The following is a 131,477-nucleotide window of genomic DNA, read 5'->3' on the forward strand; positions in this document are numbered from 1 at the left end:
AAAGGGAAGCGAGAAGTTACATCACTCTTGTTTGTTGTAGACATAAGCATTGAATAGATCGTATGTGAGGAGAAGGCCATTGTTGTTACAGTGTCGAGAGCAGTGACAGGTGAAGAGGAGTGCACGAACAGAGGAGTATCGTCGGGTGAGGAAGGAGCAGTGCATGAGCAATCACAACGAAGTTGCTACTATTGTGAGAGAAAGCAACAGTAACGACAAAGACAACAGTGATAATGTGCGAGGAAGGAGAAACAATCATTGATGCTGGGGCAAATCACCAGGGGAAGGAATCATTGATATAGCGATAACAGCAATAGCACCGAAGGGAAGGAGATCACTGTGACCGGGAAAGAGAGCGAGAGAGAGTCCATGTGTGTCGCCTTCCTCACGAGCAGCCTCCCATCGTTTTCACCCACCAAGTATCACGTCTGCGAGCCATGTTGCAGTAAAATGTCCAAGGCTCGCCTTATTCCGAGGTGCGGGGGGCAGTCCCCTCGTTTCCGGGCTTGTTTGGTTCCTGTCATTTCTCTTCTGATTGGTGCATGACCTCTCACCAACTCTGCTCCTTGTCTCTTATGCCAGTTGCTTCTCTGCCCTATGACTCTCTCGGCTGGTACAAGCATGATCTCGATATATATGTTTCAATATCTAATATTTACTCTCCTGTGCATCTCGAATTAACTCAATATAATCACACTCTAATATCCTGCAAGTCGGATTAAACTTGACAGGTGGAATTGAACTCCGGTATTTATTCCTCTCTATTTTGTAATTGGTGCCTTTGAGATTCTTCATCATCTCTAATCATGTGTTCTAAAGTTCTATCTACCCCTCTTTATTTCTCCTAATATATATGGAATACCTATTTTCTCTATCCCTCAAACTGGGGGTGAGCATTAATTCAAGCAGAAAAGATATCTTGTTCTGCGTAGCACAAGAAGATATCTGATCCATCACTACAATACTTAAGTTGTTTGCATGGTTGACTTTTCCAACTCCATGCGTTCCTAGTGGTGTATGCAAGCAGACCCACCCGAGCCCAACAAGTTACTGAGATTGACTCACCCGTTGAGACTCGATCCGGTGTCCACCGTCAGATGTCAAATCTCACGAATCACGAAGCAAGCGAAAGGGCAAGTCTCCTTGCCAACGCATCGTTGGATTGAGATTTGGCGGAGGGGACCCATGCTACCTCCAATCACAAGGCAGGTAGACACGGTGGCCCTGAGACAAGAATGTACACTTTGGTTATCGGAAACCGACAACTACGGTGCGGAGAGCGAGAACGAATTAATACGGGATGTCGTGTTGGATACTCCTCCAAGACTTCTTCTTCTGCCTTTGCTCTTCGTTATATCGCGGCGCGGTCGCCCATTTATTGCACCCACTTCTAGCCGTTAACTTCTTTCCCAGTTGGGCTTCAACCATCCCGATCTCGACGCACTTGCGCGCCCCGATTCGCCCGGATCCTTCCTCTTCCTCTCCTCTTCCCCTCTCGAGCTTCCCGTCGCTCCTCAGCTGAGAAATACGCCGAATGCTTAGCTCGTGAGGGCAATGCCCCAGAGCAGCAGACCTCGCCGCCGGGAGGAGCCCCACCCATCTGCGGCCGAGTTCGGCCGCCACCCGGTCCCGGTGAGCGCAGCTCGAGCTGAAGGTGCCGTTCTCTTCTCCTTCAGTTTTACCTCGTCTTTGCTATAGGAATCCTCCGCTTTTGTCCGAGTCTCGGGATGCTTTCTTTTCGTCTATTTCTCTGTTCGTCTTCGGAATAATAAATCGTAAATCGCGACCGTATTGCCGTGTTAAGAATCGCTTGTTGGAGTTCGATTAGCAGAAAAGAGGAAGAAAAGATTGCATTTTTGGTCTGGAAAGATGTGACTGTTCTGATCAGATTTTTAAAGTGGGTCTGTACTAATAATTCCTGTTCCCGCAAGATCTTATTTACTTTTTTTTTCTTCGCCCAAGACAAATGATTATAATACTCGCTTCTCGATCTCAGATGTCAAGAACCACCAAAACATTACGGACTTGTGTTATTTTTTGGTTCCATTGTCCAGTGTGCTAAAAGTGTTCCGCTTTTAATGTGGTACGGAGGTTGTTCTGCTGCCTCTCTTTGGCTACCAAAAGAAGTCACTTCATACACAGTTTGGTAAAGTGAAGTTAAGGTTCATGGTGTACTAAAATTCTCATCTTTGAATCTCCTTTTGGTAATGGCATTTGTAGTTTTGGGTATTACTCCTGCAGGCTTTCTTTTTTTTATCCTGAGTTTTACGGCCTGGTGTTTTCACTCTCGTTACGTTTGTACAAGTTCTTTTTTCTCGGATGAGATTGTATTGATCTGTTTCATTTCTTAACTTTTCCGTTAGTTTAAGATTTATGGCTTTGGTTCTGTTGTTTCTTATCTCATAAGTTGCTGAAAACCTGTATGCTTTATTTTGCACCGAATAATGTAATTTCTAAGCATTTCAAAATGTTTGAAGAAGTAGAAAATATTTTATTTATACTTCTTTTGATTTGGTGAATGCTTGTTTCTTTCTCATCTTACTAGATTCTAGCATAATTTAATTTTCTGCCTTGATTACAGTGATGTAAATAACCTTGATTATTCCCTGTGATTGCTGGCACTTAAATCTACAATTAACATTTGTTATAAATATAGTTTTTCCTTTATGGCTTTCAAGACATTTATAACAATGTCATTAAAACAATCTGTAGATTGGTGCCTACTTACTGCAAGTTCACAGATTCTTACTTTTGATGTCTAATATCTTTTCCTGTATTCCATGAACCATGCCTGATGGGTGCGTGTGAAGGTAATTGACAACTGAACCTCTGCAAATTATGCAAAAACTCAATATTATGCCCAAAAAAAGTCGTACATCTACTGCAAGAAGCTACAGGGTCTTAACAATTTGGGATTGATTACACTTTATAGTGAACTTTCATATATGTAGAACTCTCATTTTGTAGCATGTGCTAAAGCTTTTTCTATTTGGGCCAGCCTGCCTAATGTCTCTTGTTGTGAAGTCAAATTCTTCTTAATCATTCAGTTGTGAAATGAATCATAAAGATTACATTACATATATTGCTTGTAATTCAGATATATTTTCCCATTTAAGAGTGTCAAAGAACATTATGATAGTTGGATGGCATGCCATTGTGCATTCTTTTAGGGTTGGACATGGAAGAGAGAACATACTATATGATAGTGGTAATAATGATGGGACGTGCATTGACATAAGCTCCTCCAAGATAATGATCCACGCCTCGGTTTGAGTTGACGCGCCTGACCGAGGCAGACCAGGACGACGACCGGGGCACGCCACGTCCTGCGCAAGCCCGGTTCTTCACGCAACGCCCACATCAGTGTCAGACGCTATCGAAAGTACGGGCCTGCCCCCTGCAAGCGGGCACATCAGGAAACAGTAAGCTTCCTTATAAAAACCCTCATGTTTGGCTCGAGAGGGGAGGAAAAAACAAAGCAAAAGCCCCTAAGACTATCCACTGACTTGATCGTCGGAGGGGTCGGGTCGAGCCTCCCGACCCGACCTGTGTGCAGGGACGAAGACGGAGCGCCTCCCACCGCGTGCCCAGGCGAGGAGTTCCCTTCCAAAGGAAATGGCTGTCCCGTCGCGATCGGAGCACCGCAGTCGACCACCTAAGCAGTCTCAAGGGTCGCTCAAGAAGATCCCCAATCATTCGGACCCGAACCCATCCGTGTTGGCCCCGAGGCCACAGCTTAAGGTTGTTGACACCAACATTTTGGCACTAGAAGGAGGGCCTGAATGTTGAGGGATCGGCAGATTGACTCAGACGAACCTGCAACTGAGGGGTCACACCTAATCGGGGCTCTGGGGGAACACCCCCTGCATGGAGAACCTCGAGATGAACACCCTGACACGACCTCAGAGCGCTATAGGCGGATATTCAACGACCCAGGCTTGTCGCCACCCGACGGTGCCCTAGCCGACCCGTCGCCCATGTCGTCCGAGGCCTTTCAGGACCTCGCTCATCAAGTCCGAGCTCTAACGGGTATGGTGCAATCCATTATCCCACTCGTTTCTCGTCTGACGCACCCGCCTGCGATCCAACTGCTGCGGCAACAGGAGCCGCCCGTTTGGGCTCACACGCCACCTCCGGAGCTCCCCACTTCACCTCGGGTCCGATCGGCCCCACTCAGGGACCGGGTGATGGCAAACCTGAGTGGGCGCCCGGAACCCGAGGCATTATCTTCGGATTCAACGGACTCCCTACGAGCCCAATTACGCTTTTTTAGTCAGCGGCTCGACGAAGTGTAGAGGGAGGTTTGTAGGTCCAAGGAAGAACTTGGGGAGGACCCGCATCGGGGGTCTCCTTTCGCGCTTGAAATACAAGACCAGCCAATCCCCCCGAACTTTCGTCTCCCCTCCCTCGATGCATACGACGACGCCACCGACCCGGCGGACCATATAGCTGCCTTCCGTGCCTAGATGGCGCTGTACGGGACCTCAGACGCCTTGATGTGCAGGGCGTTTCCTACGACATTGAGGGGCCCAACCCGCGCATGGTATAGCGGCCTGAAGGCTGGGGCAAGCACCTCCTTTGATCAGCTCGCCAAAGATTTTGAGCTTAACTTCTTGGCATACAACCGGCCAAAGTCGTTCGTCGCGCTACTCCTCGAACTTAACCAAAGAGAAGATGAGCCCTCTCCCACTTTGTGAATCGCTTTACTACGCAGATCCGGGGGTTGCTGGACGCTCATCCCTCTCTGTTGATGTAGGCATTTATGATAGGCTTGCGGCCTTCCAGATTCTTCTGGTCCTTGGTGGAACGACCCCCCACCGCAATCCCGGAGATGCTCCAGCGGGCGAACCAGTTCATTGCGGCGAAGGTCTGGATGGCCGAGAAGCGGGAGGAGCACAAAAGGGTCAGGTCAGAGCCGTCCCGCGGGCAACAGTCTACCGCACCGAGGAGCAGATTGGACTGGCCCGACCCGCCGGTGTTGACATCTTAACTCCCCTCCTTGGGTGTGTCCCATTGGGAGCGGTCACTTTGCCCCTAACCTTGGGAGCACCACCAAGATCGAAAACGGTGATGTCCACATTCTTAGTGGTTGACCTCCCCACTGCGTATAACGCCATCCTTGGTTGCCCAACCCTTAACAAAGTCAGAGTCGTTGTCTCCACTTACCACCAAACGGTGAAGTTCCCGACCCATGCCGGGGTCGGTGAAGCCTGGGGAAGCCCCCGAGAGTCTAGGCGGTGCTACTTGACGGCGGTCTCACTGCACAAAAGGGCGTGGGATGAGCAACCCCCCGGGGATCCCCGGGAAACAAAGAGACCGACCCAGCATCCCGAGCCAATGGAGCCCACTTGTGACGTACCACTACTGAAAGGACACCCAGATCGGACGATCAAAATCGGGTCTGAACTCTACAAGCGAGAATGGGATCAGCTTGTCGGCTTCCTACAGGAGAACGTCGACGTCTTCTCTCGGTCGTCATCCGACATGACGGGCGTCGACCCAAAGACTGCCCAACATTACCTGAACATTTCGCCCGATGCCCAACCGGTGAAGCAGAAGCCCCGACGTCAAGCTCTCGACAGACAACTAGCTATATGTGAAGAGGTGGAGCGGCTTTTGGCAGCAAGCTTCATAGAAGAAGTTAAATACCCGCAATGGCTGTCCAATGTATTCCTTGTGAAGAAATCTAATAGGAGCTGGAGGATGTGTGTTGACTACACCAGTCTCAATCGTGCATGCTCGAAAGAGTGCTACCCCCTCCGGAGGATCGACCAGTTGGTTGATGCGATCGCCGGGCATGCTCACCTTTCGTTTATGGACGCCTTCTCCGGCTACAACTAGATCAGAATGGCGCCCGAGGACCAAGAGCACACGGCCTTCGTCACTGACCAGGGGGTATATTTTTACAAGGTTATGTCGTTCGGGCTGAAGAATGCAGGCGCTACGTATCATAGAACCGTGAACAAGATGTTCGCCTAGCAGATCGGACGAAACATTGAGGTCTACGTCGACGACATGATCGTGAAGAGCCATACGATGGCGGACCACTTGACCGACTTGGTCGAAACGTTTGCCACGTTGCGAAGATATGGCCTGTGACTCAACCCGGCAAAATGTGCTTTTGGCGTCAGCTCGAGAAGATTCCTCGGATTCATCGTCTACGAGAGGGGAATTAACGCCAAGCTTGCCCCGACCTGGTCTTGCGCGAGGCCGAAGTCAGCAACCCGACCCGAGCGCGCGGCAAGCTTGCCCCCAATTGGGAAGGACCTTATCGGGTTGTCGACGTCGTCAGGATCGGCACGTATCGGCTCGCAACCATGCAGGGTCCCGTTCCACGTTCCACGTTCTTGGTAGGGGTTGGCGTCGATTCCCCTCTCGTGGACGATGAATCCTAGGAATTTTCCCGAGTTGATGCTAAAAGCACATTTTGCCGAGTTGAGTCACAAGCCATATCTTCGCAACGTGGCAAACGTTTCAGCCAAGTCGGTCAAGTGGTCCGCCGTCGTATGGCTCTTTACGATCATGTCGTCGACGTAGACCTCAATGTTTCGTCCGATCTGCTAGGCGAACATCTTGTTCACGGTTCTCTGATACGTAGCGCCTGCATTCTTCAGCCCGAACGGCATAACCTTGTAAAAATATACCCCCTGGTTAGTGAGGAAGGTCGTGTGCTCTTGGTCCTCGTGCGCCATTCTGATCTGGTTGTAGCCGGAGAAGGCGTCCATAAACGAAAGGCGAGCATGCCCGGCGGTCGCATCGACCAACTGGTCGATCCTCGCGAGGGGGTAGCACTCTTTCGAGCATGCACGATTGAGACTGGTGTAGTCAACATACATCCTCCATTTCCCATTAGATTTCTTCACAAGGACTACATTGGACAGCCATTGCGGGTATTTGACTTCTTCTATGAAACCTGCTGCCAAAAGCCGCTCCACCTCTTCACGGATAGCTAGTTGTCTGTCGAGAGCTTGACGTCGGGGCTTCTGCTTCACCGGTCGGGCATCGGGCGAAATGTTCAGGTAATGTTGGGCAGTCTTTGGGTCGACGCCCGTCATGTCGGATGGCGACCAAGCGAAGATGTCAGCGTTCTCCTGTAGGAAGCCGACAAGCTGATCTCGTTCTTGCTTGTAGAGTTCAAACCCGATTTTGATTGTCCGGTCTGGGCGTCCTTTCAGTAGTGGTACGTCACAAGTGGGCTCCATTGGCTCAAGATGCTGGGTCGGTCTCTTTGTTTCCTGGGGATCCCCGAGGGGTTGCTCATCCCTCACCCTTTTGTGCAGTGAGACCGCCGTCAAGTAGCACCGCCTAGACTCTCGGGGGCTTCCCCAGGCTTCACCGACCCCGGCATGGGTCGAGAACTTCACCGTTTGGTGGTAAGTGGAGACAACGACTCTGACTTTGTTAAGGGTTGGGCAACCAAGGATGGCGTTATACGCAGTGGGGAGGTCAACCACTAAGAATGTGGACATCACCGTTTTCGATCTTGGTGGTGCTCCCAAGGTTAGGGGCAAAGTGACCGCTCCCAATGGTGAAATCGAATCGCCGGTGAACCCGGTGAGCGCCGAGGTCATTGGCTCCAAAGCTTCTCTGGCTAACCCGAGCTTCTGGAAGGCGTCGAAATAAAGTACGTCGGCCGAGCTCCCTGTGTCGATCATGATCCTCCTTACTTGAGCGTTGGCAATCCTGGCCGTTATGACAAGTGCATCGTCGTGTTCGGATCGCCCGGCCCCTTCGGCAGGAAACGTGACCTCGGGGTCGGGTCCACGTCTAGTAGCCTCGGCCGCGGCGGCCCGGGCGTATGCCTTCCATCCGGACATTCTGTTCCCCCCGGTCGTTGGGCTACCAGTGATCACGTTGATCTGACTCTCAACGGGACCCTCTGGGTGGGGGGAAAGCTCCTTGCCTTGCTGGAGGTACCGACCGAGGTGCCCTTGTTGGGAAATCATTGGGGGGGCGACATCATATGCGCAGCGGAAGAACAAGAAAACAAAAATCCCCGATTCCCAAAAAGATGTTCATCGTCGTGCGAAGATTGGTGCGCAAAATCCGCAAAAACACAAAACTGCGTATAGAGATTGTGTTACCTAGGGAGATCGTATATCCCTGTTTCCTTGCAGATCCTTAGGAGAGGGTGAAGGAGGTCAAGCGTCCTCCTCTCTAGCGGTGATCCACACAGCAGGGTTGCGACGACGCTCCTCAAAACTCCAGGCCTACTCTGAGGTGGAGAGGGAGAGGAGAATAGGAAGGGCAAGCAAAGACTCTAGCCTATGAGGCTGTGAATCCCTCCTATTTATAGAGATCCCGTGTCAAAACCCTAATGGGTCCTTTCCCTAGTGGGTATTGGATCTGCATCCAATAAGACAAGGGCTCCGTCGGATATCTCATATCCGAACCTCTACTCATCGCAATGCCTACCATATGTGTGTGACCCTCTAGGCCCAATATCGAGCTGGCCGTGAGTCATACCTGTTAGAACTCTTTCTAACTAAGTGAATTATTATCTCTGTAATAATTCACTTGACTCATCGACTACGGAAGTACTAGGCCACTACGCCGTAGTCCCCAGACGATACAGGGGAATCCAATCCATTGGACCTGTCTGTCCTCAGTTACCATGTACCTATAGTCCCTCATCCATCTAATATCCCAGAGACCGTATATCGAGCATGGTGCTGTCAGACCCATACGGTTTCTACTCGAGTCTCGCTCTAATCGGATTCTCCCGGAGAACTCTTTCTCTCTCAACCCGAATGACCCTGGCCAGGGATTTGTCTGAGCAAGAACACATGGGATATTCCTCTCATGATACCGAGAGTGGATGATCCTCTATCGACACTCAATAGCCCTCGTAAGGTCGACTACCACTCCCAATGACCAGCTGTACTAGATCTGGGAACAGCCAAACCTATAAGTCTGGTATCAAAGAGTGGAGCACTCATACAGGACATCCTTGGTGTCTCAAGTCTAAGAACCAGATACACCACTAGGACTACGGAATCGTTGTCTGACAATAAGGCATCATCAACCATCCAGCATTCCGTAAGCGGATCAATCAGTGAACTCATTCTCCAATGAGCACCTGTACTGTATCCCTAGTGTCCCTACACGAGCAGCTATGAGACCAGCTGCATCCATCATATGGACGGGTATACAGCACACCAGTCTATCCGGTTATCACGATGTCCCTCTCGAGTAACCTATGACCGGGATTATTTAGGATATGTGTTTAAAGGTGAATCGATCTCATTATCGTGATCTCATCACGATCCGATTCCCATTGCACAAATCCAAGGACATCACAATATATATGCATTTATGCAATAGTTATAAAGTGATATACGCCAAAATATAATAAGCAAAAAGATTCTGTATCAAGTCACACGTGCCATCACTCACGTGATTGGCTTGCTGGGCACTTATGACTAGCAGCCCTTTGCCGATGAGCTCCTTAATCTGTCGCTTCAATTCGCGACACTCCTCAATGTCGTGCTCGCTTTGTCGATGGAAACGGCAATACTTCGACCAATCCGCGAGTTCCCGCGGATTTCTCATCGGGTTGGGGGTTCTGAGCAACCCTTTGTCTCTTATCTGGAGAAATATATATGTTCGGGATGCACCCGAGGAGGGGAGTTGAGATGTCAACGCTGGCGGGTCGGGGCGGTCCAATCTGCGCCTCGGTGCGGCAGACTGTTGCCCACGGGACGGCTCCGCCCTGACCCTTTTGTGCTCCTCCCGTTTCCCGGCCATCCAGACCTCCGCCGCAATGAACTGGTTCGCCCGCTGGAGGATCTCCGGGACCGCGTTGGGGGGTCGTTCCACTAGGGACCAGAAGAATCTGGAAGGCCGCAAGCCTATCATAAATGCCTGCATCAATAGAGAGGGATGAGCGTCCAGCAACCCCCGGATCTGCGTAGTAAAGTGATTCACAAAGTGGGAGAGGGGCTCGTCGTCTCTTTGGTTAAGTCCGAGGAGTAGCGCGACGGACGGCTTTGGCCGGGCATATGCCAAGAAGTTGAGCTCAAAGTCTTTGGCGAGCTGATCAAAGGAGGTGATTGCCCCGACCTTCAGGCCGCTATACCATGCGCGGGCTGGGCCCCTCAGTGTCGTAGGAAACACCCTGCACATCAAGGCGTCTGAGGTCCCGTACAGCGCCATCTGGGCACGGAAGGCGGCTATATGGTCCACCGGGTCGGTGGCGCCGTCATATGCATCGAGGGAGGGGAGACGAAAGTTCGGGGGGATTGGCTGGTCTTGTATTTCAAGCGCGAACGGAGACCCCCGATGCGGGTCCTCCCCAAGTTCTTCCTTGGACCTACGAACCTCCCATTGCACTTCATCGAGCCGTTGACTAACAAAGCGTAATTGGGCTCGCAAGGAGTCCGCTGAATCCGAAGATAATGCCCGGGTTTCGGGCACCCGCTCGGGTTTGCCATCACCCGGTCCCCGAGTGGGGCTGATCGGACCCGAGGCAAAGTGGGGACCTCCGGAGGTGGCGTGTAAGCCCGAACGGGTGGCTCCTGTTGCCGCAGCGGTTGGATCGCAGGCGAGTGCGTCGGACGAGAAACGAGTGGGATAATGGATTGCACCATACCCGTCAGAGCTCGGACTTGATGAGCGAGGTCCTTAAAGGCCTCGGACGACACGGGCGACGGGTCGGCTGGGGCACCGTCGGGTGGCGACAAGCCCGGGTCGTTGAATATCCGCCAATAGCGCTCTGAGGTCGTGGCAAGGTGTTCATCTCGAGGTTCTCCATGCGGGGGGGTGTTCCCCCGGAGCCCCGATCGGGTGTGACCCCTCAACTGCGGGTTCGTCTGAGTCGATCTGCCGATCCCTCGACATTCAGGCCCTCCTTCTAGCGCCAAAATGTTGGTGTCAACAACCTTAAGCCGTGGCCTCGGGGCCAACACGGCTGGGTTCGGGTCCGAATGATTAGGGATCTTCCTGAGTGACCCTTGAGACTGCTGAGGTGGGCGACTGCGGTGCTCCGATCGCGACGGGACAGCCGTTTCCTCTGGAAGGGAATTCCTCGCCTGGGCATGCGGTGGGAGGCGCTCCGTCTTCGTCCCTACACACGGGTCGAGTTGGGAGGCTCGACCGGACCCCTCCGACGATCAAGTCAGTGGATAGTCTTAGGGGCTTTTGCTTTGTTTTTTTCCTCTCCTCTCGAGCCAAACGCGAGGGTTTTTATAGGGAAGCTTACTGTTTCCTGATGTGCCCGCTTGCAGGGGGCAGGCCCATACTTTCGATAGCGTCCAACACCGATGTGGGCATTGCGTGAAGAATCGGGCTTGCGCAGGACGTGGCGTGCCCCGGTCGTCGTCCTGGTCTGCCTCGGTCAGGCGCGTCAAGTCAAACCGAGGCGTGGATCATTATCTTGGAGGAGCTGATGTCAACGCACGTCCCATCATTATTACCACTATCATATTCCCCCCCCCCGAAGGAATATGATAAGCCGTGGTAATATCATTATTACCACTATCATATTCCCGACCCGACTTGTGTGCAGGGACGAAGACGGAGCGCCTCCCACCGCGTGCCCAGGCGAGGAGTTCCCTTCCAGAGGAAATGGCTGTCCCGTCGCGATCAGACCACCGCAGTCGGGCACCTCAGCAGTCTCAAGGGTCGCTCAGGAAGATCCCCAATCATTCGGACCTGAACCCAACCGTGTTGGCCCCGAGGCCACGGCTTAAGGTTGTTGACACCAACACTATATATAGGCTTCTACGGTCTTTTTAAAGGAAAAGTATTATATATGCTTCTTTGGCTATAGTTTTCAGTTCAGTTGTTACTGGAATTAGATTCTATTTTCTCTCTTCACTTTTGTTTGTTTAGTATATATAAACACTTCCTACACTGTATAAAGTTTATGATTTTTTGCTATCTTATGAAGTGCCAAAAAATTATTATCGTTGATGAGATATGAAATTTTACTTTATTTTTATCAGTGTTTGATATGACTGGCCGAAACTATTTTCCTGAATAAAAATGGTCAAATTTGAACAATCATCTCTAGCCATGATGTTCTTATAACAGGGCAGTTTCATTTCAGAAGACAGCCAAATCCAAGGGATGCAATTTGTTCTGCTTGTATCAATGGCCTTTCTGTAGAAGAAAATTCTGTAAGTGTGCATTCCCTCTTTGGGTTTTAGTGGCATATATGTGCTTTATAATTAATGTCATTCGCTTCAGTCATAGAAAAGCAATCAAAATGTCATCAATTTTAGGGATTAACTGCCTGGTACAAAGGTCTATTATGAAGCATAAGTATGAGCAAGTTGCACAAAGTATGTTTCATAAGTAATTCGCTGTTCTTACCAGCTTTGGCAAGCATTTGATACGTACTCAACTTTGTTGCTACTAAATTTTCTTAATTTATTTGTTTTTTTCTGTAAGCTTATTAAAGCATATGTTTGCCACTTTTTAATGGATGTCCTTGAATAACCCTGTACTGACTTGTTTAAATGCTTTGATGTTCCCAGTTTGCTCTTGAGATCAGACAAACTTCATCCAAGAAAGGCAGTGGGATGCCAATAAAAGAACTAATAGATAAAGAGGTGTCAAAAGAAAAGGAAATTAGGCATCCCTTGCCAAGTTTAATTGCAAGACTGATGGGTCTTGATACCCTCCCCTCTTCTGTCAGACCGCAGAGAAGTGTTGATAGTTGTTGCAGGACAACAATGCCTAGGGAGAGGAATCATGTACATCCTGAGGACTGGTCACAATGGCGAAGCTCTGGTGAAGGTTCAGAGTTCAAAGATGTTTTTGAAGTAATGGAAGCATCCAAGAATAGGGAGCAACAAAGCCACTCTGATAGCAGGGTGATGCTTAGATGTCAAGGAAATGGAGCTGACACAGATTTTGTAAGGCAGAAAGTCATGGATATGAAGAGTCTATCAAACAATGAAGTGCTGCAAAACTCTAAAGAATTTAATGATGCATTTGATTCAAGCAAGGATCTTCTCATTGGAAAGCATCGTCCATATGTGAACTGTGCACCATCATCACCTCATCGAAGCAAGATCACAATCTTAAAACCATCTAAAGGTACTAAGCATTGGAGCAATGAAGTTTGGTGTAACTCATCCAAAATAGAAAGAAATCATGATTGGTGCTCTCATATGCAGCAAGAAGTCACAGGCTCTTTTAAGATGTATCCATTCTGCCTTAACGAATGCTCTATTGGTGAAATCAGTGGTTCCCTTTCACAACATTCATCGGCATCACGAGATGCAGGCATATCTGAGACTCATGTTGATCCTGCTCGCATTGTTATCTTAAAACCAAGCCTTGAGAAAGCTCAAAAGATGGCAGAGGCTAGTTCTTTTGCCCATGAGGACTTCCTGTTTAGTTCCAAAAGGGGCACTGGAATTGCAGCGTCTAGAATTCAGGTGCTTCAGTATGAAGGAAGAGATGAACATTTGTCTCATCACACACAGGTATCGAACCACAAAGTAAAGGGTTCAAGAGAAATTGCTACAGAGAATACAAGAAAGACGAGGCACTCCATAAGTAGCTGCACCAAAAAGAACTTGACTTCAAAAATGAATCCATATCCTGGGACTGAAGACTCATTTATGACTCCAGGCGAGTCTAAACTCAGCCACTCAGAGGCAGTATGTCAGAACCCTGACCCTTTTGGTGAGTGGAGTAACAGCTTCAGTCCATCATATTTGTATTCAACTGAATATTCAAGCAGAGAAGCTCACAATCGTCTGTCTGAAAGATGGAAAACAACCCACCAGTTTCAGAAAATGGGACTTATTGCTCGAGGCTCAAGCACACTGGGTGAAATGTGTGTACAATTTGATAGAGATACACCAAAGGTTACCGTGGACATGATAAATACTAAGAATTTTTCATATGAAAAGTTCACTAGCAATGACTCACTCAAAAGCAAGGGATGTCATTGGGTTCATGGTGCTGATGCCCGGAGAGATGGGAGCTCCAGATTCTTGCCAAAGACTCTGCCACATCCAGTTTCGTATAACCTACAACTTAGTGACAGGGAACGTGATGGTGGGAGTTGTACTAATATGATCAAAGATGTACCAGATATGGGAGCCTCTGTTTCTTCAGTTGTGAAATTTAGTAAGCTAGAAGTGCCACTAATGAAAAGCCCTAAGCATCAATATCACAATTCTAAACTAGCTCATTCTGTTGGTGAGGAAACCATGCTAACTAAACATGATATCCATGTGAATTCAGAAGGATTGTGGAAGAAAATTCATGTGAAAAGTTTCTTAGACAAGACGGTGTTACATCCTGCACCTACTGATGATGCCATCACTGAGAGAAATCAGCTAGCAAAAGGTGCATCAATTCCCATAGACACACCATGGCATTTGACCACTCAAATGGTGCCTAAATTATCTGCATTTCAAGTGCCATCAGAGAATGAGGGATTATTTGGCCATATTCAGACTGTAGTGATTGAGGTATTTATCTGTCAATATATTCTACAGTAAAGAATTTTTTAAAAAATTGATAGTGGTTTTGAACTTTTGATCATTGTTACCAAAAGGAAGCATATAGGGTTATATGATGATTTAACCCCTTCCCTTTTTTTTAACCATGTCTATGAGGTCTCTTGCTTTTCTGGTTTATTAAGTTTATATAGGAAAATCTTTTAGATGCAGTTGGTTAAACATTGAAATGTAGATAAAAGGATCTTACAAGGTACATTGTGGATTCATCTCTGTTTCTACTAACATAGAAATCACTTGATGGCCATCTCGTAAATTAGCATAACCACATATGTTGACTTTTCCTAAACATGCTATATCTTGTTACCATCCCCACCAAATATCATTGTTGTTGGTTCCCTCCTTACCAAAATTATGATTACTCTCTCGAGTGCTTATGTATTGAGAACCTAAAACTGTAAAGGAGAACTGATCAATTTGGAGTGGTTGCAATCAATCTTTTCTGCCTCAGCTTGTCCACCTAGATGTGAAACTTAATCACTTCTTTTGGCAGCTCACACAATATTGTCATGCTTTATCTGTGTTAAATAGGGAGACTTAATTGCTTTGGAAAAATGTATAATCTTCATTGTCTTTGGTCCATATTTTGCTCTATGTGCTCCTAAATTAGGTCAATTTAATATTCTATTGTTGTACACATGAAATAATCTTTGCAAATCTCTTTCAGTTTCTCAAAAGCAAATTTCATGTTGCCAGGAAAAATCAAGCGATCAACCTCAAGAGAAGCTGCTTCCATGTGAATCAGACATGGCTAAACCACATCCTCTAGGCTCTGAGGAACTTGACCAACCAAGTCCAAGCTTTGTTCTAGAGACTCCATCTGAAGATGGCACTTATAGCTCAGGATGCTTTGAAAGATTAAGCGCAGATCTTAAAGGCAAGGGAACAACTTTGTCATCAAGTTTTATTTTCTAGTTCCTCTAGATTGCACATTTGTTGCTTATTTAGTTTGATTAAACTGGCAGAGCTTCGCGTGCAACTACAGTGTCTAAAGCTGGAGTCAGTAGCCACATCTGCAGAGAGTGATGAAGATTGTGCAGGAGACAATCATGTGCTTCTGCCTTCGATGGAGGTACACCGAGAATTCAGCGATGTTGATGACAGAGACTTCACCTACCTGCTTGATGTTCTTATAGAGTCAGGTGTCCGTGGCACTGATGACAACAGGTTCTCAGATGCATTCTACTCGCGCGGTCATCCTGTCAACCAAAGCGTGTTTGATAAGCTCGAGAAGAAGTACGATGGGGTTGCATCATGGCCAAGATCAGAAAGGAAACTGTTGTTTGATCTTATAAATTGCACTCTAGCAGGTCTGATCACCCCATATATGGATGTGCACTTGTGGATGACATCGTTGACGTTGAAGATATGTGTGCCAGCATGGGATCGTGAAGGTCTTGTCGAAGCTGTGTGGCAAATGGTGGTGAAGCAAAGGAAAGAGCTACATTGCAATCAGGAAAACATGTTGCTGGAATCAGGATGGTTTGGAGTGGAATATGGTGTCGATTTGGTTGGGATGGAGATGGAGAGGATGTTGAACGCTGACCTATTGGAGGAGCTCATTTGTGAATTTGTCTTACTATAGCGCAACCGATTCACTACTCATGCAGCTGCCCTCAAAGCTGTGGCGAGGCATCAACACAACATATTTGTAACTCTTCTTTACCTGTTCTAGTAGTTCTTAGTGACTTTTAAGGAGCATGTCTTCTGAAAACTTGGTGGACTTTATAGTTCCTGTGTTTCTTAGGAGCCGCTGTGACACCCGATGTCAAACTAAAATGCATATTCACATTAAGCTTCGGTATCCAAGTCTCAGCTTGACGAGTAGCTTTTCTGTACCATCTATGTGTTAGTGACCGTAATATAATTCTAATACTATATCGACTTAATATTTTGCTTATCATTCAAATGCTATATAGAAATATTATTAATGTATTATACATAATGAAAATTTTAAAATAAATTCTCTCTCTCATATATATATATATATACATATATATATATATATACATATATATATATATATATATATATTCATAATATCGTATATGAATAGTATAAATTACTAGCACGAAGATTAATGGTGTCAAAATTCAAATACATACAACACGAAGATTATCAAAGACCCTATAAGTTCTTCAATAGGAAAATGATTCAAATCTCTTTTGATTCTTGTATTGTCGTTATTTTCGAATCCCAATTTTAAAAAGAGATCGTAAAACTTTATTAACAAGTTCAAAATTCGAAAAACATTTGTCAAGTGCTTTTAGACTATTGACAACATCCGTAAAATCGGTATACATGTCTCCAATAGTCTTCACTTGGCTTCATTATAAAAAGTTCAAAATCATGCATCAAAAGATTTATCTTAGAATCTTTTATTCTACTAGTGCCTTATTTCAAGAGTATGTTAAATATCATATTTTGATGATGAAATCAATTGATGTGTTTGTAATCTAATAAGTATTTTGAGTAACGCAGGACTAACATCGATTAGAAAAGGTAAATTGATTAAAGCATGAGAAATTAGATATTGGGCCGGAACAAATATGTCAGAAGATTGGACGTCGGACCCGAGGAACGGTCGACGTATCGACAAAAGGTTGAGTCATGAATTCGAGCATCGAGCCAAGAAGATCGAACATTGCACCGAGAAGATTTCGCAAAAAGGTTAGGCACGTGCATGAACAGGAAATATCGTTTTGGTAGGTTCTCGGGAATCAGAATCGGACACGTGTAGGACGTGTCCCACGTGTGGAACCAACCCTTCCCTGCCTCCTGATTCAGCGACACGGCAAGGGTGGGTCCCGTTCCCGTTTGCTTCCCCAGTAGGTGCGCCACGAGCGGGCTGGTATGGTAATACCGTGTCGGGCCGCTCCCACGCAGAGCAGCATAGCCGAGGCTTGGCTCGCGGCTCCGTGATCGATGGCAACCGTCGGATCGGTGACGAGACGCCCCTTCCACCGGTTTCCAATCCCGTCCCCTAAAAGGCTTCGCCACTTCCAGGACGAACGCAGCGTCCCGTCTGTTGACCGGTCAACGATCAACCCCCACCTGTTCTCCTCCACCCGGTCGCCGTCACCCTCCTCAAATCCTGTAATCATCGCTTACTAATTCCACCATCATTCATTCTTCTCCTTCTGCCCAATGCCATCTTCATATGCTTCATGGCTCGATCAACAGTAATCGACGGGAATATAAATTGCCTTCGTCCCTGTTCGACATGGATTTCAATGGTCGTCTTCTTCGCTCCACCTTGTCATCAGTGCATGAGAGGAGCCATCTCCACATAACAGGAGGCTGGATTTGATTCTTGGATCATTCGGACGTGCAACTCGAGAGGTATATGAATCTCCTGCCGTCCTGCCCATGTCTCCAGATTCCCCTCAATAAGAATCCTTCTCTCCTTCTGGTCCAATCTGCTCTTTCTTTCTTTCTTTCTGGATCTTTGCAATCATGCTATCCCAAGTGTTCAAATTATGCGCGTGAGGGTCATCTTCTGTTCCTTCTCCATCTGTTCTTTAGCTTGTTTCAAACAGGAAGCAGCAGCTCCTGCGTGTTCCTTTTGTACACGGAAAGTGGTGCGAATGATTATGTAGTGGGTGAACAATGTTGGGCGGGTGGGATAAGACGCAGGATTATGTGGTAAATGGCATGTTTCTTTTGGTTGCAGGGTCCTATTAAGCTGATAAGTGTTGTTGATGGACGAGAATTTGATCGAATAAGAGGCAGTGGTTTGTGAGATTACGAGAGCGAGATGGACTCGCCGGGCGGGCAGCAGAGCATCCGCAGGAAGAAGATGACGAAACAGCTGACCGGGAAACGGGACGACACGCCGCTGCATTCCGCGGCCAGAGCAGGGAATTTAGTGGTGGCGAAGGAGATTCTCTCGGGAACGAATGACGGAGAACTGAAGGATCTGTTGTGCAAGCAGAACCAGGTAGGAGAGACTGCTTTGTTCGTGGCTGCCGAGTATGGCTACGTCGATGTGGTGCACGAGATGATGAAGCATTACGACGTTGCGATGGCGGAGATAAGGGCCAAGAATGGGTACGACGCTTTGCACATCGCCGCCAAGCAAGGGGATGTAGGTACAGCAAATGTCATCATCTCTAGCTATTGCGCCTGTCATTTTTTGCTCGATCTCATTCAACTCCTGAATCGGCCAGATGTGGTGAAGGAGCTGCTCAAAGCTCTTCCGGAGCTCTCGCTGACGGTGGACTTGTCCAACACCACCGCGCTAAATACGGCGGCAACACAGGGCCACATCGATGTGGTGAACCTCCTGCTCGAAACTGATAAGAGCCTCGCACTGATCGCCAGGAGCAACGGCAAGACTGCGCTGCATTCCGCCGCAAGAAATGGGCACTTGGAAGTCGTCAAGGCTCTTCTAAGAAAGGAATCCGCGATTGCCACCAGAACTGACAAGAAAGGCCAGACTGCACTTCACATGGCAGTGAAGGCAACAAGCCTGGAGTTGGTAGTGGAGCTTCTTGAGTCCGAGCCCTCTTTGCTTAACCTGGTGGACACGAAGGGCAACACAGCACTGCATATAGCAGCAAGGAAAGGCCGCGCTCAGGTGAAGTGCTCTGTGATCCTGGCTTGCGCATCCTTGTACTTGCCAGGATCTTTGTGTTTTGGACATCGCTTTCAGTGAGGGTGAGATGAAGGAGCAATGCATCGTTGCAGATCGTCAAGAGATTACTTGAGCTCAAGGACCTTGAGATCAAAGCTATCAACAAGTCAGGGGAGACAGCCCTCGACACTGCGGAGAAGATGGGGCACATGGAGGTTGCCAGCGTCCTCCTGGAGCACGGTGTGCCGAGCGCAAGGACCATGAAGCCCCCTCCTGCGAACCCGGCGCGGGAGCTAAAGCAGACGGTGAGCGACATCAAGCACGAGGTTCACTCGCAGCTGGAGCACACACGCCAGACGCGTAGGCGCGTGCAGGGGATCGCGAAGAGGCTCAACAAGCTCCACCAGGAGGGCCTCAACAACGCCATCAACTCCAACACCGTCGTCGCCGTCCTCATCGCGAGCGTCGCATTTGCCGCCATCTTCACGGTTCCCGGGGAATACGTGGAGTCCGACAACTTAGCTCCCGGGCTGACGCTAGGAGAAGCCAATGTGGCGCATCAAACGCCGTTCATGATCTTCTTCGTATTCGACTCGGTGGCTCTTTTCATATCCTTGGCCGTCGTGGTGGTGCAGACGTCCGTGGTGGTCATCGAGAGCAAGGCCAAGAAGCAGATGATGGCCATCATCAACAAGTTGATGTGGATAGCCTGCGTGCTCATCAGCGTCGCCTTCCTCGCCCTCTGCTTCATCGTCGTGGGGCGTACACAGAAGTGGCTGGCGATCGGGGTGACGGTCATAGGGACGGTGATACTGGCGACGACGCTGGGCACCATGCTCTACTGGGTGATTGCCCATCGAATCGAAGCCAAAAAGATGAGGGAAATCCGGCGGGCAACGCTCGGTCGATCGCGGTCGTGGTCCGTCTCTGGGATGTCAGACAGCGAGTGGGTCAACAAGGAGTACAAGAAGATGTACGCCATCTGAGAGTAGAAACCATAACGTAGACACCACCATCGGTTCAGCCAATGTCAGTGTTAAGATGTGTTCTTTCCTGGCAAACAAAAATGTCGGGAAGAAAGATGGACAGGCACTATAACTTCTTCTTCTTCCACATGCTTCTCTCTTTTTGGAGTCCCCTGATGAGACCGAGAGCGCTAATGATCCTCCAGCTTTCTGTACAATCCATAGAACAGCTTGGTCCGTTGAACAAAGTCTTCGGATAAGCTTTTGCAAATTACGGATTGGCAATCTGGGAAAACCGGTTGATCAACTTGAGCTTCTTGGAACAATATCTGTAGTACACTAATGCATTCAGCTCACGAGCAAAGGAGAAACATCACGATCCACAAGCCACAAGTCGTGAAAAGAGTACGTACAACCAATACGTGTACGTACAACCAAAGCATGCAGGCGCTCGAGCGACTCGAATGACACGGCCGCCGGACATGGCCTGTATCAGGAGGGTATGAGGCAGTGCACCGCACCGCATCCGAAACACGTGCCGGAGTACGACATGTTCATCATGTAAATGTCACAGGCAGGTAAGTTCAGAGAGCAACGGATCGGTATTGCAAACGTTACAGTTTTAAAACCTGAGGTATCAAAGTAGGTAGATACAAAGGATATACAAAAGAATATACAGCCAATAAATAACTTCTTTGTTCGAGTCAGGTCCCCCTAAATTAGATAAAGCGGATGTTGATCGTAACTCGCCGAGTACTGTGAGCATCATCATTTCACCCAAACTGAGTACACGAATTCCAACTATTTATTTGGCCCCAATTCCTGCTCAAGTTCATCAAACTCCCACCCTCCGATCTCCTCGGTCGAGTAATCCCTGCCTGCTTTTCCAAATTCCATTTCTAACTTTGCGATTTCTGATTCCGGATCTAATATCTCGTCTGCGGTCCTGGGAGATGACTTCGGTGAGTAGACACCTTTGGATTTTGGTGAAGAGGAGATCTGAACAACAGGTTGAGGTGACTTGGGTGAGTCCACACGTTTGAATTTTGGTGAAGAGGAGATCTGAACAACAGGTGAACCCTTTTCTGAATCATCTTCCATCATCATTTTCTCTGGAACTTCAATCTCTAGAAAAGGTCTTTCAATGGATTCAAAGTCCAATCTCATTTTCTCAATTGATTCAAATAATTCCTTGACATCAGGATCATCTCTCCTGCAGACAAAGATGACCATAAGTCAGAATTCATTTGGAAGGAAAAGAAGTTCACATGGAAAAAGGAGACATTCACACACTAAGAACGCCAGAAGAGCATAAAATATGCAGTACCTGGAACCATTTTCCATATCAGCATAAAACAACTCTTTCATATGATCAACCACGCTGAAGGCAGTAACGATCTGGAAAGAGATTGTATGATTCGTCATGATAAACATAACCATCGGTGGAAGAAAGATTCACTTGTCAACAACTCCATTTAGACCCATCGGTAAACTAAGAGAAGTCGTAAGAAATACCTATGGTAAACTTCTCAATACGGTTACCGATTGTAGCAGTTACAAATTAGTTGGTCTTGGCGGAATGTGAAAACTCCTGAAGATAATTTGGTCTATGACTTGGGAAAATATCAAATTATAACTTCAAAGTTTAATAAAACAGAGAGAATAAACAGAAGCAATCTCTCTTATCCTTCGAGGAAACCGGTAATCAATAATCAAGTTCCGCTTAAAATTCGGTCTGGAAAACCACTAAGCAAAATGACAGACTCGCTTGTGCAGTATATATTCCGTGACAAGAAATTCAACAAAATTGTAATAATGTAGCTTTTGTCATATTTGCAAACAATACTGCTTTATGACATGATAATTTATCATAAAGTCACATTCTAGCAAAATCAACAACAATTTCATCAAGATTAACAGTATTGAGATTTTGGATTAAAAAAATATTTTCTAGGTCCATAAACTCTTCATGATCAACAGAGGAGAAGGTGGTCAAATTAAACAAGATTGGATTAAAGTCAGTTCACAATGCTTTTACAAGGACCAACATGCTTTTTTTTTTTTTAATTCACTGCATAGCATCATATGATAGTTCATTCATTACTTCCACAGGGTTCAACATATTAACAGATCACATTTTCCACTTCTTTGTAACCCATAAATTTCTAACATTTAATAAGTAAACTTATTTTCAAGCAATGCAGTAGAATACCTTTGTTTCAGTTGCCAAGTATTCCTCTTCAACATATTTCCTTGGGTTTGACTCTTTAGATATCTTATCATCAGGATTTTGCATCGCTTCTGACCTGCAAATCATAATGGCAAAAGGCATTCAATCAATGGGAAAATATGCCTTCCACTGCCTTGAAGGGCTAAGGATATAAGTATATTACCCATCATTTAATCTTTTCAAGTTCTCCACAAATGTGCTGATACGAGCAATAGAAGGTTTAAGTTCATCCTACACAAATAACAGAAATGGGCCAAGGTCAAACAAGACAAATATTATATTAGTGTCCATCAAGACAACAAACCTATATACAACTGAAGTATTTCCAAAATATGCTAATGGATAAAGCAATACCTTGCAAGCAGAAAGGTGATGTTTGATCAACTTCAGAAAACAATTCCCACATTTCTCCAACTCATCACTACAAGAAGAAGATAATACATGGAAGAACGAAACAACAACTAGTAGACATGCATCCTGAACCAGATCATGGATCCAAATCTATCAAAAAGGCATGGAAAGCAAACCTAATCTGTCTGTCCTTCAGGTCTGTGTATGAAGATTGGAGCTGCCATGCATCTTCTAAGAAATTAATCCAGACATGGACAATATCAGCTTCTGCTTTACACGAAGCAACAGATTTTGCAAGCTCATTTTCCTGAAATTTATAGAAACCTTAAAGGCTCAGTACTTAAACTAAACTAAAACTCGGTACTTCAATTTGAACTAGGATTCTCACACTGTGTTTACAAGAATATATTTTTATAAACCAAGGATTGGGTATTGAGAACCTTTGTCTTCAGGTGCAAAACAATCTGATTGCTTGCTTCGTCAAACTGGTCTCTCTCTTCCCTGGTTTTATTGAGTCGTCCAACAACAGCTGCCAGAGAAATATTAACCTACGAAGTAACAATGTTGTGTGATGTTATGCCTCAGAACTGGCTTCCAGATTGCAACAAATGACTTTGAATCATTCAAGTCCAGAACTGGCTTCAAGAAAATAACAAAATATTGCGAATCACATAAGTTTCAATGACATAACATAAATTGGAAGATGATTTTAGAAGCTATATCACATTGTGACATCCCGTGTTGTTTGTAAAGTAGAAAATCTCAGGCAATAGACGTAGCCTACTACCAAAGCACAGACGATAGCTTAGGTGACTAGGCAACAGCACAAGTAACAACTTTAAGAGACAGAAAATCAGATGACAAGCAGCCGGTAACAACTTCAGAATACATAACACCAGATGACAAGCAGCTCAAGGATTTTTGACAGTATCAAATGGTGGCATCATACAACTGCATACTTGGTAACTTGTACTCCTTTGATAATAGCATAGTAAATCAGTGACTATAGTTATTACTTATTAGTCATCTGACTTAACATCATTTTATTCATGTAGGCCCAGAATTTCCAGAATCCTTGCATTGTAATTCACCTAGTAACTTCGATTATTGAGCAACTGAGTGATGTCAACAGGCTTCAGATAAAAGTAATATAAAATAAAATTATCCTGAGATAAAAATTACCTTCTTTAGTTGAGCCTCAAGTTCATCTCTTTGTTTCTCCAGTCCAGCAATCTCAGCGAGCAGTTCCTGACATGAATTGGCAAAAGAAACTCATAAATGTTGTCCAGGAAGACGTAACTCTACAAACACAATAGCTCAAGTGGGTGCATTAGAAGTTTTCATACAAATTAATGAATAAGATTCATGACCTACAACTACAAGCTTAAAAAAATGCTCTAATACCATGTCAACTATTTTGATAGATCAATAAGAACAATCACAAGAACCAATAGACTCAATACTTAACATTAATTGGATAACTACAATTTAAATAACAGAACACACGAAACCAGATGATGTATCGATAGATGGGAAATTGGGTTACAGAAAGAAAATCATGAATAATTTAAAGATTTCTGCAAAATAAATGCAGAAAAAGAAACGAGTGAACCTCAAGGATCTGGAATTTGAGTTGCAAGGAACAAGTTCTTGAACTTTCCTAGTTTTATCATGTATCATGCTTGAGCCCTTTAAAGGCTGGCACAATAGACATACCATATCAACAAAACTTGGCAAAAACCAAAATGAAGAAACTTGATATTAAGAAAAAAAACTTACTTTTTTGCCAAAGAAGCAGCAACATTGCTAGTTGCTTTTCCTGCTATTGAGTTCTATGAGGATAATAACACAAGTCAAGAGAAGAGCAATAAAAAAATCTTTTCTTTTATTGTTTGCAGTACTCATAGGTATTCCTCTACCTTAACTCACACTACTACTAATTAACTCACCTCATCTAATTGACATCTATATATCTCCCGTTGGACATGTCCATTCATCTTATTTTGATTCATTTTTCCTTGATGTAAACTGCATCAAATCGTTTATGATTGTAAATATTTCTTATTCTTTCTAGTAAACCAACATCCACCTATACATATTCACCTCAATAACACTAAACACTTTTTGATCCTAACTCATTTTATCAAACCAACACATATATAGATCTCTTTTTGCACATATCCATGCATCTTAAATGATTCTGTCTCATTTTATCCTTGATATGAAATGCCTCAAATTGCTCATGATTGTAAATATTTCTCAAATGGCTCATAATTGTAAATTGTCTCTTATCATAACCCAACACATTCACCAAAACAAATTGATCTTGATAAGACAAGTTTTTGTAAATACTCTTTCATAGGGCCAACATTCCTATTCATTATGCATACATTAGGTAAATGATTAAACTAGGTTTAATAGTGGTGATGAAAGTTCACAAAGAAGGACAAAGTACCAAGGAACATACGCTGTAATATAAAGAATACAATGCTCTTAAGGTGTTACGAACGAGTCAGTGCAATGAAATTTGGGACTACAGGTAATCCAGTAGATGATGTAGTCACAAGTTTCATCAAGTTGTCTTCAACCCCTTCTTTTTTTTTTCTTTTTTTAAAATCTTACTGAGTGATACATTAAGAAAGAAGGTTATTCATGATCACCCTACAAAAAGCAGGACACTGATGGAACATTAGCAGGAAGTTCATTCATGTATTAAGGGAAACATTATCAAGCACAATTTTCCCATTTATCTGTTTCAGACCAAGAAAATCTTTGCAAGCTTTGTTTTAGTAAATGCAAGCATAGCCATCAGACTAATAGCAACTATGATTATCAATAGAAAATATAAGGATCATATAGGAAAAGATGAATAAGACTATGGGCTTTCACTGAAGCTACTTGTCCATGAGCAAGGCATTTGTTTAACACAATAGGACCTATAATATTTTTGCTTTAAACAGAAATACCTCAAGAAGCAATAAAACTACTAAAGATTTAACGAAGAAACGGCATCCATATTTCTTGTAAAATTATGATTTTGAAACATTTATAAGGATATAAGGATGGCCTACGATACTACAAAGCAAGGTATGCAATACCGTACTGTACCGGTGTTTCGAGGTTGGCTCGGTATGGTACAATACCGACGTACCGAGCGGTACACCAGGCATGTACCGAATAATTTTATATATTTTTTCCTTATGTAGCACTGTAGCACTACTATAGTATAATATTATAGCGCTGTAGCACTGTTATAGTGTAACACTGTAGCACTGTACCGGTACCAAGCGGTCCGCATACCGGTATACCGTCGGACCGGTACGTACCGCCTATACCGGACGGTACGATTCGGTATTGCATACCATGCTACAAAGTACAAACTATCATCATAATAATCCTAATGACTGTCATATATGGATCTGCATAAATGAGTCATATATTTACCTTTTCAACTTCACTAACTTCATTAGCTTTAGCTACACGAAAATTAAGAGCCTCTTCTTTCTGATGCCTGCTTTAGAGATGGAGAAAACATAAGTGGACTACCATGCAATATGTTCTTCCAGAAACTCACCACAAATTCAAGATCTTAGAATAGTAAAATAATTGGTAGAGGAAAGTATAAATTGTGCTAGACTTGAGAATAGGCAATAGAACAATTTACACCTTCCTTTACATATAACTAATTAAACAATGAACATCTATGACATTCTAGAAAATTCTTGATCTCATAATTTTAAAGCATAACTGATTTATCCAAGATAAATATTTGTAAATGAATAAACAGCTATCAAGACTGAACCACCATCTATTTCATTCACAGGCACCAAACAATATCATAGACCAAACATTATCACAAACTACAATGTCCCAATTATTTAGGGTTGGGTTGGCCACATTGATCTTGTTCAACCATTGAATTTAATGTCGAGCATTATTCCTAGTTAAGTCAAAAGCATTTAAATTTATTTTTATTGATTCTTGTAAAATTTTCTTAAGTCTTCCCCGTACCTCTTCTCTAAGGTTTGGCTTCCTGATTGCCATGGCCTCTTTCAAAAGTGCCTATAAGTTCCTCATGACTACAGATCCCTGCACCAGCACTGTTTGGTCTAACTGGGAAGCCGTATGGCACCTTTCTATTGCATATTGCTATTTGTTAGAAGCTTCCGGTGGAAGCTGTCATGTATCAGTTCCCTAATGGTGAATGGTTGGACAGCATTAGCATGTTATGATAAAGTACTGTCCTCTTATAGAGGGCAAGAGGAGACTGAGTGTTGAGCATGTGTTCTTCAGCTGCACCCATGCTCGTAGCTAGGCATGTGTTGAGTATATTGGTTTGATGATATCAAAAATATTTTAGAAGAAAATGAAGATTAAGTAATTTACATGGCGTGGCAAGCAGAGCTTTTCAAACATGAACAAGTGAATAAAGCTGCCATTTTCAGAGAAAACAATAAGTTAACAACAATATCCAACAAGTTGGAAATGGAACATGAAGTACTAGAAGTCTGGGATACATGCAAAACAATTTTAAACACCCAATCTCCTGATCGTTTATCAGAACACTCACATGCCCTTTAGACACTTGATTTTTTACGTCAACCATCAATTTTTTCTTTCCATCCTCAGCATATAATGAAGCCAATAAGAGAACCAAGAAGAAATAACTTAAATCTTATTTATTTGCCTTTCGAATGGTGAACCTAGTGCACAAGGCTCCCACAGGCTCCCCAATACAGGGTCTAGGAAGGGTCAAAGTATGACGTTTTCCTTTTTATGTTTAAAATTATCCTCTGTATAATCAAGAGTCATGGGAAGGATAAATCACTAAATAGTAACAAGATCATCAAATCTACATAACCAAGTTAACGAGTCTATCCTCTGTGGCTCTAGTAAACTATTTACAAGTCATTTAATAATCTTCTTTGCCTATGTCCAGCACAAGTAAACAGTTCAGAGAATGCAAGCCATAAGTTAATATTAAAGCTGCAATAGATAATGAAAATAATATACAAGTGTTATGTAGGACCTGTGATCTAGAATACGCTTTTCTGCCTTTGAGGAAGAGTTGGCAAGAGAATCTGCAAGAACCTTTAATTTATCGACCTGCCAGATAAACATTGTTAAAATATATCTTTTCGTATTTGTGGCAAAACTTAGTCATTTCTAAACATTCATTAATTGATATCAGCAAGAAACTACAGTAAACTATCACCTACATAGAATAGGTGCTTGACATATCATGGTAAAAATTGTGTCCAGCAATGAACCAGCACAAAAATGGTGCAGCATGGAAACATCACAGCCAGCTATGATTTAGAGCATCAATGCCAATTTAGTTCTTGACAAACAAAAGCCACAGTTTGAAATAAAAAATGTGTTCAAGTATCAAGGAGAGTATGCATAACAGTACTACTGTTTTAGATCACCAGCCAAAAACAAAGGCAGCAAAATGGCAAATGGTGCTTAATAAAAGACTGGCCATGGCACAGTAAAACACAAAGAATATATATGAGAGCGCTAAATCCTTGGATATAATGAATAAGTTATATGCTACAATGTCTAATTTTCAATGGAAGAGACAACACCAATAAGGCACTTGTTCTGCTCAGTCCTCAATCTTTCTCAAGATTGTTAATCCAGAAAAGGATATTTAGTGGGATCTTCTAACAGTAAGAATATTATTGCAGTTCAAAAAAAAAAATTTTTTTTTGGGCTGCAGTTCAAAAAAAGTTATATCAACAAGCAGGCAGAGGATATTTTCCCAAAAAAGTTGATGACAAAAGAATGGGCATCATTATCATGCTCCAAAAGACCATTCCAGGAAGTTTCTACAAGGTAAAATTCACTAATTAATGCAAAATAGATCAGCGTAATTGACACAGTTTCCAACTGTATGCCAAATACATCACATGTTGCTCATAGGAATTAGCACAAAATAGAAGCATATAGCTATATGTACATACACTAGAAAATTCAGAAGCAAACAACAAATAATAAGCATGCCTTTTGAGAATGGATCTCCAATGACTCCCCACTTTTTATCTTTTTCTTCTTCAAAAGCAGTCCTTCGAATCTAGAGCAGATCCGAACCTCTGTCAGTGCTTTTTTTAGGGCCTACAGAAAAAATGGAAACTTAAGTTCTACTATGACTTGATACAAGCCAAGAAATAAAACTAAAGGAAACGATGCCAAATTTACAACAGAGTCTCAAATACATGTTTCAAATATGTGACATAGGAAAGAGGTAAAGATGGATAAATTTCAATTTATTTAAAGAAACATGATGAAAGAAACTATGTTATAATCCTAAAAGTAAGCACTACACTAAACAAAAGTTCCTATGATAAATTAAAGGCAAACTGTAGTGAAAACTGATAATAGAAAAGTAATGACTAAGCAAACTAAAGGCTTTTAACTTCCAACATATACCATTCATCTTCAGCACATGTTCTACTGTGAGAAAGAAATGCATATCACAAACCATTTTATCCTTTAACAGAAGGTATATTATCAAAGGCTAAAAGTCTTGAATAACAAACTTACCTCCACTGACGCAAAAGCTGTCTTTTCAGACGTTCCAACATGATCTTCGCCTGAAGGCACCTGCAATGCTTCCATCCCATCAACCTTTTCTCGAAGCTTTGAGACTTCATATTCTAACCTGAAAATATGAAACCATCTATGATGGAACATGACATGCAGAAGAATCCAAAGAAGACAAGAATGACACTTAAGCAGGGCACGAATGGGTGAGTTATCATGAACCAAGCCACTAAAATATCACACTTGCATTTCGAAGTTACAAGCCCGAGATGAGCCTGGGTTGCAAATGTCTGAACCAACCTAAATCTATGTTGAGTTTGTGAGTAAAGCAATCTGACCACAGCCTGCATAACCTGACCTTAAGCAGACATATAAACCTGCTTGTTTTAACCTAGATCGCAGTCCTAACCCGAGTTGTTCGAGTTCTGTCAAGCCAAGACTGAACAGTTAGCCGAACCACAAACAGAGGCCTGTTCGTTCAAGCTTGGCTCATTAACCCCACTATTTCCATATTGCAAGTGTTAACAGTACAATAATTTTATATGAAAAATTTGTAAAGGCATCATTGCAATGGCCTTCAATTTCTTTCCCCATATTCTAAGCTTGCAAAAGTCTTATGCGACTTAACTGATGGGAGAATATGGTGATTAAGAATTTCCTGTCAGTTCCTTGAAAATCCAAATTTTAAAAGGTTATTATATTAACTCATTTTCCTCTTTAAGTAAATCAGAAAAAGATACTTGCAATGCAACACATATTGCATGGGCATGAAACTGAAGGAACAATAAAAGCAAGTCCGATTGATGACCTTGTTATATCAGCATTTAACTTTAGTCCTGAAATTGCACCTTGAGCAAACTGAAGCAGTTCCTCCCGCTTCACCTGAAATATTTTAATATGATAGCACATCATTGTTTCACCATATATGAAGTATCATCATAATGTCATCACGAATGACATAGCATGAAAAGATAAACTCACATAAGAACTCACATTGAAAGACCATCAAAATTTTCTGATAAAACTCACTGAAACATCACCTAATAAATGTATCTGGTTATGTAAAATCACACTTCAATGCAAGTCAAGGTACTGATTCAGAAGATATCTTTAAAAAGAAATTCAAATGCAAGCAAACAGCCTGATTTCACATGCAAAACAGGAATTAAATTCATGGTATACGACTCAGAACAAGTGACATATATCAGCCCTACAAAACCTTTGGTTGTAAAGCTTCCCACATCTTAGGGGTTATAATCGAACTGCAATATACCATTTATAAAACAAAGTTAATCAAGTGTTTCAATGCCAGTCTAGTGCTCACACAACTAACTATGATGATAGCGATGACAATACCAACTTTCTAGAGGACTTTGGAAGCAAGAAGAAAGATTAAAAAATTAAGATTTTTTCCACTTCCTCTTTCTTTCCATACTTCTCCATTGATATCAGCTTGTACCGGTTGATATTGGACCCATTTTGGTCCAAACGGCAATGTTATTAATACAGTACCAACATCAAAATCAGTCTTGCAAATTACTCAGAATATCCAGCATCATTTATGCAGTAGCACAAACCAATAATCATGCTACAATATCTAATAAGGACATCCTTCAATCATAACAATCAACATCCATTTCATGGTAATCAAAATTAACAACATTAAAATAAGTAATTAAGAAATCTGAAATGCCAAAACAATGTGAAAATTGTAACACAAACATGTTACTAACCTACAATGGAATAAAGAGTTTCAAATCTCCGTCTGTTCATGAGTATGAGAATATTAGTGAAGTATCATTTTTACACTAGAACTATTGTCATACTCGGACATCACCAGCAAAACCAAATATATCAATATTTTGAGTAGCAGCAAATGATAACAAGAGTGAGCATTTTCCTGTTGAAGTTGTACAGTTTGCCTGAGAAATGCCTCAGGCAGTGCAAATGTCAGAACAATGTACAGCCTCAACCTTTCTTCCAAAAACCTAAAAATGAACTTTCAGCAAAGCTCAACAATTTTAAGCTTGATATATTATGATATATCAAGCTTAAACAAACATGATGAATTTGTGCTATAGTATTTTCCCCAACAACCATACAAACACCTTGTAAACATGAGAATCACATTTAACAAACTTCACAACCATTCAAATTCTTGCACATTAGTCATTCATCTTGACTGAAGTATTGCAAAATAAAACATCAAATGATAGAAATCGGTATTCATAGTATTTGAGAGTACTTAATGATTTGGACAACAACTCCAGAAGATTTTTTTTTTTCATATCTAGACAGATTCACATACCGAATTATATCACTGTATTCATACTTGAAAAATGTGTGTGCATATTTACTTAAATGGAACATATTAAATGAGCAGCAATGTGAAACAGAAAACATAGCACATCTTGTGGTATAAATAAAAGAAACAACAATACATACCAACACTTCCTCCTGATAATTTGAGAATGCTTTTGCAAGGTCCTGTATACTACTCATAATAGCATTGTGAATCTCCTTTTCCCCTGTCAAACAGTGTCTGCATAAAATCAACCAAACACAAAAGATTTAACATATCATAGTTAAAAAGCAAAACAGCAAAATAGCAAGGTTCTTTATAGCATGTAACTCAGAAATGTTCATAAGTATTAATTAAATTGGGCACATCCAAAACTGAAACAAAATGTGAAATATCATTCAACTAAAACAACAAAAGATCCTTAAGAATAACTATTTGGGTCAAGCTAGTCCAAACTATTTTGGTTATTAACTTCTAGTTGCATGTTAGCTTTGTTATTCACCTTAGACATGGAAAAGATTTGACAAAGAAAAAATAAACCAACATATGTTGTCAAGTAAACAAAAAGGAGTTGCAATATTAATGAGAGAAGACATTACCTTCCTATTCCACACAAAGCGGACAAAGATTGAACAACCAACAAAGAACAGATAATAATTAACAGATTAGGATAATTGTAAGTCTTCTTTCGTGGTTGTCTGCTAATCATATCCAAATTGTGAAGTATCCAAAGGAACATAAATCACCTTAGATCAAGTTACAGGTAAAAGGCTAACAAAAAAGTGTTTGATGTTCGGAATAAGATGATGGATTTGAGATGCCAAAAAATATAGAAAATTAGAAACCATAAGCTTTACACCCTTCAGACAATTCTAGATCATAAACCCTTGCTAGTGAGCATGCTGGCAAGCCACTATAAAATGTGAGTATCAAAGTTAGGAAATATAGACTTATGCTATGTAAATAATGCACTTGCAATTATTAAACATTTATTAAATTAAGCATGGTTCATCTTACCGATCGTATCGGTGTATCAACCAGTTATCGATACGAAACATACTGAGTTGTACTGAGCCATACCAAGTGTACCAACATATAATATATGAGGGTGTACCGATATACCACACATACCGGTCCTCTATCAGACCGGTATGTATCGATTGTATCGAGCGATATGCCACGGTGTGACGAACCTTGATATTAAGCATAACAACAATGGTATGACATAATGTGCCAACTACTAGGGTTTGGGGACATGGACCTCTTCCCACTATTGAACTCTATTAGGGTAATATCACGGGTCCAACTAAGTTGCAAATCCTCTTCTTATTGTTTCTAATATAATTTTTTTAGGCCTTCCTCTATTCTCCTTGCACTACCAAGCATAATCAATCAACCTCATCTAACTTGGGGCATCTATATGGAGAGGTCTCCTTTTGACATCTTTTTACCATCTTAAACAGTTGAACTAAAGTGCTGTCTTTCAGAGTCTAAGATGTAAGGCTTTTCTCCCAAGGCTTCAACTAAATCTTTAAAGATATTTCCAGTACTTATGCATTGGATTTCATCAAAACTCCAAACTTAATAGTAGTTTGACAAGAGTAGTACTCAAATGGTGACCCCCTGAGAAGTTCTCATGTAAACAAGTCTTAATTTCACATCAAGGTTGTATACATTGATCCTCTCCAAACCCTACATTGGTAGGAACTCATGCACTAAGCTGTCATTTGTATTCTTTTCCCTATTTTTCTTCAATTAGTTGAGAAAGAATTTGTTATGTCGAATAGGCCATGGTCCATAAATTGATTCATAAAATGGACAAGCCCACTTTCATCAAAAAGAATAAATTGATCATGTCCATAACTGGCATGAAAGTACTAGCTTTGCCCCTACTAGCAAGCCTTATAGCTTTGATATCATGGTAAGAAAAACTAAAGCTTTTAAATAAGATAAACTAGCAAATACAAATTAAAAGATTAAATAAAATGCTAAAAGGAAGTCAAACCCCATTCTAGAGGTATATAAGATACAGGGTGATCATGAAGAAATAGACCCATAAAAAGTTCATAACCACTGCTAATATTAATACAAAAAACAAGCCATAATGTCTCAGCTAATTGGGATTGGTTACATAGATGCTTTCCTGCCATGGAACTTTGCATGGACAACACCTTTAGTTAAATCAAGAGGATGAGTATTGGCATTACCAGTGATGTTGCTCCATTGTCACCTAAAGGACCAAGGTTTAAACTGCATAGCAAGATAGCCACTCGAAATTTAAATTGTATGAACACTATTTCCCATACATCTAATGAATAGTACAAATATTTAAACAACTTACCTCATATTACGAGGCAGTTTGATCACAGGGTTTTTTTATACAATATCAATATTAACAATCTTACTGGAGTTGCTAACATCGATCTAATACAAAACTCAAAAAAGAAACCTATCCAAGGCAGTATCACTAAGAAAAAACAGAAAGAACACAATGATCATATCACAATCATAGACATCCAATTTTGTGCATACCTATCATCATAAAATAGATATAAAGACAAAGAAAACAGCAAAATGATAAATGTGGAAGCACATCTACCCAAATATTTCCAGGAGCAGAGAAACTTCTTCATCATTTGGAACCTCCAGAATCTGAGTCATAGAAAAGAGTTAACCTGCGGTTAACTTCCAGATCAGAAAGAACACTACCCAACATGCAAAATAATCAGAAAATTGACAAAATTACACTGGAGTGATAAATGGTAACAATTCCCAAATTTGTGGATCATATAAAAAAAAAGTTGTAAAAAGAGACCCTTTTTTACATGAATAATCGATTTGGATCTCTAATAATGGCATATGACACTAATTATATGGTATAGACAATAGAATAGCTACGATATGCACAAACTTAGTTGTATAATAACAACAAGAGTTTAGCAATGTTTTGTGCTCTGATAAACAGAACATTGGATGTATCAGACTCCTTGACTAATAGATAGTTTCTTCCGTTTGAAAAAAAAAATTATTATTATTATTATTATTATAACAACAAGAGAATTTTGTAAATTATAAGCAATATAGCTAAACTAACCATGGACAATGTAATCCCTTCAAGAGCTTGGCTATAAAGAAACACATCCCGGAAATTCATGGGTTCACCCCCCACTTCCGTATCAACATAAAGAATCTGCAAATAACAATACAAAGCAAATAGAAACAATCTTCAAACATCAGTAAGCTTTTAAGTCACTTATTACCAAGTCCAAACTTTCTTTGCAACATGAAGTGTAACAAGTTGAATGTTGGTAATCTATCAACCTGATTCTCTCCAAGTAGTAGTTCAATATTGATGTTAGCAAATTTTCTACTGAAATAAAGATATTGTAACGGTGACATAATTAGTAAAGGAGCAAGAAGAAAATTATAATTTTCAAAAAAATAACAGTGCATTTGGCACAGGGTAGAAATCCTATTTTAGAGTTGTAATTCATGTTTAAGGGTCATAATTTATGTAGCAATTGAGTTGAAAAAGTTAATTAGTAACTTGATTCAAGTTTAGAATGCTTAATTGTTTTTCTAAGTGTCTAAAAAGTCTTGTATCATAAATTTGTACAGTTTAGTTAGAATGTAATTTAGGTGAAGTGTGTGTGTATATATCAGTTACACGGCTGAGAAACAAAAGGGTGACTATTTCACTAAAGCAAGATCTGTTCATAAGAATAGGGATGCTAAAGCAACTAATGTACTGACCGAGGAAACATTTCCATGGGATGAGTTGCTCTCATCAAATAAAGGGGTTTGTTTAAGAGATTTGTGATCAATTGAACTTCCATATACCCTTTCAGTTTCCTGCAAAGCAAACAACCATCTTCGTAGTAGCTGAACTCTCTCTGTTCCCCTGTAGGATACAGCAGCTTCTTCCAATCTTTTCACAGTTTGTTTGAAATTTCTATAGTTTTGAATACCCTGTAAAATAAAGGTAGTTCGTGACTTTAAACAGTAATCTCATCACAATCCTATACAAGAAACAAAGAAATGAAATTATGAAAATATCTTGTCTCAGCAATAATTATGCGATTATAACAAAAGTCAACCCATCCTGCAGTTTGGAAAGATTAGCATGTAAACTTAACCGGCAGCAAGTATTTTGGTTTATGCTCCTGCTATAAGATTTCTATGGATTGAGAACTTCATTAATTTTACCACTGAATGGAAATTATTAACATTAAGATCCCATAGAACATACCAAACAGACAAGATTAAGCTATGAAAATGACAATTAGAAAAAACTAGAAGAATTTCACATAATCTCAAGCTAAAGATTATTCCAGGAATATGTTAAAGTTCCAGATGAAGAACCAAAATGGGTGGAAAAGGAAAAAGGAAGAGGGAACAGAGAGTGGGTGTAGAATCAGAAAATTCTGCAACATGTGTAACATATTAGAGGTCTATTGATTGCCAGTAGCTGTCTGAGATTATAGGTGTAAAACATATCAACCACATTAAACAAAATTAATTTCCATTGATGATACAGGTTTTTTGCTATGAAGGGATTATTTGACTGCTTTAACCTCTAAACAGAAGAAAAGATATGTTCAACTTGTTTAACAGAATTGACTCGTGACAGCTACATACTTGTAGACTCCAAATATGAGTAACCCTTGCAGAAGTAGGAATCATAAATAGTTAGCATCACCTTTGTTCCATACCCAAGCAATAGTATCAGTTAGCCCTTAAAGCAGCTGACCCTAAGTATAATCTATAAGCATAACACAAGAAAATACAGCGATTTCAATCTACACAAGAACAATTAACCCTAAGTCAACGACTCCCACTTGTCATCGTTATTCCCCAATCACAATCGTTACGGTCCAAGAAGATGCTGCCGGACCAAGAGAAAAAGACGAGTAGACCGAATCGAGGGGGCAGCAGGGTCAAGAAGGAGACGTTCATACCATGCGATCTTGGAAGATCTTGGCGCCGCCGGCCACGGCCTGGCCGGCGTGGTGGACGACGGTGTCGGCGTAGTTTTTGACGGTGCGCGTGAGGTTGTTCTTGCCGCCGACCTCCACGGCCTTGTTGACGGCCGATCTCAGCCACGACATCGTGAAGGAAGGAGATTATAGAAAGGACGAGGGGTTCAAGAAAGGGAGGGGAGGAGAGGAGAAGCGCAAGGGCGGAGGACGACGAGAGGTGGAGGAAGGTCCGAAGAGGAGAAGGAATCAGCGAGGGCGGACGGCGGCGGAAGAGTTCGCGGCGATGCGGTGGGGATGGGGAATGCGTCTGTTTGTACTACACCGCCGGCTGCCCTCAGGATAGATGATAATGGGTTGAGGATAGAATGGTAGGTGGCGTGTGGGGAGCAGATTAGCTACCATTACTGTGCTCCGCGTAGTATCTTAACACGTTGGTACGAAGGACCAGAGATGATGAACCCGAGCTGATCCCGACCCACGAATTGCGGACTTGGAGATGGCCCGAGTTGACTTTGACCCGGTAATGGTTTGTTGCCCAAAAACCACGGTTGCCTCGAGTCAATTTACCGCTAACAAGTTGATGTTGGTAGTCAAAGAGTAAGCTCGACCGACCATTAGGAACAAGTCTATGATGACGGTGGTGCTTTAAGATCTTCAAACACAAAGATGTTAATGAGTACAAATCTGAAAGCAGATATTAATGATGATCTTATCTTCATGTAGAGTTTTGAAAGCAGACGGTGGAGATTGACGTGGAATTTATACATGCAACCCGATAAATATCATCTACTCCATTAAAGATTACTGCATTATTGTTACAATTTAGAAGGAAAAAAAACTTAAATTCTTCTTCTCCAATATATTACTCTTTTGCAGTTTGTACAGTATCATATGGTACTTTCCTATTGATTGGGATTGACTATAAATAAGTTACTTCTCAATCAATATTTGCATGAAAAAATATATTAAAATTCTACTAAAAATTCTGATAAAAAATGAGAAGTTTTCTTACTTTCACTTATTTTTCTTGATTCTTTTTATTAATTTTTTTATAAAAATATCTTTAAATTCTTCGTAATCATCGTTTTCGTAGAAGAATCATCTTAGTTGTGTTTTGGGTAGCTTTTCGACGATGTTTGCACGAAGTTAAGGAATACGTTTAAGATATTTATTTTTTTATAAAAATATTTTTTATTTCTTTGTAATCGTGTGTTCGTAGTAGAAGAATTATCATAGTTGTATCTTGGGTAGCTCCTCAATGATAAAATATGTCTTAAATATATTTTTTAAGATATTTATTTTTTAAAATTAAAACTAAACAAGATGCTAATTTAATTTTTTTTAAATAATATATTTATTCATGTTAATCCATATATAAGTGATTGATTATTTGTTAAGTAATTTAATTTAATTATTGGGTAACATTATGAAATAAATATTTTATAGGTATTATTCTCATTTACTATTGTAGTTGTTTAATGATCATTTCATCATTTTATTAATCTATAAAAAACGATATCATTATTGGTATAGTGATTGCATGATTATTTTATCATTTATGTAACTATAAAATTTGATAATCTGAACTATAAAGAGGAAATAACTTTAACAGTATTCCTTTATTCTGTACACATCAATTTTATTTTATAAAAAATAAAAAAAATGCTACTTTGCACAGTATTCACTCCCTATTCTCAGTTTAGCTTAAGAAAAAAATCTGACAAAGAAAAAAAAATAATTCTATAAAAAACAGTTATTTTCTATAATTTAATGTTATGTTAGAGTTTTACAGAATCTAAAATCCATTTCTTGTAAGAGTACATGTCTTACATAATCCAAAAATCTGTTCAGCTTAAAGATTTAAATACTCTTCATTTTAAGATTTTAACTTTTGATCTTTTAGTAATGATGTTTAAATTATTACAATGTAAGATAATAGTTGCATTTGATTTATTTTAATTCTAAAGCTATACTTAATAGTAATGTTTCTATATAAGTTTTCCAAATTTTACAGTTCGGTGACTCATTTTGTTTTCTAACTTGGTTATGTTTTATCACACATTCAAACTTATCACATATCAAATTTTAGATTAACAGTAAATTTATTTTATATTTAGAACCAACTATCTATAAAATTTTATTTTATATAATTCAATAAATAATATTTGTTAATTATCATATAATTATATTTATATTATATTATATTATATTATTACCAAAAATTATTTATGAAATCTATTTGCCCTAAACGAACATTATAATAAATATTTTAAAGTGTGAAATAAAAAGTCTATTATTCAACTTGCGTTTCTACTCCAATAAATCAAGATTTGTAATAATAAAAACTTATGAATGAACGTTGACTCCCGTCAATGTTGCAGAACCACCTCCTCCTCCCATGAAGGATGGTGCTGCCATCAACACTGCCTGCTCTTCCTTCTTGCCACAGACTTCACGAACTCAGCGTCCGATTAGTGCCACTTGTGCTAGTACGTTCGCAGAGCATGCTCTCGCTGGCACACGGTTGTCGACGCAGCCCAGAACTCATGGCTCATCATAACCGAGAAGGATAAGGTTAGGGTTTCAGTTGCAGCGAGAGAGATTAGAAATAGGAGTGGATGTTCTATAGCTCAAAAGGCATGACTATTAAACCTCAAATGATGATGAAGATATGCTGTGGCATCATGTTCTATTGCTCGATATGATTATTAGACCTCACTTTTGATTCTTCCTCTTCTTACTTGACAAGTCAAAAGAAAGAATTTGGATTTAGCAGATGTAGATATGCGGTCGACTTATTCAGGGGCGTCATCACTGCTGTGTCCTTTGATCTGTTGCCGGCGGTGAAAGATCAGACTAGTGTCGAGAGCAGAAGAATTGTCACCATGGAGTTGACCACACAGGTAGGTTTAGATACGAGTTTGGTGACACAGCTATGGGGGAAGAACATGAGGCCTGCATGATTAAGGACGGAATGTGTTACGACCTTCACACACGCTGCAAATCTGCAACCTGTGATGAGCAGCACTTCCTGGAAAAGGCATCTGATCTCGGATATTATCTCCAATTTTTAGTGAGGACGAAGCAAAGAAAACTCTCTCAGTAGATCCACGTTTGGTACGTGTTGGCTCATCCAAACCTGAACTACCGGTATCCCCCACACCGTCCGCCATCCCTTCGATTACTTAGTCCCAACTTCCAAACCACTCATGACGATGATACCATCTTAATCCATTCGAACGCCTCCATGCTTCGTTTCATGCATACGATAGCATGTAGCTTAACACCCTTACCTACTTACTCTTACCTATATTTTTCTGCCACATGACCTGTATCAGCGATTCGTACCCCATGTCGCTTTCAGTTATCGTTCCTCTGCTATAAATAGAGTTATGAAGAGATGGGATCGAGTGGCACGAATGAAGGCACGCACCGCTTAGTCCGCCGCTACGAAGCAACAGTGGAACGCCTCGCTTCTCCACAGCTCTTCTTGGGTGTTGGGGTCACGCACACGATATCCCCGTGGATACCGTAACAGCGCGCTGCTATTTCGCCGTTTAGTCGCCGTCCCCGCTATCCTTATAAGAAGAGGGGATAGCCGAGCGGTGCGATGACCCGATTCGTGGAGAAGATATCCTTGTTCGACCGGCGATCATCACCGATGGCGGAGGCCGAGGACATCGCCTGCGACGGCCTGCTCGTCCACCACCACCCCCTGGCACCCGCCACCACCGACGCCCAAGCGGTCACCTTCGGTCAGCTCTTCAAGCACGTCGGCGACGCCCACAGCGGAGAGGGGGACGACGGTGATGTGGCCCCGCCGCCCCATCATGCCCTTGAACTCGACGAATTCTCCGCCGGAGCCGGCGGAGGTGACCACTTGGGCTCCCGTCCACCCACTTTCGTGCTCGCCTTCACGAATCTCTCGTACAGCGTGAAGAGGCCCAGGAAGATGTCCTTGTTCCGGAGGAACCGCCTCGCCACGGATCCTGTCGCCGCACTCCCGCCGCCGGAAGCGTTCTCGAGAACCAAGACGCTGTTGAATTCCATCTCCGGCGAGGCGAGGGAAGGTGAGATCTTCGCGGTGCTGGGGGCGAGCGGCTCCGGCAAGTCCACCCTGATCGACGCGCTCGCGAACCGCATCGTGAGGGACAGCCTGCAGGGCTCCATCACCCTCAACGGCGAGAAACTCGATGGGCGGCTGCTGAAGGTGATCTCCGCCTACGTGATGCAGGACGACCTCCTGTACCCCATGCTCACCGTGGAGGAGACCTTGATGTTCTCCGCCGAGTTCCGGCTGCCCCGCTCGCTCTCTGTTTCGAAGAAGAAGAGCCGGGTGCAAGCGCTCATCGACCAGCTCGGCCTCCGGTCCGCCGCCAAGACCATCATCGGCGACGAGATCCACCGCGGCGTATCCGGAGGCGAGCGCCGGCGGGTGTCGATCGGCATCGACATCATCCACGACCCGATCATCCTCTTCCTTGACGAGCCCACGTCGGGACTCGACTCCACCAGCGCGTTCATGGTGGTCAAAGTGTTGCAACGGATTGCTCACAGCGGGAGCATCGTGATCATGTCGGTGCACCAGCCGAGCTACCGGATCCTCTGCCTCCTGGATCGCCTGCTCTTCCTCTCCCGCGGCCAGACAGTGTACAGTGGACCGCCGGAGGGTCTTCACCGGTTCTTCTCCGACTTCGGCCACCCGATCCCGGACAACGAGAACCCCACCGAGTTCGCGCTCGACCTCATCCGGGAGCTCGAGGGCACTCCGGCCGGTGCAAGGTCCCTCGTCGAGTTCAACAAGTCGCGCCAGGACGAACAACCGGCCCTGGTCCCTGCCGCAAGGTCATCTCTCTCTCTGAACGATGCCATCGGCGCCAGCATCTCGCGCGGCAAGCTCGTGTCGGGCACGACCGAGGGGACGACGTCGGCCTCGTCGGTCCAGAAGTACGCCAATCCATTCTGGATCGAGATGGGCGTGCTCACCAAGCGATCCTTCACCAACTCGAAGCGGATGCCGGAGCTGTTCGCTATCCGCCTCGCCGCGGTGCTCCTTACCGGATTCATCCTGGCCACCATCTTCTGGCGCCTCGACAACTCGCCCAAGGGCGTTCAGGAACGGCTCGGATTCTTCGCCATAGCCATGTCCACCATGTTCTATACGTGCGCCGACGCACTCCCCATCTTCCTCCAGGAGCGCAACATCTTCATGAGGGAGACAGCCTACAACGCGTACCGCCGCTCGTCCTACGTCCTCTCGCACGCCATCGTCGGCTTCCCGCCGTTGATCCTCCTCTCCGTCGCCTTCGCCTTGACCACCTACTTCGCCGTCGGCCTGGCGGGGGGCATGCAGGGCTTCGTCTTCTTCGTGCTGATCATCCTGGCCTCGTTCTGGGCGGGCAGCGGGTTCGTGACGTTCCTTTCCGGCGTGGTGACACACGTCATGTTAGGCTACACCGTCGTCGTCGCGATCCTGGCCTACTTCCTGCTCTTCAGTGGCTTCTTCATCAACAGAGACCGCATCCACGACTACTGGATCTGGTTCCACTACCTATCCCTGGTCAAGTACCCCTACGAAGCAGTGATGCAGAACGAGTTCGACGACCGGCACAAGTGCTTCGCCAGAGGCGTTCAGATGTTCGACAACACGCCGCTGGGGGTCTTGCCGGACGCGATCAAGCTGAGGGTGCTCGAATCCATGAGCAACTCCTTAGGGGTGAACATAACCAGCCGCACATGCATCACCACCGGCACCGACATACTGAAGCAGCAGAGCATCACTCAGCTCAGCAAGTGGGACTGCCTGTGGGTGACAGTTGCATGGGGATTCCTGTTCAGGTTCCTCTTCTACATCAGCCTCCTGCTGGGGAGCCGGAACAAGAGGAGGTAAAGCGACAGAGCGAGAGCTACAGCACTGCGACTATCTCCTTTTGTATGAAGCTTCTCTTTCTTCTTCTTCTTCTTCTTTTTTGTTGTTGTGTTAATGTTGGAGATGAACTAATTGTGATCTGTAAGTTAAATATCCACATCTTCTCCCTCTTCTACTTTGTTCACGGTTGTTCCTTTAGTTCTTCGATCTCCTCGGCGCTACAGATGGTGGTGTGTTCTTCGGAGGGGTTTGATGAGTTTGTTGGATCACGGCGGATTTGTGGGCATGGACAGCTAAGATTCTGGTGATCTGCCGTGCTTTCGTGCAGGAGACATTCCTCGTTGAACTATCCCGTACGACTTCGCTGCATTATGGAATGTTTGTGGTGTTCTCGACTGGGATGATTCTGAGTACATTGAATGTGGTGTGGATTATTTATGATGATTTTGTTGGCAGTGGTTCGCCAGTCCACTGTAGTGACAGTTGAGACAGTTGGCTGGCGGCTTATCTCTCCCCGCTAGCATCAACGGCGTTCAAACCCGTCTCTCACCGACTCCAACTAATGGCACCAAACGCGCGTCTTCCTCCCATTCTTTAAGCGTGCATTGAGAACGAAGAGATTGGGAAGTCAGACACTCAACATGAGCTTCCACCTCATCTCTTTCCCTTAAATAAAGCATCATATTGACCTCACCCCCTCTAGCAATATGACTGGACATGTCATAGGGTCAAAGTCAAAATGTCCAATACCACAAGTGTGGGTTAAACCCAAGCCTACTGGGTCGCAGACCGAGCCGCATTGGGCTGTACATTGGGCTGTGCCAGCAAAGCCCACTTAGATAGAGACAAGTGCCTGTGGGCCGCGATGTGAGTCATCAAGTATCGCAGGACTTTGCTGCCCTACGTACATGCATACACGTGTGTATGCGCGTGTGGCCCAGGCGACAGGGATCGGGAGGCGCTTTCCAACGCATCCTGGCCTTCCGTTACGTTTTGTGTGGTCCTCCTCCTTCGCCACACGTGCGCGCATCAAGCGACGTGGCCTCCGTGGCCGCGAGCCATCGCGCAATCAGACGGCTCAGAAAAGGTTACGACGGACGCACGCACGCGAAAAAGAAAAGAAAAAGAAAAAACACGTGGCACCAATTGCGTTTTCCCGACCCGGAAGGGGGAGACGCGGTCGGGGCCCCACGTGTGCTGTAGATCTCGTGCTGTCCCTCATAAATTCTCGCACGGACATGACTGATAACAATAGGGCAGACCACCACTTACAGGATCTACCAGTCTCATAATTTATTCTCTCTCATCTTTGTCATGCTCGAGTCGCAGCCACCACTTACTTCCCCATTACCCTTAAAGCTTGAAAGCTAAGACCCTCTATTTTCTCTCTCTAACACTAGCAAGAAAATTAAAATATAAAGCCCACTACACGAGAACTCTTTTAACTCCATGAAGCTTTTGCCACAAAAGAAATAAATCTTGAAGGGAGAAGGAACAAAAGAGGGGGAACTATCTAGGCCAACCATGGTTTTTCCATCCGTTCCAGTGTATTTAGATCCACCTAACTGGAACCAGGTGAGTGCTCCTCCTCCTCTTCCTCTTCCCCTTCATCTCTTTTCCTCATATTTGTTCGTTTCTCCGATTCCTTCTGCTTCCAAATGGTATAAGAAACTAAAAGATTCTCACACTTGTGCGATACCAGTGACAATAATTCTTGCTTTGTCCCTCTCTTACCTTATTGTAATCACTGAAGCAGCAAGCTCATCAGCAGGTGAGCAGCAGCGGTGTGACGTGCCAGCTTCCGCCATTAATGGCAGCTCCGCAGACTGAAGGTGGGATGGTTGACTCGATCAGGCTTGGATCGATGGCGGACCGAGCTCGGCTCGCAAAGGTCCCTCAGCCGGAGCCAGGGCAGAAGTGCCCGCGCTGTGACTCCACCAACACCAAATTCTGTTACTTCAACAACTACTCCTTGTCGCAGCCCCGGCATTTCTGCAAGACATGCCGACGTTACTGGACGCGCGGCGGCGCCCTCCGCAACGTCCCCGTCGGCGGCGGCTGCCGCCGCAACAGGAGGACCAAGTCCACCGCTGGTAGCTCCTCGAAGTTCTCGACTACGGCCACTCAGACTGGAGCCTCCTCCTCCTCCTCCCCGGCCACATCATCCGGCTTAGGTGGTGCAACAACATCCCACGTCCCGTTCCCTTCGCATCTGCCATTCATGGCCTCGTTGCACCCGCTTCCGGACTTCACGTCGACTAACTTCGCGATGAGCTTCTCCAGCATCCAACCCGCAAACACAATGGAGTATCAGCTGGGAGGGAGCAGCAGCAGCAGGGGTCCCTTCGATGGCTTTGGATTAGAGACTCTCAGGCTTCAGCAGACACAGCAGTTTCCATTACCAGGAGGACTGGAACTTCCGCAGCCGCCGCCAGCGGCAGCTGGTGAAGCCAGTGGGCTTCTTGAGGGGTTCATTACAGGGCAAGCTCAAACGAGACGACCGAATTCCGGGCTCATAACTCAGCTGGCGAAGATGGAGGACAGCCAACAACTGCTTGATCTCCCAGGGCGTTACCTTAATGCTTCCCGCAACGATCAATTCTGGAGTGGCAGCAGTGGCGGAGGCAGCAGCAGCGGCGCGGGCGGATGGGCGACGGATCTCTCAGGATTCAACTCCTCATCTGGAAGTATCTTGTGATCGTATGGTTCCCATGATCACGTTCTAAGATGGAAGCTAAGTTTTTTACAATGGCTTCGAAGGGGCCTGCTTGACCGGAGAAGGAAGGATGAAGCAGTAGACTAATTACTGCAAGCCCGTATGATCTCTGATATGGTTTGTGGTGTCACGTTACTACTACACGCATCAAATCAAATGGTAGGCAGGCTTCTTCTTTCAGATTGTTAGGGTTGGTGCTTTGCCTGTGTTTTAATGGGCTGTATGTTACAACTCTATGGTCAGAGATATTTGATGGATCGGTTGGTGGCATGTCTGACTTTTAAGAAATCGTTGTGAGGGATTTATATGAACAATGTATATATCTACTTCATCATTTCTCAAAGGTTCAGGCATTCCCTAAATTTGCGATATGAGAATATTTAAGAGTCATCATTTTTCATCCTTTTGTCTCCCTTTAATGTTATTGTGTTCCCTCTGGACTGCAAAATTTTTGCAACTTAGACATGTAATGATCTCTACTGCCAAGAAAATTTTGATAGAGAACCCTCTTCTTCAACTTTTAGGTTTACATATCATGCTTTTACATGCAGCACTTCAATTCTTTTCAGCTCTTTGGTGTGATTCCATGCAGCTTAAAGCTCTCACCAAGCATTACTCATCATCTTTTGAGACATTACAAGGTAGAACAACTTTTGACCCACACTCCATGCATGCATCAGTGTAGTGTGTCTTCATGCCTTGCCATGCTTGTGCTTGTGCACAACCTTACATCTCCAACACTGATATTTAACTACAACTTCTTGTATATCAGCAAGTGATAGTTTCTAGCTTAATTGAGTTCTGATTTCCATAAAGTTGCTAGTATATAAATGCATTGATATCCTTGTAAGACTAGTCATTTTAAATAAGCTGCTATATGTTCCTAAAATGACTGCTATTACTGTCTTTAATCTAGCTTATGCGCATGTGCATTTATGGATCTATGAACGAACATCAAGATAGGAGACAAAGAGACAACCTCTTTATTTGCTCAGTTTGTAGTTGGATTTGATTGGGACTCTTCCTCGGAATCATCTCCCTCTCTCTCTATCTCTCACTCCTCCCCTCGTCTTTAATATGATTGTCCTATTATTTCTACACATGTATACATGCAAGTGGACTGTGCTATGGAACAACACAGAAGAGCCAAGATCTCACTAAAGCCCATGCATCCCACCAAAAATTCGTTGAGAAAACTTATGACCAAGGCTGGTCGTAGAAGAACACTCGCTCATGCCAAGGAGTCAGAGGAAGAGGAGAGAGCGATAGAGTAAATTTCGGGAAAAAGTGAAATGGCCAAAAGCAACCATGTCCTATTTCTTACGAAAGCTCCATGCTTTAGGGAATCTGGGTTTTCGTCTCTTTCCCAAAGACCAATGCCGTCTCTTCCCATCTCTTCTTAGCTCTTAAGAGAATAAAGTTAGTCTGAGGCTATGTACAGATAAAAAGGAAAAGAAAGAGAGAGAGAGAGAGAGACCGTTGTCAGATGGAGGTGTGACAGTAGAAGATTGAAACATGAGAAAGGAGAGAAAGAAGGCAAAGCAAAGGGCGTATGTGTACACTGTGTAAGGGGGCTCGGAAATCCATGCATACGATGGTGTATGGAACTGTTATGATGGTGTGGGGGTTGCACACACACATACCTGAGAGAGAGGTGTTCTTCTCTTTTGGGGAGCAGGCGAGGGGGCAACTTTAGCTTTATGAGTTGGCCCTCTCTTGCTTGGTGAAAGAGGATATTCCTCACTTTGCATCACATGAGCCCAATCATGCATGCTTATAACTAATATATACTCTTCTGCCATCCCATAGATACAGATTGGTAAGAAGATGCTAGGCAGATCTTCCTCTATGATTTCGCTGCGTGTACCATCTGCTGAATTGCATGTGGAAATGTTAAATAAGAAAAGGTCATGGTAAAAAGAAAGAAGAAAGTGACTCATGCCTCGAATTCAAAATTATCTATAGGAAGCAGAAGCATGGGGAGAATATATATCAATGGGGTCTCTGAAAGTTCCTATATGATCTGCCCGTCAAAGATCCATGTAACACGGATTTTAAAATCATGAGCCACATGATTGATTAAGAAAAAGGTTTTCACAAGTTATGATTTCTTTCGGAAGAGATACATCTTGAAGAAATACAAGATCACTCAGAACCTTTAGCCATACATCACGAGTGAATTGATCCAACCCGAATCCAATCAAATAATATTATGGCACACCTGCAAAAGAATATGTTTCAATCTCTAGTCTGATAAACCAGTGCCTAAAAGTCTAGTAAAGGGTTTAGCTTTCTGCTGGCAACTATATTCTGAGGGACATATGACACCTTACTTAATAGTTTCTACTGCTTTACAAGCATCCTGAACTTTCCTATTCTAGCTTCGGTAATTGTACACTAAAATCCATCAGCTCACTAGAAAATGCTTTGATTTGGGGGGATGAATCACACTCTTGGAACAAATATGAATAGTAGTAGCACGATGCAAGTCATCTGCCAGCCGGATGATATGTTCCGGTTTTGACATTAAGACAGACAATATATGATCCATATCATTAAAAAACTTGATAAATATCTGAACAAGAACAAGAATGCATCATGATATATGATGCATGTGCATAACCTCATGTATGAAACAACATCATCTTATTAAAAATGACCACAATCTATTCTATCAAAAAAATTCTGATCCATCAGATTTCAACCAATGGATGTTCAACAACTTAGTTTCCTAAGAGTGATTTGCTTCGTAAAATCATAAATTGCATCCCTGAAAAGGCATAAGATTTGACTCTTATAGATTTGTTCTACTTCCTATAACACATCAAGAAACAATGGAAAGGTTCTATTTTATATTTTAATCGACGCACATTGGCACTCTGCACCATTTAGATGTGAGTCTCCATCTATTCTGTCTGAAGTCTAAATTTATGCTCGTCTTTGACCATTCTACATGTACTGTTGCTTATCTAATGATGTATGAACAGAATAGCACTGCCAGAGGCAAAAGGAAGGCAAGGCAACTAAAAATATTTCAGAAAAATACATCTTAACTACTAAAGCATGCAGAATAAGATGGGCTACGCACCTAGCAAAGCTCTTCTGTCATTGTTGATTTGATAGTGGAATCTTGGATAGTTGGGGTTGCTTTGAAGGAGCCTTCACAGTGATGAGGACAGTGTGTGAGGGTTTTTGGAAGATGATGGGATGTCTGAGCTTTTTCCTTTTGTTTATCTGCGTGATGCTTGGTTTTATGTGCATCATCCCTCACTAAACCAAGCAGGAGCTGTTTATTTTAATGATTCTTCATTCTAAATGCATCATCTTCCACTAACCTACAGGAGGAAGGATTTTGTGAGGGCCAGGCATGGATGTTTCCAATCCATCCATGCTGGTTGTAGGAATGAAAACTTACATGTAACATGGTGCATGCTGATCTGATTAATCTGGTCTATTTTTCTAGCTATTGTCTAAATCCATATTTTCAAGCAAGAAAAGGTGGACTATGCTCCTAAATCAGACGGAGAAATTTACATCGAATCTAGTCAGGGATCAACAAGAGCTCCTTGAAGGCAATAGCACATCAGAGTCAAAAAGATAAAGTAGACAGGGAGCAGCAGATAAGCATACCCTTTATTATTGCACACTGCTGTTGATTGCCAGTTGCCTTTGTAAAGCTACATATGCTTGTAGCCGCTGTTGCTTTGTCTGTTTCCCCCAAAGCGTAAGTCTGCTCCAAAATGACTAGAATTAGCTCTTTCTACAGGGCAAGGGTCCTCTCCATTTAATGGATATTTATATTGGCAATGGGCCGCCGAGAATCAAAGTGATGCACAGCCCACCACAACTTCATGGGAACTATCACTAATGGTTGATTTACACTTGCTAATTCCTGTTAATTACATAAAAACCTACAATATATATGGCAATTGCATGATCAAGCTTAAGCGATATTTACCTTGACTGATGAATTAACTTGTGGGCGATCATGAATGGAACTCTGGAACAGTGCTTTCCACTGTTCCAACTGCTGTTATATCTTGGACAAAGAAGTCAGAAGTTCTTATCATTTCATCACATTGCTGCAGTTTCTGTATCAGGAAGCAACTGTCTGACTTAAAAAAGAAAGATGATAATGGCCAGGCAGAAGTTCTTATCATTTCATCACATTGCTGCAGTTTCGGTATCAGGAAGCAACTGTCACTGGCAATCATGAGCCTCAGGACACAGATAAAATTACATAATGAATTTTGATCTGTCATTATCCAAAAATGAACATGCTCATCATTATTTTTGCGAGAAACCATCTGAGGTAAATAAAGGAAGAGTGAGGCATGGAATAAATGAGAATTGCCCCTTCTTTTAAGAATCCAAGCAGACGGGCAAGTGATAATGGCCAGGCAGTAGTGCTCTGCACCCTTGGATCAAAAAGAAGAATATATAGCTCAATTCTTACCATTTATCATTGTCAGTTACATGTTCCTTCCAGCAACACATGAATGATTCCTGGAGATGTTTATCAGCAAGCTAGCTGACCATATCTCAGCTTTTTCCGTAAGTACTTTCCATTACAAAAGGATATCACTTCTTCTTTACAGTCGCCCTCTTCCCTCTCCAAACAAATTGATTAGCAGCTTCGTGTCATCCAGATCATTATGATTTGATAGAACTTGTAAGAATGCAATATTGAGTTACATCTTATAACGACTGTTTTACTTAGTGAAGACCATTGACAACACCTGGTCGGTACTCTCCAATTCCAAGAAGATCCTAAGCAAAATAAGCTCTTGTTAATTAGAATTGAAAATAATGGACTCAGCCACTAATCATCACATTTTTGAAGTATTTATTACTGATAAAACAGTAGCCTAGTGTTTTCTTGAACTCCCACCTTTTTATAACTACTGGAGTGACAATTTTACAGGGAGAAACAAAAAAGGAAAACAGAAATTGTTTGAGCTAAGATGTGAAAACAAGGATCAAAACTCATTCCAGATGTGAAAGCACGCAATATATGGATTCTAATTCTAAGTAAAGATACTACTGAGTTACCATTTCTTTTTCTTTTTGGTTGACTAGAAGTTTATGCAACCAGTTTATTCACATACTTATTCCACACTTTCATCAGTTGAACCTTCATACTAAGTTATCATCGCATAACTGTTAAACTAATTGTGGCAATGACAGGAATTGCCAAGCATATATACTGAAAATAGCAAGGTACTTACTTGGCAAGCTTTATTTTTAGCTCGAGTTTCAGCTGTACTAGGAATGTCATGGTTTGGTTTCAAAAACTTCTTCTCACGCCGGTCACATGAACCCCAGCCATCTGCGAACCTGCCGCATCTAGAATCAAGAACAGGGGAGAAGACATCAAGACTAAGAACAGGATTGATGAATCAAACAAAGTACAAGCCAGTAAAATAGTTAGTTTCTTGGGACAGGACATACTGCATATATGCACGAACAACAAATTCAGCACGCTGAACATTCCTGTTCTCATCAAACTCAATGGACTTGTCTCTAATTTCAAATGAGAGATTGAAGAAAAATGAAATCTTTCTCCATCCTGAAAAGAAAGATGAGATTAAAATTGTTAGAGATATGATAAGAAGCCTAGTTAAAATAACTAAAGGATATTCCGTCTACCTGACTTCTTAATAAAAGGATTCCCGTGTATCATGGTGTAGTCGGATTTTTCTAAAATCTGGAACAAAAAAATATACAGAAAGTAAGTATTCAGAAGCAATAGTTACAGTGTGAGTAACAGCCATTTCTCATAGTTAAAAAGATTAATCCTGAAATATTAGACTCGTAGCACCGACGGGGTTTTGAAAGCCTACTTTGGAAAGAAAGATTAGGCCTTCAAATTAAGGTAATTCTAGTTTGATTTTGATGCAGCATTTGTAGTTCTATGTCATTGTCATCGAGTCATCGACACTGACACATATATAAGAAAAGTGAATCGATTAATTCCTTAGTGATCAGGAACAACTTAGGTATGTAGTTGAAAACCGAGACGTACTACTATCAGCTAAAGCATACAACTACCGAAGAGATCGTTCAATCAGAAGCAAAGATGATTGCAAGAAAAATCTAGAACAAGACGTGCCATCTCGATGTAAGGAAGAGCAAGCAGAAAGAAACAAGAATTTACCGCCATTGCTGTGTTCTGGTAGTGCTTAAACGAAGACACCGAAGGGAACCGGCCACCCAAGCTGTGGCTCATGTTCTCCTTTTCCTCACTCTTCCATCCCTCAGGAGGTGGGCTCTCCACCACCGGACTCCCCGACTTCGCCACGAACCTTGCCTGATCCGGCGACCGATAAGACGGTGACGGGACTGCCACCACCGGCGGCCGCTGCGGATGCCTGACGACGACCATCCGGCGCTCGTCTACCACCGTCCCAGATTCCACGAACCTCGCCATCTTGCGGGGCCGGAGATGGTCCCAGTGCTCCTCCTGCACCACCTCCCCGTCCGCCGGAACCCTAGCCACCTCGCCTGTCACGCGCAGTTGCCTAGGGTTTCTGAACGACTTCGATCCCATCGGAGACGGGCTAAAGGCGAGGGGGTTGGGGTTCTTGAGGGGGACGAGGGGATTCCGGGATCGTGAGGCGGCAGCGGTGTCGATCACGGCCCAGAGCTCGGCGTCGTCGAGATCGGGATCGTCCATGGGGAAGTGGAGGCCGGAGGGCGGAGCCCCGGCCGACATATGCGTTGGTGGGGACAGCGGAAGAGTTGAGCGATCGCGGAGGCGGCGGGGGTTTTCGAATTTGAAACAGGAGGGCGAGGCGGTCACATTCGCTCAAACCTTGGCTTTTAGAATTGGGAAGAGATCTGATCCGACGGTCGAGATTTCTCGATCATCAGATTAAAGAACATCAGAACCGCGCATCAACTCTTATTATTCGCAAATGCCTCTCGGTAATTGTTATTTTCATAATAGGTCGTAAAACAAACCTCTTCGGAGATTACTATTTGCAATTTTTTACTATACGTAATATTTATTTGTATTTTTTTTAATGAATGCTAATATCATCTTTTTATTTTTCCTCGAATGCTAATAGCATAATGAAATCAACTGTCACCTCCAATTGTACTATATCAACTGTCGAGAATCATATCGCATGGGTATCAGCGATATTGATAACGATAACGAACAAAGATACATTACAATTAGTGATGAATAGTATTCATGACGAGGAGAGTTCACAATAAAATTAGAGATTATAGAAGAAAAAAAATCGATAATACTTAAATTGTAAATAATTTATTATTTTTAAAGAGATTATGGTTAGTAAAGATTATTAATAGTAAAAAGGAACCATGAATAATAAACTTCTCACTAATTTCATTTATACATATTTTTAATAATATAATATGAGTACTAAGTGCTAACCACTCTGCTATCGTTTCCTAATCTTCATTTAAACGAGTTATGGTGAATATCCCAAATCACCAACTAAACATGATTGACTTTGACCTCTTTAGCTCTGACTAGAAGGCACCAACGACACAAGAATCTTTGATCGTCTCGTCCTTTAATGAGACAGGATTTAGTTTTGACCTCTTGGCTTTGACCACAACAAGCCATCGAGATCTCCTCCCCATCTCCCAACCTTATCTCCACAGCGCACCGTCGACATGTTCTTTGTCATGGAGCTCACGGACGACGACGGAGTCGGCAGGAGTAACAAGCCAAGAGAGTCAAAGTGGGGGCTGTCTGCCTCGCCTAACCAAGCGCAGCAGAAGCATGGAGGAAGAGGCCGAGTTCTCTCACATCGAGACAGAGCTCTCATGCATGCAGCTGCGCCCACCAGTACTGTCTAGCTTTCATCTGTGATTTCAACGATGGCCTGTTCATGCATGATATCGACTACTACTGCACCACAGGCAAATGGGCGGATGGCAACGAACTTAATGTAGATGGAGAGTTTGGGGATCAACAGATGCTGCTCTTGAATTATTTCTGCTGCTTGTTTCGATCCTGGCTTCAACATCCGTGGTCTTTCAGGTCATTCTCGTGAGGTGGGCCTGCAAGATGATTCAATCATTCGAGGCCGAGACTGCTGCTGCAAGTGGCAGCCCTCCCTTTGACATCTCTGCTCATTCTTCTTCCTTCCCAAGGAAAAGACAATGCAGAAGAAGACACACAAAAGTAACAAAGTCTAAGCTTTTCTTTTCCCGCAGATTAAACTACATTACTTGCCAATTCCGAATAATTCTACATAAATATAATTTCATAATGTGAGAGTCACGGGATGAGATTCGTGATGTGCTAGTGGGAAAGCTTTGCCACTGCTCTTCAACAACCATTCTTTTGTTGCTATCTAACCATGTCATTAATCTATGAGGCTCATGCTTGACTTCTTGAGTTGTCTGGGGTCGTCTTCACACTGGTGCAAACAATTCCCAAGTCAGAAAGCAATGGCTTGGCTAGTATACCACCCCTTGAGCATATCGAATGGGTGCGTCATTGGTTCTTACTAATACGAGGCAGAGGGACGTTGCATATGTGATCTTATTTAATTAAATAAAATATACTATAAATATGCTTAGATTTTAATTTGGCTTATAGGTTAATAAAATTTTTTAATTATAATAAAATTTCTTATTGGGATGACTTTGATGAAAGAGTCTTCCCTAATTATTTATTCTAGATCCTTTATTATCTTTTAGAAACCGTGTAGGGACTACAGAAGAGTCTTCCCTAATTATTTATTCTAGATCCTTTGTTATCTTTTAGAAATCTTGTAGGGACTACAGAAGAAATATTATATATCTATTCTTATCTTGTATAGTAGTCTTATGAAGAATATGAATAAGAGGGAAGACGAGTCTAGTTCTATATAATTGCTTTCTTCCAATTAAACGTTAGTGCATTTGTAAATTGAGAAGAAAAGTATTCTGAATAATATTGAAAGGTATATATCTTGATCTTGATCTATTGTTATTTGATTTTGATTCAGGTATTAATTTTTTATATAATAATAATATGATTAAAAATTTTATGCTTATAATTGGTATCAGAGCCTGTTTTGAAATCAAGTACAATATATCATAAAAGCATTAGATCTGTTTTGTGTTATCATCCTTTGTTTGCGAAGGGTGATCTAATCTATTTTGTTTATCCCGTTCATCTTAATCGTATGCTTGCAAGCAACGGAGGATGTTGTCAGACCATGGTCAGAGGGCTGCCATGGGCAACTTGCGGTAACAACATTACGAAGGGTTTGTTGGTTGTTGGCCCTACCATAAGTGGAGACACTGTTGCAATTAGCATCATAGCAAAAGAGTGATAACCCTATTTAGTATGTCACATTAGAGTATAATGGCATTGTTATGTGTACCGGTGATGCTACGATCGGTGGCTATATAATACGATAAAAGGGTAGCGACCGTAAGATCGCGACAAAATAGAGGTGTTGTATAGAGATAGATTATCATGGGAGAGAGTCACGATAATTGTCGAGCCTAACCAAATGGCTACTATTGGCACTAGGGCCAAGTGTAATGTTGTTGAGCGATGAACAATATATTATAAACTATTATTGTAGTTTAGGGATATGACCTAATACTACTGGTCTCGAATGGTGATCATCGATAGTAGGCAACATTGGAATGCGCAACGATAAGATGAGTATGCGATAGAAAAAATTGTGGTGGATAATGGGTTTCAACAATGAACTTACTATGGTGAAATACCATAAGTGCCGGAAAGAGACCATATGTTTGACCCTTTTGCTAAATTCATAGAAAAGTAAGGTATTTGTGCTCCAACTATGTCACAGTAAAATAACATTATCGAATAACAAAATTGTACTATGATTATGATAAATTATTCTTTTGTACTTGAATCAATATAATATGAAATTATTAGGATAACTATACCTTGAATATGATTCATAATAATTTAGTTCCATTAATTACATTGGAGTCGATAGAAAACTAAATTTGAGATATTTATATATTTGGGTTGTCTCGTAAATTTTCAATCCACTTGAAAAAAAATTTAATTCAATAACTATTTTTGAATATTTTATTAGTTATTTAAAAAATCCAAACGATATAGATTTCATTACTTCAAATATTGTATGAGGATAATAAGCGAGATTCTTAAAAAGATAATAAAATAAAAAAGAGTAAAAAAAATCAATAGATTAATTTTGATATAAAGAAATAAATAGTTATGCTCCTTTATCCTATTCAAGATGTTATTGTTTCTCAAAATATTAAATAATTTGATGAAGATAAATAATAAAATAATATTAAACTCTCATATGACGCTAATATTACTATTGACAAACCTATAGAACATTCACAATTGATAATTTTAAAAGATATCAAAAGGAAATAAGATTGGTCATTTTTTATGATTATGCAGTATATGTAGAATAATCAAATTATAACATAGGAATTAAAGGGATTCCTTATTATTTTTAAAAGTTATGAAAAATGATATTTTTAAAAAGTAGTGTGATGTAATGAAAGAAAAATTAAAATTAATAGAATTAAATAATATATAAAAAATCATCAAATTATCTAATAATTATAAAAAAAGTCCATTGTAGTCAAAAGTTTTACTTATAGAGCATATATCGATTATAACAAAATATTTTTTTAGTTTTTAAATAGATTGATTAGGAATTATTATGATATAAGTAGCTCATTATGATACTGAGTTACGGTTGCGAAAATAAGTTTTATAAATATGAATCTAAATAAGATAATTTATATGGAACAAATTAAATGATTCATAAAAAAGGGAAAGAAAATTTCAGCTTGCAAACTTACAAAATTTATTTATGACCTTAAACAACTTTCTAAATAATGAATGATATATAAAATTTCATAATCTCATTGTTTCTTTTAGATTTAAAGAAAATGCTACTGATAAATAGAAGTAAGTTTATTATATTGGTGTGTAGATGATATCTTTGTTTGCTAGTTAGTTTGTTGCACGAGATCAATATATTTCTCATCAATAATTTTAAGATGATTAACATGAATGAGACAATTTAGCAATGATATATTTAGGGATAGATATTAAATATTGCTAGGACCTTCTAAAAGAAAGATATATTGATCAAGCCTTAAGGAGATTTAGTATGCAACTTTATTCAACTGATATACCATAAATAAAAATTTTAATCAAAGCCAATGCCCTTATAATGACTTGAAAATAATTAAATAATTTCTTTTATGGATGTATAGTTAAAAGTTTATTAAAGCTGTATTAAACCAGAAAAGAATGTTGGATAGATATTAAAGCTGCTCATAAATAAAACAAAGGATTATAGTTAGTTTGAAATTATAAGTTTTTCATATGTTAATTCTGTAAATTATCTCGATAATAATAAATTCACTATATGATTTATATTAATTGAAGGGATAATTTTTAAGAATAGTATAATATAAATTATATTATAAAAAAATAAAAATTAATTTTATCGTATGCTTTGAGGCTACTAATTAAGCTTTACGATTTTAAAATTTTATCTTAATACTTGGAGTAAAAGACTAATAATGTTATGACACATAAAAGAAAGTATGACATTAATAATATATAATTATTATGATTTATATTGATAATGAGACTTAACATAGTATTATTATATTTATTTGACTTATTAGATTATTTTATAAATTCATGATAATGTATAAAATATTTTTCAAAATTTAGAATCTAATTAGATAAAAATATTTTCAAATATTTTTTAAAAATTTATTTATTATGATTTTAATTTTTTTAATCTTATCAAGTAATGCATGGAGAATGTTAGATTATGTTGTCCAATCCATTTGATTAGATATATTATAGATCTGATTAGATTCTAATTAAGATTATCAGATAATAGAAAAAAAGTTTAATTATGATAAAAAATTTTAATATCTATTCCATTGTTTATATTGATTTTATAATATATATATATATAAAAGATGTGTTTATTTATTTTTATATAATGTTTCCTTCAAATGGTATGCATGATGTTAATATGTCGTTATTTGATTTTATTCTGATATTAAAAAAAAATTACATAATAGTAACATAATTATCATTTTTATACTTATATAATTATGGAATTATATATTTGGCAAGTACTGTCTTCTCTGCTGAACGAAGTCAACCTTCGTGATATTAAAAGGAGCCACCTTTCACACCCTCTTCTCTGTTCTCGTGTGACCCCTCTCCGATCCAGAGCTTTCATTCGGAGTTGGGCAACAAGCGAGCTGCTCGTGGTATGCTGAACCGCTTCTGAGCTCGCATTCGAGTCCTGTTGTTCTTGAAACGCTGCTTCCTGGGATGCTGATTTGAAGAGTTGAAGGGAAAGGAAGGTGGTTCCTGTTCGTCCATGGGGAATTGCTGGGTTGCAGAGGTCAAATCGGACAGTCCCTCGTACATCGTCTTCGCCTCAGGTACTAAAAGTGTCATCTTGAAGCTTTTGATGCTTTCAATAGGATTTTGGGTTCTTTGGCTTTCTAATGTTGGAAAATTGAGAGTTTTCTGTTCATTTGGTGGGCTTTGTTGACAACACATCCTATTTACTTGGAGACATTGAATTGGGATCGTAGGAAGGAACTCTAAACATGGCAGCAAGAAGGGAACTGTGTTGAGTGCTTCCAGCAGAAGGGTGTCTGCTTCCTCTGTGCCTCTGACCCCAGGGAGCGAGGGCGAGATCTTGTCATCGTCCAAGCCCAAGAGCTTCACCTTCAGTGAACTCAGAACTGCCACCAGGAACTTCCGGCCGGACAGTTTGTTGGGAGAGGGCGGCTTCGGTGCGGTCTTCAAAGGATGGATCGACGAGCACACGTTTGCAGCAGCCAAGCCCGGGACCGGATTAGTAATCGCCGTGAAGAAGCTCAACCCGGAAAGTTTCCAGGGCCACAGGGAGTGGATGGTGAGTGCTGCATCCCGAAAAGTATCGATGAGTTTTTGCGTTCCGTAGCTTAAGAGCAACTTCTTTAAATCTTGTAGACAGAGGTGAATTACCTGACTCAGCTATCTCACCCTAACCTCGTAAAGCTCATCGGGTACTGCCTGGAGGACGAACAGAGGCTTCTTGTGTATGAGTTTATGCCTCGAGGAAGCTTGGAGAATCATCTCTTCAGGAGTAAGTGGTTTGTGCCATTCTTCACTGTCACTCATCCTATTTGCTTCGATGGGTCTCAGTTTGTGGGTGATGCAGGGAGCCCATACTATCGTCCACTCTCTTGGAGTCTACGGATGAAGATTGCTCTGGGAGCCGGAAGAGGACTCGCTTTTCTGCATAGTGATAAGGCAAAGGTCATATACCGTGATTTCAAGACCTCCAATGTGCTCCTCGATTCGGTATGTAGTCGAACGCCTTCTTCTCAGTGAGATGGCCATTCATTCGATCAGAGAATCGATCTTTCTTCCGTGCATACAGAACTACAATGCAAAGCTATCAGATTTTGGACTGGCAAAAGATGGTCCCAGCGGTAGCAAAAGCCATGTCTCTACGAGGGTCATGGGGACATACGGATATGCTGCGCCCGAGTACCTTTCCACCGGTAATTCTGCTACTTCTCACTTATGGTGATCGTTGAATGCTTCTCTTCCATGACCAATAAAGATTTTGCTTCTCACCTAACTGGTCAACGCATTCAGAGAGCCTCCTCAACTAGCTAATCAAGCATGCAGCTGAACAATAACAGCAATCCAGCTTAACTATTAAGCTGTATCACGTCTATAGTCGTTGTGAATGAACTATTACTTTTGGCAGGTCATTTGACTGCTAAGAGCGATGTTTATAGCTTTGGAGTTGTTCTTGTTGAATTGTTGACCGGTCAGCGTGCCATCGACAAGAACCGGCCCTCCGAAGAACACAATCTGGTTGAGTGGGCAAAGCCATATCTCGCAAGCAAGCGAAGGGTCATCCGCATCATGGATTCCAGATTGCAAGGGCAGTACTCGGTGGCAGGAGCGCAGAGAACAGCGGGTCTCGCACTGCAGTGCCTGTCCATGCAAGCAAAGCGCAGGCCATCCATGGATCAAGTGGTGATCGCATTAGAACAGCTTCAGGATGCTACAGACATGGAGAGAACCCCTAAGACTGAACTGAAGTCAAGCGGCCACAGAGGCAGTGGCCGTGCACATAATATGCCTCGCCGGAAAATTTCGGTGGATGTCGGGAACGGAAAGGTTGCTCGTCCAAGGCCTGCAGCTTCCCATCTCAACGCTTAGGAGCATTAGCTACCAAAGGTAGATGAGATGAAAAGAGTAGAACACTAGGCAATGTGTTGCACTTAGCAAGCAATCTATCTGTGTCAATCTTCATCTTCATCTTCATCTGTTGTGTACAGATACTCTTCTTGTTGCTCATCTTTTCAGTGTCTAAATGGCTTCCTCCACTGGAGACTTTCTGTTCTCGAGGATTGGATGAGTTTAACTGTTATGCTCTCCACGATATCATTTTCTTCTTCATTTTTGTCACTACTATCATTTTGAATAATATGAGCACCAATTTTCTTGTTGTAGTGCCCATGTTTCTAATTTGGTGTCATCAGTAAACCCAACAACGAAAATGCGAAAAGAATCATTCATTAAGATTATTTATTGTGATTGTTCTATAAGATTATTAACGACGATATCAACATCATATAGGAGTTTATCAATGATATTTTATTATTCACTCTTATTAATTCTTTTAGTAACTTTAGGAATAATAATCTCAATCTATTTAGCAAATATAAAATGATAAATAAGTATCAATTTATATTTTCTTAATATCAAGATTAAATTTTAAGATTTTTACTCGTAGTAATTTATTAATTTTTAGGTTTCTTACAATTTAACTATCCTTGTATTATGATTAGAGCAATAAAATTTATTCTAATATACTAATTATAAACTATAATGAAGTCTAAATATTATTTAATAATTATTATAAAAATAAATATTTTAAACTTTTTTGATTAATTATTTATTCTATATAACTTTTAGTAGTTATGTATAAATTGCATATACTCAAGTTATTTATGGAAGCCAATCCAATGAACCAAGTTGTGCCCAAATCCAATGATCTAAGCTCACTCTTGCCTTGAGTCGAAGTAGGTTGACTCCGGGATTGTCCAACAATTCGGCCTGGCCCACTCCCAAGTGAGCCGCCTGCCTAGCACACTTATTGGATCTCACCTCGTCTCGTTGACTGCTCGTTAATTTCACTGATACCAGAGGAAAGGAAAGAATGATGGGGGGATGTTAAGTAACAATAGCAAGAGTAGAGTTTTGAGTTTGGATTGACTGGTTCGCTTCTCCCTTGGTTGCTCCCAGTGTTTGAAACGATGAAGGCTCAACGACAACAAAGAAAGGGATGGATAAGAATTTGAGTAAGTTTCAATTGCACTCACATAGATAAGTATTAGCTAAAGTTTAAATAGATAAGTATGGGAATAATGATATATATATATATATAAACAATTTTACCTCTTACAATATTATAATTTTCTAAAAAATATTTTACTTTGTATAAAATCCACTGCGGCATGAAAAATCTAAGTCCACTTTTTTGTTTTCCGGAGAACAACAATGATTTCATGTCTTGCTTTATCTATCTTGAATTGCGAACCTTCCATAAACATTAAACATATTTAGTGTTCTACCACTTCGGCCACGGATGTACAAGTTTTAGATAAGATGATTACAAACACCATTCCCCTTGTTTGAGGTTTTGTCATCTCATCTAATGCTAGTAACATGCTGCCGGTGCACTCACATTGTGGTAGAAAGAATGCCCAGATTGAAGCAAGACGAGCTATTCGTCCATGATGGGTTGGAGTGGGATGAAGGACGACGGTCGTACGATGAGGTGGTCGAGATGCATGGCTTCCTCACCACCAAGGGCACGACGTCTTCCAGCAGCCCTTCCGAGCTACGCAAAGCATCCTCTTCCAAGACCGGGCTCACTGTTCCGTCCACCGCAGGCTGCGACGGCAGCCGAGACTGGATCGTTGTGTTGTCCGGGGCTCCGACCATGGACCGACGCTTGAGCTTCTTTGATGCATGCAAGCCGGCTTTGGAGTCTTCCCGTGGTGGGGGGAGAAGGAGATGTGAGTAGGTGCAGTGGAGGTGGAGACCCTCGTATGTGACGATGAGCATCTCTGGATCTTCCATGGATCTCTCAACTTGCTTCTTGGCACCGCACCTCGGGTTGCTGCATCTGTAGTAACTCCTGTCACCAGGTCAAGCAAATTACACTGTGTTATATGCTTAATTCGCATACATCTTCATATCTAAGAGAGGTTTCATCCAAGTGGGAGCACCCGACTGCTGAAACTTATTGCCGTGTTCCATGACGAAGGTAAGAAATGTCGATGGGTACAGAAATACATATGTGCTCTGTACTTCGAAGTAGCTGGACTCCAATTCAAGCAGGTTGGTGGGTGCAGCTTATTAATGAGTTTTACCCCGAAAGGAGCGAGTGGTTTAGAGGGCAACAGAGGACTCAGTGGAGAGAACAATTGTTTTCTCGGGGTGCACCCAGCTCATACACCTTCTCCTCATTCATGGTAGGTGCCTGCACGTCTCAGTGATGTTCTGGTGTCACTTGCTCTTCTCGGTGCTGAAGCAGAAGAAAAAGGCATCGAGCTTTCTTCTTCTTGGCTGCTGTCAGATGTGATCAGCGAGAAGATGCCTTGTGTTGTTTTGCAAGCTTGAGGTCTTTAAGGTGACAAGGACATACCCGTCACCGTCTCACACAAAACTACTCATCTTCCGGTGGAAGAAAATGAAGTACGTCATGTTTTCGTTGACAGAAAAAAGGTTCTCCAACACGAAAGTATATAATTTCGCTTGGATTTGGTTGGAAGAGCCAAGCGTTAACCCCTCTTAAAGAACCATAACAAGAAAACATCTAGTGAAAGAACTAATGCAGATTGTGGGGGAAGAACTCTGGTGGCATGAGAAATGACCTTGGGTTGGGGCTGTTTTTGATGGATTTTTGCCCATATTTCCTCCATTTGTAGCCATCATCTGCAAACCCAATTCTACAGGTCTTCAATCTCAACGTATACTTGTGCTCCATCTTGCCCTGGCCCTTGTCTGGCGGACAGACTCTGCAAGAAGAGGGCTCAATAGGATCCCACCGAAGCAAAAACAATTCTGGATGCATGCCATTCTAAAAGAGAAGAAGTTCTCCGAGAACGTACGTGGATCGAGAACTGCACCGGCCGCCGGCGTCGCCATTCGGAAAGGTCGTCAAAGTCAGCGCGCTTTCGACGTCGCCGATCGTTGGGCCGGAGTAGACAGCCGCGATGAGTTTGTTGACGACTGATTCATGTCGTGCGTCACGTTTGGATTCTGCAGCCTCGGGTGAGATGAACCGGAGACTCTTCTCCTCTCGGAGCTCCCTCATGATCCGGTGATAATGATCAAGATCGTCAAACCGATTGGCCTCTGCGTCTTCAATTGCCTCCATCAGTAATGGTGTTGAAGGAAGTGGGAAAGAGTGTGAGACAAGGGGAGATGAGGACCTGTAACCTTGTATGTATCTTCCATCACGCAACGTTCAGGCTTTTACAAGTATCAGTCCACAAATTTACCATCCCCAAAAGCCAGAATTCCATTTACTGTGATGCTAAATTTTCACCTCTCAGATAGTCTTTCCATGTCTCTTCGAGTCAGATGTGATAGCTGACAAATCATACTACCTTAGGTGGACCTAAACCACCTGGCACGGCTGGCTGTTTCACAGATGCAGTGGTCAACCAATATGAATTCTCCTGTGTATATAATAGTAACATGTTCTTGAATTGCATGCCCATATGCATATCCCCAGAACACATAGTAGCTGTAATGCACAGGCACACAACTGATTGCATGTATCCATCAAACAACCAGCCACATCAAAGCAGGATGATGGGTATCGTAATCAAATGAAAGGTCACACACCTAACCAGCCTCCTACTCCCTGGCTAACTACATGCATCAGTTGCTTATTGCTACTACCTTTTCGTTTCGAAGCAAGTACTTCTTGAGAGAGAGAGAGAGAGAGAGAGAGAGAGAGAGAGAGAGAGAATGGTTGGAAGGGGAAGTGCAAGGAGCCAAGCCAAAGAGAGTCGTCGGCGACGTGGCCGTACGAAGGAGAGATCAGACCACAAGAATCCTCCTCAGTCCTTCCCCGGAGGGAAGGACGAGGAACAGAGTGAACCGGCTGCTGTCGGTTTCGTCCGGTTGCTTCACGCGCGTTTGGGGGCGTCTCTAGCCGCCCACGAGGCACCGAACTGCGTGTGTACAACTCATCTTACCACCGGCCATGCCCCGCCTCGGGCAAGACAGGGAACAGTAACGCCTTTCCCATTACACGAAGCCAGGTGGAACTGGAACGTCTCTATCTCTCCCTTACAGAGCTTGATCATATTTGGACCGTCCGTGACCAAGGGGCCCAGTCATGTTTTGCTGTGATGGGCGAGCAGTGAAAGGCAGCTGCGCGCCATCGTCCGCTGGGCATTTGGATCTTGCTCACGTGGGTCTCTGTCACTGATGTAAGATCGGGTTACGATATTCTAAGATGACGGAGGCATCGAGGATGTGGCCATCAAAGCTTCGCAAACCAAGGGAGCTCGACGCGACTCACGGACACGGACAAGAGGACGGCCGACCGGCGTGACGGACGATTCCAATGAGCCCGTCCAATCGATGGAATTGGATTGCATGCCTTCAAGTCTTTCCTTTTCTTTTGTGCTCTCCACCTACGGTGTAAGCTTGACGAAACTGTGCCTAATTATTGGAATGATCAAACCATGAAGGCCGCATTCTAATGGCATACACATCTCTGGTCAGGAGAGCAGCAGGTCAATTTCGAGCCAGAAATTTCACGTCTCCCTTCAAATGCAAGTGTAATGAGATCTAAGAAGAAGTCGGTGAAGGAGAGAAAACTCGAATCTTGGGCTTGTTTTGGCGTTCATGGATGTCAAATCCTCCCTAGTCAGAATGCTTGTCGGGAACGCAACTGATCCTGGGAACCTGAATCGCCATCATCCGCGACAATGGGGAGTCTCTTCCGTCTTCCTCGAGGGGAAGGTTCTCTTACCTTACCCGTCTCTCTCTCTCTAGTCGAGTGATCGAGGTCAGGAAGGAGTAAAAGACCTTGGTTCCCTTGGCCACCATGGATTGCGATGTGTAAGTGCTGCTGATTTTGTGGTACAACACTTTGCTTCACTCCGTTCGCTGTCTCTCTCTGTGAATACACTTCGCACATGCAATGATCGGGATCATCTCTCCCACCCTCATGAAATACTTGGTCTATAAATACCCCACCTCTTCTTCTCCTCCTAGCTCTCTGGATTCCTAGTTTTATCTCTTTATTGAGCTCTTCTTTCGTATCTGAAACGCATGCGAAGTGGGTCTTCTGTTGTCTCCCTCATCAAGCCTAGTACAAACTATATATGTCTGTGGCATTTTGCTTCACGACATTTCATGTAGATCAAACGCCAGTCACCGTTTGCTGGTGCAGCATCATGAAGATTCACAAGCTCTCTTATCAGAGAACTCCACCTCGTTCCGGGAGTACTGTGTGATGCTCAGAAGAGAGGCTTGGAACATGGGAGATATGAGAATCTTGATGATGCTGCATCGGCAGATGCTGACTCTTTTTAGATGCATCAGAACCATCAACTTTGTGCAGATTCAAGGAGAAACAAGTTTTCTTTTTCCCTCAGGTAAAATACTAATTCCTCTCATGTATAGTGCAGGGTGGCTGTGGAGAGCATGTACGTGGGTTACCATCATGCATCATGCATGGATTGCGAAGGATGCTTCCGACTATTCCCTGTCCTATCTCCATCATAATCTGTATCTCTCACATATCAGCTTAATTTTCTTGGTTCATGCATTGCAGTAAAATATCTCTCACAATCAATCATTTCTCCATGTTTCCGTACCCCAGTGTCATATACATGCATGGATTTCTTTGCATCTTAAAGTTCAAAATGGAGAGATCTGACTGACTTCACTATCTTCAGCTAATATTGTCATCTATTGTAGAGACAAATTTTATCACACGCCCTCCAGTATAGAATGGCAGCATTTGCATGTGGTTTCTTTGTGTTGATCTGTTCTTCAACAATGAGGACAGATTCCACAATTTATTGTATCAGCAGTGAAATGGGATACCGTAACATCATCATCATCATCAATTTATATAGTAATGTTTATATTGATGGATCGAATCTGATTAGAGTTGAGGCAAATGCTTGGCTGTGAACTTTTGTGTGCTGTGAACTGGTTGTAATTGCTGTCTTATCAACGTGGGGGATTAATACCAGGCATGACGTGGTAATCAAACAATGTGGCGGAGTTAATGCTTGATTTAGTGTGGACCCCAAGCATGATGCGGGTGATTAAACGGTGGGGCGAGGTTAAAACGGGTGTCCATCACACGGCTGGGCTGCGTCTGCGTGGGGCGCCCGTGATGTCCTTGTTGCTGTCGGCGTGGCGGTGCCCGGCGTACTACCGACGACCGATGTGACGCCTCAACCGTCACCACCGTCGTCCTCGCATCGCCTCTCTCTCTCTCTCTCTTTCGATCGTCCTGGCGGTGGTTAACGTGGTCACGAGCCGCGACTTCGCTCGTCGGATTCTGTCGGTCCCCGCGCGAGCCTTCTATGAGTGTGTATGACCGCGTCGGAATCGGTCACCACCGTACTTGCACGTAAGCTGTTTGTGGAATTGTCCGCCCGAATGTAGTACCTTTATTTCGTTTACTGTGGCAACTCATAGAAGCGCACACACCCTCTCCACGAAACCAGAGCGGATAAAGCGAAGAGCCGCAAGCCTTATGGTTTCAAGATCTGGATCTCTTTTCCACGCGTCGATTTGACTTCGCTATGGTCCTCATGAGATTGGATGCGTCCAAGGTTGCCGGACCACCTGTAAGTAGCGTGTAACTTGGTTAGCCGATCACTGATCTCAACAAAAGCATATGATGTTAGTACTGTGCTTTCACATAGGTCCAACAAGTTAGGTCACACGGCCATTGATGTGGACCTGCTTATCGGAGAAGTTACATTTAACTCGGGAGATCGGTTATCCAAATACGAGCATTAAATTTATAATTGACATTACATGGTAGAATTCTGTGGTAATGTTGAAATTTGCGATTACGTTCGATCATCGGATCGATCGATGTGATGGGGACATTCACGGTAAGATTCTAGTGGAGTTGACACGAGCAATTGGCGTCGAGGTGAGTCACTGCAGACGTGACTCACGTGATTGAACCGCGGGGTCAATTTGATGTGGTCTCGGAAGCGCATGCGGCAGCCACCAAAAGAGCCGCTTTCATGTCTTGAACGGGACCAGAGATGAGTCAAGTCGGAACCATGTGTTATACCTGCGTAATTTCCTTTTGTTTTACATGTATATGTATGTATGCTGGTAAAATCTAAAAACTTAAAGTGTATATGTAGTCATTATCTAACTTCGATTTAACTATTAGTTGTGATTTTAAAAAATATATATTAATTTTAGAAAGTTCTGTTATAAAAAAATAAATGTATTATATTACAATTTTGTAAGGATAAATATATAGGACATCCCATATATATAATCCTAAAATTTACCATTTGTCTCTCCTCTCTATATCTACCCTTTACCACGTTTCGTATATAAAATCGTACCTCCATCGTCGAGTCTCTTCGTCCTTCTTCCTACTAATCTCTCTCTCTCTCTCTCGTAAACTTGTTTCTTCGCTATCTATATATATATATATCTCATTCTGAGATTGAACAGAGACAGGAGAGGGAAGGGGGATCCAAGATCTGAGAAGCGTACATGGACGAGGAGTGGAAGCTGTCGAAGGAGAGAGGAAGAATGGTGGTGGTGGCAGAGAGAGCAGGGTCCTTCCTGAAGGGGTCCACCAGCGCAAGGGAAGGGCGGCGGCGGAGGCGGCGGTCGACGCCCAGGTCGTTTACAAGCCGGTGCGTGCGTCTAGTCAAGGAGCAGCGAGGCAGGTTCTACATCATGCGCCGCTGTGTCACCATGCTCATTTGCTGGCGAGATTACCCTTGACATGTAGCAGTAGGAGTAGTAGGATAAATATGTATACACTTGTGATCTTTCTCTTGGCAACAACAGGAAGAGAAGAAAGGAAAAGTAACAGCCAAAATATATAGACTATTAACATGCGTTCTTCTCTGTTCATACTCTTCACCTTTGCTTTGGTCTGACTTTGGATGGATTTCTGAGGCAGCTGTGGTTGTTGTTCGTTACTCCGTTTCCTGCTTCACCGCAAACTGCAATTAGCTGTGAGCTCAAATCAGGGAAGGAGAAGAGAAGAGAGAGAGAGACTGTGCTCTACGGAGGCTACTCTTCTGGCATCCATTGGCGATCCAGAAGAGGATGGAATGTTAAATTACTACATTAAATTAACTGGAAAAGGATATTTGGAAAGGATGGTGTGGAATTTAAAGTAGATTCTTCCAGAAAAAACAAATAAAGTATCCAAATTCTTAATCAATTAAAAATAATATTTATATAATTACGAGTGTCTCAAAATCAATTATTAAAAATAAGTGTACTTTTCTTCGTTCTACTTATTTTTTTTCACAAACCAAAAAAATATTACACAATTATTGAATCAGGCAAATTATTCGCGTTTCCTGTTAGTTCGAAGACTCATCGACCGCGTGTCGGTGGCTGATTTCCACGTGTGTCTTTATACATGCCGTTCCTTATCAGTCCTCTGGGGTCGTTGGTAGGAGTTTGGACGGTCAGGATGAAGGCCGCTTTTCCTCCATCACGTGACTACACGAATCTTAAGACATCTCGCTTTGGGCCGTGTTGGGAGGCCGTCCGGGAATATAATATAATACTAACTGCGGCAAAACCATAGTTAATGGTTTCTTGTGTTTAGAACGATGAGCCTTGGAATCAATCTTATTAACCCGAGTCAGACCCTGGTCCGGTCTACGGTGGCAAATCGACGGAGCCAGGGGACGCCTAACTCGTGGGGCCCGGTCAACACGCGACCGACGCAGCTGTCGACGCTGTGCCCGTGGGGCCGCCCCGCTGGCGAGGTAATTCTTTGGGTTCGGGCGCACCTTCACGTGCGGGCCGGGGCCCACCCCACGTGGCGGAATTATGAGACAGCGACCGGCTTGGAACCAAACGTGGACCGAGTTTGCGGTACGGGTTTGATCTTTATTCCCCGGTTGAGATCGAAGGAACGATTTGGTTTGCGAGACGTATTTAGCACCGGACCGGATCGAGTAGAGTCACATTCGAATCACCGAGCCGACCGCGTCACACTCGCTATTAATGTTTGTAATTATTTGTTAAATAGATTGGATTTTCCTTCTTTGACTTTTCGATCCATTAAAAAATTCATATTGAAGAGAGAAATATATGCACGTCTCCTTTAAATCACAACCGTTCGTTATTTGATGAGATCTCGAGAACCGTGAGATGGACGACTGTGGAGAAAACCTTCGTGACCGTGTCGAAGGCATCGACGTCATACACACTATTTTTACAATTTTATCCTATCGCGGGGTGTATGTGCAAAAAGACCAGCCGGAGCTCCACCAAATTAGGGTCCATCGAGCGCCGCCCACAATGGGCCGCTGCTACCACCGCCGCAGCCATCGGTAGAACAGACGCCGCCCTCAGAACCCTAGCACTCTTTATGCATGGCGGCCCTATCAAGGCCGTCGACGGAAGTCGCCTTATGTCCGCCGTGGCCTGCGAAGCTTTCGATTGGGCGCGTTTTTCTCCCTCCCGGACAGACGACGAAAAAGAGGAAACCGAAGAGGTTTCCTCTTCTCGCGACGGAGTCTCCAAAGATCCCTCCACCCCCGGCGAAGAACTGCATGTGAAGTTCTCCGAGGCGGTGCTCAGGTTCTCCAGATCGGGCCGCGCTTCCGTCCGGGAGGTCGGCTCGCGACCCGCCCGGTTCCGCGCTGCTTCGTACAACAAGCTGATGAAGGCGGTCGCCGAGGTCGGTTCAGCGGATGACGTCCTCAGACTGTTCGGAGAAATGAAACGGTCGGAATGCCAACCCAACGTTCTCTGCTACAGCACCGTGATCAACGCCCTCTTGACGGCCGGTCGCCACGAGGAAGCCGAGGCAACGTTCGAGGAGATGATCTCCTCGGGAATCAAGCCTAATCTGTTCTCCTACAATATCCTGGTGAAGCTGCACGCCTGCTGCACGAAAAAATTCGACTTGGCATATGAGGTCATCGCGATGGTGAAGAAATGTGGACTTTGTCCCGATTCGACTACCTACTCGACATTGATCACGGGGCTTTGCTCGGCAGGGAGGATCGAGGAGGCATGGGGCGTATTGGACTGGATGCTCGAGGAGAATTGTCCGCCCACCACCCACAGTTATACACCAATCGTGCAAAGTTACTGCTTTGAAGGGAAAATTGAGCCAGCCAAAAGCTTGATGGCTACCATGGTGGATGTTGGTTGCACTCCGAGCACAGCGACATATAACATATTGATCGGAGCGCTTTGCAGAGCCGGAAACTTTGATGAGGTTGAGAAGATTCTGACAGAAAGCGTACACCGAGGTTGGAAGCCTAATGAAATTACTTACAATACATATATGGATGGACTTTGTAAGAGTGGGAGGACCAAAGAAGCATTCGATCAGTTGGAAGTTATGTTGGGGATTGGATTATATCCTACTGCTTTCACTTTGAATATTCTTCTCAATTGCCTTTGCTGTGATTCCAAGGAGGTTTTGGTGGCTAAATGTTTGATAGAGAGGAGCTCTGAGCTGCATTGGTATGTCAGTGTTGTTGATTACAATGTTGTGATGAGCGGACTCCGTAAGGCAGGACACTGGGTGGGTGTTATCAAGCTCTTTACAGACATGGTAAAAAAGGGCATCACTCCTAATATTAGGACTTTCAACATTGTGATCCATAGCCTTTGCCATGGAGGAAAACTTCACATGGCAGTTTGTATGATGAATAGTGGAGAAATTATTGCAAACGTGGTGACATATAATACTCTACTTCATTGGTTTTACCTAGATGGAAGGATAAATGAGGCTCAACATCTGTTCTCTTTTATGAGTGCCAATAACATTTCACCAGATGGAATTACCTACAATACGATGATCGATAGTCTTTGTAGAGTAGGCAGGTTTTTGGAGGCTACTGACTGCTTTATCAGATCCTTGGAATACAGATTCTCAACTGATCTTCTTCTCCGTCTAATCCACAGGCTGGTTAGAAATAGAAGGTTGAAGGAATTGCTAAAGCTATTTAAAGGAATTGAGAAGCACAGTATTTCCCTTGACGTTCTCGTTTTTGACTCGTTAATTAAAGCAGCCTGCAAGGAAGGTTTTTGTGGAAGCACAGAGATCTATGTACTTTGCCTAATTCTGGATAAAATGCTTGCACGGAGATAGTGTTGTCTTAGCTGTTGCTTTAGACATTCCTCAAGCTGTGATGGTCTTGAAATCCTGAACTTAGGTCAGGTGAATTTTTTCTTTGATACGGTATAAAGCAACAACTAAACCAACTTTCGATTTCATCGGCAACAACTTTAATGCTGTTTTATAATTTTGGCCTCCATGATAAGCTTATTATGCATTATAATTCGACACCTATTTATGGATGTATACTGATATATCTTGGCTATCTTGGTGTGAAACATGAAAAACAGTCAGTATTCACTTGATTGGTGCTTTTACTAGGAGACATTCTGTAATTAATTTCTTTATCTTATATTCATTGTTGTTATGTGTTTTCTTATGATTTTTTTCTATTATAATCGCTGCAAAAATGCACATGTTTTCTGTATTAACTTTTTTAATGTTCGTATTAGTTTTGAGCTTTTAGTGCTTTGTGTGGAACCTGCATGTTGAGTTATATGTAGCATTTTCAGTAATAATAAACCTCTTCGGTATAATATTATATATCAGAATTATTTACACAGAAACACACTGAGAGAGTTATCGGCAATGCTGCTGCTTCATCACTCCTTGTAACTATATTGTCTATTTGGTGGTGTGCATGCTTGCTCCAGAATCTTGCAAGGGACTGATTTTAATTTAGCATCTATCTTAAGTGGTTGGTCAGCAGGCTTAGTTCTATTTACTCGGTTACCATCTGAAATATTTACCTGTTTATCATTCTGTGTCATATCACTTCTTATTTGATAACTCAAAAGCCGCATGTTACATGTAAGAAAAATCATATGCTTTATTATATTATGTTCATGTTCTTTGGATTTCTTACATTTTAAACCCTGGAAAGCACCAATTGACAGCTCTGTTATTCAATGTGCCTCGGTGCCATCTCTTGTTCAGGGTAGACATATTGCCTTTCGTATTTGTAATTTACAGTCAATATTTGTAATTTACATTGCCTATCAAGTGTTTACTAAAATAGCTTCTTGTGAGGTCTTGAGTTAAATGCTTCCACTAACTCGTATTCTCTTTTACAGATCTTTAAGAGACCATAAGAGGTTTCAGATAGGTTGATCCTTTATAGACGGACACTTAAGAGTGTTGTACGACATAGACTAAACTAGCTAATTCTATGACAGAATGGCATCACCTAATTGGTTTCTACTTAGAGACGTCCTTTTTTCATCAATTTGATAAAATTACCCTTGATCCTCCATTAATCGTCATTGATCGTTGTCGCCATCCCTTGTTCCTATTGTGAGTGGCGCCTCCTCTCCTCTTCCTCGTTACTCACCCTTACTTATCATAGTGGGAGCAATGGGTATAATAGAGGCGCTAATGTCCTTATTGGCCCGCCCTTTCTTGTTACGACAAGAGTAGTGACTAGGGTGGTGAAGGCAACAATAAGACGATAAAGACCCTCGCCACTAGCACCCTCATTGGCTCACCCTTTCTCATTGTGATGAGAGCAGTGATGAGGGCATTGATAGGTAGATTCCTTGTTTGACGAGAGCACCCTCTAATAGAAAGACTAAAAGTCTCGATTCAAGAGAGCGAAGGAAAGGTTTCTCCTAATAATACACTAGATTCCTTATTTGACAACCTTTGTCGGACCTACGTAAAGTTGAAACTTGTGTGTTAGGTACCTGAACAGACTCGGGCTATAGAGTAGTACTTGAGCTTGGTTCTCCAACCTCGCTTAACTCTATCATGCTCTCACTATCTCCGCTAAGAATATGTTCATTCTTAAGGAACACTGCTCTCTTGGCTACAAAGACCTTTTGGTCCTCGAGATGATGGAAATAATACCCACAAGTTTCCTTTGGGTATCCCACGAACTTGCACCGCTCTGTCCTTGATTCTAACTTATCGGGGTTGTGTCTTTTAATGTGGGCAGGACAGCCCTAAATCTTAACAACCTTAAGATTGAGTTTCTTCCCTTTTCATATCTCATATGGTGTAGACACTATCGGCTTAGTTGGAACTCTGTTCAGAAGGTAAGCTGCGGTCTCCAGGGCATATCCCCATAATGAGATGGGTAGGTCAGTGATGCACTCCAACAAGGTTTGGAACCTAGTTGATGCACTCGAAGGTATTGCACCCATCGGTTGCAAATGAATCTTTAAGAAAAAGATCAGAGTAGATGGAAAGGTAGAGACCTATAAAGCAAGGTTAGTGGCTAAGGGGTATCGTCAAAGGTAAGATGTTGATTATGACGAAACCTTCTCACCCGCAGCTGTTCTGGTCATGATAAAATTTTCTTTACATTCACTATCTAAATTATCATAAAGTCATGTGCCAATTTTAACATGATTGCTCATTTTTTGTCAAATTAATTATGAAGTCATTAGTTGCATATCTAACTATTTAACGTATCGATAGATTGTCATCAAGAAGTCACTAGTTGCACAAAAAATGATTATGATAGAATCTCCACAGAAAAAAAGAAAAAAATAAATAAATGCATAGACTTTTCTGAAGCTGTGATGTGTCAATTAAATGTCTCAACTATTTTTGTTTCTTGTAATAGGAACCTTGTTTGGGAAAAACAATAAAATACATGTTGTTTCTCCTTTGTTCATGTTAAAAGATGCCATGCATGTGGCCAGATTGCAAGGCTATCCGAAACACTTATTGTTCATTATAAATTATTCAGAACAAGGATTTTTCTGCCTGTTTGATTGTTTTTTTTTTTTGCTTTTCTATTTTTGCTTCTACGTTGATTGGTTTTATCCTTTTCATTTAATCTTCGACGCATCATGCCACAATGTTGTAGCAGGACAAATGCTAGCTTAGTTATTGTATATTTTTCCACTTCGACACAAGATAAAACTAATATGTATGTTCGGAAAACATGACCACTTTTTTTGTCAGTACCATTATACACCACCAATGCAAAATTATGCATTCAAGTTTCTTTCCATGAAATCATTGAGCTGTATCTTTATTAGCAATCAACTTCTAATTTGATCATTAACGAGTAATTGGACAAACAGAGCCATCTGTTATTAGGTTACAACTACAAACACATTAAACTCGGTTTCCTTCTCTTGCAGGTGGGCAGAAGTTGACACGAAAGCTTTGTGCCTCTCTCTGTGTTCAGGCTTGTAATATTAAGCAAGATTTATGTGCAACTCCCTGTAGGCTCAGGAGAGGTGGAGGGTTTGCAACTCTACAGGGAACTACTTTTGTGGTATATTACGAGCAGCTATGCTTGCCCGTCTTTGGAAGTAAGGTTGTTCTCTAATGTCCAAATCTTGCCTATCTCATCTTGAACACCGAAGGAGGTTAATATACATTCGGTGAAGGTGCTGATTAGCTTAGCTCTTGAATTTGGCATGTACCTCTTATCTTTTTTTTTTGAGATGATGAGCATTTGAGCCCTTCAACAATTGTGGTAAGAATGTATAGTCGGTATGTATCACTGGCCACGTTATAGTTGCATTTTGGCGCCAAAAAGAATGTAGTAGTCTGTCAGTCTCACCGGCCTGCCAAGACGAGAGAGAGAGAGAGAGAGGATTGTTTCCGCTAGTCGAGCTTTGATTGTACAAACCTGAAGACGTCGATTTGTGATGTGTACACCCTTAGATTCAAGAATGTACGGTTGCTGATAGCACAATATCATTGCTAGAATAAAGCAAAAGAAGAAAAAGGCCATTCTGTGCCTCCACGCTTTTTAAATAATCATCTACAGCCTGACGACTTGGAGATGGTCGGAGATGTGTCAACTTGAACACATTTTAACGAGTTGGAGGCTGCTACATTTACAACCCTTTCTCCCTCTCCCAAGCGAAAAATATTGTATAATTGTTTTCATTTCTTGCGTCTTCGGCTGTTATGCTTCACAACAACAGCATGTGAAGGCATAGATCTACCAATTCCAATCAAGATAATGCAAAATTCCGTTTGCAAGTGGAATATTTGTCGAGTTAGCTAATCATGGCAAAACAAACAAATGGGTTTGTTCTTACACTCGAGCACAGCAAGAGTGAGCAACTAACTCACTTGACTCGATCACAAGTATAGAGAAGGCGGGCATTCAACCTCCATCCAACCTTTTGGTGAGAAGAGAAAAACATGATTTTTTTTTTTAATAAAAAATAGTTTTCTTTTATTATACTAAACAACATGCAAGGCGTCGAACATGAAAGAAACTTATCGAGCGTAAAACAATGCCCTAACCAATAATAAATAAGATGTCAATAGAGCTGAAAACATAAGGATTTTCTATGTTGAGAAGATCGCTTAAAAAGGGTTGGCTTGATCAACTATCTCTTATACTTAGCCCACAAAACCTGGACAATGATGCTGTTTTAGGATGACTGGTCTTAATCATGTTTTGAATGACACATATCTAGACACGATAAGCCAACTTAAGCTCCGACAAATAAAAGGCCAAATTTCAACATGTTTAAACCATCTAAGCAGCTTGGGAAGGCTTTAAAGTAATCAGAACATGGTTTCCAAGACATCCAATTATCTTTACACAACCCACAGATCTTTATTAGAAAATAAGACTTTTATAGCAGTTGATACGACGAGAAAGTATAACCTGAACAACCCCCGGGGATACATTTCAACTCGAGCTTCTGAAAAGGACTGCAGTTTACCAAACAAATGTTTGTTAGAATCAAATAATGTATTTTCAGGTTTGCAATGAATAATCATGTATAATGCAGATAGAAATGAGGGAGATTCGGGATGCAACCTGCTATTAGGATCGTAATAAAAGCCATTGATGGAACCATCACTACAAGAAAAGCAAACATAGTAGAAGCCCGCAATAGTCAAGCCACAGTCTATTCCGACATTAACAAAATACTGCTCCTTCCATCGCTGCAATATGTATGGCAAGTCAAGATATGATTTTAACAAGTACAAGGATTAGGATTAGGTAAGAGGCTACCATAAATATGTACGGATAGTTACTCAGATCCATGTTTTTACCACCATCAGCCTCAACCTGACTCTGACAAAGCAGAAATTTCAACTTGACAGAACCATACAGATCAAATTCGGATCAATGTTCTCTTACCAGAAGTGGAGCAAAAGATGGGAACTTGGACCAATGTCTAATATCATCCTCTGGCCTGTAAAGTGAGGAAAGGGTTTGCTTGTTAATGAATATAAGTAAAGCTGATTATACTTTACAGTATAATCAATCAGCATCTGTGATAAATAAACTAAAAAGAAAAGGCCATACGTTGCTTCCCACTTCCTGGTGAAAAAAGTGAAATTATTTCCATCAACTAGTTCTCCCTCCCAAAAAGTAACTACCTGAATATGTGCAAAAGAAATATTTGCTTGTGAAGACTGCTTTATGTTGATAAAACGTTCTGGTTGGTAAGTAACAATCATGTGATAAAAGATGTTAAATAAATACATGTAAATAGCAGAAAAGATAAAGGTTGGTAAATCTTCTTACAGGCGTGTCTGCTAAGGGAACATTTAGTGCTTCCATTGTGCCACATAAATAGCCATTATCAAGGTCAATTCCTTGGATCCGCACATTAACCTTCCACGCTTCATCTTTTTGCAAACTTGAAACATTCTGGGTACCGGAAAAAGCCTGCAATGGAAGCTAGCTGCTGAATTCCAAATAGAGGAAGAATCAAAAGGAGTTCTCGAGTTTGCCAGCAACCATTTCTAGGAAGTATACTGAGGTGAAAGATAGCATAATATATAACGCAATATTCTTAATATGCGAAATATATCTTTAGCCTTCGTAAGAAGGAAAAACCTCCATAAATAGTAACATTTGGAAACCTTCAAAGCATAATTCGTTGGACAATACAGTTACCAGCATGATCCTTGGAAGCATATCCTGAAATATAGAGCATCCTGATGCTTCTTACCTATTATCCTTCATGGTAACCTAGAAAACTGACCAGTATAATAAAATGTAAGACTAACTGCACCAACTATTTCAAATGGTTTTCTTTTTTTCCATAAAAAATTTGATAAGACCTTTCAATATTTATTTTCTTTGATTGACTTACATTATTTAATAACATTTACTCTAATACATAATACTAATAGACTCTTTCTTTATTTTGTGACAGAGTGCTCACCGCAAGAGTATCATATACTTGGGGACACAAACATCTGCATAAAGGAGTTCTAAGACAAAAATCTACAGACAAACCCTGCCCTCAAACTTATAAAGAGGGCAAAAGGCAAGTCGATCCAATTCATGATCCCAAAGACAAATTGCAACCAAACGAGTGAATTAACAATGACAATGAATTATATTTTAATCCAGTAATTTGCTACAATAAAAATTCACTATGGACTCTTCTATCATGAAACCACCCCCCACATAGATAAATACAGTAGGAAGAACTAAAGAGAGTACTCAAGTTGACAGCATTTGCTTTCTATATTATAGTAGCCACTTCCGCTGTATGATGCAACAGATGCAATAGTCAATTATAATAGGTTATATTTGTTTGAGATGAGTGTATTGATACATAGACCTCCTTTATAGAGATATTAAATATCCAACATCAGATGATCAATAAAATCCCAGCAAGGACTTCCTGGGAAGGCTTGTCCTTGGGTGAGACCTAACCATGTGTGAATATAATGATCTCAAATATTGGCAACTTTACTGGTCCATGATCTTTAGATCTGGTAAACTCATTCTTGTACATCTGGTGACCCAATCATCAGAACAGTCTAACTTACCAGCAAGCTTTTTTGTGCTGGTTATGTACTCCAGCTGCTTTCTCCTTTAAAGCCATGGTATTTTCTACATTAACACTAGTATATGGCATTAAACTACCATTGCAAGCATTACATTGCATAAGCTGAATTAATGCATATGAACTACAGCTATGGAAAAGGTCTGAACTCTTCATTTTGAGTTTAACAAGATGCTCCATCACAAACAGGGACTCCAGTCATAACAACACTTACTCTGAATTGAAGAGAGTTCTTAAATAATATTCTCTGCGGGTGGTTATTTACACAAATTCATATGATGAAGAATCGTATACATGTTTGACCTATTACCCTGACACTCCGATTAGTCCCACATTGAAAGTAGGTAAAAGACTAGGATTGACCACAAAGGTATGATTGATGTACCACTGTAAACTTGAGATTATTAAGCATATTAAATCAGTAGCTCAGGATCAATGAGGTTAATAGGTTGGATCGTGATAATTGATATCAAAACCAAGTATTAGGGCATTATGAGAGGCTCAAATAGGAAAGAGCTACCCGTGGACGAGACCAGAGGGCATGTCATTGCATGGAGCCACTACTTGGCTAAACCTCACATGCACCAGGATCTGATTAATGACGAGGACATCAAGCCAATCGGGGAGATTAGAACATCCCGATTAGTCCCATATTGGAAGTGAGCAAAAGATTAAGATTAACTAATAAGGGTCTCATATTATAATAAACTTTGACTTAAGTATTTTGGACCCGTTGTTCAGACTCAACAAAATTAATGGATTAATTTTCCTATAAAACCAGGTCGTGACAATTATGAAGTGGTGAAAGGGAGAAATTGGGACAAGATAATAAAATCCATCACTATATGGACCCACATATAAGCTGTTTGTCAAATAAGCAGCACAAAGCATCTGCCAATGTTCCCATGACAAGTGAAGAAAACAGGCAAGCACATATTTTATAAAGAGAATGTCTCTTCTATCAATCTTCTCCAAAGGATGCCAAGTAGCATTATACAAGTATTACAGTAAAAATTTGGAGGTAAATATCTAAAGAAACAAGATAATAACTCTAACATGTGAAAACAAAGATCCCCTTGCATCACAGATAACTGAAATACCAACAAGTTTGATGAAACATCTACCCGTAACAGAAATTTTACAGAACTAAAGTACTCACCCTCCCAGCACTTAAAAGTGAACAAGAAGGAGGTGGAGGACGTCCAGTTCTTGATTCTAGTCCTGTACATGTTTTTATTCTTCAATATGGTGCCAAATTAGCTTTAAATATCATTATAGCAGAAATTTGTTCACATGTCATGAAGATTGCAAGCAACAATATGCACGTCATCTAAGAGTGGCTAACCAAAAATCAGCTCAAATAAGTGGCATCATCCAATATAATAAGATCCACATGCAAAACCAAACACGCATCAGTATGAAAGGACAGTGTTCATGTGTTTATCAATGTAAAGGAAATGCTAAACAGACAATGCAACCTCCTTATCAATATAAGGAAGCTCGAAACTTCATTCTAACAAAATCGCATTTCAAGATATATACAAGCAAAGAAACATTGTCCTAATACCCTACCATCATTTTTTAGTTCTGCAAAAGAATGAGAAACGAGAGACTACATGTGATTCATACTGAACAATGAAATCAACCCAAAAAATTTGCATCACATGAACAGGTTGAAAATCAGTGCCAAAATTGGTGGCATTTAGTGCATGCTTGCAATTGTATGAAGTGGATAAATTGTTATAATTATTTTTCGATTTAAATTATCAGCTTCATGTTAAACTCAAATTAAGAGATCTAAAAACTCAAAACATTGAGTCAATATCAAAATGGGATTTCAACTTGCAATACTAGGAATCTAATGTATTCCAAAATATCACCACTGACGACTTCCATAGTAGTCCATGATCAAACCTATGCTTAATCTACGTTAGCTACCCATCTTTTCCAGCTCCTCTTACGTCAATCACGATAGACATGAAGGCAATTGTCTGTTATTTATTCAAACTATAATGGGTCCCTCCAAGTGCTTCTTCAGCATGTTGTCATTCCATGTTCAAAATCAATGGATAATGTACCAGAAGTCATATTTACAACCGAATCAGAGATGACAAATAAGAAGCTTAGGTCCATAATCGGCTATCACATTAATCTGAATCCCACTAAATTCAGCAAGCAAAACACAAACTTCATAGCTGATATCAACCAAAAAATAACACATATCTCTTTCAAGTCAGAAATTATGAAAATATATAGACCATAGCTTATAAGCTAATCATCGTCAAATTCTGAACAAATAACCATATAGCTATTTGTACATATAATTTGAAAAGATACAAACTGTAAAGACATGTTAAGCATGAACAAAATGATTTAATCAATCTGTTGAATCAATGCAGAATTACAATTGTACATTTGAACAGTTTACTACTGTAATTTTACAGATTAGGTATTTAGAAGTCCATAAAATCTAAAAGTAATTGCTAATAAAAGGAAGCGGTTATATTAAAAGAACACTACTTAAGGTTCCAGCAACTTTCTTCCTTGCAGGCACACCATGATCTGCGAACTTATGTACCTAATCAATCAACAAAGATAATCTAAATTCGAACTCCCACAAGCACAGAAACATTGATGTAAAGATAACAGCATCGGCCTGAAGCAGCAAAATGGAAGTCTCGATGTCCTAATATAGAACAACTCTTCAGATTCCCGGGCAAAAGATGGTCGGTTGCAATACAACTACAACCTTATAATTCCACTCATCATATTTCTGTCATAACTGTGAGAAAACTTAACTGACAATGAGAAATCGACCACCACAAACAAACTCGTCAAAATGCAGTACAATCCTACGAGACACATCAGAAGGGCTAAAGTTAAGAAAGCCCTAAGAAGTCTCGTCTCAATGCAAATATAATCCTAAAATCGACATCAGAAGATCTAACCCTAGCAGACGATCGATCTAAGAAAGGCCTAGAAATATCTAGTATCGAAAGCAAGAAAAAGGAGGAAGCTCCCGGAAAGTAAAATCTAACCGGAGTCTTGCGAAGGCGTCGAGCTCTCCACCACTCTCACAGGCATCTTCAGCGACCTTTTCGATCTCGGTCTGAGGTGGAGGTGGGGCAGGTGGGCGTTTTATTGGCAGCTGCAACCTTCGGTCGAACTTCAACCGGTCACGCGGTTCGCGCGATTCCGAGTCGCCCGAATCATTAGCTGAGCTCAGATCGGCATGGACCGGCTCGAGCTTTCCCAGAGTCGAACCGAATCGGGCGAATCGTCCCTTGGTCGATCTAAACGGACCCGGAATACGCATGGACCAGCTCGATCGCTACCAGAGTCGAACCGGTTCTACCCCGGTCGAAGCTCCTCCAGTTCGACAGAGAAGCTCGTTGCCGGTGGACGTGATAGAGTTTTTTAGATTCACTGCATCATGATCAAGTTTCCGTTCGCGGGGGCCACTATGATGTGTGTTTTTGTTTCTGAAAACAACGATTATTGAACCGTTTCCAAGAACTAAAACCAGAAATGTTTTCAGGAGTTAAACCCTATTCCTAAACTTGTCCCTCGAACTCTCGAAGCCCGTCGCACGCAGCCACGCAGGCACGCGCGCACTCCTGCGGTCGCAATCGCTCGCCTATTCCTTCCGTCCCTCCCTCCGCCATACAACCGTCGGTAAGCCTCGATCTCGATCTCTCGATCCCGAGGAAAGGTTGAGGGTTCGTGTTTACGGTGCGCGGGTTGAGATTTGGATGTTACGTGCTTTAGTTGGTTGCTTATCTGCTGAAACCCTAGCCGTCGGCTCTCTCTTTGCCCTGATCTTGCCACACTCCACCGTCGCCCTCATCGCCATCGTTGAAACGTCGGCGAGCGGCCGCATCTTTCGTGCTATTCCTTCCACAAGTCGCTGACTCTTTGTCTGCCCCTCATCTGTTGTCCACCATCAGTCCATCTTGTCGAGGTGAGCGGAAAAGGATTGTAGGAGACGTAGTTATGTCTTTCTGATACTAAGCTTTTGGGCGGTGATACCTTTTCATTTTCCTATGTAGTTTCTTCAATTTGACATGGAACACACCGTATCCCGAGTGCCCACATTTTAATTCTAATCTTTTTAGCTGTATGCATCCCAATCATGATTCTCTGTGAAGTAAAGTTGGGGAAATTTTATTTCTTGACCATTTTCTGAGAAGAAAATATGAAAAAAAGTGCTTCTGAATAATTTTGTTGCTGAATCCCTTTGCCTTTGCACAGTTTCCACGCTAAAATGATTTCGGCAGTGACTTGGGTCCCAAAGGGAGCATCCAAGAGCTCCCCAGTGGTTGCCGAGCCACCCTCTAAAGACGAAATTGACGAGATTTTGAAAACGGGAGCATTGAGAAGAAGGTAAAATCTTTTGCTGGACTTCTTCATGTCCACTCAGTGGTTCCAAAATGTGATGCTTGACAGTAAATTGCATCGTTAATTTTGGTTGGCGGCCTTGCAAATGATTGCCTGTGTTGATTGTGCAGCGGAGACAGTGACGAAGATGAACAAGTGGATATGGACGTTGATGATTCCAAAGATGCAGATGAAGTCACCCATGCATTAGCTACTGCTGAGGCTTTATCGAAAGACCAGGGGGATAAGGGTTCTCATTTCCAAGATATCGCTGATGGCCTCCGGGAACTTGACATGGACCATTATGATGATGAAGATGATGGTACCAACTTTTCCCCACTAATTATCATGATTTTACATTTTTAGTTCATTGTTGAAAATTGTTACTTTTCAGGCATCGAGCTATTTAGTACTGGTTTAGGGGACATTTACTATCAAAGTAATGAGATGGACCCTTATCTGCAAAACAAGGATGTGAGTTTTTCATCATCAGTACAGCTAATGTATGTTTCTTTGTAATGTCTTAAAAGTAATATTTTTTTTTTAAATTTTTTTTTTACTAGGACGATGATGATGATGAAGAGATAGAAGATATGACCATAAAACCAACTGATGCAGTTATAGTCTGTGCACGAAATGAAGATGAAGTCAGCCATCTCGAGGCATGTCTTTAACTTGATCTAAACCTTATCTTTTTTTTCCTTTACCTTTCCAATATATATTTTGTCAACTTCCTCCATTTTTTTTTCCACCTTTACTTGTATTTGTTCAGTACTCATCTTATGTGTTTGTCTTTAGTTGTGATTTTGGCCTTGAAGAAAATAAGCATATACCAAACTTACTAAGTCAACAGCTAATTGTTGAAATCATAGATTGTGTGGAAAACAACATTTGGTTTGATTTGTTGGAACATTGCATCTGTTCAGGTTTGCTGGCCTATATTTCTGCTGTCCTCTTATTGATATAATGCTTGATTACATGACCTAAGGAAGATGGTTTGCAGTAAGCTGGCATTCATGCAAGAGATGAACTGGGCTGCAATATCATAATCGGGCTTGCAGTCAGGACAACTTCTGATAAAAGAAAATAAATTGTGATGATTGATGTTAGTTATGGGGTTCCTCATGATTGGTCTAGTTACTGTGGTTCATGGACAGTTTCTTGTTTAAGTAGAGACAACTGAACTGGACCTAGAGGCATGACCTTGTGGTCATGTAATTTATTTGATGCAATTTGCTTTTTTTATGTCCATACTAAAAATGTTCCTTTAGATAAAAAAATTTAATCCTTTGTTAAATAGCTGCAATGCATAGTACATTTATATGGAGTTGTAACCCACTTGTGGGGAGCCAAAAAAAGGTTAAAATCACCTACCACCCATGCGATGTATCTTTTAGCACTGCTGACTTCTTGCCTTCTCCTTCCAAGTTTTAATACAGAAATTGGCAAACACATTAAATCATATTTGTTATTCTTCAGGAAACATTTGATGCATGCATGCGGACTTGCCTGTTTTGACATTCTTCTCATCTTGTGGTAAACAAGGATGATGCTATTTCCTGTAATGGACTTGTGAAGGCATGAGATATGCCATACATGTTATTGTATCAATCCTGCATCTCTTATGATGTAAGGTGCTTGGATTGGATGATAGCTGGATAGTTGGAGTGGATGAGCCAATACCGCTGCTGAAATAAAGCCCACAAAAAAAGGACCTTTACTACCTTTTATAGGTAGTTGGTGTCTTGGTGAACTGGTTCTGTCCGCTTCATATTTGTGTTTCCCTCCTCTTGCCTAAATTGCATAGAAAGAAGAAGCTATCTAAATCTTTTGTAGGAATTACTGACATGAGTAGTTTTGATGTCAACACCCTGTTAAAACAATGCAAAGTTGCTGAAGCATGTATCCTATTTCCATATAAATTTTGTCAGTGAGAATTTCTGCTCGTAAAATTCAAGCATGCTTGATAAGCTTAATTTGGTTTGAACCATATGGCAGGTTTGGATCTTTGAAGAATCAGAGGATGGTGATTCGAATATGTATGTTCATCATGATATCATCCTTCCAGCTTTTCCGCTTTGTACAGCTTGGCTTGATTGTAATCTTAAAAGTGGTGATAAAGGTGACCCATGCCTTTCACTTGTTGCTTATGTAATATACTATCTTTGTCTTACTATTGTTGAATAACTTCCTCAGTTCTTTGATTTTACATCATCATGATTTCTGCAGGAAACTTTATAGCTGTTGGCTCCATGGAACCAGCTATCGAGATATGGGACCTTGATTTGGTATGCATTTCCTGTTCATAATCTTATTGGTTGAGTGTCTATAATTCTGACATTATTTTGTGTCTGATCGTCTACATCCTTTAGTTCATTGGTAAGCATCGAGAACCTATTTACATTGTATAATATGACTTTGACAGATTGATGAGGTTCAACCTTTCCTAGTGTTGGGGGGTGTCTCAAAGAAGAAGAAAAAAGGGAAAAAGGTTTGTGTTTTTTTTTTTTTTAATGAATCTGTAGCTGATGGCCTTGAGTTGCTTCAATCACCCCATGTGGTCATATTATTAAACAAATTAATGGGACATATCTTGCAATCTTAAAATAATTTACCTTGTGGTATTTCCTGGCAATTCAAAAGTACCTAATGTCCTTTTTTCCATCATATGCACACTTGAGGGATTAACTATCTATAACAATGTTATTCACTTGTCGGAGAGGACTTGAAGGTTCTAAATTCTTAGGCTATTAAACTCTGATGAATTACATTGTAATTTGATAGGTCATCTTATGCAGATTTCAATTCTTCATGTATTTTCATCTTATAAGACGATCTTTTACTGAAGCCTTTTACTCTGTTGGTTCTTACATGTTCTTTGAATGTGACGTGTAGACATCAGTGAAGTACAAGAAGGGTAGCCATAGAGACTCTGTACTTGGGCTTGCATGGAACAAAGAAGTGAGGTGAGCATGTTCAATGATGATGCTATTCATTTTATACTATGATTGCATCTGTTTCATAATGTTTCTTTTATGAAATCTCAGGAATGTTCTAGCTAGTGCAAGTGCTGACAAAACAGTCAAGATTTGGGATGTGGTCAGTGGCAAATGTGCTGTGACAGTTGAGCACCACAGAGATAAGGTAAATATTTTTTATAATGTACAGTGAAGAATATTGAATTTAATGTGTAGCCAAAACTTAATTTCTTGAAGAAAAGTATAAAACTAAAAGCTTAGTTTTTTTTTTACCTCAAATATTCCTTATATGTTTTAGGTTTGCTATTATTCTTTTCTTGTGATTGTTCTTCTTTCTACATTTCTGAGTAATTGCATGTGTAAAAATACTACACTTTTTTAGGTTGTCTTTAATTCATTGCATGCTATTCCAATTACAATGTTTATCTTAATCATTCCACAATATCAAATAAATGATCTTTGATTCTAGGAATTAAAAAAAAACTGAATGAACGTGTAAGATCCAATGATGTTAGACAAAATGGAATAACATGTTATAAATTGATAGAGATTTCAAACGGCAATATTGTGCTAAATTGAGACAAGTGCCACAAAATTAACACCCAAAATTAGGTCGATAATTGTAAAGGTTTAAATGCAACCAGATAAAAAAACTAAAATTATCTTAGGGAACAAACAGGGCTTATCTTTGGCAAGACATTCTGAGTTCTATTTTCATGCATCTCCAGTACGTTGGAGCTCCTAGTCAAAAATGGTCTTCATGTAATTTACCTAAAATAATCAGTTTAAATGCTCAGCCCTTGTCTGGGCAGAGGAAAATCTATTTTTCCCTTTGTGCGAACCAGAGTTAGAACATATTGATCTGACTGAGAAATGCTATTCTTTCTTGCTTTTAGCTATTTATACTATGAACCTAAAGTTTGATGAAGCAAAAAAATGTTAAGTCTGTGAATCTGTCTTGTATTTTCTGTTTTCCATAGCGTGGACTTTGTTTGGTAACTTATGACAGTATAATTTTTGTTTGGTTTGTCAAAACTAAATGACATTCTGCTACATAGTTTGATAATTACTTCACAACTTTACAGGTTCAGGCAGTTGCATGGAATCATCATTCTCCTGAAGTTCTTCTTAGTGGTTCGTTTGATCAATCAGTAGTCATGGTAAGGGATGATTATGTTTCTAATTGATGCAGAGCAGTTCCATCATACCATTGCATAGGGTGCATAGGACACATGCAAATTAACCAAGTCGCTCATGAGTTGCTTGCTTGTTAGCTATTTGTTGATTGGTTGCTTGGGTTGTAAGCTTGATGAAAGCAACCGTCTGCTAGTTGTTACTGGCAGCAGTTTGGTTAAGAAAAGAAGTAACAGATGAAATTACAAAAAGGAAAAGAGTAGAGAGATAATTAGCGGAATAACCTAAAGTACACTTTATTACTTGTAGTAATTTCTCTGTCTGTTCCTTGTTCTTCCAGCAAGTTGATCCTTGTAATAGACTAATAATGATATGATTTTGTTAAATTGGATGGGGGTCTAGATGCTAAATAAATGAGATAGCATTATGGCATATTTTAATTTCTTCCCCTCGTTCAAAACTCTCTTTTATGATAATTCTGAGTCCTTTGGAACTCTTTTAGCTAGAAAGAGTAACTAGCCTTCCTTTTTTTGAATCTTTACATCTACTAAATTCGGAAACAGTAAATATTATAAAAAAAATCAACAGACACTTCAAGAAAAAGAAGACAGAAAAATTATAATCTAAATCGAATTGATGGTTTATGAAATAATATTGACTTTTGAGCTTAAGACCACCAGACATATCATGACTCTTTAAGTTTGTTTAGAAAAAATAAAATGACCTCATTCATTCCATCATATAGATAGATATTGCAGAAATAAGTATAACAAGAAAGAATTGTTTACTTGTCCTGGGTTTGTTTGCAGGCAATTTATAGTGCTTCTTTCATGTGCTCTTTTTTATGACCATCTGTTGCATCATAAAAAAAAAGGGAACAAGCAGGGTGAAGTGTGCTGCAAATGTTGCTTGACAGCAGAAAACATGGTTATGTGCATTGTATTTAATCAGCTCCATTTAGCAGCATTTGCATCAAGATGTAAGAAAATATTTAAGTGAGGACTAGCACCGTTGCTATTTATATTTGGTTGGTTGGCAGTGTAGCCCAAATGGGTACTAGCAAAACATTAACACACTATAAGCAATTTTTGAATTTCCAAAAGTTGTTTATCTAGAATATGCTAATATTTGGTTTTTCTATAGTTCCTGGTTTGTAAATGCTTGTTCTTTTTATCATCAAAGTCACATCAAATTCTTAAAATTTGTTCTCCGACGAGTTCCAAGAATCAAATTAAACTTTATGGACCATCTCTTAGTATTTTTCTTGCTGAGAAGCTTGCGTTTTCAGATTCTTTTTTTCTGGTCTAGAAGTGTTAGATTTTGAGTTTCTTATTGAAAATGAATGTTCAAGAACATTTTTTTGGCAGTTTCATGTAAATTGGTACTGTCAATGTAAATTGGCCATTCAGTGGTGGCCTTAACTTGTAATTAATTTTCTTATACCCTGTTATTTGCAGATGGATATGAGATCAAGTAATCAGGTCTCTAATGAATGGTGTGTCACAGCTGATGTTGAGAGTTTGGCATGGGACCCACATTCAGAACATTCATTTGTGGTGAGTTTTCTTCCTCAACATATTAACTTTTTCTAGTTGTGGGATGTCTGAGACTTTGAATCTCAGAATATGGTTAGTGGTTCTCCCACCAACCCTTTTGTTTATCAATCAAAGCTCATCTGGTAAATGATATTTGGTGGTGGTGGCTTCACCATCAGACAGAATGACCTATCTCTTGATACCTTTATAACTATCTGCATAAGCTGATGGTGGACTTTGCACAATCAGGGAAGATATCAGTTATCAGAAAGGAAACTGTGTTCTACGGCTGATGAAAATGTAGCTTTAGATGTGAAAGAATCTTGATCAAATTTGTAGAAAGGATTTTTATATTGTTGCTCTGGTTCTGGATTTGTGTAACTTATGTTTAAATAATTCACAATTTAGGACAAAAAAAGTGGTACTTATTTGGTGTACAATGCTCCTTCAGCTGCTTATGTGCCTTTTGAATGACCTGTCTAATATGCTTCAGGTGAGTCTTGAGAATGGTACTGTTCAAGGTTTTGATGTCCGGGCTTCATCAGATACAGATTCCAGTTCCAAGCCAAGTTTCACTCTCCATGCACATGATAAAGCTGTTTCTTCAGTCTCTTATAATCCTGCAGCTCCAAATGTATGTTGCTATTAATTCTTTTGCTTATTTCCAAGGAATTAATGTTGATGATGACTTATTGGCATATTATTCATGCAGTTTCTTGCTACCGGATCAACAGACAAGACGGTAAAAGATGGTCCTTGTTTCTCTTGAATTTAGATTATAAAATAATATGCTGATGGCCAATTGAAAAAACAGGTGAAGCTATGGGACTTGTCAAACAATCAACCATCATGTGTTGCATCTCAGAACCCAAAGGCGGTAAGTGTGATGTTTCAGTTTAGTAGTTAGGAGACTTGATGTATCTTGAAATTTGTAATTAGATACGATAAAGCTTTGGGCTGCATTCTTGTAGAAAACACACAATATTAATTTCTCTGAATCTGTGTTTTCATTCACATGTGATGTTAATATGCTACCCCATGCTAGTTTGATGTTAATGCTATTATGTGTAGCAAAGTGCTTATCTTTCAAATGACTGCATTGTACAGTATCACAATTTTAAATGGCAAAATATGAAAATCCATGGAAAATAAATTGTGTCCTATAATAAGAAGATTGGTCTTTAAATGAAAATCATATGCTGATTAGTAACAAAGTTGTGTTCCTATGTTTTATTCAAGTTCATGAAGTGACAATTGTGATAATTTGATTTGATGTCACCAGGGAGCCATATTCTCTATCGCCTTCTCAGATGATAGCCCTTTCTTGTTAGCAATCGGAGGCTCCAAGGGAAGATTGGAGGTGAGTAACTTCCATATTGAAATATTTATTTTTTTCTCATTTCTTAATTTCTCACAATTTGGTTTCCTTCGCCGTAGGTATGGGACACCTTATCCGATCTTGGGGTTGGTGGTAGATTTGGCAAGTACAGCAATCGAACAATTGATCCGCCACCAACCGATTGAACCTTAACCTTCCTATATATAGCCCAATACTAGAGATGAAAAATTAAAAGTTTTGTCCAAGACCAGAAAGCAGGCATATGCAGAATTTCTCCGGTGCATTCCCAATTGCACATTTTCCGTCACCTTTATTTAAGTGTGTGATTTGAATACCCATGTAAAGCATTTGAGTGGTGGCATGAAAATGTTTTCCCCATCTCAAGAACAAAACAGAACTGATGATGTGGAACTAAAATTTCGTCGCTTCATACATAAGTTGCCATATTTAGAGGTTGATTCAAATTGTTGGACCATCTATAAGATATGTTCCTCATTTCTAAGATGTCACTGGCTTTGTGTAAAATTTATGCACTGAATTATGGAATAACGTTTGATTAAATGGAATGGTGATGTTAATGTTTTCTCATTGCATTCTTGCGGTTGTGGTTCCTCAAGTACACGAAATATGTATGTATTAGAGACGACTTGCAATGATCATTCTGACGGATGTCTCATTACAGCCATGCATCACAACAAGGTCAAAATTCTCAGCTTAAATGCCTTCATCCCGCAGGTCTACCTGAACGGCTTGGTCGTCCATTGCTGAGGTCCATAGATCCCAAGACTGCCGTCATACCCGAGCACAAGTCTGTGGTGGAAGGACGTGGATCTTGCACCGTCCCTCCACAGAACCGCCCCCCCCCCGGACGTGACTGCGAGAGTATGTTGTTATCGCACGTGTACAACGTGCAACACGAGGTAGGTAACTCCGTACGTAGGTTAATAACCCGATCGACGTTGATATCCCCGTACGGTGAATGTGCTGTGTGGGTAGATCGCTGCACATTGTAAACGTGCGTGTTATCAAACCAACCTCGGCACGCACGTGCATGAGCTGTTCACGCACGCAATCGGCTTCTGTTATGTTGCGAGGATCATTACCCTTATGCAATAACCGATTGCCCCTTCAATTGATGCCCCTGCGACAGATGCCCACAAGTGGGTATCTCCAGAGCCTCCATCAACTTGCTGGGGATGCTGCAAATGACGAATCGTACCTTTTGGTAGAGCTTTGTTGAGACACCACCCTCGTCATTTTGTCTCTACTCTATTTAGCTTTTGTTGTGCGATATTATCTATTCGCTTTTTCGAAACAACACAAGAGAACACACATACGATGGAAACCACAATTTAGTTAATGGGGTTGAAAAGCACAAAAAGGGGATCTGTGACTCTTATTCTAAAGCGTCTTCCACAGCAAGTTCAAGTGATACCAAGAAATCAACAATTTGTCCTACACATGAATGGGAAATTGCTCCCGACAAAGAGAAATCTAATCTCGCTATCTCCCAATCACACGCGAAAAGCAGGAAGCCAATCTACAAATCAATTGCACTCTATAGCTCCTCACAGCAGAACGAGTTTCGTGTCCGAGAACTCTTCTGACAGGCCATCACCTACCTTGAACAACAAGCAGCCCTTGAGCCCCCAGCAGAGTCGGATACATCGATGGTTGTCCCTTGAACGGGAGGGCCTGCGGTCCTTGCTGCCTCTTGGGCTGCAAGTGCCTTTTTGTTTATGATGTGGTAAATCTCTGATATAATCGTCTGAAACGCCTTGTCGACGTTGAGTGATTCTAGTGCTGAAGTCTCCAAGAAAGAAAGCCCCTCCTTCTCAGCCAATGCCCGGCCCTCATCTTGCGAAATTGCTCGTAGATGCTTCAAGTCTGACTTGTTACCAGCCAAGATGATGACAATGTTGGAATCGGCGTGATCTCTGAGCTCACGGAGCCACCTTTGGATGCTGTCAAAAGTCTGCTTCTTTGTTATGTCATAGACTAGGAGTGCACCCACTGCACCCCTGTAGTATGCACTGGTTATGGCTCGATACCGCTCTTGACCAGCCGTGTCCCAAATCTGTGCCTTGATTGTCTTCCCTTCGACCTGTTCATTACATCGATTTATTACTGTAATTAAAATTTAACATACAGAAATGAGAGCAAAAGGTACTACTAGTATAAGAAAGCAAACATCACCTTGATTTCAGATCACACCATTTTTGTTGTGTCATACGGACACCAGCAACTATGCACATGACACTCAACTAGAATGCAAGTAATGTGCTTCCAGAATCATGAAGCATCAACTTAAATCTATTTCACTCACAGCCCAAGGATCAAGGAGGTTCGGAACTCAGGATGAAACAGAAATGATGAGCAGATTACAAGGGTGATATACTACACATCCAGCTATTGAAATTTACATCTCAAACTCCATTTGCTTGGGTATTGAACTATCCTGCCAACCAGCTTAAGGGTTACATGAATATATCATCATACCGCCACGATCAGCACCTCATGGCCGCAACCTTAATAGGCAGACACACAGATTCTTGCTGTGATGGTGGAAGGTAGTAAAGGAAGTGGGTGATCTCGCTTTTGAGGTTAAAAACTAATTGTTGACAACACACACATTCCTAGTCATATGTCGTCAACAAGAAAATCTGAATTATTCATCATTTGCGTACAGGATGCAGTATGATGAAAAATAATCAATCTAGCTCATTTCCTTCAAATGATTCGACAAATCCACTGAAAAAAATAAATTGTTTTGGAGTCGGTATATCACGAACAACAGCAGGTATTATCTTGTCTATTCAGAATGAAAACTGCAACCATCACAATGTCAACGATTGAAAATGGCAATTAAGGTAACAGTGTATCTATCTCCATTAACAATGTCATGATTGAAAATGTTAATCCTGTAATTAAAAGAAGCAGACTGAAGAGTGTCAATAATTTGTATTTACGACATGTTCAAAAGGAACAAGATGGTATGTCATACAATACAAATGCAAATGACAATTTGGCCAGGTATCTATGGAAGTGTTATGAGATCTGCAAATGCATCAGATCACCAGCATGGAACTATATGTTTCATACACATGCACCAGACCCGGGAAGCAAAAGAGCAAAAGCTTTGGAGTTGCTCTGCTTTTTAGGGGTCTTCGATTAACTAATTTGTCATTGGTAAAAAAAGTCTATATTTTCCAAAACCCTGAGAAGATTCAAAAGATAAGAAGACCTAATCGACACTATTCATCATCATCATCATCATCATCATCATCATCATCCGTCAGCCAACGGTCCTAATTGCTAGGAGGCATCCACGAATTCTCCAAGTTAGTCAATTCGTTTGTGTCATGCAGAGGAGGAGGAGGATTAGGGATTGGAAGCAGGTCACCTGAAGGGTCTTGGTGGCGAATTCGACGCCGATGGTGGACTTGGAATCCAAGCAGAACTCGTTGCGCGTGAATCTGGAGAGGATGTTAGACTTCCCCACGCCGGAATCACCGATGAGGACGATCTTGAAGAGGTAATCGTACTCGTGATCCACTCGGTGAGCCATCTTCACCTCCTCCTCCTCTTCCTCCCGCTCCCTTTTCTCCCACCGATCCGAACCAAACAATACAGATCAACATGGATTCCGAGAAACCGAAACGGGAACCGAAACAGAAGGAGAAAGGAGATAAGGAGCGGGTTGGAAGACGGAGCCGCACCTGGTTCCGGGATGTGGTCCAAGGAAAAGAACGGAGAGCCCAGGTTTTGATGGGCGTCACCTACGTCCACGGTGCGGAACCGAAATGACAGAGGGCAGGGAAGAGCTCCTCCTCCTCCTCCTCCTTCTTCTTCTTCTTCTTGACCCGAAAGCTAATCGCCTTAGTATATGAATACTCTTCTTGGTTTGTTATTAGCACTTCGATGGCACGACACCGCAGGCTTTTTACATTTTTATCCTTGTAAAAGGTGAAAATAATTATTTTACCCTTATATATATCCTTCAATATTAAGGTAGTCCATTTGTGTACGTATACACATTCGTTTCTGACTGTGGTTAATATTAACTAATTTTAAGTAAAATAAATAAATGAAATATATAAATTACTTCTAATCTTCTGTTAATAAACATTAATTTAGTGACATAAATGCAAAATTTTACTCACAAGAGCGCAGGAGAGCCCTATAAATATGCGAGGTTAATGGCATTTGTTACCCCTATGATTCCGCTCTCCGTTTCAAAAAACCCCTCTTCGGCGCCCAAATCTTCTCCACGACACCTTTCTTCCTCTTCCTACCATTTCCCCTCTCGCTTTGGAGGCGCCGTCGACGCTCTCGATAACCCGACAAACCCTAGTCTCCGATGGCTCACTTCACGGATCGTTGAGTTCTAGGATGGCGGCGGCCGCTCGATCTGGTGCGTTCTCTCTTCCCCTTTCTCGAGTGGGCTTTGGTTGCTTTCTTGGGTTCTGAAATGTTCTTGTGGGAGCAGATCGATGGTAGATCGCTGACAAACGAAACCATCGAAACGTCACCGAGACTCGTCTCCTATGGCTCATGTCTCGTGTCGTTCAACCTCTTGCAATAGCCGGCAGGGTGCGTTCTATCTTCCTCTTCTTTATCGGGACGCTGTCGGTTTCTTGGGTTCTTTTGAATTCTGAGGTGTTCATGGGAGCGGATCGTCAAGGATGTCGTTTTCATGCAGTAACGAAACGGTGGGCCACTTCCTGAAGGTCCCTACGAAACCCTTGAAGCCCCACGGATAAGGTCTCAGCTCGTCGAGCTCTCGCGACGGTGGCTTCTCGATCTAATTACTATCTCCCTTTCATTTCTTGATTAGGATTGTGTCCGTTATTGAGTGCTTTTGAGTTTTAAGATGTTCTTGGGAGCCGATCTTCGAGGAAGCAATCGCCGTAGCGGCATGCAAGGCTCATACAGCTCGCCGTTTTCTTGATGGCGCCGACAAAACCCTTGAAACGGCAATTCCCGCTGGCTCACGTTTCGGATAGTCGTGCTTCCGACGCAGCAACTTGTTAAGGTCCGTTCTGTCTTCTTTTTTCTGGATGGAGATTTGATCCGTTTCTTTGGGTTCTGAGATGTTCTTGGTAGTAGATCGGTGCGGCCGGCAGAATATGATCGTGATGAAAGTGGTGACTGAGGCTTGCGTTTGTTGCTGTGACAGTTTCTACACGCTGGGTGCTTGAGGATACGTCCAGGCTGGATGGCTTCTGTAGTAATAGAATCATTATCTTTATCTTAAAGCTGGATGGCTGCAGTGTGGATCAAGTCTTCTTCTGGATCTTGTTAAAGGTAAATATAGAGTTGTAATTTATTGCTCAGGCTTTTGATCAGTGAAAAGGAAAAGCAAAGGAGGCAAGAAATCAAGATTATTAACAAGACAACGAAGTGAAAAGAGGGTTAGGGTTTTGATCTGCGCCAATCTCGCGGATCAATACAAGGCAGACAAAGAAGAAAGAAAGAAATCAAGAGAAATAATAACGACAGAACAAGATGAAAAGAGGGTTAGCCTTTCGATCGATCGACATGGAAGATGATGGGCTTTACCCAAAACGGAGATGGAAGGGATTGCCCAGCTGCCGCCGGCTTCCATCTCAACCCCTTCCTCCACCGCCACAATTCTTGCTACATCGAGATCGGAGATCGAGTCGCATCCTGGGAAGCGAGGGCGGGAAGGGGAAGGGGGTTTCAATCAGGCTCGGAGGAGGCCATTCGATGCGTGATGTGCTCAGGTTTTGGGGTAAGGCCGCTACACGTGTTCTTATATAGGGCACGGCGTCTCTCTCTCTCTCTCTCTCTCTCTCGATATATATATATATATATATATATACCTTGTATGCATCATTAATGTTCCGTGTTGCGGTCATGTGTGTTCTTAATTGTGTGGTGGTCTCATATTGCCTTAGTGGATTGTTGGACCCGATTTATCATTTAATATTTTATTTTCACATCATATATCAAATGAATCTCATCGAGCTTGTAAAAATCTTGCACTATAACTATTCATTTGATGAGATTGAGCATCAAATGTCCGGTGCATGCACATAAACTATTCGACGAAATGGGGATCCCACCGCGACTGATCCAGTATTATTGCATGTGAAAGCATCCATAACCAAACCTGCTCGTTATATACAGCGAGCAGGGAAATAACAAGTTGTCGTCCACTCGTGGTCATTCACCTGCTGTTGTAGTCCATTCGTGGAAATAACGAGGAACACTGTTTGTTCCTTGTATTCTTTTCTTTTGCATTTGGCGTGGACCTGAACAGCAACAACGAGACGCGCACGATTATGAAACCAGCTTCGGCTACCACCGTTGTGCCTCCTCCTCCAATGAGATCACATGAATTCCCGCAACACTGCGAGACGCAGAGCCGCGACTTCGAGCAGGAAAGGAGGAGGACCAGCTCGCCAAGCAGTCCCGTTGGCTGGCAGCAGCGTGGCATCGAAAGCTAGAAATGTTAAGAGGTGGCGAAGCGGTAAGGAGACCGGGAGGCGCGTTAAACGCTGCATTTCTATTGGCAAATGGATGGGTCCCACGATGGTAACCACGTCCGGAGACGGTATAGCAGGATCGGGATTTTATAGTGCGAAAAGATAAAAGTTCAACGGTACTCAGCATCCGTCCGTCCATCTGTTCAAGTGAGAAATCAGACGGATGTCCAGTCTCATCAGCGTCGATACTCTTTCTTTTCAACCAACAGAGATTCTTCTTGGGCTCTGTCCAGTCCTCGCACGCCATTAATGCCCCTTTCTCTTAAGCACGAGCCCTAACCCTACCTCTTACCCACCCGCAGATCCACCACTAGAGCATTTTCTGGAATTGGGGCTTTCGTACCATGGAAGAAGAACACTGTGAGCTTTGAAAGGGAACTTACCCCTAGGCTGCCAGATCTTTGCGCTGGCGATGCCGTCTCCGGCCTCCACCTTCGTCGTCGTTGTCGTCTTTCTCTTCGTCGTCTCCTTGTCCGATAGAAATTGCGAAGCGGCTGACAAGGACCACGATTTCTCCTTCTCTTTTGATGGATTGGAGAAAAATCGGAGCTTTGACTCGGATTTCTCCCTCTACGGGGACGCCGAGATGAGTGGCTCCGCGGTCAGGATCGCGCAGCCGGCGTACTCGAGCTCAGGGCGGATCGCGTACAGGAAAGCCATCAGATTCTTGGGGACCAAGCCTGGGTTTTCCTCCTCCTTCTCTTTCTCCATCTCCCGGGGCGACGGTGGTTCCCTAGCCTTCTTCTTGTCACCGAGCGGTCTTCCTCTGGTGTCAGCAGAAAGGGATCGGCTTGGGCGCTCGACCGGTGATGTTGCAGTGAGGTTTGGGAGGTTCAACGTCGAGAAACTTGGTGAGTTAGGTGGAAGCTTCATCGAAATCGATGTCGAGGGAGAACCATTGACGAGGAGCAGCGACCTTACTGAAGTTGGTCTGATTCTGAACAGCGGAGAGAAGCTGCGTTCTTGGATTGACTACGACGGGGAATCGAAGAGGATAGAGGTGAGGCTGAGCCAAGCCAGGGATCCAAGGCCGAGGAACTCTTCCATCTCTTACTCGATCGATCTGTCTAATGTTCTGTGGCGGGAGGCAGTGTTTGTGGGCATCAGCTTTTCCAGTGGGAATTCAACTCACACCAGCAGTATATACTCGTGGAATTTTGCAGTGAAGCACGGAGCTCCGTATCTGATGCACTCGGAGCCTCTGAATCCCGATTCATTCCTTGTGCGATCCACCGAGAGCCCTTCTGTCCATCTAAGGAAGGCCTCTCCTTGGGGGGTTTTCATGGCGATGGTGTTTGCTGCTGCTTGTGGTGCAATGCTGGCGTTGTTCGTGATGCTCGTGTGGGCTGTGCTCGCCGCTCGGCGTCCGGTGGCTCCCGTAGAGTCTCCTGTGGGTGTTGCATATGGAAAGATCGTATCGGCTGGAGATACGTGTCTCGACAACGTTAAGTAAGAATTAGGCATTTGGAAGGTAAGAATGTCTTCTGGCTTGTGTACATTTGTGCTTCTATGGTACGTTGAACTTCCATGTAGGTCTGTTTGATGGAAACTGTAGCTTTTGTAGCAAACTTCATCGAATGCTATGATCTCCATCAAGAAATGAACTGTTGCATTTGCACTCTGTTTATCCCTGTAATAGAAGTCAGCTGTTTCGTGCAATATTTTGTTAGACCTGATGATCTTGGTGTGGTAGTGCATATGCATCTCCAGACCGAAGTATGCAAAACAATCAACCTATCGATATTGGAAGACCAAAAAGATTCTTCCAATGTATTAACCCTCCATGTTTTGGCATGGATGGTGGATAGATTACAAGTTGAGGAAAACAGTACAAAGAATTGTTTTTTGGTAGATGATAAGTGTTTGGATTTAATCTAACCCCTGCATGAGACGACAATTCTACTTGGATCATTCGACTTTGCATGATCTAATCCTTACAATTTTGCATCATTCTCAATATTTCTTAACATCTATTCATTGCTGCTCTGCATAAATCCAGCTGCTAATGTGGAGAACAATAATTCATTGCTCATTATCACCAGCAACTTGCATGGATTGATACAATCTCAAGTACTTGTTTTGATCCAACCTATTTTGCTCGAATACCATGACTTGCCACTTCAGCCTTGTGATGTGGTGGTGAATCGTATACTGATCTGGTACCTAGTCTCTCTACAGCCACAGTTCTTTGTTTTGCTGCTACCAGAGTTGACTCTGTTCTTGCTTTTATTAATATGAGCATTTCATTTTGCTTTCATCTTCATAATGATTTTTGTTTGACCCAAACATGAATGAGCATCAATTCACTCAACTCGAGTGAAGTAAGTACCTGCTGCACAGCACAGCACAGCACAGCACATTGATTCAACATTGAAATTAAAGCCGACATTTGGGGAAGGAGTCAACGAGGTTGGGACCTTTTTCCCTTTTTCTTGGCATCCTTCTCGAGAACAAATCTTGATGTCTCGCATTTAATTGGTACGATATGACATGGCAGTGATTTGGGTACCGAAGATCCAGGCTTGTAGCACATGCACTAATAATGTACATATCAAGCTTTCCTCCTCGCCATCGAAGACTATGATTAGCTTTTGGTCGAAGGGCTTGCTTTCTTTCAGTGCACCAATCGACCTGTAATCCACATTTCATGTTCGTTTGCGATACTCATTTTATTTTCATCAAATTTCTAGTTCTACAACAATTTGCTCCCTGCCAAAGATATGGATGCATAGCTTTCACCCCTAAAATGGAATCCATTAAAATCCTTCCTGGGAAGGCCAGTTTGTTCCGATGCTACAGACTTAACTCAAACCCTTCTTGATAAGGTGCTAAATGGGGAAACCTTGAATCAAAATTCCCTAATATAATCATACATCAGTGAGTAGTTTTTTCTTTTCCAAAGCCCACTTCTTAGCTTTGGTGAAGTATTTGCCAAGACACTCTGAATAGATCCTCTCATACATCCGCACCTCCTTACAGGCAAACTTCGTGAGTCTGTCGAGGCCATCTTCGTGCTTCTCGTACAGCGCCGGGACTGTTAGCATGACTACGACGCCTGTTAGGAAGAAAAAGAACGATATTGAAGTTAATACCAATCAGCAAGCTCAATAATTTGCAGAAGAAATTAATGTATTTGAACATGCCCTGGCATTACATTTCATGAGTCATGATAAAATGATGAAAACCAGATTGCCATCACTCGGTTCATCAATGGATCATTGGACCATTAAGAACCACTCTCCATCTCTCAAATTTGCAGTTTACTAGGGAACTGCATGAGGTTACAAATTAAAACTAAGACCACCTCACACACAGCACTTTGTAACAGTAATCCATGTTTAGTAGTTCTCCTAAAACATTCTCTCAAAGATTTAGAGGCATCTAGTGCCATGAGCACTTACTTGTGTAACCCAAAGTAAGGATATCAGTCGAACCACCAACAAAAGAGATCAGCCATAACCATAGAGCTATCGTATAGAACAGTTTCGAGTCTTTTCCTTGCACAATATCATTGAAAGCGGACAGGACCATGTTCATGTGGAATCGAACAAAAACTGCAGCTTCATGTGTCATTTCTTCTGAGAGGTGCATCTCTGGTATGGGTGGAGGAGGCCTGCTTTCATGTCAGCAAATAAATGGAGATCACGATACGAATGGTCGAGAAATGCAACTAGCAAATCTATATTCGGATCAAAGCACCTAAGTCTCAAATAACAAGTGAAAAACAGCTGGTTAGCAAATTTGTTTCGACTTCAAAATGGAAATCATATGCTGTACTTCTCGCGCACAAATAATTAACCTTTTTTTTGTACTCTAGAGATGATGCTTTTCTTTTCCCTTCATTTCAATCTTCCTGTTGATTAACAGATTTGTTGTTCTCAGAGTAAAATTGAGGAAACTCGATTTGAATTGGATCAGCTGGTTGGTAGGTTATTGTGTTTGGTTATTCTCATATTGGAAGTAGTGAGATCATACTTGGTTAAGTTCTTTGACAAAAATCATCAGGGATTCAGATCAGCCTACTTTGTTTCGGTTTCTAGCATGTACATCCTTTGCTTTCCAAAAATCATCAGTGTTGATGTAATGAAGTAATTTGGTCATCAAATTTATTCTCGCTTGTTGCGGTCGATCTTCCACCAGGACGACAAATGAGGGACACTGAGAGTTATTTCAGAGTTGGTTGGGGTCATTCCTAACCAATTAATTAAGAGTGACTGTTGGATGAACTGGCCAGAGAACAAAACCTGCTAACAACAATCCTACAGTCTTATAGAACTTACAAAGATGATCGCAAAGTGCTTTTTATATCAGAATTCAGATCATATAGAAAAGAACAGCTAATTTCTGCATTTAATCTATAAACTGCTTTCTAATCCTCAAAAGCTACAAGAACATAATGAGGTGAATCAAACGAAGTCCTACAGTCGACAGAGTAGGTTTACCTGTTTAGGATTCCCGCAGCCTTCGCCCATGCAAAGAGGACACAAATCAGCAGCAGCAGAACGTTTGAAACAAGAGACAGCAGAGTATATCCGGCTGCTTCAAAGACCACCCATGAAGCCAGTGCACCAACAAGTATCCCTATTGTTACATCCTTTCTCCTCCAAAGGATCACATCCGCAACTGTCAATCGCAGTTCCAGTTATTCCACTGATCATGATACATGCATTATTAGCTAGAAAAGCAGCTGGCTATTCTATTTCCATCCCCAATTCTGATATTGACTCTCTCCACAAACCCAAACCGAGGAATATTTGCAGGAATAGGGCAAGGTTCGCCCAAGTTCTGAGGATTTAAAGGCTGATAGAGACAAATTAAAACGGAGGAGACGAACAATTGACATAAAAAAGCATAGCTTTATGTTCTCATAAACTTCATCAGAAAACAAGAGTTGCAGCTGCCCACTACACTCTACAGCAACTCTGGGAATTTGGAAGAACAGTCCCGATGCAGAAGCTTGATGATCGGATCGAAGCAACCGATGAAGACAAAGAATCGGGTTTCCCAGGAAGCGAAAGCAAAACAAGAAAAGAAAGCAAGAGAGATGGCAATCTGCATCTGCGGGACTTACCGATTCCACTTCCGAAGATATCATGAACGGATCGTTGCCTCGCTAGCGATCGAGGAGAGGATCCCGCGACGGGACGATCTGGGTCGGAGATCATGATCCGGCGGCGACGAAGCAGCTCGTTCTTCTCTTCCTACTTCGTTCTGACCGAGGGGAAAGAGGTCGGTGGTTTGCTTTTTCGTGGGTGGAAAAAGGACGAGCGAAACTCTGTGCAGACTGAGCTGTATAAAGAAATTATAGAGGCTTCATCAAAACCGTTAATTCTACGCTCCCTTTGATCTCAACCACTCGAATGTTTTAGCCAAATCAACTTATAAGACATTGCCCTTGAATAAGTTTGGACGGATCCGATCAACTTACTTACAAGTTATATATATATATATATATATATATATATATATATATATATATATATATATATAACGAAAAATAATTGTTGATGTGTTTATCTCATAGTCCAAAACTGCATACATAAGATTATCTAAGATATCTCTAAGATCGTCAATCGAGAAAATAAGTCATAGTTAGGAAATCTATTTCGATATTCTTCGAGCAAGTTTAGAGGAACTCTACTGAGACCTACAAAGACTTCTTAGGATAGAGAACTCATAAGAAGAAGTATAATTTTAGATTAATAAGGTGGAGTCCCTAACCGATCGATTGACAGAAGACACCAAAGACTCCATGCAACATCTACATGAAGTCATGGTGGAACTCATGTCTAGGGTTACATTGCTCAAAGGGCTCTTAATGCGGGAGGAAGCAACACTAGTTTTACTCCACCACAAACTTGAGGTCACTTGAGCAGCATTGTTACGGAGGTGCCAAGGATACGAAGAAGCTCGAGAATTTCTTATTTGACATGGAAAAGTACTTCCAAGTTACAAGGCCTGATTCTAAAAAAAATCAAAGTTTCAATAGCAATCATGTATCTGAATTAGGATGCAAAACTTTAACGACGAATACATTGGGAAGAGATCCAATAAGGTTGGTGTTGAGTTGACACATGTGAGGACTTAAAGTAGGAGTTGAGAACCTAGTTCCTACCCAATAACATAGAGTACATCACAAGAAGAAAATTAAAACAACTCTACCAAAGTACTTCTATTCAGGACTATGTGAAGTAATTTTCTACACTGATGCTGGATATACAAGACATATCCAAGAAGGACAAGTTGTTCAGCTTCCTTGATGGCCTAAGGCTATGGGCATAATAGGAATTGCATCGAAGGGATGTCATTAATGTGATTTGGGCAATCATAGTTGCGGAAAGGCTCACTTTATTTCTTTGGAGGACTTGGGGAAGAAAAGTCATCGACTTTATTTCCTCGGAAGACTTAGGGAAGAAGAAATAATCTCCAAGAAATCACCCACCCAAATATTCCTAAGGGAAGGAGTCTGGAGGTAAGCAAAAGAAAAAGAGTTTCCACAAAGGGCCAAACTTAAAAGGCAATGCCACAAAACCTAAACCCAGCATATGCGTCTTGTGCGAAGGACTGCATATAGTGAGAGAGTGCTTATAAAAGTAAGTACTAAATACCTTAACAATATCGATCCACCCCCTTAAATCGAATAAAAGCAAGGCCATTGTCCTTAGTTCAAGTAGTTCGAAATCTAATAGCGATAATGAGAAGTCGTAAGAACCTCGGATGGGAGCAATACTTTTATTGAATGTGTTGTGGGGTAAAGTGAGGGAGAACATAAAGATGAAGCCACAGAAAGCAAAGAGTAGTGAGCTAATATAAATGGACATCAAGCTAAATGACTAAACAACCCATGCGAAGGTGGACACGGGTGCTACCCACAATTCCATTACCGACCGAGAAGCAAGACGATTTGGGCTAAACTTGGAGATGAACTCAAGTCGGATGAAGGTGGTGAACTCGAAGGCTAAGCGTATCTTCAAGTTAGCAAAGGGGATACTCATCAAGATCGAGATATGGAGCAGAAGTACAAACATAATGTTGGTGTCACTTGATGGCTTCCAAGTAATTCTCGAAATAGAGTTTATCTATGTGGCGAAGTTGGTGCTAATATCGTTCCTAAACTCCCTATACCTAATGGGAGGTGACAACTCTTATGTGATTCTGGTTTCTCGAGGATGAATTAAGGACCCATAATAAATATCAACATTACAATTGAATAAGAGGGTATAAAAAGGTGAATTAACTTCTGTAGCTATTGTGAAGTTGGAGCCACTTGATGTGGAGGTCATTCATAAATCTACTATAGTGTCAAACGTTTTGAAGGAGTTTACAAACGTTATGCTACTTGAGTTGCCAAAAACTCTACCATCACATAGAGGTGTAGATCATCACATTGAGTTAGAGTCAAGAGTTAAGCCTCCAGCAATATCACCATACTGTATAGCCCCTCTAGAGTTGGCAAAGCTCAGGAAGTAGTTAGATGAACTGCAAAGTGGTGGTCTCTTCTTTTTGCCCTTGAGATCGATCGACTAATGATGATATCAATTTACCTTTTCTCTAGCCCATGAGGTCAAGGTGAGGGTTCTTAATGCTTTCAGATGAACTACTCGAGATGTCTCTATCGTATGAGCTCTTCAATCTGTTATTTTATACCATGATAATCTTTAGTGTTGTAGTTGTAATCTCGATGAAATCAATAAAACTTGGACTTGTCTCTTTTCATTAACAAGGTCTTCATTGGGTAAGTCCCTTAAGAGACTCTTCTCGGAAAACTATAATTTTAATCATATTTAGAGGGGTCAGCTTGGACGTTGGGTGAGGTAACTCAGGTTGCTCATTTTTCCTCCATCGTGATGATTTCAAGATCAAGGTTGATTGTGGTCGTTCATATTTTGGCCTCTTGTGTGACTTCTTATGCTTGCCTGAGACTATTGCCACGATAGCAATGTGTTGATTGGCCATTTGAAGTGCCTCGAGTATAATTGTTAGTGATCTTTCTATCAACAACTAAAAGAGATGAGAGGGCTTGAGCCTCATTATGAAGGTCTATATTATGAGTGATGAATAAGTATCTACTACGTGCCTCGGATCTCATTAATGACTTATACAACGAAGTTTGTGAATGTTTCTTCCTCTTACTACCTAAGTCTGAGGAGTGTTACCATTGAAGGCCGAGCGCATACGTACATGAGAAAGTAAAGTTTAAAATCCCTTGCTGGCTTGGTGAAAGAGTAGATGGACACTGACATTAGACGAGCGTATCATTCTCATGCTTGACCTCTTAATGATAGTGAGAAAGGCATGACACATTAGAGCATCCAAGGTATTATATAATAACATATGAGTATGGAAAGCTATAAAGTACTCCATCGGATCAGCATTATCATCAAATGCTTCCAAGGATGGGAGATGAAAGTTCTTTGGAATTGATTCCTCCTGGATTTTTTAAGTGAACGATGATTGACCCGAGGTGGAGTTGATCAATGCTTTTCCTTTCGGCCATAAAACTCTCATCGAATCTCCTCCAAGCATCGATATATTTGCCCGAATTAGATCCATAAGGAATCCCCCATCGAGTCTATTGATTCAGCCTTGAATTCAGAGGAGGCAAACTAAGAGTGGTGTAGTCTACTGAATTTTATAATCAAGGATCGAAGTGCCTCGTCGACTAATGGTTTAATAGGTCTCGGGCGCTCCTGGGATGTCAGCACCACGTCAGGTCAGGGAATCTCGACAAGTGTCAATGGTGGTGGAGTTGAGGTCTATGACTGAGTTGGTGGTTCCGCCTATTGGATCAACTAGAGCAAAAGCAGAGTAATAACTTATATCATGCTTATTAGTATATGTATTTTTTTTAGTGAGGTTTAAGAACAACTTGACATGGATGAGTAGGTGGCTTGGGGCCATCCTTGGGGATGAGAGAATTGGGTCATTGAATAGGCACTAGTATTGCATCGGTATCTATGCTAAGGTGAATACACCAATGTGCGCGAAAGGGTTATTATTATCTCTCCTCGGATAAAAGTACTATGGGTTTGGGGCAAAGTCTCATCGCTCAAGTGTTCATTGAGGGGATTGATGGGTGGGCATTCTTATGATATTGGATCCTATTATGGGAAGATATCATTGACGTCTTGGTCAGCTTGACGTAATCCAATTATGCATACGCAGGATTGTCCAATATGTCTCTGATGTAAAAACATTGAGCTTCCGATGTGCCACCTACGCAAAGGCTAAGATCGAGAGAGGTTTCTTGACCCGATCCATTTGATACTGAAGTTAATAACCCTAGATAGGTGCATATGAATGGGAAAGGTAAAAAATGATCCCTCCTCTTCCACTATGCTAAAAAATATGCTTTTATATATAATCATAAATGAGCAAAATATTTTATGGATGTTGCCCTCAATCGCCCCTAACAATCTCTTCTTGACTTTTTCTCTATATGAGCGATAAGGATGAGACAACTTACCATCATTTGTCTTGGACCCTTATTCATATGAGTGGTCTGGTGATGGATAGCCTTTGTCTTTTTCTTTCAACTTGAAAGTCATGCAGAGAACACGTGACGGATGGTAAATGATTGGTAATATCCTCATTATATATATATATATATATATATATATATATATATATATATATATATATATATATATATATATATTATAATTGTTGGATGTGCAGTTGGGTTTGAATCTAATAGAGATTTATATAAGGGAATTAGCTGTCAAAAATATATAGTAAGACACGATAAGAACTATGTCGGTGGCTTAACCCCTTCAACATTTAAATCGGTAAAAGAGTCGAATGATTTGATCACCAATCATATCTATTTGGATCAACTTGAAATTAGTGCGAGCATGTCACAAGGAATATTTAGGAGCCCTTTTTATAATGCTTTAAATGATTATCGAATTCGGGATCATGATTAAGTATCATCGCCCCTAATAAATGAGCAAAATATTTTATGGATGTTGCCCTCAATCGCCCCTAACAATCTCTTCTTGACTTTTTCTCTATATGGGCGATAAGGATGAGACAACTTATAATCATCTGTCTTAGACCCTTGTTCATACGAGTGGTCTAATGATGAATAGCCTTTGTCTTTTTCTTTCAACTTGAACACGTGACGGATGGTAAATGGTTGGTAATATCCTCCTTATATATACATATATATATATATATATATATATATATATATATAAAATAATTGTTGGATGTACAGTTGGGTTTGAATCCAATAGAGATTTATATAAGGGAATTAGCTGTCAAAAATATATAGCAAGACCTGGTAAGAAGTATGTCGGTGGCTTAACCCTTTCAACATTTAAATCGGTAAAAGAGTCGAATGATTTGATCACCCATCATATCTATTTGGATCAACTTGAAATTGTAGCGAGCATGTCACAAAGAATATTTAGGAGCCCTTTTTATAATACTTTAAATGATTATCGAATTCGGGATCATGATTAAGTATCATCGGTTCGTGGAATCACGTGGCAAATATGAGAATTGTGAATTAGTGATTTTGCTGGGTCAATCTCTATTGGCGCCACATCATCTTCCTCATCGGCCCTGATTCCTGATGATGTGTTGGATATACATTGACTGAATGTTGTCAAAGTAGGATCCATCTGTTGACATGTTGATCAAGATGCAATGAAAAGTTGACTTAGTGTTGGATATTTTATCGACTCGACTACCTCTTTTCCTGCTAAATCTACTTCAAATCCAATTAAAAGATTTCAGAATCTAATTTAAATGGATCGAGAATAGATAATACTAACAATAATAATATAATACCGATATTACTCACATACTTTTAATCTAATTAAGGATATGTCTTTGATTCTGTGTCTCGATGCCGTACACGTAATCGCGTGGTGTCCGAGCTCGTGACGCCGCGAGGTGGTTTCGGAGGGTACTTGAAGGCCGCGGCGATTGTTAGGGAGGAGGGCGTGCCGAGAGAAATATCTAAACCGAATTAACAGACCTAATAAATTCCAGTTGCTCCGTTAAACATGGGGAATCCAGAACAACCTGTTGGTTCACGACTTCTCCTTTTTGCCCCTCCCCTTCCGTTGCTGATATAAACGGAGACGAGAGCGTCGTACTGTTTCGAGAGTCCACAAAGCTCCGCCAATCGCCAATCGCCAATCACCAATCACCAATCACGGTCGATCGAGGAGGAGGAGGAGAGAGAGACAATAAATGTCTCGACTGTCGTTCCTTTCCAGTCTTCGATCTCTCTTCCCTGCTTGATTTCCGTCTCAGTCCGACGGAAACGATCTGGGTGGGTTTTGATTTCTCTTGTTATTGTTGAGTTTGTTGCTGTATTTGCCGTCGCAATGCCTACTCCCACGTTGAGTCGAGTTAAAGATTCGATTTTTAGGCGAAACCGGAGAGGGTGCCCTCCGCGAGATCTCCAGATGTCGACAGGATCGATGACGGAATCGACGTGCTCGAGTCGGGTCCCTGACCGGAGTGGTGGGGGTTGGACCTGGGAAGAGAACAAGCTATTCGAGCTCGCCCTGATCGACTTCGAAGAAGACACCCCGGACCGCTGGGAGAAGGTGGCGGCGTGCGTGCCGGGCAAGACGGTGGAGGAGGTGAACATCCACTACCAGCGTCTCATCGACGACTTGAATGCGATAGAAGCTGGGCGGTCCTCGTACTATCCATCGTTCGCGTCCAACTCGGAGGACTGCTACGCGCCAAAGCAGCCTTCCTGTGCCAGAGGAAAGAGGTCCGCGCCGAGGGCACCATCGGAGCATGAGAGGAAGAAAGGAGTGCCGTGGAGTGAAGAGGAGCACAAGTACGTTTCCCACCCACATCCTGTTCGTCGTATTGGCATGTGTTTATTGTCTAAGGTCATCTTGCTCGTCAACATATTTTGCAGGCTATTTCTGATGGGTCTCTCGACGCATGGCAAAGGGGACTGGAGAAACATATCTCGAAATTTCGTGACCACCAGGACGCCCACTCAGGTGGCCAGCCATGCCCAGAAGTACTTCAACAGGCAAAACTCGGGCGGCAAAGACAAGAGGAGATCCAGCATTCATGACATTACGATTGCCAGTTTGTCACACGACGAGCTGCTCGCCGCCGCTCGGCTGCGGACTCCCACACCGCAGGCGCAGGCTACTTCGACTACTCTGCCAAGGACCTTCTCCTTGCAACGAAATGACGCTGCTGGTGTTTCTAATGCACCGGTGCGCGCGAGGAACCAGTTCATGCAACAGCAGTTTGGAGCAGCACCATATGGGATGACAATGCAGGTTCAGAATCCGCAGGATGCCGGTCTCCATGGTAATGTTATTTGTGACGATAGTTCCCTGTTTCAGATGCAGTCAGACCAGCAGTTTCATGGAGCCGATTTCGGACAATACTGACCAGAATAATGGACCGGTGTCACCGCTGCTCGTCTCGGGGCATCGTAGGGCAGTAGATGAGTGGGTCATGCAAACTCGAAGAACTAAGAATTGGTTAGGCAGTCAATGTATAGGGCATTAAGTTTATCAACGCTTGTTTTCTTATACTTTATGCCATTTTACACCATAGATAGTCGTGAACATGTCCTACGTTGATTATGTCCGTTGACTCTGAATGGTCTGTGTTCGCTTAAACAACTTTAAGTCGTGGCCTCGGGACCGACACGGTTTGGTTCGGATCCGGCTGACGGGGATCTCCCTGGGACGTGCCTCGAGACTGTTGAGGTGGTCGAGATCCCGGTGCTCCGATCAAGATGGGGTCGCTATCCTCTCCGGGCAAGAACTCCTCACCTGCGCATCCTGTGGGGACCTTTGGCTTTGCACCTGCACAAAGGTCGGGTCGGGGGAGCTCGGCCCGACCCCTCTGACGATCAAGTTAGTGAGCCCGACCCCTCTGACGATCAAGTTAGTGAGCAGTCGTAGCGGGTTTGTTGGTTGTCGTCCTCTCTTTCCCGTTTAGAATGCGAGGGTATTTATAGGGAAGCTTACTGTTTTCTGATGTGCCCGCTTGTAGGGGGCAGGCTCGTACTCCTGGTAGCGTCTGACACTGGTGTTGGCGTGGCGTGAAGGACCGAGCCAGGATATTTAATGTGCCTCGGTCGACGTTCCGATCTGTTTGACTAAGTGGTGTCAGGCCAACCGAGGCGTCATCTGGGGCAGCTAACGTCAACCCGAGTCTTATCACCATTATTACCCTCATCATATCCCCCCCCCCCCCCCCCCCCCCCCGAAGGAAGCTATGCGTCGGTCATTGTAAAGGGGGGTCCGAGGCATGGCTTCGGCTTTAAGAAACTGTCCCAGCCGGGCGTCTTGCCGGTCTGTTGCCAGGGGTGTGGGAATCGTGGAGTTTAGCAACTAAGAAGGGTTGGATGTGCAGCGGTGACCCCGGGTAGTGTGCGGCTGAGGAGCATACTCAGTAGAGCAGGCCGAGCGGAGGCTATGGTCTCGAGGAGCATGGAGCCAAGGAGCACGACGCAGGCGGGCTAGTCGCGCAGGTGTGGTCTCAGGAAGCATGGAGCCGAGGAGCATGACGCAGGCGGGCTGGCCGCGCAGGTGTGGTTTCGGGGAGCATGGAGCCGAGGAGCTTGACGCAGGCGGGCTGGCCGCGCAAGTGTGGTCTTGGGCAACATGCAACCGAGGAGCACGACGCAGGCGGGCTGGCCACGCAGGCGTGGTCTCGAACAACATGCGGCCGAGGAGCACGACGCAGGCGGGTAGACCGCGCAGAGGCAGTCTTGGACAGACTGCGGCCGAAGGACACGGCTCATGCGGGCAGGCCGCACTGAGGTGGACTCGGGCAGTCTACGACCGAGCCGTGTAAATACAGAAGGGGGTTAGGCCAGAGCTAACCGCGAGCCGGGAGGCAGTCAGGTAGATACTGAGCCTTCGCTCGGAAGAGACTGAGGCAAGGCCTAGATTCCTTTTACGAGGACTACATCGGATAGCCACCGCGGGTGCTTGACTTCTTCTATGGAGCTCGCTGCCAAAAGTCACTCCTCCTCACGGCCACCCAGGCCTCCGTCGCGACGTACTGGTTAGCCCGCTGGAGCATATCTGGTACTGTGGTGGGGGTCGCTCCACGAGGGACCAGAGGAATCTAGAAGGTCGCAAGCCTATCATAAACTGTCACGCCCCCCTGAATTATCGCATTCAGGAAGTGTGACCCTGTCTAAAAATCAATAATATTATAATTGATCATCAATTCAATCCAGGATCCAATCTAACAATTTGAGGATACTAAGAATCATTCAAAAATCAATATTCACAATTCATAAACATGTACATTACATAAATCATAATCCACTTCACTTAGAGATTCACAAAATCCAAAGACAAGTCAACTAAACATCAACCACAACACAAATCCATAATCATAGAAGTATATACAATCACAAAAAGATAATTATTTACCATGAGTTCTTATCCTTACACATCTTAAACTTATCATTCCATACACATGAGCGGTCCTTTGACATTTTACAACACATAAGTATCAACAGATCCTTAACATTACATCAGAAGTAAAGTTTACTATACAACAAAAACCATCATCCAACAAAGATTAGCTTAAAAATCTTCTAGCCTTTCACTGCTTTAACCCAATTCTAGCTTTTCAGTGTGTGACAAGCTACCCTGAAAAATTTATATAGCAACGGGGTGAGCATAAAGAGCTCAGCAAGCGTCTAACATATCCATGGCGATAGGAAAAGTTCAAGCAAGCTTAGTATCAAGATACAAAAGTAGAAATACAAGTGTTCATTTGAAGTCATCTCTTTTGATATAAAATCACAAAGGTTTACCTCGTTCAAAAACAGGCATTAGACATAACAATAGGAGAAAGGAAATTAGAGCATTTCATTGGCAAAGGAAGCATTTAGGCATGTATCAAATGGCACATGAAGTATTTAGGTGCATATCCAAAGGTATAAGAGTGTTTGGGGGCATAATAATGACAAACGAAACACTTCAAAGTATAACAAGTGAACCGAATAATAAACACAAGCTTGTATGTCATTCTTGATGTAGCATGCATTCCATTTTTATCCAAAGCATAATATGAACTCATAAACAAAACTTTGGATATCATATCAATGAGCATAGATGGCGCTGTGGGACCACATACATAATGTGATTCATCCATTTCTGGATGACCACCAAGCATAAGTCTCCCACGTCTGGGAGTTCCATCCACCCACGTCTGAATGAAGTCAATGGGGCCGGCAGAGCAATCGCGGGCTCTAAGCATAACTCCCTTTACCATTTCTGGCAAAGGTTCACAATATCCCACAAGACACCAGAGTACAAAAGGGTAGTATGAACAATAACATTGACACATATCAGAAACACATGCGGAACAACGAAGATATGCATGTGCCTTATCAAACAAGGAAATGCAAACAAAGCATTACATAATAAATTTCAGTTATACAATAATTTCAGGATGAACAATACAAGAACTTCAAAGGACTAATATAAAGCTCAATTGAAGAAGAATTTAGTAGAAATCATATTTACAATAGGATGAAAATTGAATAGGCAAAACCCAACAAAGTTTTCAACTATGACAGAATTTGAATGGTACGTTTTCTGAATTGTTCGAGTGACCAAACATACTCCAAATCACTAAAAATAGGTGTCATTGGAAAGCTGTTTCAATCTATTTTCAGATAAACTCAGATTCATAATTTTTTGAGTTCTTAACAGGAAGTTACAACAAATAGAGTAAAGGAAGGTCAGAATTGATCATCCCTGTTTTGCAGACTTGATAGAATCGATTTAAACAGAAGTTTTAGAAGGCAAACATACTTCAAAATTTCCAACTAGGTGTCAAAAGAAAGATACACGAATCTAGTTTCCAAGGAACTAAGTTTTGCTTAATTCAGAATTTTCTCTAGAGAGTTATGAGCAATTTAGTAACAGAAGGTCAGAAATTTCAATCCCTATTTTGCAGAATCTGTAGGGTTAATTGAAACAGAAGTCTTAGTAGTCATTTAAACTCCGAATCATTCAATCTTAGTGTCAAAATAAAGATATTTGAGTCTAATTTCAAATGGAATAGGTTTTGTCTAAATCAGAGTTTATTACAAAATGTTATGACCGAAATATTGAATAGAGGTCAGATTACCAAAAAAATTTCAGATTCATGGATTTGTATCAAAAGGAAAGAACGGTTTGGTACTTGTTGGGAAATCATGGGGGGCGACATCATATGCGCAGCGGAAGAACAAGAAAACAAAAATCCCCGATTCCCAAAAAGATGTTCGTCGTCGTGCGAAGATTGGTGCGCAAAATCCGCAAAACACAAAACTGCGTATAGAGATTGTGTTACCTAGGGAGATCGTATATCCCTGTTTCCTTGCAGATCCTCAGGAGAGGGTGAAGGAGGTCAAGCGTCCTCCTCTCTAGCGGTGATCCACACAGCAGGGTTGCGACGACGCTCCTCAAAACTCCAGGCCTACTCTGAGGTGGAGAGGGAGAGGAGAATAGGAAGGGCAAGCAAAGACTCTAGCCTATGAGGCTGTGAATCCCTCCTATTTATAGAGATCCCGTGTCAAAACCCTAATGGGTCCTTTCCCTAGTGGGTATTGGATCTGCATCCAATAAGACAAGGGCTCCGTCGGATATCTCATATCCGAACCTCTACTCATCGCAATGCCTACCATATGTGTGTGACCCTCTAGGCCCAATATCGAGCTGGCCGTGAGTCATACCTGTCAGAACTCCTTCTAACTAAGTGAATTATTATCTCTGTAATAATTCACTCGACTCATCGACTACGGAAGTACTAGGCCACTACGCCGTAGTCCCCAGACGATACAGGGGAATCCAATCCATTGGACCTGTCTGTCCTCAGTTACCATGTACCTATAGTCCCTCATCCATCTAATATCCCAGAGACCATATATCAAGCATGGTGCTGTCAGACCCATACGGTTTCTACTTGAGTCTCGCTCTAATCGGATTCTCCCGGAGAACTCTTTCTCTCTCAACCCGAATGACCCTGGCCAGGGATTTGTCTGAGCAAGAACACATGGGATATTCCTCTCATGATACCGAGAGTGGATGATCCTCTATCGACACTCAATAGCCCTCGTAAGGTCGACTACCACTCCCAATGACCAGCTGTACTAGATCTGGGAACAGCCAAACCTATAAGTCTGGTATCAAAGAGTGGAGCACTCATACAGGACATCCTTGGTGTCTCAAGTCTAAGAACCAGATACACCACTAGGACTACGGAATCGTTGTCTGACAATAAGGCATCATCAACCATCCAGCATTCCGTAAGCGGATCAATCAGTGAACTCATTCTCCAATGAGCACCTGTATTGTATCCCTAGTGTCCCTACACGAGCAGCTATGAGACCAGCTGCATCCATCATATGGACGGGTATACAGCACACCAGTCTATCCGGTTATCACGATGTCCCTCTCGAGTAACCTATGACCGGGATTATTTAGGATATGTGTTTAAAGGTGAATCGATCTCATTATCGTGATCTCATCACGATCCGATTCCCATTGCACAAATCCAAGGACATCACAATACATATGCATTTATGCAATAGTTATAAAGTGATATACGCCAAAAAATATAATAAGCAAAAAGATTCTGTATCAAGTCACACGTGCCATCACTCACGTGATTGGCTTGCTGGGCACTTATGACTAGCAATCTCCCACTTGACCTAAAGCCAATCACCTATGTGTCTGATCCCCATCAGACCCCTGTGACGCTCAAAGACAATCTGAGACAATGGCTTTGTTAGTGGATCTGCAATGTTATCTTCGGATGGAACTCTTTCCACTGCTACATCTCCTCGGGTCACGATCTCTCTGATAAGGTGGAACCTCCTCAGAACATGCTTAGATTTCTGATGAGACCTAGGTTCCTTCGCTTGAGCAATTGCCCCGTTGTTGTCGCAATATAGGGAAATCGGCTCCTCACTATCCGGCACGACTCCCAAATCTGTGATGAACTTCTTCAACCAGACTCCCTCCTTTGCTGCATCTGATGCAGCAATGTACTCCGCCTCTGTGGTCGAGTCAGCAGTGGTATCTTGCTTGGAACTCTTCCAGCACACTGCTCCTCCATTCAAGGTGTACACATACCCTGAATTCGACTTGCTATCATCGACATCAGACTGAAAACTTGAGTCAGTATAGCCTTCAACCTTAAGGCTATTACCTCCATATACTAGTAAAAGATCCTTAGTCCTTCTCAAGTACTTAAGGATACACTTTACTGCTTTCCAGTGCTCCAAGCCTGGATCCGCCTGATACCTGCTCGTGACACTCAGAGCATGCGCTATATCAGGCCTAGTACATAGAATGACATACATGATAGACCCTATTGCTGAGGGATAAGGTATCATATCCATGTTCGCCCTTTCTTAGAATTTTCAATGCCAAACATTTTGACAATGGTTTCTATGTACCTGGACTGGGACAAGCCAAGCATCCTCTTGGATCTATCTCTATAGATTCTAATCCCCAAGATATATGATGCTTCCCCTAAGTCCTTCATGGAGAAGTGTCTAGATAACCAAGCCTTTATTGTGGATAGCATTCCTATGTCATTCCCAATGATGAGGATGTCATCCACATATAACACCAAAAAGCTAATAGCGCTCCCACTTACCTTCTTGTACACACAAGGCTCATCTTCGTTCTTAATGAAGTTATAAGATCTGATTGACTCATCAAATCTTATGTTCCAACTTCGGGAAGCTTGCTTTAGTCCATAAATGGATTTAAGCAACCTACACACTTTATCTGGGCAGTTCTTGGACACGAATCCCTCAGGTTGCATCATATACACCTCCTCCTCGAGGTTCCCATTGAGGAATGCGGTTTTTACATCCATCTGCCAGATCTCATAATCATAGTGTGCTGCAATAGCCAATAGAATTCTGATGGATTTTAGCATTGCTACGGGTGAGAAAGTTTCGTCGTAGTCAACACCTTGCCTTTGACGATACCCCTTAGCCACTAGCCTTGCTTTATAGGTCTCTACCTTTCCATCTACTCCGATCTTTTTCTTAAAGATCCACTTGCAACCGATGGGTACAATACCTTCGGGTGCATCAACTAGGTTCCAAACCTTATTGGAGTACATAGAATCCATCTCAGAATTCATGGCTTCTTTCCACTTCCCGGAGTCTATACTCATAATAGCCTCCTCGTAGGTCTGAGGATCAATATCCTCTACATCCTCTGCTCTAATATGTCCCACATATCTCTCAGGAGGATGGGATACTCTATCAGACCTGCGTAAAGTTGAAACTTGTGTATTAGATACCTGAACAGACTCGGGCTGTAGAGTGGTGCTCGAGCTTGGTTCTCCAACCTCGCTCAATTCTATCATTCTCCCACTGTCTCCGTCAAGAATGTGTTCCTTCTCAAGGAACACTGCTCTCTTAGCTACAAAGACCTTTTGGTCCTCGAGATGATAGAAGTAATACCCACAAGTTTCCTTGGGGTATCCCACAAATTTACATCGCCCTGTCCTTGATTCTAACTTATCGGGGTTGTGTCTTTTAACATGGGCAGAGCAGCCCCAAATCTTAACTACTTTAAGATCAGGCTTCTTCCCTTTCCATATCTCATATGGTGTAGACACCACCGACTTAGTTGGAACTCTGTTCAGAAGGTAAGCTGCGGTTTCTAGGGCATATCCCCAGAATGAGATGGGTAGGTCAGCGAAACTCATCATGGACCGTACCATATCTAATAATGTACGATTTCTCCTTTCAGAGACACCATTGAGCTGAGGTGTATAAGGAGGTGTCCATTGGGATAATATCCCATGGTCCTTGAGGAAGTGAGTAAACTCTGTACTTAAGTACTCACCTCCTCGATCTGATCGAAGAGTTTTGATACTCTTTCCAGTCTGGTTCTCCACCTCATTCTTATACTCTCTGAATTTCTCAAAGGCCTCAGACTTGTACTTCATTAAGTACACATATCCATACCTTGAGAAATCATCAGTAAATGTAATGAAGTAGGAGTAACCTCCAATGGCATGAGTTGACATGGGTCCACATACATCACTATGTATGAGTTCCAACAACTCAGTGGCTCTCTCTCCAGTTCCACTAAATGGAGAGTTGGTCAGTTTTCCACGAATGCAAGGCTCACAAGTTGCATATGACACATAGTCGAATGGATCTAGATATCCATCATTTAGCAACTTTTGAATCCTTCTTTCATGGATGTGACCTAGCCTACAATGCCATAGGTATGCACTGTTCAACTCATCTCGTTTCCTTTTGGACATATTTATATTCATGATATGTGGAGTGGTGTCTAACATAAATAAACCATTATGCAATGTTCCTTTCGTGATGATCTTATCATCTAATAATATCGAACAACCATTGTTCTCAAAAACAAATTTATATCCACTAACTGTTAAACATGAAATGGAGATAATGTTTTTGATAATAGAAGGAACAAAATAACATGCATCTAATGCAATAAAAGCTCCACTAGGCAGATGTAGGGCGACCTCGCCAACAGCTAAAACAGTAACTTTTGCTCCATTACCCATCTTGAGGTCCATCTCGCCTCTCTCTAGTCTCCTAGGCCTTGCCAGAACCTGCAACGAATTACATATATGATAAGCACTACCGGTATCTAATACCCATGTGTTATCATAAGAGTCTGACAAATGGAGACCGATCATGAATGTACCTGAAGCTTCATCAAGCTTTTGTTTCGCTCTTTCTGCAAGGTACTCTTTGCAGTTTCTCTTCCAGTGCCCATCTTTACCACAGTGGAAGCACTGGCCTTTGTCCTTTGTTGGGTCTTTCTTAGCAACCTTTGCTTTACCTTGTTTGCCCTTGCCCTTTCCCTTCTTAAGGGACCTTTCTGCTTTCCTTTTCTTTCTGGTCTCACCAGTGTAGAGAACTGGCTTCTCTTTCTTAATAGTACTCTCTGCCTCCCTCAACATATTGAGGAGCTCTGGGAGAGTCACCTCAAGCTTGTTCATATTAAAGTTCATTATGAACTGTGAAAAGGAATCTGGTAGGGACTGAAGCACAATGTCCACACACAAGTTATCCTCTAGGACCATTCCTAGACCTGTGAGTTTCTCTATCCACTCAATCATCTTTAGGACATGGTTCTGAACCGGTGTTCCCTCAGTCATCCTAGCGCGGAAAAGGCTCTTGGATATCTCATATCGTTGAGTCCTTCCCTGTTCCTCAAACAATTTACGGACATGTAGGAGAATGGATCTGGCATCCATCTTTTCATGTTGTCTCTGTAACTCTGGAGTCATAGAGCCCAACATATAGCACTGAGCAAGAGTGGAGTCATCAATGTACTTCACGTAGCGAGCGATCTCATCCTCGCTTGCCCCTTCTTCGGGCGTAGGCATCACTGTATCAAGGACGTACACGATTTTCTCCGCTGTGAGAACAATTCTCAAGTTACGGAGCCAATCCGTATAATTTGGACCAGTGAGGCGGTTGACATCAAGTATGCCACGTAAGGGATTTGAAAGCGACATTTTCTGAAAATAAAGATGTAGCAAAAATGAATAACATGCAGATTTTGCAAGAAATAAACTATCAAGATATGGACTTCTATCTTAATATGCTCCCACTATTTTACTAACGAGTCACGCGACACCCTCAGCACGTGAAACGGAAGTCTCCGGCAGACTTCTAGTGGGGATCAGGATCCAATCAGCGTCTTAGTGTAACCTCGAGGGACTCGACCAATCACACTAAGCCTAAAAGGTAGGCAACTCTTGCCGATCACAACTCCTTGTGATTCCCGTCCTGTTCGGCCGCCGAATCACCATGGCCTCGAGGGACTCGACCAACCATGATGCTCGGTTAAGTCAACACCTTCGTTACAAGATGAGTCTGATTTGATGATATACCCTCGAGGGACTCGACCAAGCATATCATGCCCTCAGGTCACCGGTGACATCTCTATGTCGTAAGCAAGATAGCGAATCGCGATATAGGTGAGTCTCGAGGGACTCGACCAACTCAACCTACACCGGGATTCGGTTCCTACTCATAACGATGGAAGGCCACGTGGGTCAATCTAATTGCCTCACGTTTACCGACTTAATATTATCGAGAGATGTTTCTATGATTTGGTCTCCTATTATGACATGTCACACATGTACATATTTAATATATATCTACATCGCATGCAAATATATATACATATCTAGTATGTGTATAAGCAATCACACCAGATGATCATGGACCACAACCTAATATGATTAGGCCCGAGCCAGTAGGCCTAATCACTCACATCAAGATCTATGTGTGCAACGGTGCATCTCCATGCCTTGTGATCGTCCATCTCGTCCTCGTTGGTTCCGTCGACATCTTGATGCATCTTCATGCATCACGATCGTCCGTCTCGTGGGTCCCGCTATGGCTTCCACGCTCCCGCTGCGCCTCCTCATGTGATTACAACTTAATCATAGGCACGCAGGCCCGACAATAAACGAGAAATATAATGGAGGTTCACAGACCTCAATAATAATAATCACAAGTACACACATCACACGGTCCATGATCATCCGTCCACTCATCATACATCACATGTATAAATAATCGTCATTATGTAGGACTACTAGATAATAAAAATAATAATCAACTAAACCTTTTAATTAATTAATATTTTCTGAAATCAGGGATATATAGGGAATTTCTCAATTCCTAAGGGTATTTTCGTAATTTGGACAAAAGACAGAAACTGGAATTTCTCAAATTCCGAGGGGCAAAACTGTCTTTTGCGCAGAAAACCCTAATACCCTTTCCCCTTTTCGCTGCTGCGCCGCCGCCGCCGCCACCCTGCTGGCGGCGGCCTGTGCGGCGAGGGCGAGGGCACTGCCCTCGCCTGCAGGTGGCACGCCCGCTGGGGTCGCTGCCGCTGCAGGTGGGCGCCCCCGCGGGCGCCGCCGCCTTCGCGGGCGGTTCTGCCCGCGAGTCAGCGCCCGCAGGTGGTGCTGTCTCGCTGGCGGCCGCCCCTGCGGGGTTTTTGCCCGTGGGAGCAGCGGCCACAGGCGCCGCTGCCCTGCGGTGCCTCAGCCCGCGCTGCTGCCCCGCGGCGCCTCTGCCCGCGGGCTCAGTGGCCGCAGGCGCTTCTACCGAGCGGGCTCCCAGCCCCGCCGGCCGCAAGCCTGTGCAAGCAGACCGCCGGCCGGCTGCTGCAGGCACAGCGCTTGCGCATGCGCCGGCGCTGTGCTGCCTGGCTGTGGCTGCGGCTGGCTGCAGGCATGCAGATCGAGGGCAACAACTGTTGCTGCCCTTCCTTGCTTTTGCGTCAACGATTTTGACGTCAATATTCTTCCTAAACACAACACACGCAGTTCAAAAAACCAATCATTCGCACGAACAACCTGGCTCTGATACCACTGTTGGGAAATCATGGGGGGCGACATCATATGCGCAGCGGAAGAACAAGAAAACAAAAATCCCCGATTCCCAAAAAGATGTTCGTCGTCGTGCGAAGATTGGTGCGCAAAATCCGCAAAACACAAAACTGCGTATAGAGATTGTGTTACCTAGGGAGATCGTATATCCCTGTTTCCTTGCAGATCCTCAGGAGAGGGTGAAGGAGGTCAAGCGTCCTCCTCTCTAGCGGTGATCCACACAGCAGGGTTGCGACGACGCTCCTCAAAACTCCAGGCCTACTCTGAGGTGGAGAGGGAGAGGAGAATAGGAAGGGCAAGCAAAGACTCTAGCCTATGAGGCTGTGAATCCCTCCTATTTATAGAGATCCCGTGTCAAAACCCTAATGGGTCCTTTCCCTAGTGGGTATTGGATCTGCATCCAATAAGACAAGGGCTCCGTCGGATATCTCATATCCGAACCTCTACTCATCGCAATGCCTACCATATGTGTGTGACCCTCTAGGCCCAATATCGAGCTGGCCGTGAGTCATACCTGTCAGAACTCCTTCTAACTAAGTGAATTATTATCTCTGTAATAATTCACTCGACTCATCGACTACGGAAGTACTAGGCCACTACGCCGTAGTCCCCAGACGATACAGGGGAATCCAATCCATTGGACCTGTCTATCCTCAGTTACCATGTACCTATAGTCCCTCATCCATCTAATATCCCAGAGACCGTATATCGAGCATGGTGCTGTCAGACCCATACGGTTTCTACTTGAGTCTCGCTCTAATCGGATTCTCCCGGAGAACTCTTTCTCTCTCAACCCGAATGACCCTGGCCAGGGATTTGTCTGAGCAAGAACACATGGGATATTCCTCTCATGATACCGAGAGTGGATGATCCTCTATCGACACTCAATAGCCCTCGTAAGGTCGACTACCACTCCCAATGACCAGCTGTACTAGATCTGGGAACAGCCAAACCTATAAGTCTGGTATCAAAGAGTGGAGCACTCATACAGGACATCCTTGGTGTCTCAAGTCTAAGAACCAGATACACCACTAGGACTACGGAATCGTTGTCTGACAATAAGGCATCATCAACCATCCAGCATTCCGTAAGCGGATCAATCAGTGAACTCATTCTCCAATGAGCACCTGTACTGTATCCCTAGTGTCCCTACACGAGCAGCTATGAGACCAGCTGCATCCATCATATGGACGGGTATACAGCACACCAGTCTATCCGGTTATCACGATGTCCCTCTCGAGTAACCTATGACCGGGATTATTTAGGATATGTGTTTAAAGGTGAATCGATCTCATTATCGTGATCTCATCACGATCCGATTCCCATTGCACAAATCCAAGGACATCACAATACATATGCATTTATGCAATAGTTATAAAGTGATATACGCCAAAAAATATAATAAGCAAAAAGATTCTGTATCAAGTCACACGTGCCATCACTCACGTGATTGGCTTGCTGGGCACTTATGACTAGCAGTACTAAGCTGAAATCTTTTGCATTATGAAGAATTAAAAGGAAAACAAATATTAGGAGTTCTGTAGGAAGAGGTTAGAACACTTGCCTTAAACAAATTTGATTCCCAAATGGGGGGAGTTGATGCAAAACCTCAATCAAATCTTCTTCTTCAATTCCTCTTCTTCTTCTTCTTCCCTTCTCTTCTCTTCTTAAACTCACGTTGGATGCAGCATCTGAAGGTTACATTTAGTTTCTCCTTTAATCTCTTACTTAATTACTTTTTGTTAACACAAGAGTTGTAAAGTTTCAAGGTGGTAAGCATGCATGAAAAGTGCTAGGTGTCATCCTTAGAGCAAACTTAGGTGGCACCATTAGGCTAGCTAGTGACACATGTCCACTAAATTTTTTTTTTTTATAACTTAAATCTGAAACTTTCATAAATCATATTAAACTTCTATTATAATATTATTTAATATAAAAAAATTATTAAATAATCCTCATATTTACAAATAAGCATTTATTAAATTTTTAAAAATGGGGGATATTACACTCTCCCCTTCTTAAAAGAAAATTTAGTCCTCTAAATTTATCATACCTCATTCAGCGAAAAGATGAGGATAACCTTTCTTCATTTCTTCCTCTAGCTCCTAGGTCGTTTCATTTGTAGAATGATGCTTTCAAATTACTTTAACCAGAGTAATGATTCTATTTCTTAAGATCTTCTCTTTTTTATCAATAATCCGAATGGGCTCTTCCTTGTAAAATAAGTCTTTCTCAATCACAATCGGCTCATACTCAATGACATGAGAGGGATCAGGTATATACTTTCTGAGCATTGACACATGAAATATATCATGAATATGACACATCGATGGTGGTAAGGCAATCTTGTAAGCGACAGAGCCAATTCTTTCAAGGATCTCAAAAGGTCCAATGAACCTTGGGTTTAACTTTCCTTTCTTTCCAAATCTTGCAACGCCTTTGGAAGGGGAGACCTTTAGGAATACAAAATCCCCTACTTGGAACTCGATATCTCGTCTTTTGTTATCAGCATAGCTCTTTTGCCGACTCTGAGCAGCCTTTAGCCTTTTTATGATAACCTGAATCTTTTCAGTAGTCTCTTGTACTTTATCTGGTGCTAACAACTTCCTATCACCAACTTCTTCCCAACATATAGGCGTTCTGCATTTTCGCCCATACAATGCCTCATAAGGAGCCATCTGAATGCTCGAATGGTAACAATTATTGTAAGTGAACTCAATAAGAGAAATATCTTTATCACATTCACCTCTCCAATCCATAACATAGGCTCTAAGCAAATCCTCAAGTACTTGAATTGTTCTTTCAGATTGACCATCGGTCTGAGGGTGATAGGCAGTGCTAAACTTTACTTTGATGCCCATAGAATCTTGTAATCTCCTCCACAATCTAGAAAGAAATCTGGAGTCTCTATCTGAGATAATCTCCTTCGGGACACCATGAAGTCTTACTATTTCATCAACATACAAATCTGCAAGCTTATCAAGAGAATAAGTCATATTGATTGGTAAGAAATGTGCAGATTTGGTTAACCTATCAACAATGACCCAAATAACATCGTGCTTTCTAGAGGTTCTGGGTAGTCCTGAAACAAAGTCCATAGTAATGCATTCCCATTTCCATTCGGGAATATCTAAGGGCTGTAACAAACCTCCAGGTCTCTGGTGTTCTGCTTTGATTTGCTGACAAGTCAAACACCTTGAAACATATATTGCAATCTCCTTCTTCATGCCTTTCCACCAATAATGACTTTGGAGATCTCTGTACATTTTTGTGCTACTAGGATGCATAGTGTACTTTGAATTGTGGCCTTCGTTCAAAATTTGGTTCTTGATATCTGAGTCATTTGGAACACATATTCTATCCCCAAATCTCAATAGGCCATCATCTGAAATTTAAAAATTCAACTTCAATCCCTTTTCAACTTCATTCCTCAAGTATATTAAATGTGGATCTCGTAGTTGTCCTTCTTTAATTTGTTGAATGAGATCAGTTTGCACCTGGATAGAGGCCATCAACATTATTGAGTCTTGCCCTTTCCTTATTACATTTGAATCATAATTTCTTTCTAATAGCTTCCATTGCTTCACAACTAGACTAGCCATAAAACTTGTAGATTTTCTACTAAGTGCATCAGCTACAACATTTGCTTTACCTGGGTGATAACGGATGGTACAATCATAATCCTTCAGAAGTTCTATCCATCTTCGCTGCCTCATATTTAACTCCTTCTGTGTAAAAATATACTTTAAACTCTTGTGATCAGTGAAGATATCAAATGTCCGCCCATACAAGTAATGTCTCCAAATCTTTAGAGCAAAGATGATTGCTGCCAATTCCAAATCATGAGTCGGATAATTCAATTCATAATTCTTTAGCTGCCTTGAAGCATAAGCAATTACTTTCCCTTCTTGCATCAAAACACTTCCAAGGCCTTTTCTTGAAGCATCAGTATAAACTACAAATCCTTCATTACCACTTGGAATAGTGAGAATAGGGGCACTAGTTAATCTTCTTTTTAATTCTTGGAAACTTTGCTCACAATCACCACTCCATTCAAATTTCGCATTCTTTTGAGTCAGTTTGGTAAGGGGATGAGCAATTTGAGAAAATCCCTCCACAAATCTCCTGTAATAACCTACCATGCCCAAGAAACTTCTAATTTCTGTTACATTTGTTGGCACTTCCCAATTAACTACTGCTTCCACCTTCTTTGGATCAACAGATATGCCCCTTCCTGAAATCACGTGGCCTAAGAAAGCAATTTCCTTCAACCAAAATTCACATTTGCTGAACTTTGCATACAGCTTCTTTTCTCTTAGTATAGATAATACATCTCTCAAGTGTTTATCATGCTCTTGATTACTTCTTGAATATACTAATATGTCATCAATGAATACAATTACACAATCATCTAAGAGTGGCTGAAATATTCTATTCATCAGTTCCATAAAAGCTGCAGGAGCATTAGTCAAGCCAAAAGGCATAACTAAAAATTCGTAGTGACCATATCGAGTCCTAAAGGCTGTTTTTGGAATATCCTCCTTCTTGACCTTCAACTGATAGTAACCTGATCTTAGATCAATCTTGGAGAATACTTGTGCACCGTGCAATTGATCAAACAAGTCATCAATCCTGGGTAGGGGATACTTATTTTTTATGGTCACTTGATTCAACTGTCTATAATCAATACAAAGCCTCAACGTCCCATCCTTCTTCTTAACTAATAGTATTGGAGCACCCCACGGTGAGACGCTGGGTCGAATGAAACCCTTATCTAACAATTCTTGTATTTGCTTCTTCAATTCCTCGAGCTCAAGTGGTGCCATTCTGTAGGGTGGCTTAGATATTGGGGCTGTCCCAGGGACCAAATTAATAGCAAATTCTCCCTCTCTATCTGGAGGTAAACCAGGCAATTCATCTGGAAATACATCAGGGAACTCTTTGACCACTGTAATTTCATTTAGGTGAGTTTCTTGATTTAAATGCTCCTTTACACACACAATGTAGCAAAAACAACCCTTCTGCATAAGATGATAAGCTTGAAGTGTTGATATCAAGCAAGGAGGCAAATCATGCCTAATACCCTCAAAGTAAAATATAGGCTGATCTGGTATGCAGAAAGTAATTATTTTTGTATAGCAATCAATACTAGCATGATAGGAAGATAGCCAATCCATGCCAAGTATAATATCAAAACCTTGGATTTCTAGGAGTATCAAATCGGCAAGGAGTTCATGTTCTTCAATAGAAATCAAACAAGATGGATAAACCAGATTTGTAGTCAAGGAATCCCCAACAGCAGTAGTTACGTGTAGCAAATAATCTAGTGGTTTAGGTTGAATGCCCAAGTAACAAGCAAAATATTGTGAAACAAAAGACAAGTTGGAGCCAGGATCAAACAAAACTTTTGCATTTCTATTAGAAACATGTAGAATACCTTCAACCACTGATTTAGAGGCTCTGGAATCTTGTTCTGTGATAGCATATACTCTAGCATGGGCTGTCGGCTTAGGGAGTAGCGGCTCTTTCTTCTTGTTTAGTGGGCAGTCTCTGACTTTATGATCTAACTTTCCACAAGCAAAACAGGCTCCAGTCACCCGAAAACACTCACTTGTTTCATGATTACGTCCACATTTTGTACACGATAGAGTTCTTTGCGATGAAGTTCCTTCCTCAAATCTAGGTACCTTTACCTTCTTGTTACTTCTTTCTGCTTCATTTCCTCTCTTACTTTTACCAACAAACTTATCCTTGCTATTCTTGTCCCTGATTTCTTGGATCTCCTCCAAGTCTTTTTCAAGTATGAAAGCTCTTTCTACTACATCAGTGTATACTTGGAGTTTTAAAACTGATATCCGGCTTCTTATTGACGGCCTTAATCCTCTTTCAAATCTTCTTGCTTTCCTATATTCATCATCAATCATATGTGTGGCAAATCTAGAGAGCTCGGTGAATTTAGACTCATATTTGGCTACTGTCAAATTTCCCTGGATGAGATTCAGGAATTCCAATTCTTTCTGCTCTCTGATACAATCTGGAAAATATTTATCATTGAACTTCTCTGTAAATACCTTCCAAGTGATTGGCTCCTGTCGAGCTTCAGAAATCCTCTTCATAGTTCGCCACCAGTGCTCAGCCTCTCCTTCTAGCATGAAGGTAGCAAGAGAAACCTTCTTATCATCTGGGCAATTTAAAACATCAAATATTTTCTCCATCCGCATTATCCATTGTTCTGCTACCATTGGATCAGGCTCACCACCAAAACTGGGAGGACTAAGCTTTTTAAACTGTTCAATTCCCAACCCAGTCTGGTTTGAATTCCCACCTTCATCATTTCTTCCCTGTCGGACTTGTTGTTGCATTACTTGTGTCATCGCCTCTAGAGTTTTCATAATTCCACTCAATTGATCAGAAGTAAATGCAACAGGAGAACCAGATGACCTTGTCATCCTTGCTTCCTAAAAATAACAAAAAAAAACTTTTGATCAGTCTCTAAATAAAAATCACTAAACCTCAAAATTTATTACACATCTAGCATATCAAAATTCTTAGAAATCCTCAAATCATGCTCTGATACCAACTATGTCACGCCCCCCTGAATTATCGCATTCAGGAAGTGTGACCCTGTCTAAAAATCAATAATATTATAATTGATCATCAATTCAATCCAGGATCCAATCTAACAATTTGAGGATACTAAGAATCATTCAAAAATCAATATTCACAATTCATAAACATGTACATTACATAAATCATAATCCACTTCACTTAGAGATTCACAAAATCCAAAGACAAGTCAACTAAACATCAACCACAACACAAATCCATAATCATAGAAGTATATACAATCACAAAAAGATAATTATTTACCATGAGTTCTTATCCTTACACATCTTAAACTTATCATTCCATACACATGAGCGGTCCTTTGACATTTTACAACACATAAGTATCAACAGATCCTTAACATTACATCAGAAGTAAAGTTTACTATACAACAAAAACCATCATCCAACAAAGATTAGCTTAAAAATCTTCTAGCCTTTCACTGCTTTAACCCAATTCTAGCTTTTCAGTGCGTGACAAGCTACCCTGAAAAATTTATATAGCAACGGGGTGAGCATAAAGAGCTCAGCAAGCGTCTAACATATCCATGGCGATAGGAGAAGTTCAAACAAGCTTAGTATCAAGATACAAAAGTAGAAATACAAGTGTTCATTTGAAGTCATCTCTTTTGATATAAAATCACAAAGGTTTACCTCGTTCAAAAACAGGCATTAGACATAACAATAGGAGAAAGGAAATTAGAGCATTTCATTGGCAAAGGAAGCATTTAGGCATGTATCAAATGGCACATGAAGTATTTAGGTGCATATCCAAAGGTATAAGAGTGTTTGGGGGCATAATAATGACAAACGAAACACTTCAAAGTATAACAAGTGAACCGAATAATAAACACAAGCTTGTATGTCATTCTTGATGTAGCATGCATTCCATTTTTATCCAAAGCATAATATGAACTCATAAACAAAACTTTGGATATCATATCAATGAGCATAGATGGCGCTGTGGGACCACATACATAATGTGATTCATCCATTTCTGGATGACCACCAAGCATAAGTCTCCCACGTCTGGGAGTTCCATCCACCTACGTCTGAGTGAAGTCAATGGGGCCGGCAGAGCAATCGCGGGCTCTAAGCATAACTCCCTTTACCATTTCTGGCAAAGGTTCACAATATCCCACAAGACACCAGAGTACAAAAGGGTAGTATGAACAATAACATTGACACATATCAGAAACACATGCGGAACAACGAAGATATGCATGTGCCTTATCAAACAAGGAAATGCAAACAAAGCATTACATAATAAATTTCAGTTATACAATAATTTCAGGATGAACAATACAAGAACTTCAAAGGACTAATATAAAGCTCAATTGAAGAAGAATTTAGTAGAAATCATATTTACAATAGGATGAAAATTGAATAGGCAAAACCCAACAAAGTTTTCAACTATGACAGAATTTGAATGGTACGTTTTCTGAATTGTTCGAGTGACCAAACATACTCCAAATCACTAAAAATAGGTGTCATTGGAAATCTGTTTCAATCTATTTTCAGATAAACTCAGATTCATAATTTTTTGAGTTCTTAACAGGAAGTTACAACAAATAGAGTAAAGGAAGGTCAGAATTGATCATCCCTGTTTTGCAGACTTGATAGAATCGATTTAAACAGAAGTTTTAGAAGGCAAACATACTTCAAAATTTCCAACTAGGTGTCAAAAGAAAGATACACGAATCTAGTTTCCAAGGAACTAAGTTTTGCTTAATTCAGAATTTTCTCTAGAGAGTTATGAGCAATTTAGTAACAGAAGGTCAGAAATTTCAATCCCTATTTTGCAGAATCTGTAGGGTTAATTAAAACAGAAGTCTTAGTAGTCATTTAAACTCCGAATCATTCAATCTTAGTGTCAAAATAAAGATATTTGAGTCTACTTTCAAATGGAATAGGTTTTGTCTAAATCAGAGTTTATTACAAAATGTTATGACCGAAATATTGAATAGAGGTCAGATTACCAAAAAAATTTCAGATTCATGGATTTGTATCAAAAGGAAAGAACGGTTTGGTACTAAGCTGAAATCTTTTGCATTATGAAGAATTAAAAGGAAAACAAAGATTAGGAGTTCTGTAGGAAGAGGTTAGAACACTTGCCTTAAACAAATTTGATTCCCAAATGGGGGGAGTTGATGCAAAACCTCAATCAAATCTTCTTCTTCAATTCCTCTTCTTCTTCTTCTTCCCTTCTCTTCTCTTCTTAAACTCACGTTGGATGCAGCATCTGAAGGTTACATTTAGTTTCTCCTTTAATCTCTTACTTAATTACTTTTTGTTAACACAAGAGTTGTAAAGTTTCAAGGTGGCAAGCATGCATGAAAAGTGCTAGGTGTCATCCTTAGAGCAAACTTAGGTGGCACCATTAGGCTAGCTAGTGACACATGTCCACTAAATTTTTTTTTTTTTTATAACTTAAATCTGAAACTTTCATAAATCATATTAAACTTCTATTATAATATTATTTAATATAAAAAAATTATTAAATAATCCTCATATTTACAAATAAGCATTTATTAAATTTTTAAAAATGGGGGATATTACATAAACGCCTGCATCAATAGAGAAGGATGCGTTCGGTAATCCCCGGATTTGCGTTGCAAAACGATTTACAAAATGGGAGAGGGGCTCGTCCTCCCTCTAGTTGAGTCCAAGGAGAAGCGCCACGGAAGGCTTCGGCCGTGTACAGGCCACAAAGTGGAGCTCGAAGTCCTTAGCGAGCTGGTCGAAGGAAGCGATCGTTCCGGTCTTCAAGCCGCTGTACCACGCACGGGACGGACCTCTTAGGGTGGTGGGAAACGCTTTGCACATCAGAGCATCAGAGGTCCCGTATAGCACCATCTGGGTGCAAAAAGCGGCTACATGGTTCGTTAGGTCGGTGGAGCCGTCGTAAGCGTCTAGGGAGGGGGAGTCGGAAGTTCGGGGGGACTGTCTGATCATGTATCTCGGGCGCGAACGGAGACCCTTAGTGTGCGTCCTCCCCAAGCTCTCCCTTTGACCTGCGAACCTCCTTCTCCACTTCGTCGAGCCGCTGACTGACAAAGCGTAGCTGGGCTCGCAGGGAGTTCGTTGAATCCAAAGGCAATGCCTCGGGTTCCGGGCGGTCGCTCGAGTTTGCTATCACTCGATCCCCGAGTGGGGCCGATCGGACCCGAGGTGAAGTGGGGAGCTCCGGAAGTGGCGTGTGGGCCCGAACGGGTGGCTCCTATTGCCGCAGTGGTTGGATCGCAGGCGGGTGCACCAGATGAGGAATGAGCAGGATAATGGTTTGCACCATACCTGTCAAAGCTCGGACTTGATGAGCGAGGTCCTGAAAGGTCTCGGATGACACGAGCGATGGGTCGGTTGGGGCTCCTTCGGGCGACGACTAGCCCGGGTCGTTGAACAACCGCCAATGGCGCTCTGAGGTCGCAGCGGGGTGTTCGTCACGAAGATCTCCGTGCGGGGGATGTTCCCCTGAAGCTCCAATCGGATGTGACCCCTCAGTCGTAGGTTCGTCCGAGCCAATCGAGTGATCCCTCGACATTCCAGCCCTCCTTCTAGCACAAAAAATATTAGTGTAAACCACTTTAAGCCATGGCCTCGGGACCGACGCGGCTTAGTTCGGGTCCGGATGACGGGGATCTCCTTGGGACGTGCCTCGAGACTACTGAGGTGGCCGATCTCGGTGCTCCGATCGGGATGGGGTCGCTATCCTCTCCGGGCAAGAACTCCTCACCTGCGCGTCCTGTGGGGACCTTTGGCTTCGCACCTGCACAAAGGTCGGGTCGGGGGAGCTCGGCTCGACCCCTCCGACGATCAAGTTAGTGACTAGTCGCAGGGGGTTTGTTGGTTGTCCTCTCTTTCCCGTTTAGAATGCGAGGTTATTTATAGGGAAGCTTACTGTTTCCTGATGTGCCCGCTTGTAGGGGGCAGGCTCGTGCTCCTGGTAGCGTTTGACACTGGTGTTGGCATGGCGTGAAGGACCAAGCCTGAGTAGGATATTTAATGTGTCTCGATCGACGTTCGGATCTGTTTGACCAAGTGGTGTTAGGCCAACCGAGGTATCATATGGGACAACTGATATCAACCCGAGTCTTATCGTCATTATTACCCTCGTCAGTCTGCACGAGTCTGCACGAGAGGGAGTCTTTCTCTCATGTGCTACCGTGAAGAACACAAAAACTACACTTGTTTCCCGGACTGATGGACCGTGGGTAATGGTCCACGAGGGACAGTACGGGTCGACCATGGTGATTGCGAGGGGCATATTGACACTTTGCAAGTTAATGTCGTAAACAAAATCATCTCAAAGGAGTATGTGTCGCACTAAAAGATGTATCTCACAGTTTAATTCAACATATTATTAAACATGTTAAGGAAATTATAATTATTTTTTTTCTCTGAATGATGATTAGGGCAAGTTAGAATAAATGCAAGAAAGTTGAAGGTTACAAAATATTGACATTGGGAAAAAAAAGTATAGCTCGAGTTAAATCATTAACCTTGAGAAATGAAATTAATTTAGCATCACAGTCAATGCAGTTCAGAAGTGTATTCATCCAGCACCAATGTCGAACCCAATAAGTCAACCCTCGCGTCCGACACAGATCTGCTATAAAAAGAGACAGAAAATTAACGTGCTGTGCCTTCTCTCACTCAAACATGAAACTTTCCGAAAAAGAACAGGAGCACAGCATTGACAATGGCTCATCTTATCCTATTTGGACTCACGTAATATAACAGAAGGCAAAAGCAAGAAGCGGTTCTATCATCTGACGAATGGGCATATGGATGTAAACCCATTTCCAGTCCTATTAATCCGTATACGTGAAGATTCATAGTGTTCTAACCGGCAACAATAGTTTTATGTCTGGCTTTATAGATTATATAATTTTATTTAATTAAGTAAAATATATTATAGGTATGATTGAATTCTGATTATGATTATCGATCAATAAATAAATTTTAATTATGATATAATTACTTAAAAGATACTTAAAGAGACTCTTCTAGTTACTTATCTTAGATCCTCGAGATACTATTAATTACTTATCTCATATCCTCTACTTTCATATATATATATATATATATATATATATATATATATATATATATATATATATATATATATATATATATATATATATATATATATATATAAACATTATCTTTTATGGTATAATATCTTTTTTCGTCTCCTATTGGTCCATATTGTATCGTAGTCCTATGAAAAATAGGAAAAGAAGATAAAACGAGTCTAGTTCTCTTTACATATCATTATCATTGCTTACTTCCAATCGAATAATGGTGTAGTTATAGATTAGATAAAGATTTTTTGAATGACATCAAAAATATGTAATCCTAATATTGATTTATTATTATTTGATTTTGATTATAACATTAAATATTTTTTGCTTAACAAAAATATGATTATAATTTTGTGTTTACAATTAGTATTAGATCTATGTTTGAAATCAAAATATTTTAGATCGTAAAAGTATTAGATCTATTATTGTTATCGCCTTTGGCTTACGAAAGGGTTATTATCACTTTTCACTTATAGAAGGGTGTTTATATTCCACACGATCTATTTATTTTCATATGACTCACCTAAGTCTGCATCTCTGTTCTCTTGCCTACCTATAAGCATTATAAGGTTTCCCCAGGGAAATCACAAATGAAAAGTCTTTGGGTCGAAAAACTATCATTGATATCTTATTATCGGTTATGCCGAGGTATAGGACGGTGGCCTACTATGGTCATTAAACTTGTCAAAGACTGCTGCTATATTGTATAATGGCTGTCTGTAGCAATGAATTGAAAGTGAATGATAATATTGAGGGTAGTGGTCACGGGCCTTATGATGGGTCATGCTGGATGCAGGGGTGCGATGGTCGTGGAAAGTGTCACACTGATAGCCCAATTAAGAGTTGCAAGTTGTAGGTGACAATGCAGCACCATAAGCAGCATCCCCAAATTCAATTCTCGTAACATTTACTGAAAGCTAAGGACGAAAAGGTGTACGCAAAGAAAGGCTTCTTCAAGATCCACAAACAGAGTAGGTAAGGGAGAAGGCCAGAGATGGAGTCCACGAGAGGACCCATTGGGACGATTGGTTGGAGCAAAGGCAAACATATTAGGGTTTGACAGATCCTCTTCAATTGAACTTTGAATTACAACCATCTAATGCTATTAAAAAACGTCAGATCATATGTGATCGGTTAGATTAGAGCTAGATTCAAACATATGATAAGTAACTTATGTCTTGATCATGCAATTGATATCTGACTATAATTTGATAGTCTCAACTCTTTATATATATATATATATATATATATATATGGGGAGCATAACATAATTTCACTGTAACAACCCATCATCATCATCATCATCAATTCATCAATATTGTTTATGAATCTTTTCTTATCATCATTATCGTTATATGTATATGGTCTATGAAATTATACTTATCCCAATATTTTTTTTTCTTTATG

General features: G+C 41.8%; 15 protein-coding genes and 1 long non-coding RNA gene across 27 annotated transcripts; 10 read left to right on the forward strand and 6 right to left on the reverse strand.

Annotated features, from left to right (window-relative positions):
* Window positions 1-1,343: 1,343 nt before the first annotated feature.
* LOC135680554 (uncharacterized) lies at window positions 1,344-16,298 on the forward strand. 4 transcript variants are annotated; one of them, XM_065194559.1, is made up of 5 exons: window positions 1,344-1,654; window positions 12,034-12,119; window positions 12,480-14,435; window positions 15,180-15,360; window positions 15,449-16,298. In XM_065194559.1, the coding sequence occupies exons 1-5, from the start codon at window positions 1,555-1,557 to the stop codon at window positions 16,066-16,068; spliced, it is 2,943 nt and encodes a 980-aa protein (XP_065050631.1). In that variant the 5' UTR covers window positions 1,344-1,554; the 3' UTR covers window positions 16,069-16,298. The 4 variants fall into 4 exon arrangements, with proteins under 4 accessions (XP_065050631.1, XP_065050633.1, XP_065050634.1 ...); XM_065194561.1 differs by having other exon boundaries at window positions 12,050-12,119; XM_065194560.1 differs by lacking the exon at window positions 1,344-1,654 and adding an exon at window positions 11,317-11,691.
* A 1,813-nt stretch (window positions 16,299-18,111) lies between these two features.
* On the forward strand, window positions 18,112-20,045 carry LOC135588897 (ankyrin repeat-containing protein At5g02620-like). Its single transcript, XM_065081237.1, has 2 exons — window positions 18,112-19,062; window positions 19,173-20,045. Exons 1-2 carry the CDS (start codon window positions 18,241-18,243, stop codon window positions 20,043-20,045), a joined length of 1,695 nt encoding a protein of 564 aa, XP_064937309.1. The 5' UTR covers window positions 18,112-18,240.
* A 582-nt stretch (window positions 20,046-20,627) lies between these two features.
* LOC135680556 (uncharacterized) lies at window positions 20,628-36,779 on the reverse strand. The gene is made up of 18 exons (XM_065194563.1): window positions 36,412-36,779; window positions 35,207-35,422; window positions 34,548-34,643; window positions 34,053-34,105; window positions 31,597-31,693; window positions 29,960-30,033; window positions 29,152-29,269; window positions 28,612-28,722; window positions 27,635-27,711; window positions 26,050-26,116; window positions 23,788-23,853; window positions 23,046-23,153; window positions 22,782-22,912; window positions 22,609-22,675; window positions 22,418-22,485; window positions 22,237-22,330; window positions 21,352-21,422; window positions 20,628-21,237 (listed from the first exon to the last, which is right to left on the reverse strand). The coding sequence occupies exons 1-18, from the start codon at window positions 36,559-36,561 to the stop codon at window positions 20,826-20,828; spliced, it is 2,076 nt and encodes a 691-aa protein (XP_065050635.1). The 5' UTR covers window positions 36,562-36,779; the 3' UTR covers window positions 20,628-20,825.
* Window positions 36,780-39,861: 3,082 nt separating this feature from the next.
* On the forward strand, window positions 39,862-42,476 carry LOC103994054 (ABC transporter G family member 5). Its single transcript, XM_009414321.3, has one exon. It carries the CDS (start codon window positions 40,043-40,045, stop codon window positions 42,320-42,322), a length of 2,280 nt encoding a protein of 759 aa, XP_009412596.2. The 5' UTR covers window positions 39,862-40,042; the 3' UTR covers window positions 42,323-42,476.
* A 1,192-nt stretch (window positions 42,477-43,668) lies between these two features.
* Window positions 43,669-45,379, forward strand: LOC103994383 (dof zinc finger protein DOF3.6-like). Of its 3 annotated transcripts, none has more exons than XM_009414705.3 (2): window positions 43,669-43,876; window positions 44,058-45,379. In XM_009414705.3, exons 1-2 carry the CDS (start codon window positions 43,826-43,828, stop codon window positions 44,997-44,999), a joined length of 993 nt encoding a protein of 330 aa, XP_009412980.2. In that variant the 5' UTR covers window positions 43,669-43,825; the 3' UTR covers window positions 45,000-45,379. The 3 variants fall into 3 exon arrangements, with proteins under 3 accessions (XP_009412980.2, XP_018685713.2, XP_018685714.2); XM_018830168.2 differs by having other exon boundaries at window positions 44,070-45,379; XM_018830169.2 differs by having other exon boundaries at window positions 44,073-45,379.
* Window positions 45,380-48,999: 3,620 nt separating this feature from the next.
* LOC135680559 (uncharacterized) lies at window positions 49,000-51,794 on the reverse strand. Its single transcript, XM_065194566.1, has 5 exons — window positions 51,175-51,794; window positions 50,667-50,724; window positions 50,469-50,586; window positions 50,246-50,363; window positions 49,000-49,787 (listed from the first exon to the last, which is right to left on the reverse strand). Exons 1-5 carry the CDS (start codon window positions 51,730-51,732, stop codon window positions 49,734-49,736), a joined length of 906 nt encoding a protein of 301 aa, XP_065050638.1. The 5' UTR covers window positions 51,733-51,794; the 3' UTR covers window positions 49,000-49,733.
* Window positions 51,795-57,177: 5,383 nt separating this feature from the next.
* LOC135680557 (receptor-like cytoplasmic kinase 176) lies at window positions 57,178-59,519 on the forward strand. 2 transcript variants are annotated; one of them, XM_065194565.1, is made up of 6 exons: window positions 57,180-57,437; window positions 57,594-57,919; window positions 57,997-58,132; window positions 58,208-58,350; window positions 58,430-58,553; window positions 58,766-59,519. In XM_065194565.1, the coding sequence occupies exons 1-6, from the start codon at window positions 57,374-57,376 to the stop codon at window positions 59,224-59,226; spliced, it is 1,254 nt and encodes a 417-aa protein (XP_065050637.1). In that variant the 5' UTR covers window positions 57,180-57,373; the 3' UTR covers window positions 59,227-59,519. The 2 variants fall into 2 exon arrangements, with proteins under 2 accessions (XP_065050636.1, XP_065050637.1); XM_065194564.1 differs by having other exon boundaries at window positions 57,178-57,437; window positions 57,997-58,350.
* A 1,092-nt stretch (window positions 59,520-60,611) lies between these two features.
* LOC135588898 (probable WRKY transcription factor 49) lies at window positions 60,612-62,508 on the reverse strand. Its single transcript, XM_065081238.1, has 3 exons — window positions 62,190-62,508; window positions 61,953-62,096; window positions 60,612-61,213 (listed from the first exon to the last, which is right to left on the reverse strand). The coding sequence occupies exons 1-3, from the start codon at window positions 62,456-62,458 to the stop codon at window positions 60,754-60,756; spliced, it is 873 nt and encodes a 290-aa protein (XP_064937310.1). The 5' UTR covers window positions 62,459-62,508; the 3' UTR covers window positions 60,612-60,753.
* Window positions 62,509-63,517: 1,009 nt separating this feature from the next.
* LOC135588899 (uncharacterized) lies at window positions 63,518-64,921 on the forward strand. Its single transcript, XR_010476516.1, has 2 exons — window positions 63,518-64,161; window positions 64,734-64,921. It is a non-coding gene; the product is annotated as an uncharacterized LOC135588899 (long non-coding RNA).
* A 3,580-nt stretch (window positions 64,922-68,501) lies between these two features.
* LOC135680560 (pentatricopeptide repeat-containing protein At5g65560-like) lies at window positions 68,502-74,032 on the forward strand. Of its 3 annotated transcripts, none has more exons than XM_065194567.1 (2): window positions 68,502-70,469; window positions 73,465-74,032. In XM_065194567.1, the coding sequence occupies exon 1, from the start codon at window positions 68,537-68,539 to the stop codon at window positions 70,403-70,405; it is 1,869 nt and encodes a 622-aa protein (XP_065050639.1). In that variant the 5' UTR covers window positions 68,502-68,536; the 3' UTR covers window positions 70,406-70,469; window positions 73,465-74,032. The 3 variants fall into 3 exon arrangements, with proteins under 3 accessions (XP_065050639.1, XP_065050642.1, XP_065050641.1); XM_065194570.1 differs by having other exon boundaries at window positions 68,510-70,495; XM_065194569.1 differs by having other exon boundaries at window positions 68,510-70,474.
* A 797-nt stretch (window positions 74,033-74,829) lies between these two features.
* Window positions 74,830-80,253, reverse strand: LOC135680561 (uncharacterized). 2 transcript variants are annotated; one of them, XM_065194571.1, is made up of 8 exons: window positions 80,151-80,250; window positions 78,272-78,333; window positions 75,834-75,977; window positions 75,612-75,685; window positions 75,444-75,498; window positions 75,315-75,377; window positions 75,117-75,244; window positions 74,830-75,007 (listed from the first exon to the last, which is right to left on the reverse strand). In XM_065194571.1, the coding sequence occupies exons 1-8, from the start codon at window positions 80,194-80,196 to the stop codon at window positions 74,929-74,931; spliced, it is 651 nt and encodes a 216-aa protein (XP_065050643.1). In that variant the 5' UTR covers window positions 80,197-80,250; the 3' UTR covers window positions 74,830-74,928. The 2 variants fall into 2 exon arrangements, with proteins under 2 accessions (XP_065050643.1, XP_065050644.1); XM_065194572.1 differs by lacking the exon at window positions 75,315-75,377 and having other exon boundaries at window positions 80,151-80,253.
* A 400-nt stretch (window positions 80,254-80,653) lies between these two features.
* LOC135680562 (uncharacterized WD repeat-containing protein C17D11.16-like) lies at window positions 80,654-89,063 on the forward strand. Of its 2 annotated transcripts, none has more exons than XM_065194573.1 (17): window positions 80,654-80,787; window positions 81,364-81,495; window positions 81,621-81,811; window positions 81,884-81,963; window positions 82,053-82,151; window positions 83,488-83,611; window positions 83,719-83,777; window positions 83,915-83,980; window positions 84,385-84,455; window positions 84,537-84,633; window positions 85,553-85,627; window positions 87,059-87,157; window positions 87,630-87,770; window positions 87,849-87,878; window positions 87,951-88,013; window positions 88,419-88,496; window positions 88,574-89,063. In XM_065194573.1, the coding sequence occupies exons 2-17, from the start codon at window positions 81,377-81,379 to the stop codon at window positions 88,658-88,660; spliced, it is 1,479 nt and encodes a 492-aa protein (XP_065050645.1). In that variant the 5' UTR covers window positions 80,654-80,787; window positions 81,364-81,376; the 3' UTR covers window positions 88,661-89,063. The 2 variants fall into 2 exon arrangements, with proteins under 2 accessions (XP_065050645.1, XP_065050646.1); XM_065194574.1 differs by lacking the exon at window positions 80,654-80,787 and adding an exon at window positions 80,794-81,073.
* Window positions 89,064-89,840: 777 nt separating this feature from the next.
* On the reverse strand, window positions 89,841-92,354 carry LOC103994045 (ras-related protein Rab11C). The gene is made up of 3 exons (XM_009414308.3): window positions 92,195-92,354; window positions 91,879-92,074; window positions 89,841-90,579 (listed from the first exon to the last, which is right to left on the reverse strand). The coding sequence occupies exons 2-3, from the start codon at window positions 92,041-92,043 to the stop codon at window positions 90,094-90,096; spliced, it is 651 nt and encodes a 216-aa protein (XP_009412583.2). The 5' UTR covers window positions 92,044-92,074; window positions 92,195-92,354; the 3' UTR covers window positions 89,841-90,093.
* Window positions 92,355-95,399: 3,045 nt separating this feature from the next.
* On the forward strand, window positions 95,400-96,440 carry LOC135588860 (L-type lectin-domain containing receptor kinase VIII.1-like). The gene has a single exon (XM_065081210.1). The coding sequence runs from the start codon at window positions 95,400-95,402 to the stop codon at window positions 96,438-96,440; it is 1,041 nt and encodes a 346-aa protein (XP_064937282.1).
* A 1,201-nt stretch (window positions 96,441-97,641) lies between these two features.
* Window positions 97,642-100,246, reverse strand: LOC135588900 (reticulon-like protein B12). The gene is made up of 4 exons (XM_065081239.1): window positions 100,059-100,246; window positions 99,430-99,610; window positions 98,389-98,600; window positions 97,642-98,042 (listed from the first exon to the last, which is right to left on the reverse strand). Exons 1-4 carry the CDS (start codon window positions 100,150-100,152, stop codon window positions 97,855-97,857), a joined length of 675 nt encoding a protein of 224 aa, XP_064937311.1. The 5' UTR covers window positions 100,153-100,246; the 3' UTR covers window positions 97,642-97,854.
* Window positions 100,247-106,114: 5,868 nt separating this feature from the next.
* Window positions 106,115-107,571, forward strand: LOC135584674 (transcription factor DIVARICATA-like). 2 transcript variants are annotated; one of them, XM_065081240.1, is made up of 3 exons: window positions 106,115-106,274; window positions 106,374-106,796; window positions 106,881-107,571. In XM_065081240.1, the coding sequence occupies exons 2-3, from the start codon at window positions 106,411-106,413 to the stop codon at window positions 107,371-107,373; spliced, it is 879 nt and encodes a 292-aa protein (XP_064937312.1). In that variant the 5' UTR covers window positions 106,115-106,274; window positions 106,374-106,410; the 3' UTR covers window positions 107,374-107,571. The 2 variants fall into 2 exon arrangements, with proteins under 2 accessions (XP_064937312.1, XP_009412979.3); XM_009414704.3 differs by having other exon boundaries at window positions 106,115-106,796.
* Window positions 107,572-131,477: the final 23,906 nt, after the last annotated feature.

This window comes from Musa acuminata, chromosome BXJ1-8 (genome assembly GCF_036884655.1).
Source record: "Musa acuminata AAA Group cultivar baxijiao chromosome BXJ1-8, Cavendish_Baxijiao_AAA, whole genome shotgun sequence".
Classification (NCBI taxonomy): Eukaryota; Viridiplantae; Streptophyta; class Magnoliopsida; order Zingiberales; family Musaceae; genus Musa; species Musa acuminata.

Bases quoted from the DNA above. Each gene is read 5' to 3' on its own strand.
- LOC135588897 (XM_065081237.1), top strand. From the start codon at position 18,241: ATGGACTCGCCGGGCGGGCAGCAGAGCATCCGCAGGAAGAAGATGACG. The intron at 19,063-19,172 runs GTGAAGTGCTCT...GCATCGTTGCAG, and splicing joins CAAGGAAAGGCCGCGCTCAG to ATCGTCAAGAGATTACTTGA.
- LOC135588860 (XM_065081210.1), top strand. From the start codon at position 95,400: ATGCCGTCTCCGGCCTCCACCTTCGTCGTCGTTGTCGTCTTTCTCTTC.
- LOC103994383 (XM_009414705.3), top strand. From the start codon at position 43,826: ATGGTTTTTCCATCCGTTCCAGTGTATTTAGATCCACCTAACTGGAAC. The intron at 43,877-44,057 runs GTGAGTGCTCCT...TCACTGAAGCAG, and splicing joins ATCCACCTAACTGGAACCAG to CAAGCTCATCAGCAGGTGAG.
- LOC135588898 (XM_065081238.1), bottom strand. From the start codon at position 62,458: ATGGAGGCAATTGAAGACGCAGAGGCCAATCGGTTTGACGATCTTGAT. The intron at 62,097-62,189 runs GTACGTTCTCGG...CTCTTCTTGCAG, and splicing joins CGGTGCAGTTCTCGATCCAC to AGTCTGTCCGCCAGACAAGG. The intron at 61,214-61,952 runs GTCATTTCTCAT...ACCTGGTGACAG, and splicing joins AAAAACAGCCCCAACCCAAG to GAGTTACTACAGATGCAGCA.
- LOC135680557 (XM_065194564.1), top strand. From the start codon at position 57,374: ATGGGGAATTGCTGGGTTGCAGAGGTCAAATCGGACAGTCCCTCGTAC. The intron at 58,351-58,429 runs GTATGTAGTCGA...CCGTGCATACAG, and splicing joins CCAATGTGCTCCTCGATTCG to AACTACAATGCAAAGCTATC. The intron at 58,554-58,765 runs GTAATTCTGCTA...TACTTTTGGCAG, and splicing joins GCCCGAGTACCTTTCCACCG to GTCATTTGACTGCTAAGAGC.
- LOC135680560 (XM_065194567.1), top strand. From the start codon at position 68,537: ATGTGCAAAAAGACCAGCCGGAGCTCCACCAAATTAGGGTCCATCGAG.
- LOC135584674 (XM_009414704.3), top strand. From the start codon at position 106,330: ATGCCTACTCCCACGTTGAGTCGAGTTAAAGATTCGATTTTTAGGCGA. The intron at 106,797-106,880 runs GTACGTTTCCCA...CATATTTTGCAG, and splicing joins TGGAGTGAAGAGGAGCACAA to GCTATTTCTGATGGGTCTCT.
- LOC135680561 (XM_065194571.1), bottom strand. From the start codon at position 80,196: ATGCCTGTGAGAGTGGTGGAGAGCTCGACGCCTTCGCAAGACTCCG. The intron at 75,978-78,271 runs GTGAGTACTTTA...CTTCCATTGCAG, and splicing joins CACTTTTAAGTGCTGGGAGG to GCTTTTTCCGGTACCCAGAA. The intron at 75,008-75,116 runs GTTGCATCCCGA...GGTAAACTGCAG, and splicing joins TATTACGATCCTAATAGCAG to TCCTTTTCAGAAGCTCGAGT.
- LOC135680556 (XM_065194563.1), bottom strand. From the start codon at position 36,561: ATGTCGTGGCTGAGATCGGCCGTCAACAAGGCCGTGGAGGTCGGCGGC. The intron at 27,712-28,611 runs GCATGCTTATTA...TTTATCTGGCAG, and splicing joins TGGAGATCCATTCTCAAAAG to GTCGATAAATTAAAGGTTCT. The intron at 26,117-27,634 runs GTCCTACATAAC...TCTCTAAAGCAG, and splicing joins AAGCGTATTCTAGATCACAG to GCATCAGAAAGAAGAGGCTC.
- LOC135680562 (XM_065194573.1), top strand. From the start codon at position 81,377: ATGATTTCGGCAGTGACTTGGGTCCCAAAGGGAGCATCCAAGAGCTCC. The intron at 85,628-87,058 runs GTAAGGGATGAT...TGTTATTTGCAG, and splicing joins TTGATCAATCAGTAGTCATG to ATGGATATGAGATCAAGTAA. The intron at 87,879-87,950 runs GTAAAAGATGGT...TTGAAAAAACAG, and splicing joins CCGGATCAACAGACAAGACG to GTGAAGCTATGGGACTTGTC.
- LOC135588900 (XM_065081239.1), bottom strand. From the start codon at position 100,152: ATGATCTCCGACCCAGATCGTCCCGTCGCGGGATCCTCTCCTCGATCG. The intron at 99,611-100,058 runs GTAAGTCCCGCA...TGCGATTGACAG, and splicing joins TATCTTCGGAAGTGGAATCG to TTGCGGATGTGATCCTTTGG. The intron at 98,043-98,388 runs GTAAGTGCTCAT...TCTTCCTAACAG, and splicing joins CCTTACTTTGGGTTACACAA to GCGTCGTAGTCATGCTAACA.
- LOC135680559 (XM_065194566.1), bottom strand. From the start codon at position 51,732: ATGTCGGCCGGGGCTCCGCCCTCCGGCCTCCACTTCCCCATGGACGAT. The intron at 50,364-50,468 runs GTATGTCCTGTC...TCTTGATTCTAG, and splicing joins GTTGTTCGTGCATATATGCA to ATGCGGCAGGTTCGCAGATG. The intron at 49,788-50,245 runs GTAAGTACCTTG...TATTTTGCTTAG, and splicing joins CTAAAAATAAAGCTTGCCAA to GATCTTCTTGGAATTGGAGA.
- LOC103994045 (XM_009414308.3), bottom strand. From the start codon at position 92,043: ATGGCTCACCGAGTGGATCACGAGTACGATTACCTCTTCAAGATCGTC. The intron at 90,580-91,878 runs GTGACCTGCTTC...TGTAATGAACAG, and splicing joins TCGCCACCAAGACCCTTCAG to GTCGAAGGGAAGACAATCAA.
- LOC135680554 (XM_065194559.1), top strand. From the start codon at position 1,555: ATGCCCCAGAGCAGCAGACCTCGCCGCCGGGAGGAGCCCCACCCATCT. The intron at 1,655-12,033 runs GTGCCGTTCTCT...TTCTTATAACAG, and splicing joins GAGCGCAGCTCGAGCTGAAG to GGCAGTTTCATTTCAGAAGA. The intron at 14,436-15,179 runs GTATTTATCTGT...TCATGTTGCCAG, and splicing joins TTCAGACTGTAGTGATTGAG to GAAAAATCAAGCGATCAACC.
- LOC103994054 (XM_009414321.3), top strand. From the start codon at position 40,043: ATGACCCGATTCGTGGAGAAGATATCCTTGTTCGACCGGCGATCATCA.